Source organism: Sinohyriopsis cumingii, unplaced genomic scaffold, assembly GCF_028554795.1.
Source record: "Sinohyriopsis cumingii isolate HCF-2022 unplaced genomic scaffold, ASM2855479v2 utg000198l, whole genome shotgun sequence".
Taxonomy (NCBI): domain Eukaryota; kingdom Metazoa; phylum Mollusca; class Bivalvia; order Unionida; family Unionidae; genus Sinohyriopsis; species Sinohyriopsis cumingii.
This window is the reverse complement of record NW_028315875.1, coordinates 188652-332830: the sequence shown is the minus strand read 5'-3', so window position 1 is coordinate 332830 and position 144179 is coordinate 188652. Positions and strand designations below refer to the sequence as shown.

The window sequence follows — 144179 nt, the reverse complement described above, 5'->3', positions numbered from 1 at the left end:
AGGTTTTACCTTCCCCTAGTGTGACTAATATTGGATGGATAACACCCATGCATTGCGACGGAAAATGTCCGGAAGGAAACTGCAAGTGTCCATGCGGTTACCATTGTAATTGCGTAACGGAGTTTGCAGACGTGTGCGATTGTGAGCATTGCGATGGGAGCGATGCTGTACGTTGTGACCTTAGCGATGCCGTAAAGCATCATGGGAATTTTCTTCTCACTACCCCTATCATGGAAAGTGATGCTGTGCGTGTCAAACCTGATGGATGCAAAATCGATGTCCCTGTTCATCGCGAACACTTTATTGGGTTTCATGGTCAATGTGGATGTCAACCTTCACGTCTACCACCCTACGGATGTTATTTCATTTTGCCCTGAGCAAACTCTTGTCCATGTCACCCTTCCCTCATCGAAACGAAGCTGTGAAAGACGAATATTCGTTCCCTGTACGTTTGTCTGAATACTGCAACTTTGAAAATCATTTTCAATCGTTCAAAGGAAAATGGTCTAAGTATCTGGGAGGACCAACCCCCGAAGAATTAGACAGAGCCGGCTTTTTCTACTTGGGCGAAGGGGATAAAACCAAGTGCTTCAGTTGCGGTGTGTCACTTCACCACTGGGAACCGCAAGATTCAGCTTACCTGGAACATGCTCGATGGTCTCCCAGTTGTCATTATTTACCTTTAGTAGGACAATATCAGTAATCCCTGAATGGATACTTTACAAGAGAACATTCGTGCTTTGCCTGTGGAATTGAGAGAACACATTTACCGAGAACTGGTCAAAATACAAGTCAGACGTAAAGAACAATTGCATCCGTTACGTCACCGGTGTTGAACCACTGGTACATGAATGCTATAAGAGAACTGATTCAACAGAAATTGTTCCAGTGGTCAGACCTTGTTCTATACTTTCAGGCCGCCAATGATCGACATGTTCATAATTTTGGTTACTTCGAGATTCACCTAGAGCAACGAATTGAGGAAGAAGAGTTAAAGGATTACCAACATATTTTACGTGGGATCTACTTAGTGGAAGAGGAAACTTCTAATCGAACTCAGAAGTGTAGGTTACAGTTTGGAGCATTTAAATTTCCAACTGGAGAACGAAGATCTCTGGGTAGAAAGTACGTGTATTGCTTCCGAAAAAAAGAGAATATAAAAACAGGCTGCCATGCCACGACTTTTATCACATGTGATTGAACAGATTCCGTGGAAGGAAGTCAATGACCATATTCAAACCGTGGATCATTGCAATCAATTATTAAAAGAACTGTATCCATTCAATTTGGGTCGACAAGTGGTGTGTGTCTTAGTGACTTGTTTTCTGGGATTTCGTTTACCAGCCGATTCCTTGTGGACTCTTTACGAACAGTACTTACCACCCAATTCAACATGAAAGTGGTGCCTTTAAATGGTCACGAAAGACTCATTTTGCTCAAAGCTTTGGTTTTCATCTGGATACTTCTCGACCTCTACAGGAAAAAAAGATTCGTCAACTTTTAGCTACCGAAGACGTGTATGACGATGCGTGTGTAGCTTGTGACTTACACCCCCATTGGACAGATGTACGTGCCTGGAAAAAAGGGGGTTTTCAGGCTTGGACCCAAGAAGTGGCCCAGTATGCTTGAGAGTTGTGATCCTTCCTTTCAACGTCCAAAGAAAAACGTGACTTTTCAACCTGTGTTAGTGACAGTACCAGAAGAAGAATTCGTCACTCAGGACAGAACTGTCGTGGACATTCCTGAAAGACCCTTTCGGGAGGACACTTGTGTGACCTTACCCCCTGTTGAACTGGTCAGAACATTACCCAAAACATGTTGTACAGAAACTTGTTTCTATTCCACGTTGATCGTTTTCATGTGCCTTTTATCGTTGTACTTAAGCCTTTGGCTTTTATGTATTTTAGTCTTTCGTGTTCATGTTTAAAACAGTCAATAAACGTGTCCTGAAAAAAGTATAAAAACTCTTGTCTTGTCTGTTTTCGTGTCACAAGTGACATTCCTGACATTATGGCTACCTCTGCTGTCTCTGCTCCCTCTTCCTCTACCGTCAAAGTCATCGACGAACACTTAGATCGTGCCAGTTGGGAGGCTTTGTATCTTCGCCATCCCTTTAACATGCTCATTGCTGGACCTAGCGATTCAGGCAAAACCGAATTTGTCAAACGTTTGATCGAACATAAACATCATTTGATCGATCGTCCACCTCAACGCATTGTGTGGTGTTACAAAGAGTGGCAATCGGCGTACAGCCTCTTGCGAGAAAGTCAAGGCGATTCCATCGTGTTTGTGGAAGGCATTCCTAAAGACGACGATGGAATCGTGTCTGACTCCCGTCAAACCTATTTGGTCATTTTCGACGACATGTTAGGAGAAGACGAAGAAGAAATTAAACTTTGGTTTACACGCAAAGGGCATCATCGTAATGCCAGTGTCGTTTACATCACTCAAAATTTGTTTCAACAAAGTAAAGCCCATCACACCATCAGTCTCAGTGCTCATTACGTGGTCATGTTTAAAAGCCCTCGAGATAAACCGCAAGTGCAAGTCTTAGCCAAACAGTTAGGAACACCTTGGCTCACTCAGGCGTACGACGATGCCACTCAAACGCCACACGCCTATTTACTCGTCAATTTGAAACCAACTACCCCTGATGATTAGCGATTTCGTACCCAATTGTTTCACCACTGGCGTCAAGACGGAGGGCCTGTCCTGTACACGTCTCCGTCCTCGACTTAACTCTAAAAAATCTATAAAAACCTTAGACACTTTTCGTCTGTCTCACACAATCTCAACATGACGTCCCATCAGTCTCATCTTCCCGTCAAATTAATTCAGGTCTTGTATGGCATCAGTCGCGAAAAAAATCCACAAATACGGGCTCGTGTCTTAGAAGCCAGTCTCATAGAAGTCTTACGATTGTGCGCGGTGACAGCACGTCAATTGTTACAAGGGATCATTCAGATTCCTCATCAAACCAAACGCTTTTTTGATTGAAACAAAGTCGCTTTAACCCAACTGGCCGATCCCCGCATCGACACTCAAACCAAAAAACAAATCATTTTGTAACCTGGAGGGAGTGGTACTCTAGGAGGTGTCATCATTTGCTCTCTCTTAAGATGGGATCCTAATGCTCCCAAAGTTCTCCCCAAGAATAAAGCCAAGTGAAGCTCCAAGAAGGAAAAGAGCCACTGTGTCAAGACCAGGTCCCCAAGGAGGCCCGTGTCTCCAAGAACTTCTCCAGTGGTGGGACCCTCCTCTTTCCGGTCACCACCCCGGAAAAAGAAAAGCCCACAGAAAAAGAAACAGAGAAAAAGTCCCCAGAAAAAGAAAAGCCCACAGAAAACTAGTCGCAAGAGAGGCACTTCGGCCAGGACACAACCTTACACTCGCAAACCACGACCTGCAAGGACGGTGACCGAGTCTCCGGTAGCCTCAGGTTCATTCACTTCTCTGTTGATGACACCGAGAACTGAGAAGTACTTGGAGACGTTGATAACACCAAGAACTTCTCCTTTGATGACACCAAGAACTTCTCCAGTGGCAGGACCCTCCTCTTTGGCGGCATTGGCCGCTGCTCACAAAGTACATTCTTCCAAAATCAATGTCCAAGAGAGATCTAGTCCGTTACGTACCCCTGCACGACATGTCATGCCTGTCCTCAAGTTAATACGACGCAAAGACAATCAGTGGCGACGCGTTCCAGTATAAAAAAGGTGTGTGGTAAAGTTGGGTATCAGTGTTTTGGTGCTTCTGAAGACTCAAAGATGTCACCCTCCAGAAAACATCCCTCTTCTAAACCCCAAGGAAAGAAAAGGAAAGGACTGTCTCATCGTTTAGTCAAACATGGGGACATGTTATCTGTCCTGTCCAAAGCTTCTAAAACCCCTACGAAAACAACTCATTCAAACAGCTTCCAAAGAGGTCATCGATACCGTGTGCTAATGTCGTTTGAACGTTTTGAAAGGTACGATCCCTTTGGCCAAACACCAGAAACAATGCTTAGGCAAACATCGTCACGCTCTTCTTCAAATGGTCCAAAAGAAAATTCCCCTTCGCCAAAAGAAGAAGATGTTGGTCCAACGTGGAGGAATTTTGCCACTCTTGTTTGGCCCTTTGCTGAAAGAAGTCTTGGGAACCATGTTGGGAGGTCTGGTGGGAGCAAGATAAAAAGGACCTCTGTAGTCCCAAGATCTCAGACGTAACCCTTGACATCCAATAGAAGGACGTAAACTAGCTTTAGTGCCTTGCAAACGATGGATGGAATACCATCGTTGGCAAGAACAGCGATCCCCGCATTTACCTCCCAATCCCAATACAAGACGAACTGCAAACCTTGATGGATCGCCAAGATTTGTCCGAAACAGAAAAATCTTTGTAGTGTATTGTGTCATCGGTGCAGCCATTGCCAATTTGAGTTTGCAAAAAGGAGACAAACAATTGTGGACCATTTTATTGAGCACTTGCATCGGTTACCTGCTGCCCAATCCCTCCAAGAAATTCACCTCGAACGGCAACAACGGGAATCTTGTGTCTAGTGCCAGTGCCAGTCACCACTCCAACAACAATAACAATCCCGTTTTGGGCGGAGACACGAATCTGACTGCCAGTAACCCCTCGGACAGCCACAGAACTCTGGAATTATGAACAATAACAACCAATTTTACTTAACCTTACCCAGTGACAGTTCCATTGAGGTGTTTCCCAATAACACTTTTGTGCTGTTACACGGCCAAATTACCTCAGGCCATCCAATTAGATCACGAAGCCCATTGGGAAGTGACTTTAGTGGAAATGATTCACCCGACCCAAGTCCTCAATATCCTTCCCAATCAAAAATATTTTATTGTCGAAGTTCATGACGAACAATTGCAACAGTACTTGAATACCCATGTAAAATATGATAAGAAAATACATAACTCAGAAACTCAAAAGTCGACCTATCACTTGTTCGTTCCTCCAGGCTATTATTTTAGTGGACAACATTTGGTGAGCACCATTACCTCCAGGTTTAATGTCGTGTTTCTTAAAGCTTTGGAGAGTGTCAAAAAAAGTGTCACCCTGGAGTACTACAAAGTAGCTCGTCGCTTCCTGATGAAATTTGACGGGGGTAAAATCATGTCTTTCTTATTTTGTCCTGAATTTTTTGACATGCTAGGTGGGGACATGGAGATGAGGATGAAAATGATCAGGAAAAACGAATTACCAGTCATTTCCGACAACGATTCTTTCAGCAAGTTTTTCGTTCCCCGGTTAGAACTGAACCAAGGACTGAATTTGATCTTTGTGAACTCCGATGTGGTGGAGTATAACGTGGTGGGACACACCTCCGTACCGTTACTGCGTGTCATTCCTTTCAAAGTGGATTCTGCCATGAACGCTGACGAAGAAGGTGGAAACACTTATCACGCACACCGCGAATTTGTACATCCTCACTATTTGCCCGTCAGCAAATCTTATTTGGACACGGTCAACATTGCTATAAAAGGAGATCTGGGACAAAATATTCCATTCACCAAAGGGAAAGTCACGGTGAAACTCCATTTTCTAAAACGGTTCTCTAACGACTCGTAAGTCATGTATCCAGTGTACCGAGGCGTTGCTCGACAGCGAGGACACGGTTTAGGAGATATGTTAAAATCAGCTTTTCCTTCGGTAGCCCCCGTGTTGAAGCCGATGGTGACACGCGGATTGCACACCTTAAAAGATGCGGCATTGACGCAAGGCAAAGAATTTCTCCAAAATGTCATCATCGACAAACAAAACCCTAAAGAAGCCTTCTTGAGAGCAGGCAAAAATGTCTTGCTGAAAACGGGCAAAGACCTTTTGGGCCGCCGAGAAACACCTATAAATGCCCTGCACGTTACCGAGTCAGGCATTCCTACTTCCCTGAAGCCACAGCAAGGACAAGGCAGAAAGAGACGACGAAGAAAACACCCTTTCACCAGACTTCACACTTCTAAAGCTAGAAAGACAAAGAAAAGAAGAACTGTTCGAGACTTTTTTTGATTATTAAAGTATTGAGAAACATAAGAATGATGCACCGAGAGTCTTGCGCATGTTCCAAGTCGGAACTGGATCTGTTTGCCATGCCACCCACCATGATGACCATGCAAGAATCCCAATGGGTGGAATTTTATCCCCTCTCCTCTTTGACGGATTCCGCTCCCATCGAGTTTGAAATCAAAGGACAACCCGAAGATTACATCGATCTGAACGGTAGTTACTTGTACCTAAAAGTCAAAGTTCTAGATAAGACTGGAGGTCCTATAGACACTGAAGCAGTAGCTACCGTCAATAATTTCATGCATTCCTTGTTTAGTGGAGTGGACTTGTACTTGAATATCAAACTAGTCAGTAGGAGCATGGATACTTACCCTTATCGTGCCTACCTGGAGAATCTCTTGACGCACGGAATAGACGCCAAGAATACTCATCTCAATGCTTGTGTGGTATGGGAACCTGACGATGCAGGCCAGTTTGAAGAATTGGAAATTGATACAGCCAAAGCACACAATGATGGATTTGTAGAACCAAGAGACAAAATCAAAGATGGAAAGAGTTTAGAACTGATGGATCGTTTGCATTTGGACATGTGGTTGCAAGAGAAATATTTGCTGAACGGTGTAAATGTTCGCTTGAGACTGAATCGTAGCAATGTCACTTTCCATTTAATAGCTGATAGTGCCGATTACAAAACCATCATCCAAGAAGCCAGACTCTACGTACGAGGCGTGGAAGTGTTACCTAAAGTGGGAAACGACATCAGTCACACGTTGAGCAGAACGACCGCTAAGTATCTATCCAATACGGCGTGTGGAAGTGAAAATCTTCACCATTCCCACTGGGCAGCATTCCATGATCGAAGATCATCTGTTCCAAGGACAGCTACCCAAACGTTTAATCCTTGGTATCGTCGAGAATACAGCCTTCAACGGAGCCTACAATGAAAATCCTTTCCACTTTCAACACTTTAACGTGTCCAAGATTGAAGTCAGTCGCGATGGCAAGACCTTGTGTACCCGACCTTTCGAACCTGACTTTAGTGACACGAAGAAGAATTACTTGAGGTCGTACTTGTCCCTGTACGAAGCCACGCCACAATTAGGAACTAACACCAGTCACGGCATTACGTACGAGGATTATGCAGGAGGCTATGCTTTGTGGGCGTTTGATTTCACTCCCGACCAAGGCAGCGACGAGGGACATTTCCACCCTATAAAATCCGGCCAGATTCGAGTGGAACTTCAGTTTGCTAAACCTCTACCCCAAACGGTGAACGTCCTCCTGTATGCAGAATGTGATAATACAATAGAAATCAACAGTTTGAGAGAAGTCGTTCTAGATTATTAGAAGCCATGGAAGACTGTTATTCCTCTTTACCTAGTGGAGAAACTTTGGACATGGAATGTGAGGAGACCATGGAAGAAGAATCCCAAGACAAAGACGACGAAGTCATCATGATGAAGTCGAGATGGCCAGGACAAGAAGCCCATTTAGTCTCCTGTTTTGCTACAGTCCTGGAAAAAAAAATGAAGGAATTGATCAAGAAAGATTGCTATGGATGTCGCAACGATCATCCCAGTCAAATTCAACACGATAAATGCCTGATGCTGAGTCAAGAAGAAAAATTGTACGAGTATCTGGACGAAGCCTGGGGTCTCATCTCGAAAGACTTCGTGTTGCATCAGTGGTATAAAGGCTTGCGTGAATATTCTTGTCCTCCATTAACACCTCTGGAGATCCGTCGCATCGAAACTCTTGTGGACCAGGGTCCAAAGTCGGAGCTAAACGCCTTTTACTTGTCAGACATTTTCCAAGAGAAAGTCAGGATCGAATTGATCACTTATCATTACCTGTGAAGAAGAAAAAACCACACAAATAAATGGATACCTGGGAACTTTATTATCTCTTGAACCACAGTTCGTACACTGCTTCTTGGAATCCTGTCGTCTGTGCTAAAGATGAACTCCCTCATCGCAAACCTCAAGACCATCAAGCTTATGTGATCAACACGGACGACAGTCATCTCCCAGGAACCCACTGGGTAGCCGTCTACTTTCTTCAAGAAGGATGTGTGGAATATTTTGATTCGTATGGATTGCCTCCTTTGGAAGACAATACCATTGACTTTATGAGAAGAAATGCTCAGACCACACGATTCAATAATGTGAAATTACAAGGCACAGATTCCTTGGTGTGTGGACAGTACTGTGTGTATTTTCTGCATCATCGCAGTCTGGACTATTCTTTAGAGCATTTAGTGACTCATTTTGATCCTCGTTCTTCTTCTAGAAACGATGTGAAAGTAGATCGATGGTTTTGTGACCATTATATTTATCTTTTTTCTCAAGCTAGGAAATGTAGTGTCCATCAATGGCCTAATGACTTTCAACAGTGGAAATCACAATTTCATTCACAACTTTGTCAACCCTGTCCAAAATAGAGTGTTATCTGAGAAAAAAATGTGTGTTGTTTAAATTGGATTGGTAATGTTAAAATTTTATGGTTACTTGTTAGTGTTAAGTGATTTTGAATAAAAATGTTGTATTTGAAAAAAAAGGCCTTTGTGGTGTGTTTTGCTATAGGTATCATGATTCATACTCTTTGACTTATCTCTATCTCTCCCATGACACTATTTGAACGTTTCTACTCGAAAATCGTGTAGGGATGGTTTCCTTCACGTCCGCGCTTTGACAATAAAACCGGAGTAGTCTCCAGTCTGAACATCCTTTGTCGACTCATCGTCCTACGAAGATGTGCTCAAGACTAGCTAAGCTAAACGAAGCCTACGTGAATTGAATTTGCATACGGTCAGACACATTCTGATACCGAAGCCGGAAGAGACAGAGAATGTTAGAATGTTGAAAGTCACTGAAGGCCTGATAGAAGAGCTCTTCAGAGAAGAAATTAACAGGGAGAAAGAAGAATGGACAGAGAAGTACAGACTTCAGAAACTGCAGAGAGAACAGCAACAGCAACAACAACAGCAGCAGCAACATGAACCTGACAGAGGCTTTGTCGACTGTCGTATCGATACCAAAGAGTTCTTCTTCTCTTTCCGAAGAAACAGACCTTATCCTAGGAGAAAGCCTATCGTCAGAGGAGGCCGCAATCTTAGAACCTAAAAGATTGCCATAGCTTCAAGTACACACAAAAAAAAAACAGCCCTTTTCAGGGCTACCCAGACCTCTAGAAAAGAAATAACAATCGATTGCCTATAATAAGTTAAAAAATAGAAGTGCGTGTATAAGCATATGAATTCTTTATCTTGCTTAGAAAGTGTGTGTGTGTGTGTGTGTGTGTGTGTGTGTGTGTAAGTATTTTCTTTAAGTGGCTTGTTAACAATTTTTAGAATAGTGATGGGTAGTATAAAAAAGTGAGTGAGTGTTTCTTTTAGGTCCGCGAGTTTTCTTGTCATGATCTAGGTAATATAAGTTTTGGGTCTTAGGGGGATGTTTTCCTACACGTCCGCGCTTTTCGTATAAATTGAAAATCTCTCGGCAGTCTAGCTACCCTTGTTGATTGATCAACACTACAAAATGAGCAGAAGGCTAGCGAAACTGATTGAACTCCATGTGCACCTGGAATATGCCAGGCTCATACTGAATGAGCTGGCCGCAGAGGCTATAGTGGAAGAAGGAAGGATGAAAGAGGAGGAGAAAAGAAAAAAGAAGAGGAGGAAAAGGAGAGAGGAATGGCTATACCACAGCCACAACAAGGAAATTTCAGAATCCCAGAGACAGAAGATTGGGGTTCTGAAGCCACTCATCCCGCCTCTGCACTCCCAGCGAAAAGAGTGAAAGGAGACTGGAGTAGGAGATGCGTGTGTGGTGCCAGGCCGGGGAGGTGCAACCACTAACAGGTGTCTGTGGAGTTTTAAAAAAAAACAGCCCTTTTCAGGGCTACCCTATACTCTAGAAAACATATAGTAATCGATTTGCCAATGTGTGTATGTGGAGTAGTGTGAATATAAACACTCACTCCTTTCCTAGTGTGAGTGTATGTGTTTGTGTTTGTAAGCGCTCACGTACGTTTGTGTGGATAGTAGATTATTGGGTTTTGTAATGGCTGACATAAGTTTGTGTGAATAGTATATTAGGGTTTGATTTTGCTGCTTACCGTGTGTGGATAGTAGATTATGGTTAAGTTTTTGCTGTCTCATTACATTAGTGTGGATAGTAGATAATAAGAGAAGAGAAAAGTAGGGGTGTTTTCCTTCACGTCCGCGCTTTTTATATAAGAACCTACAACTTTCGTCGTTCGCACCATTCTACGGAATAACGGAGACAAAATGACTCAAGTATCAGTTTTATTTAATCTATTGAGAGACATCTATTTCTAGATAATGGATGTAGAATATGTTGTAGAAAGAACAGAAAAGGAATGGAGGCATGGAGATATGAAAGACTTGGTAACCAGTCAAGTTCAAGGTCTAAAGGCAGCCAGAGATCTCATAGCAGGGATGATAGAAGAAGAAGTCAGTAAGTCATGAGGCTTCATTGACCCACCTTATGTCAGAATGGGAAGTTTGAAGGAAGCACTGGATCATGTCATCCAAGTCCGGTGCTTCCTAGAAAAGATATTGTACTGGACAGAGTGGAGGAACGTAAAATGGGGGTTGGACAAGATGAAGAAAGGGGAAGATCTGATGAGAAAAGTGATGGAAGAAGAAGTAGAGAAGATTAAAGAGACATAGAGTAAAGAAAGAAAAGATCAGGAAAACAAAAAGAAACAGGCAGAGTTTGAGAGGCTCAATCAGAATTGGATGAAGATACAAACCAAGTTCAGAGTGTTGGGCCATCCTGACTGGTTACCAGAGTCAGAAATAAAGAAGAAGAAAGGATTATTAGGAAAGATAAGGGGGTGGATGAAGAACTGGAGGAAATAGAAGAAGAACAACAAGAAGAAACCCAAAGGCCCTTTTCAGGGCCACTCATAGGTCTCGAAAAGACATTACCTTTCATGCCTAACTGTTTATCTTTTTTAAAAATGTCTGTTGTCTATTGTCTGTGTTGTATATCCCTCTCCCCTGTTCCATTCCCCTTGTCCCTAGACATGCTCAAACTATATTCCCATGTTAAATTCCCCTTGTCCCTAGACAGGCCCAAAAATATATTCCCATGTTAAATTCCCATTGTCCCCAGAGGGCCGCGACAATTTTCCCCATGTTAAATTTACATAGTCCCCAGAGGGCCGCGACCCTGTTTTTAATGGTAATTCCCATTGTCCCTAGATAACCCCCATTCACTACTCATAATGCGTAAATTTGTTGTTGTTATCGTAGGATTTAGCGCCATTTTTCAGCACACGATACGCTATACATGGCGGCCAGTAATAATGGTGGAGGAAGAACTCGGAAAAACCCCGGAAAGAACCACCGACCCACGAGAAGCTACTGGCAAGCTTTCTCACATACCCACATTCCTTGAATCCGAGACTCCAACCCACGCAGACAGAGGTGAGATGACAGTGATCCGTAACGGAGAGCGCTTTAGACCACTCGGCCACTCGGGCCCCCATAATGCATAAACATTAAGCGCATATAATTCAGTGGCAATGTATTTGCCCTTATGAGCATTGTACCTTTTCCAGAGGGTACTATTGTTAAACGCCGAAGTTTTATAACGTTACAGGAAATCTATTATTGTCTTCACCCCCTGGAAACTCTCCTATTATATCTCAGGTACTTTGCCAACCCACAACGTCCACCCCAACCGCAGCCCGCACCCAACCCCCAAAAATAAAACAAACATAGGCGAACAGTTCTCACAAAAGATGGCAACGAAAAATAATACAATCCACTACGTGACATTCGTACCCGTCTGCATATCCGCCTACGTATCGAATTTCACTTTGATACATAAACTGTGAAACAAGATCTGTCTATACTCCATTCTCCAAACATGAAACAGAAAAATGAAATTTCACTCCAACAAGGATCTGAATAAAGGACGACACTGGATCAATTTAGAAAATTTATTTCAATATGCAACCAGTCAACCAGCCGTAAAGGTGGACAGTGGAAGAAGAATACAAAGTTCGTAGCAGAAAATTGTTTCTTCTGCTCTTGGTAATTAATCAGTCGAAGAAATTGCGTTTAAAAACATAAAAGCTCACCAAGTGATGTATAGAATTCATTTATTTCAGGCGAATATGCCCAAAGCCCTTGCATTATAGCCATGCTATACCCCCAATAATGGTCTTGATTGTGGTGTTGGTGCAGTTGTGGGTGGAGAAAGTTGTAATGTATTAAAACCAAAAAATAAAAGTAATCTGCAATTAACTAGAATTCATAATTCAGATGATCAACATCAGATATCTTCAAGGACCGAAATGTTTATTTGTTAGTGTGAAGAAAAGCTCGAAAACTAGGGTAATTTTAATGCGGATAAGTTAAGTAGGTTTCCTGAGGTACTAAAATATAATAAATACTAATTATCAAACAAATTTCATAAAGTAGATGCTGGTGAAGATTCAATATTCAATACAGAGTAAAGAATAGTATCATCAAGCATCATGAACACAGTAAGACCTTATTCAAAACTTTATTTAAAAATTAAATTTAATGACTTTAATACTAGTATCCTTCCTGTTAGTAACAAAGTCAATATTGCAGACATTAACATAAATAGTAATTGACAAATCTAGTCTATCCATCTACTGGTTACCTATAATAAGAATAATTATCAAACTATGCGGATATGTATAATGCCAGGAATACGAGCCTCAGTTTGTGTTCCATGACTTTTCTATTGTCCCGGATTTATTACTTTCTTAAATGTTTGGTTTTCGAAATTATCCGGATATTAAATAATAGACCAAATTCATAACTTCCGACATCACAGGTTTTCTCTAGTTCAGCTATATAATGAGTTGAGTGTGCCAAATTGATCTAAGAAAAAATCATTATAATAGCATTAGTTGATCACTGTGAGAAAGTCATCTGTAAGAAATATAAAGCGGTTGAAGAGAATAATTTGATCAATGTGAGAAAGTCATCTGAAAGGAATAATAAAGCGTTTGAAGAGCATAATTTGGTCCCTGTGAGAAAGTCATCTGTAAGAAATAATACAGCGTTTGAAGAGTATAATTTGATCACTTTGACAACGTCATCTGTAAGAAATAGTAAAGCGTTTAAAAGCATAATTTGATCACTGTGAAAAAGCCATCTGTAAGAAATAATAAAGCGTTTGAAGAGCATGTATTAGCTACTTTGAAGAATTTAAATTTCAATCAAGGCGAATGATAAAACGTTCGAAAAGCATAATTCCGTCACTTTCATTAATTCAATTCTCCTTTCCAGAGATAACACTGAATTGCATTATAAATATTTGATGACTACGATGAATTGAAGTCCAATTAGTTGCGAATAAAACTATCAGACAAATATAATTTAGTCTCTTTAATCAATGCGCGTCTCAGTCGCGAAGAGAAACTAAGACGTTATATTCCTTCTTTCCCATGTCATTTTAAGCAATGCCATTTTAAAGTGCGAGTCCAAAAAGGCGTACACGAAAGGATTAATCACATGATGTATGAAATATAATCGGAAAAAGAAGAAATAAACTGCTTTTTGACCCATTGTAAGATTCCCCAGAATGTTGTATTCACTGGCAATCAGAGACAACAGAGTTAGGTAAAGAACAATGGTAACGAAGAAGACCGTGGACAAAATGAACGTTATCAATGTCTTTCTTTTAACATCATTGTTCATTCGAACTGATGTTACCTTTCTCATGCCATCATTTAAATTTACATGGACATCATCTGAAGATGCTGAGACGGATCTTTCTTTGTCACGTTCTTCGGTTTTGATATGCTTTGTTTTGAAACGTTTGATGTCAACTATCTTTTCCGGCTGCAGAGTATCTGCGGCATTGTTATCAATGGCTTTTTCGACTTCTGTGTTCTTCATGCCTGGATTTGGTAGTGTGTTCTCTGATCTTTTATCAGAAAAACCTTTGCGATCTTCACAATCTTCATCTACTACTGTTATGCTCGTTTCCGGACTTTCTTTATTTCTTTTGTCATCAATTCTTTCTTCATTCGCTTTACCAGCACTTTGAATCTTGAAAGTTTCCTTGTCCGATACATGTGGCACAGTGACATTCCTATCAAGCATATCTGCAGCGATTGGCCCTGTCGCGCGTGTTGTGTGCATATTTTCTCGGATTTCACGGGCAATTAGAAAGTACAAGACAGCCATCACCACCATAGGTATGGAAATTATCACTGCTGTTGTGCTAGAGTAAATGAGTGGATGTTCTGTGTTTTTGTATTTATCGTCTGTTTCACATGACGTCACATTTACTGTAATGTTTTTGTATAAGACATTGCCATGTTGTACTCCCCAATAAATTGCTACAGGTGAGGAGACTATCCCGGCAATGACCAATGCGCAAACGCTCAAGAATATTGCCATCTCGGGTTTGATTTGCCGGCCAAAAGGTTTACAGACTTTCCTATATCTGTCAATTGCTATCAGCAACAGGCAAAGGGCAGAGGCACAGACTGTGAATACATTAAAGAATGACTTCGCCTTGCAGATCTCAGGTACAGGATAGGTGTACCAGAAACTCTGTGTAACCATCTCTCCCGGTATGGTGGTTAGACAACTTATCAGGTCAATTAAAGCTAAACACAACACGAAATATTTAAAGTTACATCTGTGATACTTGCATGAGAACACATGGAGTACCAGTACATTCCCAAAGAAACCAACACAAGCTTCTATACCAACAAAGACTGTAACAGGTAAAACAGCTTTTACAAAGTCACTGTTAAGTTCTTCAGCAAGATCCCTGTTGTGTGAAAGGTTTCCCATTTTTATAACAGAAAACTTGGTTATCAAACCATGTCGACAGATAAATTTCTTCGTCACTTTCTGAAATCAGTTACAGTTGTTTTGACTTGTATAAAGAAACAAAAATATATTCCCAGATGAATCTATTGTTATAACGTTAATGTCCTCAATACATGAATAGGAAGTAAATATCTGCGGCCACTTTCTGGCCATGAGAGTGAGACAGACATACATGTATAATGTGACCATTAATACAGATAAAGTATTTGATATTTTGTAAATCATCCGGATAAATATGAATTGATACGACGTGTGTTGTGCAATAAGAATGAAAAGTCTTTAGCAATTTTGAAAGGAATGAACGTCATAGAAATGTTAAAATTTCTTCTAACGAATACTTTACCTAGTATACCTGCAGTTCTGGAACAAACATGGTTTGGCCTCATTTGATATCAAATGTGTGGCCATATATATATATTTTATCTGGGTGACAAAACTCGTTGTGGTTGGACAGAGATAATTTAAACATTTACCGGGAAATATTTCTTGATAGCATGAAAGGCTTGCTTAGCAAGAAACTTTGTGAAACTATAATGTAATCGTGCTGTATATAAAGGTGTGTGTGTGAATTCAACTCATAATGAAAATTAATAATCAATGGTTACATAAAATCACTTAAAAATATATAAAATCAATTTTAGAAAATCACAGATCAACTTGATAAACAATAATGAGAAGTATATTTAGAAGAGAGTCATAAAATGGAACTAGTTACGATTGTATGGTGTATTTGCTGCGACTGCGGTACAATACTACACATGATTACAACTTCGCTGGTACATATATATCTATCTACTATCTATCTTTTTTTTCTCTCTCTCTCTCTCTCTCTCTCTCTCTCTCTCTCTCTCTCTCTATATATATATATATATATATATATATATATATATATATAATCGGAGATCAAATTGACTTACTAAAGGGATATATAATTCAGGATAGAATACAGTTATGCATGTAACATTATGATCTGGATTAGGATTAGATTATAGCGATGACACTGAAAACATTTTCGTGAGTGAGAAGTTTATTTATAATGTAACTGAATGATGACTGAATATGACACCAAACGACTGCGCATAATGCCCAATATTGAATTTTATTGAATGATACGCACCGAGTTAAACATTTGACATAAGCAAATGACATCATTAGTAACTGGAACTAACCAGAACATGAAAATTAAACAAGAAATTAAAACAAGAATCAAACTAAGGAATTTTATTTTATATTAAAACAAGAATGAAACTAAGGAATTTTATTTTAAATTAAAACAAGAATTAAACTAAGGAATTTTATTTTAAAAACTGTGATATGTGTATTTATCACCATGGATGATCAATATTTAGAATGTAAACACAAAAATAAACAATGTTTCATCTGTAACCAAAGGTATAGAATTTACACAGATATGAATAAGGTATGATTCTGTCACCAAGGATAATCAAAGTATATAAATCGCACTTTAAAAATCAACAAATAATATTTCATCAACAAGTCGGATATATATGTATTGTGTATTCATTTGATTTTATCTCCTATAGTGATCCTAAATATTAGATTTTTAACTCATGAAGTGATGCTGAATAAATATTTAACAACGGAAAATGATTAACTCATGGCGTCCTGTTTGATAAACACGAAGTATTTTCGGTTTCACAACGGTAAAGTACCCATTACGCATGGCCGCTCTTCCTGGTCTGCCAAAGGATCCTTCAAGAGTACCCTAACTCACTGCAGATCTGCTGATCAGGAAGCTTGGTCCCTCAACACGAGGAAACCACTATCGGCCTCTGAGCCAACGTCACAATCGACAGCAAATAAACGACTAAACGACACCCAGCAGATTTCTGCGACTTCCCTTTCGAAATCAGCTATAATAACAAGAGCCATGAAGTTCATGAGACACGATCGATACCAAATGTAACGATATACGTTACGTAAGCACGTGAAACTGCTTACTGATATTTAAACTAATATAAACGATTATTAACATCATAATAACTAGATTCGTACATGAATCTGTATCTGAAACTGCTTACTGATATTTAAACTAATATAAACGATTATTAACATCATAATAACTAGATTCGTACATGAATCTGTATCCGATAGGAATGATCTCACAGAATTATAAGAACTCGAATATTTTCTCACCATTGAATGCATGCACTGTATAAATGAATTTGAGTTCTCCGTTCAGTGATCAAATTGCTAACTTGAAACAGACTATAATCTATTTAATATCATAAATGATACGACATTTAATAGATTTGACTATCTGTAAAATTTAGAATAAAAACCGAACATCAAATATATCAAACAATTCTATCACATAATATAAAAATACCGACTGTGAAAAGAAAGCAATCTTATATTTACCATACTTCCACTGCTGAGTATTGCTCTCGTAAAGGTTGTTGGTGCATGTCGTTCTCAACACACAGTCAATACCTAGTTTAGTAGGGCGATGTCGGCTGCAAGAGATATTGTCTTACAGTTTTTTTGATTGTTCAGAAAGCCGTTAGTACGGTTATTGGTGTATGTTTCTTTTCAACTCACAATCAATACCTGGTTTGTTTGGGCAGAGACAGCTGTGATATATTCTGCCTTAAAGGCTTTTTTTTTTCTTCAGGAAACCGTTCCGAATGTGAACATCCTCTTGACAAATCTTTTTGTATTGAGATAGTACAGTATGACTTGACTCATCACACTAGTGAAATCCACGGCCAGAGAGCCTAAGGTGTTTGGTTTTCTCACTGCAACCTCTTTGCATGTGCAGCATTGAGTGACTCGAACTCGTTAGTTTAAAGTAAGTTATGACGAAAATAAACCACTTTCGGGTTACACTGTACGCGGTGTCGATACCCTAGCATATTTGTGTTCAGGTATAATGCGTAAAGATTAAGCGCACACATTTCCGTGACAATGTATTTGTCCTTATGGGCATTGTACCTTTTCCTGAGGGTACTATTGTTACACAACGAAGTTATATAACCTTACAGGAAATCTAGAATTGTCTTCACCCACTGGAAACTCATCCTATTACATCTCAGGTACTTTGTCAACCCATATGTTGAACTCAAACGCCAACTCCAACACCACCCCACCCCGCAAAATAACCACCCCATAGGGGAACAGTTCTCACAAATGATGGCGACGATACAAATAATACAATCCACTAAGTGACCTTCTTACCCGTGTGCATATCAGCCGATGTAAGAAATTAATAACACGTTTAAGAGCATTACTTGATCTCTGTGAGAAGGTTGTCTGTAAGATTAAATAAAGCGTTTGAAGAGCGTAATTTGATCAATGTGAGAATGTCATCGGTGGGAAACAATAAAGCGTTTCAGGAGTATATTTTGATCAATGTGAGAAAGGCATCTGTAAGAAATAATAAAGCGTTTGAAGAGCGTAATTTGATCAATGTGAGAAAGTCGTCTGTGGGACATAATAAAGCGTTTCAGGAGTATAATTTGATCAATGTGAGAAAGGCATCTGTAAGAAATAATAAAGCGTTTCAAGAGCAAAATTTGATCTCTGTGAGAAAGTCATCTGTAGGAAATAATAAAGCGTTTGATATATATATATATATATATATATATATATATATATATATATATATATATATATATATATATATATACAGAGAAAGAGAGAGAGATAGATACATACATAATGTAACCATTAAAATACAAATAAAGTATTTGAACTTTTGTAAATCATCCGGATAGATTGATACGACGTGTGTTGTGCAATAAGAATGGAAACAGTCTTTTGCAATTTTGAAGGAATGAGCGTCATAAATATGTTGAAAATTCTTCTAACGATTACTTTACCATAGTCGACCTGCAGCTCTAGAACAAACATGGTTTATCTAGTTTGGTCCCATTTGAAAGCAAATGTGTGGCCATGTATATATTTTATCCGGGTGGCAAAACTCGTTGTCGTTGGACCGAGATAAGTTCAAAACTTTACCGGGAAATATTTCTTTATAGCATGAACGGCTTGCTTAGCACGAAACGTTCTGAAACTGTAATGTAATACAGGTTTATGTGTGTGTGTGTGTGTGTGTGTGTGTGTGTGCGTGTGTGTGCGCGTGTGTGAATTCAACTCCTAATGAAAAGTAATAATCAATGATAAAATACATAAAATCACTTAAAAATACTGTTTAAAATGCATAATAAAAATTTCTACATATAATCAATTTTAGAAAAGTACAGATTAAAAAGATATGCAATAATGAGAAGTATATTTAGAAGCTGTCGATGTGAATATATATATATATATATATATATATATATATATATATATATATATATATATATATATATATATATATATATATAACTGTTTGTATTCGCTAAATCTAAAATTGATAGAAAGGAATTTCGATTTTACAAGAAGCAATGAGCAACTATTTGAGGCCACAGGTCGAGAGTTGTTAGGCAGAGAGAACATTTAGTGTTTGTGCTTTTGAAACAGTCGTGTGTGTGTGTGTTTGTGTGTGTGTGTGTGAGAGAGAGAGAGAGTTTGACTTTTAGCGTAGTGTTTTTAAATAAAAAATCAGTCATATCGCTACGATATCTGCATTGTGGCAGTTTATAGTCATGTCTATCTTTAGGGCATTATGTCGCAGACATGTAGCATTATGTCCCACCCAGTCACATTATCCTGACACCAGGCCAACCAGTCCTAACACTAACCTCTTAATGCTGAGCGCCAAGCGAGGTAGTTGTTAGTACCATTTGTATAAGTCTATGGTATGACTCGGCCGGGGATCGAACCCACGACCTCTCGCATCTGAGTCGGATGCTCTAACCACTAGGTCATCCGAGCGATTTTGAATCTGTTGGAATCTTTTGAAGAATATTTACTCGTTGTGTACGGTTTTCACAGTATTTTTATCTTTTTCATTTAACACTGCATTAAGATCCGGATTTTATACCTTTGGTAAGTCTGTGTGTATTACTTGTCAATTTTCATATTAAATCATTTTAATTTAGGTTAGAAATTTCAGGTTTTCACATTTAATTTATTGATTTTTAATTTCATTCATTAAATTGTTTTTTAACTTTCATTTTCAAATTGTCTGGTTTCATATTTTATTTTACTGATACTCCAAACATGATCTGTGTGTGATACGGCTAATGATTTATATATAAGATCCAGATATATACATATAGTCACTAGGTATCAGGTCACTATAGACGTCACCTTGAATATATAATTTTGGGTGTTGGATAGAAAATGACTGGATGTTGGACACTACATACGGCTTGTTGGATGATGTATGTAGGGTATTAGTCAGTCCACGCGGCGTGTTGATGTTATGAGGGGTGTTAGATAGTAGATGAATCTGTGTTAGTCACTACACATGGCGTGTTACCCATTTTAGGCAAATAACTTGTAATGACGTAGCCTCAGTGTGTTAATGGGCCCAATTTGAGTTCAACCACTTCTAAAAATACAACACTGTAGCACCATTTTAGATCAACCACTTCAGACACGGTAACAATGTAGCCTCTGTATTCAATTCCTGTAGATACAAATAATGGCTCACACTGTTTAATTCCGGTTCAACCTATAACGTCTGACAATCTAGGTGAACCACTTCTGTTACAGTTTACGCTAAATGTTGAATTCCTGTTGGGGATACACCTATATCACAAACTGGACTCTTATCCATTAAGTTTGGCCTCTCTATCAAATCGATGTAGATCTGTACATGAACATGAACATTTGCAATGCAAACAGAGTATGTAACACATGTAACCACGATTTAATCCGAAGTTGATCAATGTGGCATCTTTATCTTCTGTTGTCTTTATCATGCAGCGCTATCGGCTAGCTCGGGACAAATGTGGAGTGCTCTCGAATAGTTTCATAACGTTTTTCTCTCCTGTATATGCATAACAGTTTCGAGACCCTGCAGACGGGTGCACACCAGATAAAAATATTTATCTTTGCTCAGTCGTTTGACTTGTATATAAAGTCCACTCTCAAATGAGATCAAAGAAGACAAACCACTCTACTTTTGCTCCAGATCTACAGTTAGATAAGATCAAAATATCCACTTGACGAGTTTTAAAGGGTCTTGTGAAGATCACTTCTTCAAAAGGGCAAAGCTCTGTCTTCACCCAGATTTCACCTCATATATCATCTGATGCATATTGTCATATTAAATATATTAATGGAATCAACATGGCGGACAATTTTAATATTTACTTGGGATGATATAAACATTACCTACAATAGATTTATATGCAAAGATTCTGCAGCTGGTAAACACAAGTGAAATATACCATAACTGAGTTAAAAATAATTCTTGATATAATATATTTATCTGCTAGTATAGTTTGATAACCACGTATTCTGTTGTTAAGATGGGAAATCTTTCATACAACAGTGATCTTGCTGAAGAATTTAACGGTTATTTTGTAAAAGCTTTTCTTTTTTTTAACCGGGACGGTCTTTGTCGGTATAGAAGTTTGTGATGGTTTCCTTGGAATGTACTGTCATCTTTGTGTTCTCGTTGAAGTATCAGAACTGTAACTTCAAATATTTCGTGCTATTTTTCCTGCTTTGATTGAACTGTAAAGTTGTCGAACCACCATACCAGGAGAGATGGTTACGCAGAGCTTCTGGTACACCCATCCTTTACTCAAGGTCTGCAAGGCGAAGTCATCCTTTAACGTAATCACAGTCCGCGCCTTTTCCCTTTGCCTGTTGCTCAGAGTGATGCTCATAGCGATCAATTGGTCCACGAACATCTTTAAACCCTTCGTCAGGCAAATTAGACCAAAAATGGCGCTTCGCTCATTCCTGTGATAGTCGCAACACCAATAACAATTAATCGAGGAAAACAACATTACAATATCTTTAACGCGATTTTCATATCAAACAAATTACAAATAGAAAAACAAAGAAACATCTACTAATTTCCTGACAGAAATAATAATTATCACACGATTCAAATCATGACAAAACCTAAGAGAATGACACTGTAAAATCCATGTAAACAGATTTACATGCTCTACTTTTAAACTTGACTGATAGCAAGAGAAAGGCATAATCCGGACAGGAATACTCAAATAATAATGGAGAGTAATTGATAATGTTCATTTTGTCCGTCGTCTTCATAATTATCATCATTTTATCTTACTCTGCTGTCTCTCAATGCCAGTGAGGGTACCATTCTGAGAAGTCTTTCATCAGCACAACTGGCGGTTTGTTTCTTCTTTTTTCGATGCTGATATTGTTCTTTGCTCTGTGTATGTTATCAAACATACATTGGTAATTTCTTCATAAATTTTGTTTAATCCTCGATGTCTGCGGCATCGATCACAATTTAAACGTGTGCACATACGTTTATTGGTTGTATTACTGAAATAAGTTTGAATAAGTTTGTTACCGACATTGTTCTTGTTTATTATTAAATCTCACTCTACTCACAGCAGCCCCTCTTTGGACCATCAACAGGAGTAGAGCTGGGTTCAAATGCAAGTGAAAGCATTAACATGAATGGTGAATGGGGTCCGGGAATATGCATTCCTGAAGAAAATTAAATTTATGGATATCATTTGATGAGGTATGATGCATTGTAGGTTAATTGTTTTCAATATTGGAAAAACAAATTTCTGCTAAAACTAATTCTTTCTTACACATTTTCAATTTGAATGGAAACCTACTGCTAAATGTGGCAGATGGAGGTTGTCTGCAAAGTCGTGACGGTGACCATAGCCTTGATCGCTATTTTGTCATGAAACGAAAACACTCGTTTCACCAGAAGTTGTTCCAGGCACAGACGGAATGGTGCCAGTATGTTTATCGAATCCTATTAAAGATGCAGTCGATTTGCAGCTGGTGTTTGGTGTGTGTGTGTGTGTGTGTGTGTGTGTGTGTGATTTGGGTTTTTAACGTAGCTTTAAAAGAATTTCAGTCATATCGCTACGATGTCTGTAGTTTATAGTGATGTATAGCACTGGAGCATCATGCCGCCGACATATAGCATGATGTCCCACACAGTCACATTATCCTGACACAAGGCCGACCAGTCCTAACACTAACCTCGTAAAGCTGAGCGCCAAGCGAGACGGCTGTTAGTGCCATTTTTTATAAGTCTTTGGTATGACTCCGCCGGGGATCGAACCCACAACCTCCCGCATCCGAGGCGAACGTTCTAACCACTAGGCCACCGGAGCGGTAGCTGGTATTTGGTCTGCTCATGCCTGTGAAACATTATGAAAGCACTATGTCGAGTGTTCTACCAAGTATTCGAAGGCCAATCTACACTTATAGAGCGATTAAGCAGGCATTTTAAACCTTTTTAAGCTGCTGTGCTCATTATCCAGATGATTGAAATTTGCACATGTTCTCCTAAAGATGATTATGTATTGGGTCAACAAATTTGATAAAACACTGCTAAAACAGGAAGTGACACACCGACCTAGTTCCGCCCAGAAGATGGTATGTTGATGAAAGGAGTAACTAGCGTTAGAAAAATGCGAAGAAGTTGTTTTGAGCGGAATATACAGCTCCGAATTCGGTTAACGAACTCGACACATACTTTCTTCCTCGAATCAAAGACTGATTTGTGAGCTTGCAAGAGCTGATTCTCGCCATTATGATGTTGGGATGCTGACTATTGTAAATATAGCAGACTGTCCTACCTAAGACTGCATTCGTAACAAGAAGAGGTCTATACCATTTCAAAGTGATGTAGTTCGGTTTATGTAACATGCCAGGAACATATGAGAGTCCGATAGATACCGTACTAGCAGAGCGGAGAAATGTAGTTTGAATGATCTATCTCGACAATGTGGTAGTGTTTGCAAGCACGTTCGAGCAGTTGCTTGAGAAACAAGCACTGGTTAATACATGTCTCCAAAGAGCTGGTTATACCATATCATCTGCAGGAGCTGCTACCCATCCTTACAAAGTAGATGCAGTATAGAAATTGGCCACCCAGAAATCAGTTATTTAAATATAGCATTTCGTTGGTTTTGTAGTTATTAAAGGCGGTTCATAGCTCACTATGCTGAAAATGCGGCGAAGGGCCTTGCACCTGGTTACAAAAATGAATATCGTTCTCTGCTGGACAGATGTTAGCTGATTCCAAATTCAGTCGTTCCTTCATACTTGATACAACTTGGAGTAGTGAAGCAATATGAGCGTTCCTTTCCCTGGATATATATGGTAAGGTAAGGGTGGTAGCTTACGCTAGTCGGTGCCTGGGCTAGACGGAACGTCTATATCCTGCAACACGTCATTAGCTTAGACCGCTGTATGTATTATTCGGTATTTCAAGACCTGTGTATACGGATGAAAATTCCAAGTGCGCACTTATCACGGTAGCCTGAGATGATGGCTGATGAGCTTCCACGAGCTCGAAGGACAGTTGGACCATTGTTGGAACAGCTACAGTTATATAACTTCATGACGGAGCACAGCATTGGACTCGTTCTGCTATTGCCGGTAGTTTGAACCGCTTCCATTGCTAAGGCTGAAAATGCATAGCCAGCTTACTGAAGTTTTCGGCATATAGATAGAATAGTGTTCATTGAGATATGCAGAGATAAAACCTAATTTTATTTCGATTGACCAGCTGGATTGACCATTTGGCAGACCTCATCTGGAAAAGACGTATATGGACAAAGTAGTGAAACAAAGGCCTGATGGGAAGCGTACAAGTTATTGCAATTTCCGACCAGATGCTTGTGTGAGGTTCTTCCTGCGGTTTTCCTGTTGTCTTCCTGCACAAAATATTCTGGCTGCCATGTGTAGCCTATCATGTGCTAAAATGGTATTGGATTTTTACATCTCTATTACTTGTTTCTAGTTTTTAATGTCTAAAGTATAAACGAAAATCAAACGAGAGAGAGAGACAGACAGACAGACAGAGAGAACCGTCTAATCTCGTGTTTTACAAACCGAGAAACAGTACATTGAATCTAAATACGTGCACAAGAAGTGACTGTTGTAAAACTGAAATCAATAATGAAATTACCTTTCTGCTTCGGAATGCTCCTTAAGTAACCAACAGCCAGCCATATTGTTATCTATCTGGAAAGATAACTCGAACATCATGAATTACAGAATGGACCCATTGAGGCTACTGAAGAATGATTCAATCGCGTGTTAAAAATGTTATTATTAAATATAGCATATAACCTTCAGACTTCTCATTCTCATAAACTGCCGGACTTAAACTTTACAGATGGAATAATAAAATAAAGTTTCAATTGAATACGTAGTGTACCGTAGCAAGGAATTTTATTTTTAAATGTGTCCGTGTGATCCTCCTTCCAGCTTTCTGTGTCATCGTTTAAAAGGCCTGACCTATCTTCAAAGGAAATATAATATGCCTTTGTTATAACACGTTATATAAAATAAGAGAATTTTCTGTTCACATTTACACCATGCGAATTAGTAGCAATAGTTTAGTGTATGAGTGGATGAAAAATAGTCTTAAAATGTTTCAGTACACATTAATATGTTTTAGGGTTTAATGACATGTCAACACAGCAATGACTATATGGCGCCTAATAAAAGTTCAGTTCCTAAGGAACATAAATGCTTCCAAAAAATGTTAACAAGAGGCACTACGAACTTTAAGATAAAACGTACAATTGTTAACATTCGGTAAGGGTAAAGTTTGAAAGCAATCTTTTAAATATAGGGTGGAGTCATAACGATTCGAATGTGTAACACACACACACACACACACACACACACACACATATATATATATATATATATATATATATAGTGGCAATCGGCTAGGTGAACGACATTAGATCAGAGTGTAAATCAAGCTTCCAACAGCCCTGTGAATCACATGATGCATCACATCTATGGTAGCAACAGTAAGCTGTTGACTCCCCTCCCTCCGGATTAAGCGTTGGTTCCGGTGTCCGCACAGATAAAATCATATACTTAACAAACACCTTTACTGATTGTTAGCCAGTCTTTCTTTCCATAGTCTAGGCGGTAGTTCAAAGTGGATATCAAGGCACCTGCCGCAGAGGAGGGAGACGAGGAGTCTAAATTGGTTAAAAGGTGAAGATTATTTGTACGTGCTTCGTTAAGTTTCGAGTTTTAACTTATGACATATTCTATAAACAATGGTATACCAGATATATCTTGATAAGTACCAAACGTTTGTCACAAATTTTGTCCCTGTCCACGGCTGTAAGAGAACGGTCGAAATTTTGACCAGACAAAAATCTCTCAAAAAAAGATTAAACACAATCACTGTGAAATACAGGGCGGTACAGATTACGCCGAGGCGTGATAAGAATGTTCAGCCGCCCATGCATGTTTTAGCTTCAGAGTAATTTAATTAGCGGTAAAGTGAGAATTTAGCCTAGCACCCCCCACCTCATCTCCCTCGAGTCAGGCACATACTGTGGAGACACTGTTTTGAAGATATACATGTGAAATTACATAGAGCTTCAACCAGACATTGTATTAAGTGGAAATAACAAGTGTTCTTGGCTTAAATGAGGGAGTAAAAAGATGTGTCGAAAAAACTTGGTGGGATGTACTATAGTTAGTGTTTATGCAAGGTAGAAGAGGAAGGGAATCGTGATCTTGCTGTGCCGATGTTAATTCCGATTATTGAAACAAGCAGTAAAAACCTTACTGAACTCTAATATGCGGATTCTTTGGGCAGATGGGATGAAATCACAACGATATTCATAGAATTTAAAAGGCCTTACAGGACTATGTTGATAGTGTATCGAGGAAACGTTTACAACTGGAACAGTCTAGCGGTGGTCAAGGGGGTGGAGGGAATGGGAAGAGTTTCTTCCCTACATCTATATGGTATTTACAGATAAAAGACGACATTTTCATCTTTGCTCGAAGGATGGATTCAGGGGGAAGAAGACTTTATCTCTCTAACGTTAATTTGATTAAGGAATTTATTCAGAGAAGAGCAGCCTTTGTCCGCACTAACACGTGGAATGGGCCGGAAGCCATCGCAACACAGTCATACGACCACTACCGAGCAAAAAAAAAGCCTGGAAAGAGGGACTCATCTTTACTGATATACTGCAAATGGTTGAGGAGCTTGGAATTTTTGTCACCACGCTTCGAAGAACTTGTTAACAATGTCGTCAAGATTTTATTGCGGCTCTTCAATTGTATAAGTGGCGAGACCAAAACGAGGAAATGCAATCCATTTCAAAGTTAGATTTCCATCGCTAGCTTTCTGAATACACTAGGTCTGCAAATAGTCTTGCCCTAAATATTTAAATGGCGCCTGATCCAAGGGTACGGATAATCTGGCTATTTTTACCAAATACTATCCCACTGAATCAATCAGTTTTCTTTTACATTCCAAAGAAGAGCACTACCTCAATGAATGATCTGGCCTTGCTCTTATATGCCGTTCAGTAGTAGCTGAAAGCCTTCAGTGACAATCTATCGTTCCTTACCAACGAATCTTCTACGTCAAGAACTACACCCAGAAAGATAATATAAAGATGGCAATCTGGGATGTCAAACCGGTCAGCCAGGGTAAACACCATGAGCGACCACAAAGGGTCTGTCGCACGGTATTACTCACCTTCAGACTCTTCCTGCACATATAGGTACATTGCTAGGGCATTTGAAACCAGGCAGTGCTCTTCATAGACCAACCGTTTGCGTCTCAGTTGCCACACAACAGCCGCTAGGCCTAGGCAAGGTTCAACTGCTCCAAAGTACACTGACCTCATCCCGCCTCACAGGCACGCCTTTGCGATTAATTACAGCAACGTGCACATAAACACTTAGCAAACTCTGCAGCTTTTCAAGGCTGGCAGTAGTATCTCATCCTTGCTTGTGTTTGCGTACCCTGTCGAAGGCTAGTAGTGGCGGCACACGCGGTGATTATGGTAACTTTTTCACCTCGGGTACCGTCCAAGTTCTTTGGAGCATGTTAGTCCCAGTAAGTGAGGATTGTAAGCGACGTTGGCGGCCATTTAATAGCATGGATGTCATTGATGTTTCATCCACGAAAAAATCCAACAAAGCCACGACATTACTAGGTCCTGCCGTCTGATAGAATATGTGAGATGCTTACTGGCTCCTATGGCTGTGGAAAGACGCATCTACTGCTTAACATCCTAAAGTACTAGATGGAAGGAAACCGGTTCTACGTGCTTCCACCTTTCTTGGACGGTCCAAAAGGTAAAGACATCCTGCTGCAAATCATTAACACTCCCGTTATCGAACAGATAAAGTTGCTGGTAGAGGCCACAGGCGAAAATATAGGGGCATTGGAACCCAAAGCGCATCTTTATCCCCGGGCGATGCAAGAACGCCGACGTGCTGTACTTGTCCCAGTGCTACGCCCATCTACCAAACCAAAAAATATGCCATAGCTGCAATGCAGCAAGTTAATAGAGATAAAAGAGACGAAGTAGAATATGGCAACACAACTCATCCATAGTTACAGGTAGAAAACAGAAACAAAGTAAACGAATCTCAACACAAAAGCGCAGGGAGAAGGAAGGGAAAGGAAAGCAACAAAAAAGAGAACAATGACAGATTCCTCGACGTCAGTCCCTAAAGAAAAGAATATAATACACAACAGGAGAAACCAATTACATGACAAACGAAAAAGAGAAAAGTGACTAAACAGAGGGAACAAAAGAAGATTGATCATTATAAACTGACCTTGGTTGGCTCTAAAACGGACTAAAATGTATAAATGGTTAAAGGTTAAAGTATATAAAAGATCAACTAAAAAAAATAAAAGTACAAAACCAAACCTACCATATGGTGGGACTCTTGTACATATTGAGGTGCCATCAAAATGGTGTGAAAGCATGCACGCACTAAAATGAATACTTTACACAAAATATTAAAACAACTATTGATCTTTTCTTGCCAAAATTAGTAGCTAGATACAAAAACATATAAGTCATATTATAAAAAGTCTAATAAGGAACACATCCAACAGTGATATATGACAAAGGGGAGCATGGGAAAGAAAAGGCGACCAAAAGGCGAGTACGGAACCAGAAACCCCTCAGCCATGCCAACTTGGTTCATTTAGCACATACAGAGGTACATCGAAAATATGAAACTTTACCATAATAAACCTCCGGGCTTCTTGAAAGTTAAGAGGGGATTCCTCTAAAAGCTCTAACCAGCCATATATGTTGGAAGGAACTGGTGGAATCCACAAATAACTTCTACCAAAGACGATTTTTGACTACACGAATCTGGCCGTCCGTTCTCGCGGGACTGAGGGCCACTGCTTGCAGACCTGCACAGCACATGTATGTGCCACCGACATGGACTGGCAAAAGTTTTGTTTTGACGAGACAGCATCAACACCCAGAAGCTTCGCCACAAAACACCTTACTAGCACTGGTCAAAGCGTAAAACCGGTGAGTTCAGAAAAGTAAGGAGCTAACAGTATCTGCGTTGAAAAGCCTACCTGAAGGCCTTAAGGAAGCCTAACACCCGCATCCAAGCAGCTTGCCGAACTTGAAACACTGAAAGCAGTGCATGAATGGCACTATCGAGTCTGACCGAGGCCTTATACTCTGGTAACGATGAAGACTGGCAGAAACTCTGGGCACGTTCACGGGAAGGCGACCAACAATAAGCTGAGGCTGACGACTGGGCAGAGTTTCTTTTATGGCACTCAAAGGCCACCTGCCCGGCCAAGGCATTAAGGGACACATAAAAGTAGAATTTGAACGTTTTATTAGCTTCGGGGGCTCGCTGTTAATGGTCCTTTGCTCCTTAACAGCAGCGTCCGCAACTTGCACTACTACTAGTACAAATTCCGCCTTCCCATCCAAAAGAGCCATATGCAGAAATAGGTGCAGAAAACCTCGTGGTACTCTCTCTCTCTCCGCCCGAATCATTTATTGATATCTGCCTTGAACAGGTCTATGTCCTTATGACTATTCTTAGCCGTTCTTAATACAGTAACGGCTGTTCTCCCAGCATTCACCTATTACTGATTTACACACCCTTTTAAGCAAACCATGCTGACAATGCCTAGTTTGCTCTGATAGTCAGATATGCTTTGTGAGATGGCCACAAGAAGGTAGTGGGGACAGCAACCACATAATTAATCTAGTCTTCTTGTTGCAGAAGGCACAGGTGGACGAGCATGGTGACTTCTAATGCACAATACCATTAACTCATATCTTTGACTTCTGTCCATATGTCCACAAGGTTATTTTCAGCAACAAGTAAATCGTCACACTGATCTATAAAGTGACTGACAACAACGCCATCTTTTGCGTTAATGCCAAGGTCGTAGGCAATGTCATGCTTTCAAAGCTTCCACTTTAGATGTTGGCTGTAACTTCGTTGGTGGTGGCGGAAATAAACTTCACTTCATGAATGTGCCAAGAGACATGAACATTACCACCTCTCTGGCCATGACCACAGATGCCTGCCACTCAGCTGTTTACTGTCAGTATAGGACAAATCAGCGCCTAGTATGGTATCACCACACCTTCTAGTATCTTTTGTATTGGCCATTTGTATTCTACCAAATGAATGGTTTGATAAGCAAGGCATCATTCAAAGGTGAACCTGTACCTCAATGAGAACTTGATGGCAGCCACATAAATCCTTTTAGACCATGCCAAAAGAATGTAGCCAATGCCTACCATCAAATCATATGCTGTATGGATCGAGAGCAAAACATGCACCTAGGCCTTCATGTCTTACCTGCAAAAACTCGACTTGGTCATACAGTCTGTTGTGAACATCTTCCTCAAGGCCCGTGTCACAAGTTGTGCAGTTGCAAAATGCAGGACTATGGTCGTCATCTTCTCAAACAAAATGCTGCTGCCAAAAGGCATCCACACACCCATTGAAAACACCACCGGAATACTGCTGCCAAATATGTACAGTTGCAGACAACGCAATGTCATGCAAAAATCAATCTGTGTCACTAAATGATACAAAAAAGGACGAAGCCTGCTTTTGCCCTGCAGGAGGGGGGTAAATACTCTTTCCATGTATGTGCTTCATATGCCCCATCCCTTAAAGCACGTGTCCATATGCTTGATTAGTTGGCGCACTGACCAGGAGGCACAGTGGACATAGAGTGGGTATCATCAACTTTGACTTTTCATAAAACTGAAGAATGCACTATGCATTGTTTGAGCTAGTTTATCCTTCTCCCTTCTGCTTACCTACTTTACAATCCTGGCCATTACAAAAGACTTATGATCCTGTTTACAGCCATCATTAAATGACCGTATTAAGGCATTTTAGTGTGAAACACTGCCAAACACAGTTTATCTTTCAACTGACAACTACTGAAGACCGACCCCTCCTTTTGGTATAATTCAAACATGAAGTGCTGAAGTATCACCCATTCCACTGTCATTTCAGCAAAATCAATGAGCACACTTTACTTTACCAACTATGTGACCAAAGTCAGCCTTGTGAAGCTTGAGCAATTGCAGTATTATCAAATACCAGAATGACTTAAATTGTGTTCTGCAACCCTACCTAAAAATTAAAAAGCTGTTATGAGGTCTCAATGCTCTTCACCAATACAGCTAGTGTGGCATCTAACATCATGGCGGTCTATGCCACCAGTGGTGCAGTTAATGGTCTTGCTTGGTCTCAAGCTGTTGACATTTCCTGGGCTTCTGTTCGTAATGTTGCCGATCCCACCCAGCCACATAATGCCCCCTAAAAATATATGTTAATGGCCAACACACATTGAAAGTCTCCAAGGCTCGTGGGCATCCTAAACATGATCTCAAACAAAATCATGAATGTGACAGATCCCATCAAGCCGAAAGCATAATCAAATAGTTGTAAGGTTAAAAACAATTATAGATGATGGCAACATCCATTTCGCAGTTAAATCAAGTTCTGAGTGTGGCAACAAAATCATCAGGAATGGACCACTCGAAAAAAAACAAGAATGATTTGTTACAAGTAGCATTTTCTCCAAATGAAGATATGGAAATTCAGCTAGTGTGGATATTTTGGTGAGGACAATATAATTTTTTACTCGAAGGACACATGGATTGCCTTTTATTAGAAAACCATGGACAACCTTGTATGGGGTCGACAATATTGTGGGCTAACGTATCTATGCATGTTTTGTTGTCCCTTTGCCTATTGTGGCCTATGAGATTTACAGTTTACTTATTGTGAATTTTAATACCATGCCATTTTACACCAGGCAGTTCTACACATCAGGAGATATCATCTAACCATAAAGCACAACACATATTATGCCTGTAGACACATGGCTGCTCTAGTAAATAAAAAGCCAGCACCCAATATAATAATTTCTCACAGTACACAACCAAGGGCAACCTTGCAGCTTTTAGCAACTACTTCATTAACACAGACCCAAATGGTGTGTTTGTGTTCTCTGATGCAGTGGGTGACCCTGCAAATTTGGGCATGAATATCTCTGTACCTGATGCTAAGACAAAGCCATACGCACTAGTGCCCTCTGATTTGGTACTTGCCTTAAAAACTTGGGCACTGAGGCTTTACGTATCCAACTTCTTTGATTTAGTCAGCAACTGCTGATATGTCTGCCTTGATGGCATTCATTAGTGGATGTCAGACACCGTGGTCATGTGCTAAACAGATATTACCAAATCAGTCAGCAGAACTGTTGTGCTGTGAGTGGTTCTTCTCGCTAGGATTCAATGAAAAACTTAAATAAAACTGTGGTGGTTGTATCCTCATGTTATGTATATTTGATTTAATACATATTTATTTCAATTTAATTCTTTGTCACATATTATAACGTAAATGTATTCACTAGAGATGATACTTTTTCCAGAAAATAATTTGACCTTGACTGTTCGTTATATAAACATCAGGTGTTGGTCTAAATCCTGCCCTTGTTTCAAAATTAGTAGCTACCACGTATACAAGGTCTATTTTTATTTTTAAACGATTGGTTTTGTCGAGGTCATAATGGGACTCCATTTTTTAAAATTTATTTCTTAGAGTAAAATGATTGGTTTTCGTAAGGACCACACTGGATGTACGTAATCTTTAACAAGTACCTAATTTCTATGAGGACCTAGAACATGACCACGTTTTAGAAGACAATATAACCTTTGTTTTGGAGAGATTTTCTCAGTAGAAGTTGGGCTGTTACACTTAAGTTGTATGTTGTGCTGTTTGGAGTTATTTCAAATTACTTCGACTGAAAAAGATTAATTCTTTTCTTTCTGGAAAATACTTGCGCTCATGTGAAATTGTTGAACAAGGACAGTTTTTATACAAATTTCCAAAACCGGAGTGATAATTCTTGTTTCTACAAGGAACTGTAGACTTTAACACTACAGCATACGTCATCGTCTTCCATCTTTGATTCTTCGCCGGGACTTTAAATCATTTAAACATTTTGTTATTAGCTCTTCAAAAATTGTATTCATGGATTATTCTTGGATTATTTTTGGATTTGATTCTATAAAAGCGTAAGTTCATAATTTTTCATTTTTTCAGAAATTTTCCAGGGAAATAAATTATTTTATTTTTCAAATTTTGGAATTTGAGTTGAGGAAGCTGGAACTTCAGAAATAAGAAAAAGAGAAAGAAAGGCAAATGCAATTTACCAGAAAAACAAATGTAGTTACACTATGACAAAGAGGAGAGAGGGAGACAGGAAAGAGAGAAAGAAAAACAGATGCAAATGCAGTTAGATAAGGAAGAAAGAGAGAAATAAAGACAAATACAGTTACAAAGAGCAAATGCATTTACAAGCAGAAGAAAGAGAAAAAGAAAAACATTCAATTACAAAAAGAGCAATTGCAAATGCAATTAGATAAGGGAGAACGAGTGACAGAGAGTATCAATGTAGAATGAAAGAAACGGAACTGGCAAGTGAAAAGCACATTCATAATTTAAATCCAAATTTAAGTTTTGATCTTGCAAAGAATATTAAATTAGTGCATCCTTTCAGGGAAAATGAACAGACAAATACTTTACTCGTTTTGAAAAACTTGAAGATTTCAAAAACCGTGTCCATAGTGACATTAAGTCTTATCTTGACGATCAACAGATAGAAACCTTGGAAAATGCTGCTCGAGCTGCTGATGAGTATTCTTTAACTCATAAAGTTCCTTTTGTAAATAAGACATCTACTCAACAGTCTTCTGGCAGAAAAGTATTTCAGCCTAATACAAGCCCTTCTAAAACTCAAACTGGCACAACTTCTAAAAATCAAACTTCATAGAAGCTTGATTCATGATCATTGTCTCTTCCATGTACCTATTGGAGGAAAAAAAGGACATGCTATTTCTGATTGCTACAAATTGAAATATAGGCATCAGAATCAATACAGTTCTATTTCAAATGCTATTATTTCTAAGAGGTCAAGGTCACGGTCATGTATTGAAAACAATATATTTGTTGGGTCTAATAAATCCCAACCTTATTATGGAGAATTATGAACTATTCATATCGAATGGTTCTATATCACTCTTGGGTGATTTAGCCAATCTTATCCCTATTAATCTTGTAAGGGACACAGGAGCTTCTCAGAGTCTTTTATTGTCAGGTACTTTGCCTTTTTCTGAGAAGTCTTCTTTTAATGAGAGTATTCTTATTCAGGGAGTAGAGTGCAGCTTTGTTAAAGTTCCTCTCCATTGTGTATATTTGTCATCAGACTTAGTCTCTGGACCCGTGAGAGTCGGAACAGTCTCTGTTTTACCCGTTTAGAGCATTCCTTTATTACTAGGTAACGACCTAGCTGGGGACAATGTTGTGGTTAATCCACTTGTAACTGACAATCCTTGCTTGGATCGAAAGTTGATCCAACTGAAAAAGAATTTCGTGATTTATTTCCAGTTTGTGCAGTTACCAGAGCTACGGCAAAGAAAGCTCTTGAGAATGACATTGATAAGGAAAGTATTTCTTTACACGACACATGTATTGGACAGGCTTTAGATGAGGTCACTTGCAGTCTGTGTTTGGATCAATCAGAAGGTATTGATCACAGTGATCCTCTTTTAATGACTCGTTCTCTTTATTCTAATCTGGGTGATAAACGACAATCACTTGTCTTCGAACAGGAAAAAGATCGTGAGATCTGTTTGTTTCAAAGGGCCATTAGTGAAACTGAAGCTACTGAAGTTCCTGTCTGTTAGTTTATTAAAAATTGAATTCTTATGAGACAATGGAGACCTCCCAAGGTACCTGCTGATGATGAATGGTCAGTGAACTATCAAATTGTAGTTCCAAAACCTTACAGACAGGAAATACTTAGTCTGGCCCATGAACTTCCATTGGCTGGTCATTTAGGGATCAATAAAACCTATCACAAGATCTTAACTCACTTCTATTGGCCAAAAATCAAAAGTGATGTTGGTAAATACTGTAGATCTTGTCATACCTGTCAAATGGTAGGAAAAACAAATCAGAAAATTCCCAGGGTTCATCTACAACCGATTCCTGCCTTTGACGAACTATTTAGTAGAATTATGGTAGGTAGATTGTGTTGGTCCCTTACCTAAGACCAAGTCAGGTAACCAATACCTGCTGAACATTATGTGTGCACCAACAAGGTTCCAGAGCCAATTCCCTTGAGGAATATAAAATCTAAAACAAGAGTAAAAACTTTGATAAAGGTTTTTATTTACTCAATTTGGCCTTCCCAAATCTATCCAATTGGATCAGGGGTCACATTTTAGGTCTGGAACTTTCTCAGAAGTGAAATTATGGTTTGACAGAACTAAAATGGAGAGAATTTTTGAGTATGGTAATAATAGAGTTCTGTTTCTCTTGCTCGTTCTTCAAATTTTTCTTCAGTTTAGATATTATGGCCCTTGCATAGTTAAGAAGAAAATGAATGAGTTAAATTATAATATTAGCGTTCCTGGGATCTAAATAAATTATAGGAGTACGAGTATATTGAAAGAGATGGCCAGGTTAAACATGCAATTAATTTAGTTGTACCTGTTCCACTAAGTGAAGATTTATGTGAAGGAATATCATCAGATTCTACTGACATTGGAGTGACAAATCATTGAAATTCAGAAATTATGAAAGATCTGGACCAGAAACTTTCACATTTAAGAGCAAGAAAGAACTGAACTTAAACAGTTATTATTTGAATATGAGCACTTATTTCCAGATGTTTCTACAAGAACCAACAAAATTTTCCATGAAGCTGAAATTGAAAATTCTAAACCTGTCAAACAACACCCATATAGGATGAACCCTCTCAAACAGGAATACTTGAAAAAAGAAATTAAATATTTGCTGGAGATTGATTTTATAGAGCCCAGTAAAAGTTACTGCAGTTCACCATGCATACTTGTTCCCAAATCAGATAAATCTTTCTGTATGTGCACTGATTATAGGAAGGTGAATAGTGTGACAAAAAACAGATTAATTCCCATTAACATGAATCGATGACTGTACTGATAAGATCGGGAATGCCAAGTATGTCACCAAATTTGACCTTCTGAAAGAATTTTTTCATATTCTACTAATGGAAAGAGCAAAAAAAATGTCAGCATTCATGACTCCAGATGGACTTTACCAATATAAAGTAATGCCATTTGGGAAGAAAGGGTCGCCAAGTACATTTCAACGTCTCATGAATATGATTACCTCTGGTCTAGACAATTGTAATGCTCATATAATTGATGTCATCATCTACAATGACACCTGGAAAGAACATTTAGCAACAATTTGGAAATTCTTTGACAGACTCACAGATGCATGTTTGACAATTAATTTATCTAAAAGTGAGTTCTGCCATGCTAGTGTAGCGTTTCTAGGACACATCGTGGGACATGGACAAGTTAAACCTATAGATGCTAAGGTCAAGGCCATCTCTGAATTTCCTGTGCCTGTTAATAAAAAGCAGCTGATGTAATTTTGGGGTATGGCCAGATACTATCAAAAATTTTGTTCCAATTTTTCTATAATTGCTGTACCCCTGAAAAATTTATTGAGTAAGAAAAACAAGTTCCTTTGGACTGAAAATTGTCAAGAGGCTTTTGACAAGTTGAAAGCCATACTTAAAAGCGTGCCAGTTCTTACAGCTCCAAATTTCAGCCAATCATTTAAACTGTCTGTTGATGCAAGTGATGTTGGGGTTCGAGCAGTTTTGATTTAAGAAGATGAAAATAGTATTGATCATCCAGTGTGCTATTTTTCGAAGAAATTAAATAAGCACCAAAAGAAATTATTCAACAATCGAGAAGGAATGTTTGGGTTTGATATTGGCATTACAACATTTTGAAGTTTACCTAAGTTCAACTCCTTCTTCGATTACTGTATTTAGTGACCACAACCCCTTTACATTCATCATCAAGATAAAAACAGACATCAAGTACTGGTGTAGACAGACATCAAGTACTGGTGTAGATAGATATCAAGCACTGGTGTAGATAGACATCAAGAACCAGTGCAGATAGACATCAAGTACTGGTGCAGACATACATCAAGTACTGGTGTAGATAGACATCAAGTACTGGTGCAGATAGACATCAAGTACTTGTGTAGATAGATATCAAGTACTGGTGTAGATAGACATCAAGTACTGGTGTAGATAGACATCAAGTACTGGTGTAGATAGACATCAAGTACTGGTGCAGACAGACATCAAGTACAGGGCCAGGTGCAGATAGACATCAAGTACTGGTACAGATAGACATCAAGTACTGGACCAGGTGCAGATGGACATCAAGTACTGGTGCAGACAGACACCAAGTACTGGTGCAGACAGACATCAAGTACTGGACCAGGTACAGACAGACATCAAGTACTGGTGCAGATAGACATCAAGAACTGGTGCAGATAGACATCAAGTACTGGACCAGGTGCAGATAGACATCAAGTACTTGACCAGGTGCAGATAGACATCAAGTACTGGTGCAGATAGACATCAAGTACTGGTGCAGACAGATATCAAGTATTGGACCATGTGCAGACAGACATCAAGTGTACTTAGAGATAAAGTACTGGTGCAGATAGACATCAAGTACTGGTGCAAAGAGACATAAAGTACTGGGCCAGGTGCAGATAGACATCAAGTACTGGTGCAGACAGACATCAAGTACTGGACCAGGTGCAGATGGACATCAAGTACTGGTGCAGATAGACACCAAGTACTGGTGCAGACAGACATCAAGTACTGGACCAGGTGCAGATGGACATCAAGTACTGGTGCAGATAGACACCAAGTACTGGTGCAGACAGACATCAAGTACTGGACCAGGTACAGATAGACATCAAGTACTGGTGCAGATAGACATCAAGTACTGGTGCAGATAGACATCAAGTACTGGACCAGGTACAGACAGACATCAAGTACTGGTGCAGATAGACATCAAGTACTGGTGCAGATAGACATCAAGTACTGGTGCAGATAGACATCAAGTACTGGTGCAGACAGATATCAAGTATCAAGAACTCGTGCAGACAGACATCAAGTACTGGTACAGACAGACATCAAGTACTGGTGCAGATATACATCAAGTACTGGACCAGTTGCAGATAACATGAAGAACTGGTGCAGATAGACATCAAGTACTGATGCAGACAGACATCAAGTACTGGACCAGGTGCAGATAGACATCAAGTACTGGTGCAGACAGACATCAAGTACTGGACCAGGTGCTGACAGACATCAAGTGTACTTAGAGATAAAGTACTGGTGCAGATAGACATCAAGTACTGGTGCAGACAGACTTCAAGTACTGGAACGGGCGCATACAGACATCAAGTACTGATGCAGACAGACATCAAGTACTGGATCAGGTGCAGACAGACATCAAGTAATGGTGCAGATAGTCATCAAGTACTGTGTACTTAGACATCAAGTACTGGTGAAGATATACATCAAGTACTGGTGCAGACAGACATCAATGATGTAGATAGATATCAAGTACTGGTGCAGACAGACATCAAGTACTGGACCAGGTGCAGACAGACATCATCTACTGGTGTAGATAGACATCAAGTACTGGTGCAGATATACATCAAGTACTGGTGCAGACAGACATCAAGTACTGGTGCAGATAGACATCAAGAACTGGTGCAGATATACATCAAGTACTGGTACAGACAGACATCAAGTACTGGTGCAGATATACATCAAGTACTGGACCAGTTGCAGATAACATCAAGAACTGGTGCAGATAGACATCAAGTACTGGTGCAGACAGACATCAAGTACTGGACTAGGTGCAGATAGACATCAAGTACTGGTACAGACAGACATCAAGTACTGGACCAGGTGCTGACAGACATCAAGTGTACTTAGAAATAAAGTACTGGTGCAGATAGACATCAAGTACTGGTGCAGAGAGACATAAAGTACTGGACCAGGTGCAGATAGACATCAAGTACTGGTGCAGACAGACATCAAGTACTGGTGCAGATAGACATCAAGTACTGGTGCAGACAGACATCAAGTACTGGACCAGTTGCAGACATCAAGTACTGATGCAGACAGACATCAAGTACTGGATCAGGTGCAGACAGACATCAAGCAATGGTGCAGATAGTCATCAAGAACTGTGTACTTAGACATCAAGTACTGGTGCAGACAGACATCAAGTACTGGACCAGGTGCAGACAGACATCATCTACTGGTGTAGATAGACATTAAGTACTGGTGCAGATATACATCAAGTACTGGTGCAGACAGACATCAAGTACTGGTGCAGACAGACATCAAGTAATGGACCAGGTGCAGACAGACATCAAGTACTGGTGCAGATATACATCAAGTACTGGTGCAGACAGACATCAAGTACTGGACCAGGTGCAGACAGACATCAAGTACTGGTGCAGATAGACATCAAGTACTGGTGTAGATAGACATCAAGAACTGGTGCAGACAGACATCAAGTACTAGTGCAGACATCAAGTACTGGTGCAGATAGACATCAAATACTTGTTGAGATAGACACATCAAGTACTGGTGCAGACAGACATCAAGTACTGGACCAGGTGCAGACAGATATCAAGTACTGGTGCAGATAGACATCAAGTACTGGTGCTACCCGTTGCAACCTAAGCCAGGATGGCAGGCAGCTATAAGTAACTGCACTGTCACTGCTGAAACAACAGCCAAAAGTACTACCATGCCAACAGCTGAAATTACTGCCCCTGGAGCATGTCAGGCATGATTGCTACTACAATAGCTGCGTTTGAACACAAAAAGCTCACAGCAGTAATATTTGTGCTGGAACACGTAAAAAACCACAATGAATGTTCTCAGTAGAAGCACAAAAATCCAACATATTTTTAGAAAAGATGCACTCTACTGCATCTCAGCTAATAGGCTCTTCAGATCTGGCCCTTAATATTATTACTATAATATCTGTGGTATTTGGGTCTTCGCTACCATCTTGCCTGTAGAAACAAATGAGTTAATGGTATAGATATACAAAATACCAACTCTCCATTTGAATCTAAAGCTTCATATCATGCTACTAACATTGCAATTATAATGTCTATATATCGAAAAATCCAAGACCAACATGATCTTCACCTGAAAATGATCATCAAGTCTGAAACCTTTTTATGGTTTAAGGCTTTACAGGTGAACAATGGATGGTATTTGCACCACACTAACAGCTCTGTGGTGGAGATTGGCATATCTTTTAATAGCCATTGCTGCCTTCATTTTGATTCCTCTTGAAACCATTGCTTTAAGTTGTGGTTGGATTTCTGTGCCTGGGAATTTTAGCAGCTGCTGACTATCTATCATAGGTAAAAAATATATAAGCTTCAAAAGTAGAAGTACCATCATGAGCTTTTATAAACTTGAGACTAATGTTTCTAGAATCTGCTTTATAGACTATTACTGTATCATCACCCACCCTTGGAGAGACTAACAATATTACAAGCATAGTTCATGCATAAAAAATTTATCTTGAACAGCCACTACAGGTAAGACCACATATGAACAGCATGCAGCATTCAGTCTATTACAATAAACTAGTATGCAGTCCACCCATCTAATTACAGTTAACCTCTTGAGGGTAATATATCACAATAAACCAGTATGCAGTCCACCCATCTAATTACAGTTAACCTGTTGTGGTAATATATCACAATAAACCAGTATGCAGTCCACCCATCTAATTACAGTTAACCTCTTGAGGGTAATATATCACAATAAACCAGTATGCAGTCCACCCATCTAATTACAGTTAACCTGCTGAGGGTAATATATCACAATAAACCAGTATGCAGTCCACCCATCTAATTACAGTTAACCTGTTGTGGTAATATATCACAATAAACCAGTATGCAGTCCACCCATCTAATTACAGTTAACCTGTTGTGGTAATATATCACAATAAACCAGTATGCAGTCCACCCATCTAATTACAGTTAACCTGTTGTGGTAATATATCACAATAAACCAGTATGCAGTCCACCCATCTAATTACAGTTAACCTGTTGTGGTAATATATCACAATAAACCAGTATGCAGTCCACCCATCTAATTACAGTTAACCTGTTGTGGTAATATATCACAATAAACCAGTATGCAGTCCACCCATCTAATTACAGTTAACCTGTTGTGGTAATATATCACAATAAACCAGTATGCAGTCCACCCATCTAATTACAGTTAACCTCTTGAGGTAATATATCACAATAAACCAGTATGCAGTCCACCCATCTAACTACACAGTTAACCTGTTGTGGTAATATATCACAATAAACCATCATGCAGTCCACTCATCTAATTAAACAGTTAACCTGTTGAGGTAATATATCACAATAAACCAGTATGCAGTCCACCCATCTAATTACAGTTAACCTGTTGTGGTAATATATCACAATAAACCAGTATGCAGTCCACCCATCTAATTACAGTTAACCTCTTGAGGTAATATATCACAATAAACCAGTATGCAGTCCACCCATCTAATTACAGTTAACCTGTTGTGGTAATATATCACAATAAACCAGTATGCAGTCCACCCATCTAATTACAGTTAACCTCTTGAGGTAATATATCACAATAAACCAGTATGCAGTCCACCCATCTAATTACAGTTAACCTGTTGTGGTAATATATCACAATAAACCAGTATGCAGTCCACCCATCTAATTACAGTTAACCTGTTGTGGTAATATATCACAATAAACCAGTATGCAGTCCACCCATCTAATTACAGTTAACCTGTTGTGGTAATATATCACAATAAACCAGTATGCAGTCCACCCATCTAATTACAGTTAACCTGTTGTGGTAATATATCACAATAAACCAGTATGCAGTCCACCCATCTAATTACAGTTAACCTGTTGTGGTAATATATCACAATAAACCAGTATGCAGTCCACCCATCTAATTACAGTTAACCTGTTGTGGTAATATATCACAATAAACCAGTATGCAGTCCACCCATCTAATTACAGTTAACCTGTTGAGGTAATATATCACAATAAACCAGTATGCAGTCCACCCATCTAATTACAGTTAACCTGTTGTGGTAATATATCACAATAAACCAGTATGCAGTCCACCCATCTAATTACAGTTAACCTCTTGAGGTAATATATCACAATAAACCAGTATGCAGTCCACCCATCTAATTACAGTTAACCTGTTGTGGTAATATATCACAATAAACCAGTATGCAGTCCACCCATCTAATTACAGTTAACCTCTTGAGGTAATATATCACAATAAACCAGTATGCAGTCCACCCATCTAATTACAGTTAACCTGTTGTGGTAATATATCACAATAAACCAGTATGCAGTCCACCCATCTAATTACAGTTAACCTGTTGTGGTAATATATCACAATAAACCAGTATGCAGTCCACCCATCTAATTACAGTTAACCTCTTGAGGTAATATATCACAATAAACCAGTATGCAGTCCACCCATCTAACTACACAGTTAACCTGTTGTGGTAATATATCACAATAAACCATCATGCAGTCCACTCATCTAATTAAACAGTTAACCTGTTGAGGTATTATATCACAATAAACTAGCATGCAGTCAGTCCACTCATCTAATTACAAAGTTAACCTGTTGTGGTAATATATCACAATAGACCAGCAAGCAGTCCACTCATCTAATTACACAGTTAACCTGTTGTGGTAATTAATCACAATAAACCAGCATGCATTCCACCCATCTAATTACACAGTTAACCTGTGGAGGTAATTAATCACAATAAACCAACATGCATTATACCGATCTAATTACACAGTTAACCTGTTGAGGATAATCTATCACAATAAACAACTATAGTCATTAATATGCAAACTTTACTACTGAAAAAAACGTATTTAGTCCTGTTTCAAACTGAACAAATCAGAAATGGACAGAGTCAACAAGGATGTATTTAGCATGGAAGAATCCACATGGTCACAAGCTAAGCACAAATTCTTAAACAATATTGGCAAAGCACAAAATATAGCTCATATTGACCTTTTTTTTCTTGTAAGGTATTCTAGTAAGAGAATGCATCCTATTCTCATGTTTCATGTTTGGAATAAATATAGTACCCAATAAATGAATATTAAAAAATTTAAACCAGGTCACAGAAGCACAAGATATAAGTCACAGAGACCACATTTTACACCAACGATGTAGCACCTATCAAGCTGCATCCAATCACCAAGTTCCAAGTTACAGAAGCATGAAATATATAGGTCACAGTGGCCTACTTTTGTGATGAGTATAGTGCACTCATCAGCACAGATACACCCCCTCACCAAGTTTCATGATACCAGGAATAGTATATATCGATACACACAGGGTCAAAAGTCCCCAGCTAAAAGCAAAAGCTTAAACAACGTACAAATACCATTAAGTTCAAAAAGATAGACCTTTTAATCCACTAGCTATGAAACCTACTCTAAAATAGCGCTTAGCACCTAGGAAGAAAGAATGGTTGACTGTACATATGTATATGCTTTCAAGTTTGTGAAACAGTTTGTGTGTGATTTGGATTTTTAATGTAGCTTTAAAAAATGTTTAGTCATATCACTACAATGTCTACAGTGTGGCAGTTTATAGCGATATCTGGCACTGGGGCATCATGCTACAGACATGTAGCATGATGTCCAACCCAGTCACATTATCCTGACACCAGGCAGACCGGTCTTAACACTAACATCTTAATGCTGAGTGCCAAGCAAGGCAGCTGCTAGCACCATATTTATAAGTCTGTGGTACGACTCAACCAGAGTTCGAACCTGCAACCTCAAGCATACGAGGTGGACACTCTAACCACTATGACCAGTCTTTGTGAAACTGTACAGCTATATATGCCTTTATATATGTCTGGCAAGTCATTATAATTTTTGGACTCCCTAATATGTACAGTGTGTGTTTGTGTGATTTGGATTTTTAATGTAGCTTTAACAATTATTCAGTCATATTGCTACGATGTCTGCAGTGTGGCAGTTTACAGTGATGCCTAGCACTGGGGCATCATGTTGCAGACATGCAGCATGATGTTTTTTCGTACTATATATATATATATATATATATATATATATATATATATATATATATATATATATATATATATACACACACACAGAAAGATACACACACACAGAAAGAGAGTATTTTTCTATAACCATTGATTTCCACTGGTGTGTAATCATTATTACTTGGCAGTTTAGTATAAATAACAGATAGATAGCATTAGCGCCACTTATCCCTATCCCATCCATCATTATTATGATTCCAAATGTCTTTACTGAGTTAATAAAATGGTAGAAACAAGTATTCGGCAGAACTTAGTGTCACACCTATGTCCACATAATAATGAAGACAAAAAAAAACTGTACAGCTTTGTTATTCATGATTTAACAGATATGACATCAAATTTTCCAACATAGGAAAAAGTGACTCATCCAGAAAAGAATCAGTGTTTGCTAACATCCTTAAAACTGTTAATGACCAGTACTATTCATCAGTTACAGGAAGATATCATGCAGTATTTTTATTATTACATACAAATTTCAATCTTGCTCACCCTCCTTATATTTACTTGTCTTATTATTAAGTGACTTTGCATCTAAAATACCTTTGATAGTGATTTTTCTAATCAATGATTTTTCTAATCAATGCATCACTCATTTACTCATGAATTATTCAAGATATGACAAGTTAGGCATGCGAATCTTTGGGAGATTGAGTCCAGATAGGCAATATTCTTTTCGTTTAACTTTGTCCCTTTTGATTTAAAGCTTTCTTATGTCCCTGAACTTTTCTTTGAAATCCTAAGTTCCACTAGCTTCAACAAATCTGGATATTTTTTGCTTTGACAAACATAGGATCTTGACTGCTTTGTTAGACATATAACATATACAAGACCTGTGCTTTCTTTGTTAGATATATATATATATGAAAATATAAAAAGACCTGTGCTTTCTTTGTTAGATATATGACATATACAAGACCTGTGCTTTCTTTGTTAAACATATGACTATATACAAAGACCTGTGCTTTCTTTGTTAGACATATGACAATATACAAAGACCTGTGCTTTCTTTGTTAGACATATGACAATATACAAAGACCTGTGCTTTCTTTGTTAGACATATGACAATATACAAAGACCTGTACTTTCTTTGTTACACATATGACAATATACAAAGACCTGTGCTTTCTTTGTTAGACATATGACAATATACAAAGACCTGTGCTTTTTTTGTTAGACATACGACAATACACAAGACCTGATTATACTTTATGCTTTACATAATCAAAGATACAATATGAGTTACAAAGGACAAAGAGATGTACAAGGATACTGATGACACCCATTTGATCGTAAGCATAAATTGTCATCCATTGCTTTTTAATTCATGAATAATCAATGTATCAATGTGATGACAATTTTATAAAGTAGTATATATGTATCTGGATATTAGAGATTTACATACAAAAATAAACAAGGAAAAAGGTGCCCATAAATACAAATCATAATTATGTTAAAATACTATGAACATTAGATACTTTAAACTTCGAAATTTTTTAATTGATTTTTAGTTTACAATTTAATTGACAAATAATAACCCATAATCCAAAATAAAAAATCCTAGTCCAATCAAAATGATACTGATTGTCAAAATATTTAATTACACTTATTTCATAAACTGTGCTGTAATTTGTACTTGAACATAAGCCTGTTTTGTGGTTGATGTATACAGTTAAACCTGTACTAAAGACAACTTCATTTAGAAGACCATCTGACTTAAGAGACCACACATTTCAATTATATAGTTCTTTCTTTGTTGTATATTTAAAACCATTCATATAAAAGGAATCTTAAGACTTGTTCCACTGTGTTTTAAATATTCCTATTCTGTCCAGATGTCAAACTCACTGTAAGCAAATATTTCCAGTGGACATTTTCATAATGTAACTCAAATGTAGCAGATATCTTAAGGAAAAGAAGAGCAAAAAAACATTGATGGATGCAGTTAGTCCACTATTTACACAAATATTTGTGTAAACTAAACTTAAGTTACTGGTCGCAATTAAAAGTTATTTCATTGTTTATGCAGAATGGTCTACAATAGTTTTATGATTATGACCAAGACAACATAACATGTTTTCTAAATTATTTCAAGAAATAAACTAATAAATAAATGACAAAAGAAACAATATTTCTAAGATATTTAATTACCATCAACATGTCAATTATAATGTAACACATATCTAATTAATAATACTAGCTAAGAAATGGTATAAAAAAATTATTGAGCATTTTTTGTGCTGGAGAATATTTCACTCCCTACTTTAAACTGAAAAATGTTATTCCAGTTAGGGTGTCTCTGAATCTCCCTGCCACCAACAGCATCACTTGCCACATGTAGTGCATAATTTTACCTTTCCCATGGATTTCCATTACACTTTATATGTAGCTTTTGTACAATGTTATTATAATTCATATCTATGTTACAATGTGTTCACATTTAACCTTGAAATCACCTTTTCCAATGGGTATTCCTTAAGTTAATAAAAAAAGTGTGAAAACTGATTCAATGAGAAAAAACTTGAATACATTGAGAAAAAAAAATTCAATGTGATAATGATTGTAAAAATTATTTTTAGTACATTTCTATTCATATCAAAATCTGCAAATTTCATTGTTTCTTCAAATCATCATTAAATTTCAATACAAAATAACAATGATCTATCAGTGAAAAGAATAGGAACCAGAGACAAATCCATTAATTGGAGTACAAACAAAAAATTAATATCCATGAAAATAAACCTAATTCACAATAAGCATGGTGCATGTTTTGTTATGTGCTTTCTTTCCTGAAAAAATTATTGATTGCTAGAATTAAGTCTGTTACCAGAATTACAAATATCATTGTTTAATCCAAGAAAACCAAAATACCAAGTTATTTATAATCAAATATATCCTGCAATCCTGATTAAAATCTGAAAAAAACCTTTTCCAGGGGAGATAACCCTAGGTGGAACTGACACTACTATAGTCTCGGAAGCACAAAGCAAGCTGTAAGAGCTACCAGTGGGACTCCAGTGGGAATTCCAGGGAAAGGTCCGCTGGAACCGGCAACATCAATATGAGAGTAAGGAAGCTGCTTTTCTGAATCCAATCCATGCTGAAGAAAAAGATAACAGAAATCGACATTTCTAAATTGAGACAATCATTTATGTACTAAAAGGATTATATTTTTTTTACTAATCCAATATATATGAGAATGATGTAATGAAGAAAATTATTGGTTAACACATCATTTCCTCTGCTTGCAAAACATCGACCTAACATCTACATCTAAGTAAGCCACTGAGAGTTACTGATATAGGTGATTAGAACTTGCAAAATTAATTTATATAGTCAGACATATGGATAAAATAATGAGTTGGTTAAACAAATAATTGAATAAATCTGTTCCTGAATATATTTTATGTAGGAAGACAAATGGATAATATAATGAAATACCCAGATCTGCCACTGAAAAAGGCACCAACATATATGTGTCTATGCTTTTTTGTTAGCAGTAATCAGTTTAACAAATAACATAGACCCTTATCTACTAGCATATTATGTTATGGCAGATCAGGGTCAATGCTGTTAACATTCTGAACCTGACCTATAAGCAGGCATAAATTATTCTTTGAATCAGTTCATAATATTATTCATTACCCACTATATAAAAAATATCTGGAAACCAATTTCCTCAGTTATTCTTTGAAGCGATTCAGTTACTCAGAAACCTTGTTGGTCCATGTAAAAGGGGTCAGAACAAGTGTCCCGACTGACAGGGAGGGTCTGATTGTACAATGGAAGAGCAGGATTATTGTTATTAATACTATTATAATGGATATAAACTCACAAGTTATTCAAGTTTATTTTCAATCCATTTGTCATTTATTCCATATTCTTGAGACAATAGAATATGTTTAAACAGCCTTGGTCTGATTTCAAAGTTAGCAATGTCATCAGCATTTTTTGGATACATTTTTCATGGACAGATTAACACTGACAGGATTAACTGATCATAATCATGCAGTGCCATTTCTGTTTCATATTTTTGGCAAACATCTTGAAAACATGGTAAAATCTGAAAATTGGACTTCTTTAGAATTCATGAGGAAAGAATATGTGCTGGTGAAACTGTAATAGAACAGGGTTCATACAGGTCTGGAGTGCTGAAATTCTATGACTTTTCAATGACCAGTTTCCAGTTTTCAATGACTACTCATGGCATAAAGTGTTCCTCTTCAGTTAGTAACTTAAATACAAGAAAAAAATACAAAAACAATATAGAAATAAATGAGAAATAAATGGGGGAGGGACCTCCCACTTGTTACAAAAATAAGTGGGTGAGTAGATCAAAAAGCAGGGAGGAGGAAATGGCCATAGTTCACTATTTAATTATCACTTCAATATACATTTATCTTGTCTTCCAGCTACATTCTGTTGGAATCCTACAGAAATCAAAATCTTTAAAAGCAGTTGCCTCAGTCCATTTTTCTGAGCTTAATCTGTTCCTCACCAGTGTATAAATATTGTTCTGTGATGAGGGACACCCTTGCTGATAGGGCATACACATAGCTACCTTCTGGAACAAGTTTGGAAACCATTCCAGATGGTTATTAAGTACAACTTTTCACAGTTCATGGGTAATGTCTTTTGGGTACTTTGGTTCCAATGAAGATTTTTCACTAACATATGGTCTGATTAAGTTTCACTTTCATGAATCATTGCTTTACCAACTACTATGCCAGATTTCCTTTCTGTTCCATAATGTTGTATTAGGAACTTAAGTCCATTAATGCCATAGACTGCTTGTTCAGACAGAGGTAATTTGATCAAACAAATATATTTACTTCCTAATTTTATTTGTAAATTATTTATTAAATTTATATAAACCCTTATAAGCCTATATGTAGCTAGTATGCTCAAGGTATTTTGTATAATTTTCATTTTTAAGAACTATTAACTTTTTGGGGATTTAATGGGACCTCATTATTATATGTTTATGGTGAGGGGGTCACTCATAAATCTTAAGATATTACAACAAAAGCCGATAAAAAAATTGAAAATAAAAATAGCATGTAGTCAAAATTTGTGGACTTTGGTGATTTGGTGATCAGATGTTTTTTCATCAACAAAAAAGAACCAGCAAACATGTAAAAAAATGTAAACACTTGTTATAGTACCCTAAACTAAATAATTGTGTGATAACCCTACATTTCTTCAAGTTAATCAAAAAGACATTGAAAACATGTATCGCAATGTTTGTCCTATCTAGGATAATCTGGCAGTAAATCATCCCAAATTATACATTAGAATTCACCTTGCATTGATTTACTCTGAAAAGAAAACAAAATCCAGATGAATCAAAGAATATAAATTTGTTGTACTATTCATTGTTTCGATTGTACTCATTCTTGTACCTGAATGAACCCTGTAGAAAAGACAGCACCACCTAGGAGGAAGTTTGATTGCTTAAATTCACAAATAAGGATGTGTAACTCTTATCTCAACTAAGACAGACTTCCAAAACAAAACATATATCCAGTTAAAATGTCCCCTTCCTTTGCTGTTGCATGCTAAAGAAAAGACTGAATATAAAACAGTGTCCATTTTGAACTGTCAACAAGTCTGTAGTTGCTATTACACCATAATAACTTAATGTCATCACAATGACTTGATGATGCATTATCACTAATAGCAATGTAATGACATCACAATTACTTGATGATGCATCATCACTAACAGCAATGTAATGACATCACAATTACTTGATGATGCATCATCACTAACAGCAATGTAATGACATCACAATGTCTCAATGATGCATCATCATTAACAGCAATGTAATGACATCACAATGACCTGATGACGCATCATCACTAACAGCAATGTAATGACATCACAATTACTTGATAATGCATCATCACTAACAGCAATGTAATGACATCACAAAGACTTATCATCATTAACAGCAATGTAATGACATCACAATTACTTGATGATGCATCATCACTAACAGCAATGTAATGACATCACAATTACTTGATAATGCATCATCACTAACAGCAATGTAATGACATCACAATGTCTCAATGATGCATCATCATTAACAGCAATGTAATGACATCACAATGACTTGATGACGCATCATCACTAACAGCAATGTAATGACATCACAAAGACTTGATGATGCATCATCATTAACAGCAATGTAATGACATCACAATGACTTCATGATGAATCATCACTAACAACAATGTAATGACATCACAAATACTTGATGATGCATCATCACTAACAACAATGTAATGACATCACAATGACTTCATGGTGCATCATCACTAACAACAATGTAATGACATCACAATGACCTGATGATGCATCATCACTAACAACAATGTAATGACATCACAATGACTTAATGATGCATCATCACTAACAGCAATATAATGACATCACAATGACTGTATCATGCATCATCACTAACAGCAATGTAATGACATCACAATGACTTGATGATACATCGACACTAACAGCAATGTAATGACATCACAATGACTTGATGATGCATCATCACTAACAACAATGTAATGACATTATAATGACTTCATTATGCATCATCACTAATAGCAATGTAAGCAATAGTTTTCTTGCTATGAAAATGGAATTACTTTTTTCACCAAATGGTTGCAGGTTGAAATTTCATCAAGTGTTATATTTCTAACAGAATCTACAAATAACTACATCCCTGTCAGCCCAAAACTTACCAATATGGAAAGTATCACTATTATTATCTTATTTCAGAGAGTCAAAGTTATTCAACATGCACTGAGTCAAAGTTATCCAACATGCATTCAGTCAAAGTTATTCAACATGCATTGAGTCAAAGTTATTTTGGTCAAATTGGAAATGAGAATGTTCCTACAGATACCATATTGTGAAGTGCATACCTTGTCCAGTCCAGATGCCATAATGAGAAAAGCCCCTGGTGACTGGTGACCACGATCTGTCATAGTGGATGGCATATTGTTACACTGTAATACATCTTCATACTCGGATTTCCCACGATGGAAATTATAGTCCTGAAAAATTTAAAAATACATTAGTGACATTTCTCTACAAAGGACACTCAAGGACATACAGCTGTATCTTTATATATAGCTTTGTCTTTATATATATATATATATATATATATATATATATATATATATATATATATATATATATATGTATATATATATATATAGCTTTGTCTTTATGGACAACTGATGTTCTTTGTACAGCAGATACAAATTATATATAAATTGAGGGAAAAGACTTATAAATGTTTTCCTTATATAAACAATATATTCCTACATTCCTATATAGGTAGATGTTCTTTATATAGAAGTAGCAGTTAAGGCAGGTTTCACTGTATCAAGGTTATTAGAAATAATATATTTATTGCAAAGATTATGTGGACATTACCAGTATCTTGTTTGCAATTCATGCCATTCAATTACTCATGCCATTCAGTGACTCATGCCATTCAATGTCTCATGCCATTCAATGACTCTACATACAATGTGTCTGAGAAGACCTGGTGACACAGTGTAAGAATATCTCAGTTATTACTGGAGCAGAGGGCAGGCTCCCTATGGATGTAACTGTGGGAAGGCTGAATGGGTGTATGTGTATTATGACTGGGTAAGTATTTCTGAAGAAACATATTTTAATAGGAAAAATTGGTTTCTTCTTCAAAAATGTTACCCAATCCTAATACCTTAGGAGAAGAGGTAAGAGGTGGAGGGAGGTGCATCCCTTTACCCTGGAGATACCATCTCCAGTCCCCTAAGGTAAGAGACTGCTTCTAGGTAACCGGACTGGAGGAGACTCCATCTGTTGGGGCGCAGCTTTAAAAGGGAAAAAATCCCCACCCACCATGCAAATACAGTGGAAATTATAAAGCTGCATCTTAAGAAGCTGTAGATCGATCTGGAAGGGAGACCTGATGAGCCGTGGATGTAGGTCCTACCAGATCGAATTGGAAGGGAGACCTGTTGAGCTGTGGATGTAGGTCCTACCAGATCAAATTGGATGGGAGACCTGTTGAGCTGTGGATGTAGGTCCTACCAGATCGATATGGAAGGGAGACCTGTTGAGCTGTGGATGTAGGTCCAACCAGATCAAATTTAAAGGGAGACCTGTTGAGCTGTGGATGTAGGTTCTACCAGATCGATCTGGAAGGGAGACCTGTTGAGCTGTGGATGTAGGTCCTACCAGATTGAATTTAAAGGGAGACCTGTTGAGCTGTGGATGTAGGTCCTACCAGATCGATCTGGAAGGGAGACCTGTTGAGCTGTGGATGAAGGTCCTACCAGATCAAATTGGCCTCTCTGGAGATCTCGGAGATAAAAGCTAGAGAATATGGACACCGATCTCCATCCCACAGCCTGACTGATGTTAGTTAGCAAACCGTTCCGGTCTGATGCTAGGTTGGTGGCAACTGCTTTAACCTCTTGAGGTAAAAAGCATAAAAAATAATTGAGCTGGAGTTATTTCCCTGTATGCTGAGTGAATAACCCCCTTATTACAGGATGTGATATTCTGTTCCGATTGATACTCCTGTCCTTTTATGAGAAGTAGAAAGAGGCGTGATCTCCCTCGACACAATGGTTCTGTTCATATTAATGAATCACCTGAAAGCCCAGACTGGGTCTTGGAGATGGCCTTTAGTTGATGTGTCCAGATGAGACAGAGGGTTCATAACAAAAGTTTAGCTACCCGTAGAAAAGAGATTTTTCTCAGCAATGAAAGAGGATGCCATCATGAATAAGACTGACCCATCTTGTCGGAACTTGCATGTAAATCAGGTCTGCTGATACGGCATGTATTTTGAGCATTCTGCCTGCAGTTCTTAATGCCATGAGGAAGCAGGTCTTGTACGAAAAGGAGCACCAGAGATGCCATTGAAAATGGTCCCGCCAGGTTAATACTTAAGATAGGTTCTGCTTTGGTAATAGGGTTAACATTTCTGGCCATGTATGCACAAAGTTGGTGAGATGGTTGGATAAGTCCTGGGTTTGTCTGATATCCTCTCTCTGATGAAGACAAAAGGTGTCAGCGATCGTAGAGCATTAACCTTGGATCATACTCAGTGCTAACCTTTCTTTTATGAGCCAGAGGAGGAAGTTAGCTATCTGCGGTATCAATGTCTGGAGAGGTAAGATATGTTTGTTTGTGCACCACTGGGTGAAACTGTGCCATTGACTCATATACTTTCGGAGTAGAGGGCCGTCACTCCTGAGCTCTGTATAAATGGTTGGGAAAATGTTAAATTCAGAGGGCCTGTTTGAGATGATCCAGACATGCAGGTTTGGGGCTATGGAAAAGGATGAAACAACTGCCATCATGGCTATATGAGTAGATGAAAGAAAACCTGAATTCTGCAGGCTTTACAATGCATAACTGATGAGGTACTTAATCCACAACTCCTCCTAATGGATCAGTGCAATGAGGATGAGGCTACAGGCTGATTCCCTTGCTCTCTGTATCACACTGGAAGCAGAGGAGTTGGGTGGTTGGTGTATGAGTTCAAGTTGGTCCAATCCAACGATTGGGCATCCTCTGTCCAAGCTGTTGGGTCCAGGACAGGATAGACAAAAGATGGGGTTTTGGCATTCAGAAATGTTGCAAACAGGCTCACCAATGGTCGTTCCCAATGGGTATAGATCTGAGTGAGAACCGAGGGAATGGAGAGACCATTCGTTCTGTTCTAGTCGATTATTCCTTGATGAATGACAGGTCAGTGCTTTGAGAAGTCCCCAGATATGGTGAACCGGTATGGCTTGTTGATGACAACACCACTTCAAAATGTCCCACACCATGATGCAAAGGTCTGGAAACTGGGGTCCTCCTTGTTGTTGAAGATAAATCACCACTGAAGGATTGAGTTCCTCTCTGTTGTTTGCGATAAATCCCACACCATGATGCATAGGTCTGGGGACTGGGGGTCCTCCTTTTTGCTGGAGATAAATCACCATGGAAGGATTGTGATAATCCTTGTTGTTCAGCTAAGTCACCACTGTAAAGTTGTCAGACAGAATGAGAACTGTCTCCCTTGCCATCTAAATATTCTTGCCACCAATGAAAAGCTTTTACAAAGGCTGTACTCTCCAGAATTAAAGATAAAAAGATGTAATTCCTGGGGACAGCATGCACATCTGGCATCCCCATATGATGGTAGTTGGCAGGTTCCCAAGCCTTTCATACTTTCATTGGTACAGACTGTGATCTCGAGTAGGTGGATGTGTAGATACATACCCACCATGAGCCAAGTTAGGTTGCTCCCAATTCCATCGATGTTGCTTCAACTGGGTGCAGAGTTTGAGAGGATCTGTGGAAAAACATGAGGACTCCATTCATGCAGAAAAAGCATTAGCAATGCAGTATAAAGTGACCTAGGACCATCACGTCCATGCCACGTGGAGCAATCCCACGGGGATAGAATTAATTAAAAGTTGCTAACATGGGTTATTTCAATGCCTGATCCTGAGGGAAAATAATTATGGTGCCTGTATAATGAGATCTATAACTAGGTGAACGAATCGTTGACATGCTACCAGGCTGGATTTTCACTTGTTGATGAGAGGTCCAGATTGGTAACAAGGGTAATCATGACTGGTTAGAGCTAACTCATTAATGTTGCTGCAGGATGTTGTCTTGGTAACTTGATGTAACAGATTGGGGGGTATGGGCTAGCTTGTGTAAATGTAATAATAAATTTCAAGAATGCTCAAAGTCAGGACCTTTCTATTTTTACTATGAAATTGTGATAAGATGCTGAGTACAAGAAATATGACTAAAACATGAATGTATGTGTTTGATTACGTGTAACATATGCAATACACAAATGCTATAATATGCTGGACTTCATAACCTTAACATAATCATTCAGAAATGGACGACCCACGGAGTAAGTATTTTGAAAGTTAACCCTAAATTCTTGGTGTGGCGGGATATAGCTGCTTATTTATGCGGCACAATATTACTTTTATATTAAGCTTGAATCAATAGCAGTGGATTTAATTTGATTTGAATTGATTCCTAATGTTGTACAATATATATGTAATTCCAGTCTATTTTTGAGAATAAAGAAATTAAAATTTGTAGACTTATTCTTATAAGTATCTTTGAGCTTTTTAATGTTATTCAATAAAGCTGTAATTATAACAACCTCAATACAGTGCTCTTTCATTTGGTGGCGAGATGCTGATATTGCGGCGCTGATGTTGACAGATATCTGCCAAATTTTGAATTTCACTCCTATTTATACTCTTTGTAAAATAGTCATGTGACATAAATTTAACCAATCATTGCTTGTTCAGGATGCTGAACAGGTCTGATGGTGCCGAACAGATACTCTACAACCAGTGACACAAACTGAGGGTTAATATACAATATAACTGTCATCACTTGTCCATTTACACTCTGTCATTAGCAAATATATAAACATTACGTGTTACAAAAAATCACCCTCCTAATCAATAATATTACAGCTCTGACACCCCCAGGTCTATCACACTGCCATAGCAATGATCCAGGCATGCATCATTACTCAATTCGTCAGACAAGGGAAGACCACAGGGCCAACATTGAGCCTCAATTTGGATGCCCTGAATTGATATACGACATAGGCAAATCACAGGAACAGCTTGGGAGCCTTATTGATAGATACATGAAGGTAAGCACATCTAATGAAGAAGCATGGATAAATGGATAGATGGTGCTTAGGCTGACGACCAAACATAGAGAGTTGTTTGCTGTTGGGATCAAGAAAAAGTTATGGAATGAACAAAAGAACCCTCTCTGTGCTATATCTGCATGGTATGACACTGTTGGAGCTTGAATAGGATGGCTTTTAGAGGTTCATATCCTATGAGTGACCCTTGGGTCCTTTTGTTGATTCCCTGTACTATCCCTTTATCAACAATGTGGTTGCGGAAGGGAGGTTAATGTGTCTCCTTGATGGCTTATTAGTGTATTTCATCCATCAGGACATTAAACGGAAGGTAGAGGATAAAGGCTGTGCTCTTAGCTTGACACTGACTCCCAGGCATGCCCTGAGGTATTCTGAGTGGGAGAAGATAAGCTATGTCCCAGCGGTTGGAAGATATCCCAAGTGAACAAAAGTCCAACAATGAAGTCATGGTAACAATACTGCTCACTAACTGCGCAGTATCAACAAAGACCATCTGATCCATATGTATGGAGTGTGGCTATGTCATCCATCATGCAGTGAGATCACTGACAAGGCTAGGGTTCCGAATGAAAAGCTGGTGGGACTGGAAATGTTAGAACTGCTGACGAAATGATCACGAAGGTGGGCCAGAAAGTATGTAACTCTCCTAGACTGCGAACATTACTAAAGTCAGAACCTTCCGTTCATCATAAGATCAACAGAAGCTGGAGCGCTGGTACATGTTGTTGATGGAGTCTGAGTAAAATAACAAAGGGGTGGAAAAACGTCCTCAATGGAGGTTTGGAAGGCAGAATCTTCCTGTGCCCTAATGTGTGGTAGAATAGATGACAGTACTGGTAGAACAAGCAACATCATCATGGTTGTGTGGAATGAGGCTACGGTCCCCTGTAATGCATGAGACTTACCAGAGGGACAATGTCTGTCGCTCACTAAGCTCGTGGAATGCCCTGAATTAGAAACCATGACTACAAGACAGTTGCTAAGTAAAGAGGCTCTTCACATTTCAGTGTGTAGAGAAATTGTGAATCAACATCCGTTGAGGCATGAGGATCTACTTGTGGTATCATGCTGAATGAGTATCAAAAGGTGGTATTAGTTAGAATGGTCCCTGCAGGTGTCTGCAAATGTCGGGTTTGAAGTAATGGCAACTTGGCTGCCACTGATTGAGACTATAATATTGATGTTTTGCCCTTCATGATCCCTAGTATATGGCCTAGGACGGTCATAACAGAAATAGGCCATCAGTGTGAGGAGGATATTGTTAGGATCATCAGTTGGGATGGGTTATGGTATATCTGATCCATGTAACTTGTACGTACGTCTGCTGAATGAGAGGGTGATGTGATGTGATTTGGATTTTAACACAGCTTAACAATTTTTCAGTCATATCGATATGATGTCTGCATTGTGGCAGTTTTTAGTGATGGCTAGCACTGGGGCATTATGCAGCAGCATGATGTCCCACCCAGTCACATTATCTTGACACCCAGCCAACCAGTCCTACTAACACTAACCTCTTAATGCTGAGCGCCAAGTGAGGCAGCTGTTAGAACCATTTTTATACATCTTTGGTATAACTTGGCCCATGACCTCGTTGAATGATAGGGAACTTGACTGTCTGTTAGCTCTGTCACATTCTGTAGGGGGAATTAGGCCAGATGCCGAGGAGGCAAGTAGGGTGCGTTCCAAAATTACAAGTCTGGTGGTGATGACTTGGTTGCCAGAGCTGTTTCTGAGCATGTCAATGTCCAGCGCTTCATGGCTAAAGGGTAAGTTGTATTATCTCCCTTGTTCACATAAAGATTCACAATGAGGGGAAATAAAATCAGCATGTAGACTGGTGATGTCTTCGGTCTGATCTGTATATTGTTTGCATGTTGCCCATAGTTCTAATCTGTAAGACAAAACTGAGCAAAATAGATAAAAGTGCTCAACAAATATGATTTAAGTGCTCAATAAATATGATTTAAAGTTTATGGGTATAAACATGACTCAAGGGTCACCTGTAGAAACATGCATGTGAAGGAGTTGACTGAATAAACCATTTATAGATTGCTGACCTCTTCTTTCTGACCAGAACAGAAGAAATACAGAAATGTACCAGAGTGTCTAAATTACACACAAATGAAAACTTTTGCGTAAAAGGGAACTGAGGCACTGTTATAGAGACGAACACAATAGGTGTGACAAAATCCATTATGAGGCCATACTTGTAGGAAAACAGGACCAGAGACTGTCCATACAAGTAAATACATTCAAGTTGGCATCCAGATGCTATGAAAGCCTTGGACAGAAATTCATTATGAGGCAATACTTGTAGGGAAAAAGACCCAGAGACCACCTGTACAAGTAAATACATTAAAGTTGGCACGTGGATGCTAGGAAAGCTTTCGAAATAAACTAGCCAATATGCACCCATTTGTAAAGCGATGACACATATACAGGAGCTAATTATATGAGCAACAGAGACTTGCATGTATAAAATAAGCATATCACAAACTGACAGTGAAGTTGTTTAGGCGCCACATGCAAGTACCTAAATGTGTGAATGACAACAAAGTGTGGCAACTGGTAAAGGCAGAACTTTGTCTTGATAGAAAGAGACAGAAAGTTGGAAACATAGATGTAGTATCCTTTCCTTAGAAGTGAAAAACTCCTCCAACTTGTAGTGGTATCTCTTGTGTATAAAAGCCATAAAAAGGTGGCAATACATGATGAAAGAAGGTATCAGGCTTTTACGATAAAGCTAATTATGTGGATCAAGTGAGGACCACATATCCATTCCAGTTTATGGGCTCAGTTGAATCAATGGAACAAAATGATTCAGATACGCAATGGATTACATACCCATGTCTGACAGAATGGACTATAAACTACATTTATCTACTAATTCATGGGTTAATACATAATTGCTTATTAACTGTACCTTTGGTTTTATTGGACTGTTTAACTCCATTGTAGAAACCAGTAAGATCTACACAGAATGTTATGCTTTTATTGAATGGCTCCAAAAAATGTGTACATAAATTCATATTACGTTTACAATACTTGGAACATTTCAGGTGATTTTCTGCACATCTTGCCTAAGTTAAAACATAGCCTACACACAGACAAGTCAGAGGATGAGTACCATGACTGCAGGTGTACTGTCTTATATTTCAGGTAGACGAGTTGTTCTATCATATAGTTGGTGAGCTTATGAGTTGGTTTAATGTTGATTAAGCTCACCCAAGATATCAGACAGTACACATAAAATAATCTTTTTTGTATTATAACTCTAACTTGTAAGTAGTATCAGTTATCAGATCTCTAAACACCAGTAGTAGAAAATATTCAAATAAATATGCTTTATCTATTCTTTACTCAGTTTCATTCTTGGTATCAATTAATACATCAAGTTAATATGGATGATGTCATAATGCAAAACATGATGTCATCCAGCAAGTTCTTATCAATGATCTGTACGATTCTATTCTTCATATGGCCCCAGAATTTATTCTGCAGGGTTTTTCATAGAGATTTTGAGGATTTGCAAAAGTTTTACAGAAATTGAACTTTCTCCATATCTTACATTTTTTATTATGCATAAATAGGCTGATATGTAGAAACAAAAAAAAACAACTTAGCATGCCACTACTGCAAAGGGACATCACCCCACCTGATAAAGATCTGTGTTGTGATTCATTGAATCAACATATTCTACCTATTATTTGTTCATTTATTCTTTTTGGACAATAAGTTTGTGACAAAAAAATTTTGAATTCAAAAAGTGATCTGTTTCATTCACATTTCATATCTTGTATTTCTTGGAAAAATGTTTAGAGTTATGGAAAAAATTCAAAAGGAGTTTTTCAGTAAATTCAAGGACTTTTCAAGGATCAAGCTAACTTGCTCCATATTCATGGTATTTTCAAGGCTTCATATTCAATTATTTTCAAGGTTGAATAAACCATGCACCTGACAATAATGACATATACTGGAAAATATTGTTCAGTAACCTCTCATGCTATGTGTATGGGACAAAAACAGAGCAAAGAATGCTGAGCTTTGTATAATACAGTCCCAGTTATGAACAGTCCATTTACCATTGATAATCAACCAGCATGTCTGGATTTAGAGCTCACTTGAAATACCAGATACACTTGATAGTCTACCAGGAGGTCAGGGTCAATGAACTCACTTGAAATACCATATATATCTGATAATCTACCAGGAGGTTAGGGTCTATGGAACTTTTTGAAATACCATATATACTTGATAATCTACCTGGAGGTCAGGGTCTATGGAGCTCACATGAAATACTACATATACTTGACAATCTACTAGGAGGTCAGGGGCTACAGAACTCACTTGAAATATCATATATACTTGATAATCTACCAGGAGGTCAGGGTCTATGGAACTCACTTGAAATACCATATATACTTGATAATCTGCCAGGAGGTCAGGGTCTATGGAGCTCACTTGAAATACCATATATTCTTGATAATATACCAGGAGGTCAGGGTCTATGGAACTCACTTGAAATACCATATATACTTGATAATCTACCAGAAGGTCAGGGTCAATGGAACTCACCTGAAATACCATATATACTTAATAATCTATCAGGTGGTCAGGGTCTGTGGAACTCACTAGAAATACCATATATACTTGATAATCTACCAAGAGGTCAGGGTCTATGGATATCACTTGAAATACCATATATACTTGATAATCTACCAGAAGGTTAGGGTCTATGGAACTCACTTGAAATACCATATATACTTAATAATCTACCAGGTGGTCAGGGTCTATGGAACTCACTTGTAATACCATATATACTTGCATATAAGTCTGATCCAACTGCTAACAACATTGACTCAAATCTACCATTGCATTTATGGGATAGCATATATGGGTCTATGTGACAGAAATGAACTGCACTGACCAAGATCTACAAGAACATTATGTGATGGCAGACCTAGATCTACTCTAGTTTTTATTTAAATCAGGATGAAAAATACTGATTTAATTTGACTACACAATCCAGGCATTTGGTCATATCAAATCAGTATTTTTGGTCATGATATAAACAGAATACACATTTGTGATCATTCATATGAAATTTATGAAACTCTTTGAAAAGACAGAATCTTTTGCAAGTCAAAGAGAAATTAGTTGACTTGTTTCATAAAAGTTACATAAAATGAGCACTCATTTAAGATCCTCTTTTTGTCGTAGTGTTATATGAACTTTGGGAGAGACTTATGTAAATAAACAGTAACAGCATTGTCTGTTATTAAAAAAAATAAAAATGACTTAAAACAGAATTTGGAAAGATTACAAAATCAACTAAAAGTATATGAATTTATGTGATCTTGGTCAACCATTAGTGATTTTTGACTGTATGTAAATTGTCTGTGGAAACTTTCTTGTGCTTAAAACCAGTGTGTTAAATGTGTCATAACATTCACTCACCAAACAGTTTTCTGTGTATATCTGACAAGAATCTATGATAATCAAGCTGAAAAAATTTGATTAATTTTTAAAAACTCAGCTTTTGTTTTATGGACAATGGGTGACAGCCACAATTTTGCAATCTTATCCATGTAATGACCTTTATTGGGAATATATATTGAACATTTTTAAAAAATGATTTATAAAATGCACATCAACCCATACAGTTTTAGTGATTTAGGATGGCTTGGACCTCTAGTTATGGAAAAATATAGATTTTTCATAAAGGGAAATAATGCAACATTTTACAAGTGATAATTCTTAACAGTGATAGCATTTAGAATGAGGGTAAAAGGTAACCTACATCTCTGCGAATAGTAGAGATTTCAAAAGGATCAGCCCAAATGTCTCCAACTTCCTGGAAATGCTGGGCATTCTTTGTCTTCCTGGCAGGGCCATTATCCATGATGATCTTGAAATAAGAAATTCACATCATATATAATGAAGTCAAAAACTAGAAGACTGGAAAGCAATTATACAAATGCTGGAGATAGGACAAAATGCTGGATAATAATTTTTTTTTATACAAAAACACCAGAAATCCTATACAGGATACCAAAACATATGAACTTTCTTTAATAAAATGTGGTCGTTTCTGATATCAAGATGTCCAATTCTGTCCTTTATCCATGAGTACTGGCAATTAGTTGGGAATAGCAACAAAAAACTTCTGAAGAGACTCCAGGAATTTCTGAAAATAAAACTATATGAAACTTTATGATCTAATACCCATTTATAAACAGACCTAAATTTCTATTAAGAATATCAGTAAGCAAGGAATATTTTGCAATTTTTTATTCTCTTTTTATTCATTCATCAATGTAGACAAATGTACATTGCTTTACACAAATCCGGCCTGGTCAACTGACAGATGGATTCTATAGCTTGCTGACACATAACAGAACTGACAGATCGATTCTATGGTTTGTTGACACATAACAGAACTGAAAGATGTATTCTTTGATTTGTAGACACATAATATAACTGACAAAAGAATTCTATGTTTTGTAGATACATAACAAAACTGACAAATTCACAGACATGTAACTGAACTGTAAAATGGATTCTATGACTTGTAGACACATAACCAAACTGACAAATGGATTCTGTGGTTTGTAGACACATAACCAAACTGACAAATGGATTCTGTGGTTTGTAGACACATAACCAAACTGACAAATGGATTCTGTGGTTTGTAGACACATAACCAAACTGACAAATGGATTACACATAATAGAACTGTTTAATGCATTCCCTGGTTTGTGAATACATAACAGAACTAATATAGAGACATATAACAGAACTGACAAATGGATTCTATGGCTTGTAGCCAAGTAACAGAACTGACAGATGGATTTTATGGTTTGTAGACACATAACACAACTGACAAAGTGAAAGACACATAACAGAACTAGCAAATGGATTATAAGGTTTATAGACACATAACAGAACTGAGAGATAGAGTCTGTGGTTTTGCTGACACATGGAATATATGGATTGTAGACACATAGCAGAACTGACAGATGGATTCTGTGGTTATGTTGACACATAACAGAACTGAAAAACAGATAGACACATAACAGAACTGACAAGTGGGTTATATGGTTTGTAGACATAATAACAGTACTGACTGATGGATGCTATGGTTTTGAAGACTCATAACAGAACTGACATTGCTCAATATGCTGACCAAGGCAAGAATTGCAACATGTAAACAAATTTAACCATCTAGTCATCTGTACTCACTGATTACTAATCAACTGATTATTGATCAGTGTATAATTAGGTACATGTCAACCCTGTTTTATGTTATCTAAACATAGACACTGGTCAACATTCAAATCCACTGGTAAATATATAGGACTGTAGTTGCTCTGTTATGTGCCTACAAACCCTGGAATGCCTTTGTCAGTCTATATGAATTCGTACAATGGTGTTAGTAATTTAATTTAAAATTTCATGAGTAAATGAAAAATAAAGCTATGTAAAAAAATAGTGGGAACAAATTCCATGGCTAGTGGAATGACCTGCTTGTCATACATATTAGTATCAACATTTATCTTTGTACTAAATATTTAACTGATCTCATCTGTGAACATTTTCACTTTGTCTCCAGTTAACTATCCTAGACATTTTCTGCAACATTATATCAATAAAACTGTGTACTCACTGTACTCACTGTGTAGTCTTCTCCAACAGCCCTAACAGCATGTCCTCTCAGTGTGGCAATCGTAAACATTATATCAACAAAACAGTTGACTCACTGTGTAGTCTTCTCCTACAGCCCTAACAGCATGTCCTGTCAGTGTGGCAATCATAAACATTTTATCAACAAAACAGTTTACTCACTGTGTAGTCCTCTCCTTCAGCCCTTAACAGCATTTCCTGTCTGTGTGGCAATCATAAACATTTTATCAACAAAACTGTGTACTCACTGTGTAGTCCTCTCCTACAGCCCTAATAGCATGTCCTGTCAGTGTGGCAATCGTAAACAGCTGTGGGTTTACTGCTTCCAGTGCCTAGAGAGAAACATCATTTTATGCACAGTTCATTCGCATCTGCTAACACAAATCTCTTTTATAACTAGGTGTGATATTTTATCTTTACATCAAGTTAAACTATCACAAACTTTGTATATTTTGTGGCAGTTTCCAAAGGGAAAATGTTCTCATTTCATTGTAAATCTTATCTATACTATGCCTTTTTCAGGAGAAAAATTTATACTCTCAACAGACCTGGGCATAAAACTGGTAGGAAAGTGATGAATTTTTAATCTTTTATCCAGTGAAATTCACAGTCATATATTTTTATGCTACGATCAAATATCAATCACTGTCTGTAAACATTTGGGTCTTAGGGTCCAATGTCCTTTACGATTGTGGTAGCAAATGTCTGCACATAGCAAACTATGTCTTATTGCCATTTTTAAATGATAGATTACTAAGGGGGCGCTCGCCAGTTATTATGTACTTTTGGGAGAGTGATGTATGTAAGATGAAGTTGTTTGCATTTAAAACAAGCATAATGGAGAGAATGCTGGCATAACACTATGCTATATTAATGTAATGTGGATGATATTTCTTTGGATATTGTACGTTGGAAACTGTACATGATCTAAGCACAATGCTTACTAAAATGACTGCTCCCTTGTGCTAAAAAATCAGAGTAAAATACACTTTCCATATCAGCTATTCAAATAGGGAAAATGAATTTTGGCTGACTAGACAATACCAGCTTCTGAAAGTGCAATGAATTAATTAATTACCAAACACATAAAATGTAAACAAATGTTACTGGTTCTTTTTTTATACAATTTACCTCTGAAGTTCAGGAAGTGAAAATGACCAAGTGGAGCAAGCACTTTTTTGAAAGGTGTACATCTGGACTAAGGCCATGCTGTATGCTCTATAATCCATATTACACCCATCAATCATACACCAAAATAAAGGGAAATAAAGGTTCTTTGAATTACACCTAAGATATACAAGGTCTTTTATAAATAGCCAGTAAAACCAGTGAGGAAAGCTGGGGAAAATCTTTTTCTTTAAAATTCTAACCCTGTGCAAAATGTGAAACTGTAGAGCACCACCTAAGTACCTAGATTACTTACCAAATACCTTTAATAGCTTTTTCAACATGATTGACTTTTGGAGGGTGGGGGATTGGGGTTAATACCTTATTTCAGCACATGATACATGGCAGCCAGAGCCAGGAAAACCCCAGGAAGAAAAAGCCAACACATGGAAAAACACAAGCACCCAGCACAAGGAAAAACACAAGCACCCAACACATGGAAAAACACAAACATATTTCATATGCTCATGTTATCTGAACTGAGACTTGAACCTGTACAGACTGAGGAATGCCTTATACACTCTGCCATCTGTGACCCCTCTTAAACATTTAAAATTAAAATTCAACTACACTTGTACTTTCAAAATGTCATAATAGCTTAAGTCAAAGTAACTGCAAACTAGCTAAAACCACCCTGATCATGTATGAATACATATTTTTATGGGGCAAATTCATAAAAATATATTTAATTAGAAAATCAAGCTGTAACTGCAATCACTTTAATGATTAGTGACTAAAACTCTTCATAGAAAACTAATCTTTTTCTAGTAAAATATGTTTCTTCGTGAATACTTAACCAATCATAATACCTTAGGAGAACTATTACCTCGCAAATCCAGCCCTCCTAGATAAAAAAACTTTTAGCTAATAAGAGCTAAAAGTTATATGCCTACCTATGTGTTAGTAATTGCCCATGATACAGGGAATGGCTGCAAAACCTGTGAACATCTCAGTTACTAATGGAGCATAAGGAACGCTCTCTATATGGATGTAGCTGCTGGGAGGCTGGGAGGGAATATGTGTAGTATGATTGGCTGGGAAGGTATATGTGTATTATGATTGGCTGGGAGGGAATATGTGTAGTATGATTGGCTGGGAAGGTATATGTGTATTATGATTGGCTGGGAGGGTATATGTGTATTATGATTGGCTGGGAGGGTATATGTGTAATATGATTGGCTGGGAGGGTATATGTGTATTATGATTGGCTGGGAGGGTATATGTGTATTATAATTGGGTAAGTATTCACAAAGAAATATTTTACTATAAAAAAATTAGTTATTCCTTTGAATACAATATCCAATCATAATACCTTAGGAGAATAGGCAAGAGGTGGAAAGAGATACATCCCCTCACACCAGAGATGCCATCTCTGGTCCTGAAGTATGTGAGACAGCTTCTAGGAAATCCGAATGGAGACATTATCATCTGTTGGGAAGCCATGTCTTATTATTCTGTCAAGCGACCTGGAAAGGTCACCTGGAAAGGTCACCTGTTGTGCCATGGCTTTAGCTTTCACCAGACTGAGTTGAGCCCCTTGAGATGAAAGATCTCTGAGCTAAAGAATGTGGACAGCTATCCTATGGATAATGTCAGTTAAAGAACAGTTCCCATCAAAGGCTATGCTAGTGGCAACAGGACAAATCTTGTGAGCCGAAAAGATTAACGAAATCATTTGAGCTGGGGTTATTTCTCAATATGTAGAGTGAATAACCCACTCAATTCAGGAAGAAAGGTCTGCACTGTTATATCTTCCCTGTTTGAGAGGTAAAAATAGGTGTGATCTCCCTCAACACAAAGGCTTTGATGTTGTTGTTGTTGTTGTTGTTGTTGTAGGGTTTAATGCCATTTTTCAGCACACGATAGGCTATACATGGCAACCAGTATTAGCGGTGGAGGAAGAACCCGGGAAAACCACGGAAAGAACCACCGACCCACGAGAAGCTACTGGCTAGCTTTCTCACATACCCACATTGGCTGAATCCAAGACTCGAACCCACGCAGACGGAGGTGAGATGGCAGTGATCTGCAATGGAGAGCACTTTAGACCACTTGACCACTCGGGGTCCCCCAAAGGCTTTGACCTTTTAAGATGCCATTTCAATGCCTGCACTGGGTCTTGTAGGTGGCCTTGAGTGAAAGTGTCCAGAGTAGACAATGATTTCATTACAAAACTCTGGTTACCCATGGATGGAAGCCTGTTCTTGGCAATGAAAGAGGGAACCATCATGAGTGAAACTGATCTGTCTTGTCATAGCTTCATTTAATTCGGGTCCCCTGATAGGGCACATATTTTGTAGATTCTGCCTGCCATCGCTAATGTATTGAGAAAGCAGGTCCTGTATGAAAGGTGATTCAATGATGCCCTTGAAAGGTGTTTCTTTTCAACCAGGTTAGCACCAATGATTGGATCCACTTTGGCACTGAGCTGATGTTTTTAGCCGTTCTTCAACAAAGTTGAAGAGAAGGTCATATAAGTCTTTACCTTGTTGGATATCCTCTCTTCAATGATGACGAAATGTGTCGGCAATCATGGAGCAGTAACCTTTTTCTTGTAAAGAGTCAGAGGAGGAAGTTGGCTATTTCAGGTATAGATGCCTGTAGAGGTATAATGCATTCTTGTGCACACCACTGTGTACAAATTTTCCATTTGCCTTTTAATACTTTCATAGTGGAGGGACTTTTCTTGCTTGAGCAATTCTCTCTATGACTAGTTGTGAGAAGTGTTTATTTCTGAGAGCTTTTTTAACATGATACACATGTGCAGGTTCAGTAATTCTGGATAATTTCTGTTGTGGTTGTTTGAGTAGATGAGGGAAATTCTGTATTGATTGGAGAACTTCCATTTGAGATTGATGAGGTTGTTGATCAAAGTAGTGCAATAAGGATGAAGTGACACTCCGATTCTCTTGCTTTCTGTATCACCTTTGGAATGAGAGGTGTTGGAGGGAAAGCCTATTAATCCTGGCTGTTCCAGTATATGGATAATGCACTGACTGCCTAGGCACTGGGATAAGGGACTGGTGAGGCAAAGGTTGGGAACTTGGTATTCCACCTTGTCACAAATAGGTCCACCAATGGTTGGTCGAATCAGATACGTATCTGAGTGAAAACTGAGGGATGGTGAGGCCAATCTGTTTGAAATTATTGTTCCAGGACAAAGAATCTGCTAGTATATTTGGAAGTCAAGAAATACGTTGAACTTGGATGTGGATTTGTTGTTGATATCACTACTTTAGAAAGTCCCACACCAGTATGAAAAGGTCTGGGGACTTGGTTTCACCTTGCTGTTTGAGATAAGTTACCAACACAGACTTGTTGGATGGTATAATGTCTCCATCTTCAGTTAAAAATTCCTGCCACCAGTGAAAGGCTTTCAAAATGGCCTTCATCACTAGGATATTGATATGTAGATGCCATTCTCAGGGAGACCACACTCCACTGGCTTCCTAAAAAGATGGTAGTAGGTGTACCCAGTCATCTGTACTTGGATCTGTGAGCCAAGTTAAGCTGATCCAATTCTGCAGATTGTACCTCATATTTGAGCAAGTGGCAAAAAGACAACAAAATGTGGCAAAACTGTAAAGGCAGAACATTGTCAACTTAAGAAAGAAAAGTTGGAAACATAGATGGAGTATACTTTCCTGGAAAGTGAGAACTCCTCCAACTCATATCAAATTTAATTCTGACTTCTGCAAGGCCTCTCATGGTGAAAGCATGCTTCTTGACATGAGCAAAAGTAGTAACTGAGACATTCACAAGTTTTACCACCAATTCTTGTATCAAGGGGAGATCACACTGCCTGACCACCTCATGAAAGGGCAGATAACTTTTAGCTCTTTTTAGCTACAAGGTTTTTTGTATCTGGGAGGGCTGGATTTGCACGTGGTATTTGTTTCCTAACGTACTGTGATTGGATAGCATAATCAAAGAAGAACCAAATGACTGAGAATATTTTATTTGAATAATCTGATCAATAAGGACCAATAACATTTTTTTTTATTGTGATCAAGATGGAAAGATATGCAGTAATATGTTGAAAACTAAAATATATACCACTTCAATACCTGACTCATTCAATATCTAAGCAAACCATTTTCTTGCCAGCTGACTTATTCAGTACCAAAGTAAATTTCTCTCTTGCCTATTCTTTCTTTGTTCTCTAAATAAATCATTCTCTTGCCTGCTGGCTTGTCATTCTCTAGGTAAATCTTTATCTTGCCTGCTGGCTTCTTCATTCTCTAGGTAACCATTATCTTGCCTGCTGGCTTCTACACTCTCTAGGTAAACCATTCTCTTGCCTGCTGGCTTGTCATTCTCTAGGTAAACCATTCTATTGCTTGCTGGCTTGTCATTCTCTAGGTAAACCATTCTCTTGCCTGCTGACTTCTTCATTCTCTAGGTAAACCATTTTCTTGCCTGCTGGCTTGTCATTCTCCAGGTAAACCATTATCTTGCCTGCTGGCTTGTCATTCTCTAGGTAAATTAATCATCTTGCCTGCTGGCTTCTTCATTCTCTAGGTAAACCATTATCTTGCCTGCTGGCTTCTTCATTCTCTAGGTAAACCATTCTCTTGCCTGCTGGCTTCTTCATTCTCTAGGTAAAGGATTCTCTTGCCTGCTGGCTTGTCATTCTCTAGGTAAACCATTCTCTTGTCTGCTGGCTTCTTCATTCTCTAGGTAAACCATTCTCTTGCCTGCTGACTTCTTCATTCTCTACGTGGGGCCCCGAGTGGCCGAGTGGTCTAAAGCGCTCTTCGTTACGGATCACTGCCATCTCACCTCTGTCTGCGGCGGTTCGAGTCTAAGATTCAGCCAATGTGGGCATGTGAGAAAGCTTGCCAGTAGCTTCTCGTGGGTCGGTGGTTCTTTCCGGGGTTTTCCGGGTTCTTCCTCCACCATTAATACTGGCCGCCATGTATAGCCTATCGTGCTGAAAAATGGCGTTAAACCCCACAACAACAACAACATTCTCTACGTAAACCATTCTCTTGCCTGCTGGCTTCTTCATTCTATAAGTAAACCATTCTAGGCAAGCCTTTCTCTTGTCTGCATACTTGTACAGTCTCTAGGCAAACCTTTATCTTGCTTGCATATTTGTTTAGTCTCTAAGCAAGCCTTTCTCTTGCCTGCATACTTTTTCATTTTCTAGGCAAGCCTTTCTCTTGCCTGCATACTGGTACAGTCTATAGGCAAGCCTTTCTCTTGCCTACATACTTGTTCAGTCTCTAGGCAAGCCTTTCTCTTGCCTGCATACTGGTACAGTCTCTAGACAAGCCTTTCTTGTGCCTGCTGGACAGTTTGTTCATTAAGTAAACCCTACTTATGCTTCCTAACTCAAAACTCAAAACAAACCAAAAGGTGGCAAAACATTCAAAATTTTAATACACATCAATCAGCCAAAATAAATCAGGGAATAATTCCCTGTCCAGGAAATTATACAAATGCAAACAGAACACCCACAAAAATCAAAATTTTATTCATTCATTGCCCTATATTGGCCTTAAAACATTTTTACATATGAGTAAAAACATATTTTGGAAAAGAAATTATCCAAAATGTTTAGTAAAAAATGTATGATGTTTTCAATTATTAAACTGATTCTACTAAGTTATTCTCTCCTCTGTTTTGACACAGTTTATGAAAGTTGGGTGACTTGTTGAAAATCTAGCATTACTTACCATTTCTTTGCAGTGGCAGAGAACATCTGCCATCACCATTCTACCTTCAGCATCGGTGTTGCCCACTCTGATCCTGACACCAGCTCGAGATGTAATGATCTCATCAGCTACATAACATTCTGCAAAATGAGAAGAAAGGATCAGCTATTATGAATACACCCGATTTCAAGAGAGTCTGATGTGTGTAATTTGGTGATGTTCATTCTTTTCAAAAGTTACCCAGTGCAGTGCACTATAAATAGAACACCTGTTACCTATTTGACTCCATACACATAGGCCTGCCTGTTAACTGTCAAGCAATGTAGTGTATGTTATGTTTAACTGCAACTGTAACCATTTTACATTTTTGATACACATCTATTACGTGTGGAAAACTTTAAGAGTAAAGTCCGATTGTTATAGCTGTGTAATTATATTTCACGGAAGAATTTTTTATGTGCTTTAAAATCTTAAGAGAACTCGTTCACCATCAAGATAGTGAAGCCACATGACCAACCATAGCTGCCATTTCTCATTCTCAAAATTTACAAGGTTTTTGTCTGTGTCTACATCACTAAGTCATCTGAATTTAATAATTTATAAAAACTAATTGCTGCCTACATCATCAACAGAGCCTTTACCTAAGTTATTGAAGCTTTCATAGTCATGATTCTAATCGTGAAAACTTTGTAAGTACTGAATGAAATCCACGACCTCCATTTTGCAGAGGGGAGATTACGACCCAGTTACTTTAAATAGCAGATTTCGAGAAGAGCATAAACAGTGACCACGTGATTTGACATAATTGTCATTTGCAGAAATGAATGTAGTATCTAATAGGAGGGTTTCCCCAAAGGTGGCGCTACAAAAACCCGCTTAAAATGGCTGATGTTTACAGCAGGCGTCAAAAGGCGCTTCCATGTGAATGGATTAGAGGCATCAAAAGGCGCTTCCATGCGAATGGAGTAGAGGTGTCAAAAGGTGCTTGCACAAGGTAAAGGGTTAAACTGCCACACTATCCACTCTGAATACAGTACTGTTTAATGATTAACCTATATTATGAAACACCAGGTACTTACTCATGTAATTTTCTCACCAGTGGCATGTTCATTATTCTTGCCAACAGAAGTAATCGCATTTGTTGGGAATGGAGAAATCGTTGTAAAAAGCTCAAATCCTTATCGTAGCTGGCTCCTATATTTTTTCATACACGATCCCTTCCCCAAAATTATAATCATCTTATTTAGACATTATTTTTTGTACTATGAAGAAACAATTATTTCTGGACATGCAGACTTCTCGATCAAAACATATTCACTTATATGCAGACAAATATGGTTGCTTGTCAATCTGAACTTAGATTGTTTTTTTCCACATTAATTAAATGGGTAGCCTATGGCTCATTGTATTACCCGGGTAATTATGAATGGGCAGGTACCTGGGTAATAATGAATGGGCAGGTACCTGGGTAATTATGAATGGGCAGGTACCAGAGTACCCGATGGCATCTTTATAAACAGGTACTTAAATTCTCTGAGGTTGAGGACAGAAAAACTGTTGGCACAAATGGTGACTGAGTTCACCATCAACCAAATTAAAACCTTACAGAACATCCAAAGAGCTGGCCTGCTTCAGGAAATTCCAAATGATGAAACAGTAATAGGAAATATTTGAGTACCAGAAGATGAGGACATAGAACCAAAAGGAAGGACTAAGGATGAAGTAGAGAGACAGGGAAATTGACAACGATAATGTGACACTCTAATCTCACCTTCTCTGAACTTCTTTTTGGAGAAGGTTTTCTCACCCTTGAAAGAGAGAATGGGGGAGTCACTGAAAGATGTACAAGAGGCGAGCAAGTCATTGAAAGATGAAAAAAGTCCTTTATCTGGGGAAGACCTTCCTAATAAAGCAATAGTTTAGTCTGCATAGACTGATCAGTCACTGTTGGTAAACTTCAGTCATTGTTTAGTCAGGGAGAAACCACTGTTTGGTTAGGAAACACTTGACCGCCGACTATAGTTAGCATGTGCCCATTACAGAAAACATTTATAAAGGAAATTTGCTGGGGGAAAATTAGAATGGATGTTGTGACTAGATGCTCACTATGATAAGGTGATCGTTATGAACAGGTTTGACTGTATATTGCTTAAAAGTAGGGTGGTCACTGACAAACTCAAGAAACTGGATGCTCTTTTCTAAAATATGATTACCTTAAGCAGGGAACAATCTAGCTGAAAACTGGAATGTCTGGTATATAGCTGATGAATAGTCATCCTATCTGCAGGTAACCCTAAGTCTTAAACATGGGGAAAACAGTGCGCGAACCCCACCCCTACTCTTAGACACAAGGAAAACACAGTGGGCGAACTCCACCCCCAGTCTTAAACACAAGTAAAACAGTGGGTGAACCCCATCTATGTCTTAGACACAAGAAAATCACAGTGGGTGAACTCCAGCCCTAGTCTTAGACACAAAGAAAACACTGTGGGTAAACTCCATGCCTAGTCTTAGACACAAAGAAAACACTGGGTAAACTCCATGCTTAGTCTTAGACACAAAGAAAACACTGTGGGTGAACTCCATGTGTAGTCTTAGACACAAAGAAAACACTGTGGGCGAGCTCCACCTTTAGCCTTAGACATAAAGAAAGCAATGCAGGTGAACCGCAACCCTAGTTTTAGACATAACGAAAACACCGGGAAGGGTGGTTGTAAACTCCACCAGATTTTAATTTCACAGGAAGACATTTATACTTTACAGAATTTGGAGGTTGGGGCAGGTGCAGTGAGGCAGGCAAATCAAGAACAAAAGAAACAGTAGAGAGTAAATAAAGTTGAAAGAATTATCTTACTTTAATCCCCAAAAGTATTCTCTATGAATTAGTCATACTGCTAAAACTGGCCAGGAGTTAAAGCTTATGTCTGTCCATATTTTTTATTTTCCCTAAGTAGTTGAGTTCTCTTTGCCCAAATGACAAAAATGTGCCATAATGTAGAGAAACTTTGTTAGTTGTTAAACCCACTGTGCATTAAAATTAACATGTTAATTACATGGATGCCATATCTCTGGACGTTTTTATTATATGGACCAATAGAGTGTCCCCCAATACAGGATTTATTGATATAAATAGATCAGTTACGCAGAAAAATTTCAAGCCACTTAATTGCATTAAATAACTGATCTTTGACATGTCTAAGAAGTGTGTTGGTTGATACTTCATGCATTTTTTATATAAACCTTTGATGTAATATCAAGAAACCAAAACAATTATAAAAATGTCTTAATTCTGTACCTGATCCAACACTGTTTCTCACCATACACAAAGCTCCTACCACCTTCAGGCCCTTTGGCTTCAGGATTGACAAGGTCTAAAAAAAAAGTATATGTATATAATTAACTCAACTGTAATATGATCAAGTACTTTCAGGTAAATTTAATTTATAAGGTAACACAAATTTAATGAAAATTTATTCTGGTATGAATCATGCAATTTTTTTGAATGAGTCTTTTTAACCAAATGATGTATAATGAACAACAAACCAAAGTCACTCCCAAAATTAAGAGAGAGGAAAGATGGACAATGCACTGTCATCACCATCACCATATTGTCCCTCCCAAATTAAGTCAAGTACATTACCCAACCATATTAACATTAGGAATTAACTACTGCTATCTTCCAAAATCCACCATTCATAACACCACAGCAGTATATCTCCAACCCCAACCACATATCTTTTGGATTTATCTAGATTTGCAACTATATCTTAAAAGTTGGCACTGTTTTGCTGAATTATCTTTGTACTAAGCATTGGTAACATTTATGTTTCTCCACCATTGTGGACTTAGTTTGTCATATGATATTTGACATTTTGTGACTTACATACCAAACTAATGTTGTTACATAGTGGAAACTATTGAATTTCTTCATGTTTTTATAAGTTACAACTTCGGTGCAATAATTACTGTACAGTTTTGTACCTTCTTTAGATGATTAGTCATTATCCCTTCTTGTTACAGGTACACAATGTCAACTAGATAGACCAAGTGTAAAAAATTCAAGGTCTCTGAGGACACCTGTAAGACAAGCCTCTGGTGCAATAAATATTCTTCATCTCAAAGTTTCAGTGCTGCACAACTTGGTATGATGGGTCTTCATCCACTGTTCTGTGGAAACATTTGAAGGCTGGTTGTTGTCCACAGGTAATCAGAAGGCGCTCAATCATTCCTGTCTTTGCTAGAAGTTTGAGAGGGCCCAGATTCCAGGACACGGTTCACATGCAGTCATTCCTGTCTTTGCTAGAAATTTGAGTGGGGCCAGATTCCAGGACACAGTTCACACTCAATCATTCATGTCTTTGCTATAAATCTGAGAGGGGCCAGATTCCAGGACACAGTTCGTACTCAATCATTCATGTCTTTGCTATAAGTCTGAGAAGGACCAGATTCCAGGACACAGTTCACACTCAATCACTGTTGTCTTTGCTAGAAATTCGAGAGGGCCCAGATTCCAGGACAAGGTTCACACACAATCATTCCTGTCTTTGCCAGAAATCTGAGAGGGGCCAGATTCCAGAACACAATTCACACTCAATCATTTCTGTCTTTGCTATAACTCTTAGAGGGGCCAGATTCCAGGACACAGCTCATACTCAATCATTCCTGTCTTTGCTATAAGTCTGAGAGAGACCAGATTCCAGGACAGAGTTCACACTCAATCACTGCTGTCTTTGCTAGAAATTCGAGAGGGCCCAGATTCCAGGACACGGTTCACATGCAATCATTCCTGTCTTTGCCAGAAATCTGAGAGGGGTCAGATTCCAAGACACAGTTCACACTCAATCATTTCTGTCTTCGCTATATAGTTGAGAGGGGCCAGATTCCAGGACACAGGTCACACTCAATCATTCCTGTCTTTGCTATAACTCTGAGAGGGGCCAGATTCCAGGACACAGTTCACACTCAATCATTCATGTCTTTGCTATAAATCTGAGAGGGGCCAGATTCCAGGACACAGTTCATACTCAATCATTCCTGTCTTCGCTAAAAGTCTGAGAGGGACCAGATTCCAGGACACAGTTCACACTCAATCACTGCTGTCTTTGCTAGAAATTCGAGAGGGCCCAGATTCCAGGACACGGTTCACATGCAATCATTCCTGTCTTTGCTAGAAATTTGAGTAGGGCCAGATTCCAGGACACAGTTCACACTCAATCATTCCTGTCTTTTTTTTAAAATTTGAGAGGGACCAGATTCCAGGACACAGTTCACACTCAATCACTGCTGTCTTTGCTTGAAATTTGAGAGGGCCCAGATTCCAGGGCATGGTTCATGCGCAATCATTCCTGTCTTTGCTAGAAATCTGAGAGGGGTCAGATTCCAGGATACAGTTTACACTCAATCATTCCTGTCCTTGCTATATATCTGAAATGGGCCAGATTCCAGGATACAGTTCACACTCAATCATTTCTGTCTTTTTTTTTTAAATTTGAGAGGGGCCAGATTCCAGGCCACAGATCACACTCAATCATTCCTGTCTTTGCTAGAAGTCTGAGAGGGCCAGATTCCAGGATACAGTTCACACTCAATCATTCCTGTCTTTGCTATATATCTGAAATGGGCCAGACTCCAGGATACAGTTCACACTCAATCATTTCTGTCTTTGTTTTTTTAAATTTGAGAGGGGCCAGATTCCAGGCCACAGATCACACTCAATCATTCCTGTCTTTGCTAGAAGTCTGAGAGGGCCAGATTCCAGGATACAGTTCACACTCAATCATTCCTGTCTTTGCTATATATCTGAAATGGGCCAGATTCCAGGACACAGCTCACACTCAATCATTCCTGTCTTTTTTTTTAATTTGAGAGGGGCCAGATTCCAGGACACAGATCACACGCAATCATTCCTGTCTTTGCTAGAAGTCTGAGAGGGCCAGATTCCATGACAGGTTTATAATCAATCATTTCTTGTCTTTGCTAGAAATTTGAGTGGGGCTAGACTCCAGGACAAAGTTCATGCTCACAAGTATGCGCTTAAGACTTAAGCATTTGTGAAGGATAATTAAGACTTTTTCTTCCACAGAAATAGCAAAAGCAAGACATCAATCCCCAACCTTTGGCTTCTTGGCTCAAGTGGATTACTTTCTCAATGTATTATGAAATTTCACAGAATCAGGAATGCCTCATAAAAATATTGGTATGTGAGATTAGAGCTATCCCTGACTGTCAGTTGGCATGCACAGACTTTGTGATTGCAGACAAGGGACTCAATCTGAAGACTGTTGCCGAGATATTAGCCGATCAATTTGCCGAGATATTCAATTTGCCGAGATGATTGTTGCCGAATATTCAATTTGCCAAGCCAAGATATTCAATTTGCCAAGATGATTGTTGCTGAGATATTCAATTTGCCGAGTTATTCAATTTGCCAAGATATTCAATTTGCTGAGATGATTGTTGCCGAGATATTCACAAGACCTTGTTAAGGCTGGCACAACCTTGTCATAGGTAGGGGTTTGAAAAACTTTCAGTCGATCTGCCATGATTTTTCTCCTCAAGAAGGAAATGATGTTGTGTTCTAACTCTATGCCTAAGGCTGTGCACTTATCATGTGTCAATAGCTATTATCTCTTGTCTCTCACTTGAAGAGTGGTTTTATCTCTTAGATTGGGACCCATATCATAATGCCCTCCAAAGGATGATCAGGGCAAAGTTTGATGTTTATGCATTTCCTCTAACTCTGACAGAGTCTCCTAACATTAATGTGATCGACATGTATTCCACTGACAAATATAAGTTTTATCATAAATTATGCTTGTACCAAAATACATACTCAACATAATTATTATGAACCACTCCCATATCTAGCACACATGCAAGCATCTTCACTGTGCCATATTTGCAGAACTGAAATGTTTGTAATTTACTGATGAGCTAAATAAGTCTATACAACCTTATTGTAAAACATTGGTGTATATATATATATATATATATATATATATATATATATATATATATATATATATATATAACTAAAGTTTCCTTGCTAAATTGGTCCAAAAATGTATCTTCATGAAACATTTGTGACTTGTGTATTTTTTAACTGACTTTACCTTGAAAAAGCCAGCTACAGCAGCAGCTCCACACTTGTCTCGATGCATTCCTGCCATGTGGCCTCCTGCCTTGATGTCAGCACCACCTGTGTCATAGGTGATTCCCTGGAATGTAAAACAGAATAAGTTTAATATTTTTTGGAAAACAAACATGCCATGTCATTCATAGTTTCTGAAATACAGATTATTTTACAACAGTTTTTATTACATTAGGGCAAGTATAAATAGCTAACATTTTTATAAACAGGATGTACCTTTATTGGCTATCAAAATTTGTCTTTTCAGTATCCAAAAAATGCAGGTGTCACTTCAGAAATTCACTACATTGTATGTATAATTAATGTCATCCACTGTCAATGAGTTCACACGATAGGCACATGCCACACGGTGTTCTCATATTGGCAAACTGTATCACACAAACACTGAGATTTGAGAAATGTAATATCTTGAATGAGTTCAGATATGGGCTCATAAAAGTAAAATTTAGGGACTATGCCTTGTCCCATGAACTGCATCACAGGAGTGACAATCTATAACAGTTAACTGCAAATTAACTTTATGAACTAACAGCTGTGAAAAATGAGTGTATTTTACTTTGTCAAGTAACTTTATAAAATCAAAACGCTTACTGCAAATGGTACAGTATTCATCCGCCATGTGGTTAACAAAATACTTTTAGGAAAAAAGTTTCATTGGAAGAAATGCTGGACCTCTTGAATTAAAAAACAACAGGTGTCTCCACTGTCTTACATTTAGAAAATAACAAATACTCTTGAGATTTCCATCTGTAAACCCTTTATGTGTCTGACTATGAAGTAATTTTGACTGTTTTAACACTTGTATACCAGCCACTGTCAATGTTAAAGAAGTGTCCATCCTAGAAGAGTACTGACAATGTTAAGAAGTGTCCATCCTAGAGGAGTACTGTCAATGTTAAAGAAGTGTCCATCCTAGAAGAGTACTGTCAATGTTAAATAAGTGTCCATCCTTGAGGAGTACTGTCAATGTTAAAGAAGTGTCCATCCTACAGGAGTACTGTCAATGTTAAATAAGTGTCCATCCTAGAGGAGTAATGTCAATGTTAAAGAAGTGTCCATCCTAGAGGAGTACTGTCAATGTTAAAGAAGTGTCCATCCTACAGGAGTACTGTCAATGTTAAAGAAGTGTCCATCCTAGAGGAGTACTGTCAATATTAAAGAAGTGTCCATTCTAGAGGAGTACTGTCAATGTTAAAGAAGTGTCCATCCTACAGGAGTACTTTTGAACACAAACTCATTTGTGTCCAGGGATTTTGGCCAAATACAACAGGTTGACACTGAACAGGGTGGGCCATTCAAGAGGGAGACCACTGCATATGTCTTTCTTATTCAAATGCAAGCAATTTACAAAATTTTGTCAAGATATCTGTACAAGCTGAGCTGCTGTGTGGAAATGTTTTACCTTATTTAAGTCTGTGACATTGAAATTTTACCTTTGCAAGCAAACATTTTTATTATGTTTCTTCCTCACCCCAAATGCAAGATACTTATAAATTTTGCTAACAGTATGTGGTGGACAGCTCAGATTGTTGTGCAGAAACAAAATAGAAAATGCATCACCCCCACCAAAGTACATTTCTCAAATGTAAGTTTCTATTGCTTTGTATCACCCTGTAATAGTCCCAACAGTTGCTCTGTTAACCCTGCATGACCTAAATTTGCTTGACTAAATAAAACACAGTTTAAAGCATTTTAAAGTATAAGCTCTGTTCTGCAATTTTACATTTATGAAAAATATTATAAACCGCACCTTTCCAACAAGAAATAGTGTTTTGTCAATGGATCCCTCTCCTACATATTCCAAGAAGATTAGTCTCCCTTGATGCCTCTGTACCACTGTAAACAGAAATACATTCATGTCAATAGAAACAATATAGTTAACATTTTACTTCATTTTCACTTCTAAGTCAACAATTATTTCACTTGTATATAAACATCTAGAGATATTTCAACAATTAAGGGATTCAACTTTATCAAAACTGTAGCTGGAAAGACAATATCAAAGCACATCTGTTTAATTTCACCATACAGTTGATACTTTTATTTTGAATAAAACTTGAATCTTGATCAGCAGCATCATAAATTCTTATCACCATGATTGAGAGGTCTGTAGATATAATAGGTAATCAATGGCAGATCAGTGAAAATCCAATAATTACCCTTTAATTTCGATGGGTTTCCCATGAACCATGAAAATAAAAATTACATCATCATCTTGCTTTCTTTCCATTCTTTTTCTTTTGAAAGTTTTAACATTCTCCCATCAAAAATAAAGAAATTAGGATGAGTTTGAAATAGGTACATGTACTTGGCTGTTTAGTTTTCAGTCATTACAACTGTCCATTGCAGCCAGGTCAGTGACCCATTAATGACACATTTCCTAAAAAATAAACAATTTGATTTTCTCTGTGCGTGGAGGTGTGTTTAGTTTTACCCAGTGAAATCGGGTTTAATGTACAGGTGACACTATGACCTTTCCCACAGTATTTGCACTATGAAGAACAAGCAAGAACAATGAAATGGGGAAAGTTTTTTTCTTTTTCCTCCATTATTTCTGGTTATTTTAAGGAGTGCACTGTCAGATAGATAAAATGTTTCTTTCTGCATTGAATCAGCCTGAAATCACATCTTTTGCAATAGTTAGTATGCTGCAATTTGAATTAAAGATTTCAAGATAATCAGGTGCCTGGAGTAAAATGGCTGCTATGGCTCATCACATGTTTATGGTAGGTCAGTGAGTATGATATATAGGAAGATTCTAACCAATAGTTGTTACATTAAACATTTTCAACGAGTATGTAATCAGCATGCATTCAATAGAAACAATTCACACAACTCTTGTAAATTATGTTAATAATAATGCTGTCATTTCTAAACTTTAATTAGGGATGCGACTTACCTGGAAAATGCAATACACGTTGCATAATAGATAGTTATAACTATGGATAGTCAATCTGAACAAAGGTTCTTCTATTTCGTGTTCTTTTATTATGATATTTACTGTCAATTTATTTAATCTAATCAGTTATTCATTAATTTAGTTTTAAAATTTGGTCTATATACCAATTTCAGTATTTAAAGGTTTGATGAGCATTTTGCAGCTCCCACCCCTCTCTGTTTATCTAAATTCACAGCAACAGTATGTGCTAGTAGGCATTACTGGTTTATTAATGAATTTTCAGTGAGTATGATACATAGGAAGTTTAAAAGGTCCTTTGCATTTAAAACATTTACAATTATAATAATTATAAGTACTTGGCATTTCTCTGCAAACCAGTCCCTAATTTTTCTTAAAATGTCTAATATAATGTGTGTGTGTAGCATGATGTCCCACCCAGTTACATTATCCTGACACCAAGCTGACCATTCCTAACACTAACCTGTTAATGTGTGTGTAGTATGATGTCCCACCCTGTCACATTATCCTGACACCAGGCCGACCAGTCCTAACATTAACCTGTTAATGCCAAGCGCCAAGCAAGGCAGCTGTTAGTACCATTTTTGTAAGTCTTTGGTATGACTCGGCCTGGGATCAAACCCACGACCGCCCGCATCTGAGGTGAAAGCTCTAACCACTAGGCCATCTGAGCAGTTCTACACCTGAGCAGTACTAAAATAATGTTAAAGCTCTTAAGAAAATGAAGAAATTGAACATCAACATAAATTTCATACTTTCATAAATTCATTTATCAACAAAACTCAAAGGACACTTTAAACATGTTTGATAAAACTTTATATTTACTAATTCCATTCAGATAAATAAATTTTTAAGCTTAAATTGTCTTTCAGATGTTCATGCACACCCAATGTTCTTAGAAGTTGATATTCTGTTTGAAGACTTGAGTCATCCCATTCAAAACTGGACATTTCAGTCTTTGGAATCTTTGCTCAAACTAGAGCCATCTGTGTCATCTGGAACTTTGGAACACGTTTTGTTTTAGGCTTTGTCAGGCACTGTGTTGGGGAAGTCATTTTTATATTTCTAGTTAGACATTGTGTCAGACGGTGAACAAAACTAGTATCTGAGCAGTTTTCTTGTTGTACTTGTAATCTTTTTCATTCTAGCAAACTGTTTTTCTTTTTTTGTGGATTTTTTGTGGAGGAACACAAATTAACAATGTTTAAGATTGCAACTGGCATCTTCAAATTTTTAGACCTTTTGAAACGTCAAGATTGAAAATTGTTTTATTATATATTATGTGCTCATTTTTTTCACTGTTAACTTTACATTGTCAGAATTGTTCAGTATTTTATGACATTGCACACCTTCATGTTGCATTCATGTATATAAAGGAACTACTTTCTATTGTAAACAAACAATGAATGCAGACGCCAGCACTTTTGATTTGTAAACAAATCATGTACACTCACTTAGCAGGCACTTTACGTTTTGGTTGATTAAATTGGTTTCTGAATTAAGTAAATCAGATGTTTCGTGGACTGCCACATACCAGCTGCTTTGGCACATTTTCCGGGTTAACTTTTTGATACAATGTTTCGGATTTAGGCTAGCTATACAGTAGATGCAAGAAAGGGTCCTTACAAATAACATACAAGTGAAAAGGCATAAACTGTCTTCTTTAGCTGGCAATAAGAATGGAAAAAAAATATACTAATACAGTTTTACATCCTGAACTTCCTTTCTTAGTTCTGCAAATCCTAATTACCTGAGCCATATCGTCTTGATTACACATTTCAAAATTGTACTCTAATTTTGAATATAAGTGCAATTACAACCTCCTTACTGCACTCAAAATGAAATAAGTATTAAATTCCATGGTGTCTTTTTGATAATTGCAATTGAAAGACTTCATATTTTTCCCACATTATAATTTCAAACATTCAATGACAGACACAGAAACACATTTGCAGATGTCAACCTGCTTCTCCCTTGCTTCTTCAGTCTGATGTATTTCATGTGAATTTTGTCACATATAAATCCAGTCCATTATCACAAAATTTCGAAAAAAAATACCAAAATCTATTCATTCCAGATCAAATGGAAAAGTTGCTGCAATGAGCATTCATTCACAATATGACTTGAAATTTTAATTTTAACTAGAATCGCCATTTTCTTTCGAAAGCTCTGTCGAGCGTGCGACTAAGTTCAAATTTATCTGGGCAGAGTTATGTGTGTAGTAATAATGTTGTTGTTGTGTAATGATGAATCTACGCTTGTGTATTTAGTTTGGAATACAGCATACATTCAATTGCTTTGTTTCTTGTAGTGTATTTTGTTAATAATTAAGCATTAGGTAGAATAAGAAAATGAGCATATAATAAAAAGGTTACTGCATTTGTATGGGAAAATACGAAATCGTTTTGTGGGATGGATATACTGCACTCCCAAGGTCATGCAGTATTTACATCCGAAAAACTTGTTCATATTTTCCCATACAAATGCAGTAACAAATAAATACAAAATGTTGCATTGTACATTATTTAGTAGACAGTTTCTAATTTGAATGAGTGAACTGGCACATACATCTTTTTATGATTGTAATAAGAAAATAAGTATAATGGGTTTTATTTTTCAAAGATAAAATATTAAATTTCAGGAAAAGTTGGGTCTAGATTTTTTTAATTATCTCCCCTTAAAATTCTGAGAAAACTGAAATAATTTTTCAGCTCAATATATAGAAAATTTTTATATTTTTCAAAACATATTTTAGGTTTTTTAAAAACATGTCATGTTTAAGGCCATCTTTTCTATTTGTCTGCAATGCTCTACATCAAATAAGTAGCACTTTATGCATAGATGAAACTGTATACAGATAACCTACATAGGTGTGACAATAAGTAGAATATTTTGGTTCATGAACTTGAGAAAATGCTGGATGCTACGTAATATTTTGTCATTTTTCAGCATTATCTCAAAAAGTGCAAAAGATAATGCTGTGCTTTTTTCACATGGGCTTTAAAATGATGCATAGTTTGTAATAAAAATTCTATCTGAAATATTTTAAATTGAAATATGCTTTGTATGCTGTTCTGACTCATGGCAACGGGCCTAACTAAACATGAACACATTTCAGTTTTGATCCAAGTTTGATAATGAGAAGAATTTTAGCACAGGTGATATGACAAAGAAGTAACAAATAGTATAAATTTTCTTACATTCAGCAGCTCTATTAACTGCAGCTAGCAGTGGATATTCCTTCTTAAATATCTTTGGATCAGAGATTACATCAACCTGTAAAATAATATACACCACATATTAATTCTGGGGTCTGAGATTATATCCATCAATGAAAATATATTGTTTGTTGTACAGATTACTCCTAACAAACAGCACAGACCCAGATCTCTTAGTGCATGATGCAATCACATACTTGGGTCTGTGAAGTTTGCAGTTAGAATTGACCTACTGGAGGAGGAAGAAGAAGAAAGAATCACTGACCAATGGGAAGCTACTCACAAGCTTTCATGCTGGCCAAGCTGAGACTCAAACCCATGTGAACAGAGGTCAGTGATCAGGGATCAGTAAAGGTATGTGCCACCCATAACACCAATATTCCAATTTGTGAGTACTGAGCAGACACCATACTTTAGTGATATTTTAGTGGCTTCTCTGTATCACCTAGTGTTTCCTCACCCACCGAACACTGGGAAAACTGAATATCATGTAACTAAATGCATTTGTATCCCCTCCCAACATGTGTCAAGTTTATAACACTGCACCAGTTTAACTAACAGATTTACAAAACTGTATCCCATCCCAAATGCATGTCACATTTATAACACTGCACCAATTTAACTGACAGATTTACACAAATGTATCCAATCCAAAACACATGTGTCAAGTTTATAACACTGTGCTAATTTAACTGACAGATTTACAAAACTGTATCCCCTCCCAAATAAAGATGCATAACTGACAATGAGCAAGCTGATTAACTAGGGTTGGGGAAATAGCAAATCTCCGAAACGTCATGAACTTCTAAATACAGTTTTTGACATAAATGTCTTTTTAAAAGTCAGCTCTTCATATCTAATCATTTTAATAAGAATGGCATTTTCATAAATTAAAAAATGTAATCATGGCAACTAAATTTTCAAGTAACAGGGCTTGTGTTTTGCACACTGCCAAAGAGCTACAAATAGCTCTCCTGGTAATGTTTTGTAGTTATTCACTCTCTTCAAATATTTGTAATATCACTGTTCATGGCATATCATTGTTTATGACACATGATGTCATATATCAAAGTGGTGTAACCCGTAAATGTATCAATATCTGTGAAAGGCAATTGCCATGAAATCTGGTATGAAAATTGAGATGTATTGTTCTCCTGGATGCAATTTAGGAAGCATGACTGCGCAAGAGTGATTGCACTCCTCAAAACACAAGCCGTAAGGTAAGTTATTAATGCAAAGGTATATTTTTATGTACAATTTATCATTATCAATAAAAAATATGAGTGTAGTCAATTATTAATCTGAAGCACTATTATATCATGAATCTCATGAACTTGATATGTTCATAACAATGGAATAAAATATTGTTTATTCACACTAAATTAAAAACAAATGCAGTTTCTTGATGGTAAAATATCCACAATGTTAACTTCAGGATTCTATTGAACATCCACCACTAGCCAGCTGATCCCTACATGATGAGACTCGGTTTCCCCTAAATAGACTTCCATCAATCATGCAGTCATAGAGAATGAAAATGAACATGCTATAGGTAAAAGTGTCCGCCTAAATTTAGTTTTACTCTCATACCTTGATACATGTGTCCTTGAAAATATTTTCAACATACTCCAGCACTCTGGGGGCAGCCATTCTCTCAGGATCTGATCCTCCTATGTCACGAGCCACAATTCTGTAAAAATATGAACATTTGATTTTTGGCATAAGGCAAATGAACATAAAACAACACTATCAGTATTAAATCCAAGCAGAACATTAACAGTGGCCAGTAGCTCAAAAGACGCTTGGTCATATTTAAATTTGAATTTCAAATAGATCATGACACAAGTAGGTCAATGCAACCTAAATTTGAATTTTATATTCACTAATTGCCCAATAACACAACCAGAACCAAGTTTTCCAGGACACTGAGGAAAACAAAACACAGCCTTAGGTTGATACATCTCAGCTATTCTATCAGCACACATTTTTATTGTTGTTATTGTTGTGGGGTTTAATGCCATTTTTCAGCACACGATAGGCTATGCATGGTGGCCAGTATTAATGTGGAGGAAGAACCCCGGAAGAACCACCAACCCACCACATTTTTAAAAATCATCAATGTTAATCTGAAAACTACATGGACTTAAACAGAAAATCTAGGGCAGCAATTGCAATCTAGAATCAAAACAGTGACATGAGAGTTGTCTTCAGTAATTACACTCTTACCAGGAACCACAAATGTTACTTGCATTACAAGACACCCTTATACAGACGTACATTCCAATAAGGCTGTGTCATAATTGTGTATAAAACACATATAAATAACACATTTAATTATGTGAAATTACATTTTATTTGGTTATAAAGAAGTGAAATTAGATGAAATAATTTAAGGAGCAATAATGCAACCAATTAAAATTAAATTTGTCTTTGTAAAACATGTAATGGCATGAATGTGTAATAAACTCATCTCTGTTAGCATAATCTAGCAAAAACCACACAAGGGAGAAAAATGAAATTTCATACAAATGTCTGTATTCATCTGCAGATGACCAAATTAGATTTTCATGATATATAACAATCATGACATTTTCACAACCTAAGCACGGAAACAAACTTTAAGTAAATTATTAATGTAGGTGCATAAGCAAGTATATAGTGTATCATTATCTATATAAACATTCATGTTGCCAATTAGTAGTATCTACCATTATTATGTCATGGATGCCATAAATTTGATATATTTTGTAACAATGAGATGAAATCTAATATGGTCATCTACATACAAAGATATATATCAGCTTTCAGTGTTTTTGCTCAATTGTCCTAACAAGATTTTTGAAAAAGAAAATAATCCAAATCAGAAAAGTTGATAAAGTGTCAACCTCTGAAAAATTGCTCTTATGGCCTGAAAATCTAATCAGGTCAACAATATAGGAAATTCAATGCAATCAAACCCACCATATAAACCTACTCAGGTCAACGACATAGGAATGCAATCATACCCACCATATAAATCTAATCAGTTCAACGACATAGGAATGCAATCATACCCACCATATAAATCTAATCAGGTCAACGACATAGGAATGCAATCATACCCACCATATAAATCTAATCAGATCAACTACATAGGAATGCAATTATACCCACCATACTGGTCTGTCTAGCTTAAGTGACCATAAGAAGATGTCTAAGCCCAAAAATGTTATAAATATATGTATAGGCAGGAGTTGAGTCTCCTGGCTATATAGTGCAGAGTAAGTTTCATTGTCCTAAAAATAGCGTCCAAAATGAAAATAAAGGCAATAATGGGCCAAATACTTCATTTACTTTTTATTTTTAAGTTTTTAAAGGTCCAAGAGTTTTACAGCTGGAACATTATCATGGGATGCATGCCAGGGCCAGAAAAGTTTTCTCCATTCATTATTTCTTATGGTTTAATGGAGGATGCATAAGATCTATTCTCTACATCCCTCAGGGGGGAGGGGAAAAGGAAAGCCTTACAACTGCAACATTGCTGTAATGCTGTAGTGATTTAAAAACTACTGTAATGATCTGAAATTATGACCACAATAAAGTGTGTAAAATTGTATGGCTAAGTCTAGCAGTTTTGTGCCTTCATACTAAAACTGATTCAGGATGGATGTATGGGTGTTTAGATGCTGGATCTCATGAATGCAGATCTAGAAATGTTTTTAAATTCATACTATAAAATAGATTCAATATGGATGTATGGGTGTTTAGATGCTGGATCTCATGAATGCAGATCTAGAAATGTTTTTAAATTCATACTATAAAATAGATTCAGGATGGATGTATGGGTGTTTAGATGCTGGATCTCATGAATGCAGATCTAGAAATGTTTTTAAATTCATACTATAAAATAGATTCAGGATGGATGTATGGGTGTTTAGATGCTGGATCTCATGAATGCAGATCTAGAAATGTTTTTAAATTCATACTATAAAATAGATTCAGGATGGATGTATGGGTGTTTAGATGCTGGATCTCATGAATGCAGATCTAGAAATGTTTTTAAATTCATACTATAAAATAGATTCAGGATGGATGTATGGGTGTTTAGATGCTGGATCTCATGAATGCAGATCTAGAAATGTTTTTAAATTCATACTATAAAATAGATTCAGGATGGATGTATGGGTGTTTAGATGCTGGATCTCATGAATGCAGATCTAGAAATGTTTTTAAATTCATACTATAAAATAGATTCAATATGGATGTATGGGTGTTTAGATGCTGGATCTCATGAATGCAGATCTAGAAATGTTTTTAAATTCATACTATAAAATGGATTCAGGATGGATGTATGGGTGTTCAGATGGATGCAAATCTAGCAGCATTTGTTCCTTCACACTAAAATGGATTCAATATGGATGTATAGGTGTTTAGATCGATGCAGATCTAGAAGTGTTGTGCCTTCAAGCTAAAATGGATTCAGGATGGATGTATTGGTGTTCAGACATAAAATCTTATGTATGCAAATCAGCAAAATAATAATCATTTTCTGCTACTGCAGTGGGGACATATTAATTAATGAGTTTCATGACCATAAACAATATAAGTAAGGCAGTGATGTGTCCAAATATATACCGTCCAATTTCCAAAGCTGTGTTGATCTTGATCCCCTCTGTGACCCTCTCCTCATCATCACACCAAATACCCAAGGAGTCCACTTTCTGTGCCTTACTAGGAACATCCTCTCGAATCTCTAATGGCTGCAAAAGATAATAGCTCCCATAAATTGTGTCCACTGTTCAAGGTTTTAGATGTGTTTTACTTGACAATTTCAAGTAATTCCATCAAAAGACGCATAGTCTTGGCCATGTTGTCGTATCAGTCACAGTATGTCAATTAGCAACATTAAATATGAAGACAAACCTCAATCCAAGATAAAGGGTGAAGGCATTGTCCTAACGGTTAACAAACATATTCCTTGCATTTTAATAATATAAAATGTTAGCCTTAGAACAACTTTTGCTGAACTGTTTGAATTGCTGGAAAGCTGTCACTCTTGCAAAAATGCTGAATATAGATTTCAAAAGGAGCTAGACTCCAGCAAATGCTGAAAACAAGCTCTCCAGTATTTACCTATTACACCACTCCATCGATAACTCACTCCCTGATAGCTCATGAACCCGATAATAATGCGGAGTCAGGCATGGATCCCATTTTTTTAAACCAGAAAATTGATCCCTATTTCTTGAATTTGAGTAAATTGCAATCAAGCTTGGTAACTGAAATGCTGATATATCACTTGTTTTATAGTCAAAAACAGCAGATAAGACTGTTAATACAAAGTCATATAACTGGTAACATTTTCTTTCCAAACGACACCTTTCTTAGTACACCATAATTAAAGATATTCAAGGAAATTTTGATCAATGAAAATGTCACTTATGCCGAGCGTAGGCAGTACATTAATATTTAAATGCCAGTTAAATAATTTTTATTAAGTGAAATTTGTGTTTTAATTCTATCTTTTTGTCCCCTTGTATCTTTTTGTTCCGCTTAAGTGTAAGCATCATAAATGCAATGTGTATTGAAACGTAAAATGTGTCAATCTATTGTAGCAGCTATGTCCACAAGGATTTCTCTGACAACCTAATTAAGTGCCAACCGTATTTTGATCTGACTTGTGGAAGTATTTGTTGTGCTGTTGCACTGAATTAAAAGGTGGCCTCCTTTTTATGATCACATTAATTATGTCTTTTTAATTAAATAAAGAAGGTGGAATAAAAGAAAAGCTAAAAAGCATGCAAAGTCTACAAACTTAAAATGTAGCAATGCCAGTCGTATATCGAGTGATCAATCAAACACTGTAATAAATGTTATTGTGTATGCAACATAAACTACCTTAAACTAACCAACTCATTCATAACTGTGATCAAAGATAGCAAGGCAACCAGCGAAATGAATACTTCATAAAATAAAGAGCTTGGTTTCACAGATACAGACCAATGTGGGCAAGCAAGTTTCAGAGAATTCCTGAACTGGCACTTAGAGATATCCTCAAGGATGATAAGAAGTTCCACTCTTACTTCCAATGAAATCATATCAATAATGTACTAACTGAACAAATCAAAAATTGAGTTTCGACAGACAATTGTCTCATGAAATAAATGTCGCTAGTTTTTTTAAAAAAAGGAATCTTGTTTGGCGGTGTATCAACAGTTAGTCTAGTTCCCTGCTACCATATTTCATGTAACTTTTCGTACACGAAAAAGTAATTATTAATTTCAGTGTACGAAAAATTATATGTAAAATAAATAATTATCATTTTGTGGTACTGCCAGTGAAAGAAAAATAAAGGGATCGTGCCCGAACAAGTTCTGTGGAACACAAGCTACTCGACAACCTAATGATACAAACCTACAAGGTCAATATATATTTTAATCTTATTCTGCTCTCAACTTAAGAATCTATTTACAATAAAAGTAAAAGTACTTAAAAAGAATTTTGTTGTTATTAGTGAACAAGAGAGAGAGAGAGAGAATAATGTCTCAGTGTGCAAGCTCATCTGCATTTAAAGCATACTTGTAGCTATTATGTTTTGTAATATTGGCAAAATGATGAAGATGGTTTGAACATGTGTTAGTTTTTGGCATTATGTATTGGTAAATTGTACACAATGATATGAGTCCATATTGTCAAGAAATTAAGTGCAACTTGTATTTTTACAGCAACAAAACTCTCATTAAATTGCAATAAAATAAAGAACTCGAAATCACGTTTTAGGTAATGCGTGCAAGCACGCATGTGTGTGAGAAAGAGAGAGATGAAACAAAATTTTGTCAGTGCACAAGACCATATTTATTCAGGATGGTTTTTATTTGTAGCTTTTGCAAAGAGAAAAAAGACTATATTCAGTTACCTGACAATTGTGTTAATCCTCATGTATTTCGAAACTAATATATTCCATTATCAATTAACCCCACTAAATCAACAATTTGTTCTTGTTTTAAGAATAGACAGAAGAGGTCAAATCAGCGAGGCTGCCAGTAGGGAAATAAGACTCTCTTTAGGGAAATGAAAATCTGTCAATGTGCTATTGAAGCCATTGTCCATACAGCAGATGTTGTAAGGACAAGCGATCATACGCATTACTTGTTATTCAAACTGGCCAATAAAGATAACAATAGAGGGATATATCATGGAATAGATTCACAATAAAATTTTAATTATATCCAATTCAAAACAGTACAAGCAATTAAAAGATAGTACAGTGTGACCCCGCTATACACAGCAGTTGGGAGCCATAGAACCCGACCGCGTTAATAGACCATGTTATAAGCAACTAGGTCATTTAGCAGAAGAAAGTGTACCCCAACAAAACTGGGGGGGGGAGTAGGTAATAAATGCGGGCAGTAAAATGCGTGCTTCATCGGCACAGTTACCATCTTAAATTGATGCATAATAAATGAGAAATACACCTGTAGTAAAAACAGAGAAGACATATAATAGTTTACTTTATTTAGTGAACCACGAATTGGTACATATACGTGAATCCTGTTTATATATAAATGTCTAATGTATAGTATCGATAGAGTATCAACACTGTGTACTCACCTGCAAACCTCATCATATACACTGAATCCACAATACAAGTGCTTCCATCGAAAATATGTACACACACAGCTTTAAAATATTCAATAATTTTGTAAAAGGTCAAAAGGTCATATTGGTCTGAATTCAGTGGAAAAACATAGCACAATCACGTCACAAATGATGAAGCACATTTACTTTTCAGTACATTCCAAGCTGGTAAAAGTTACTTTGCGTTTTAAGCCATTGTTGGTAGCATTCGTAAGCATACATTTTTTCCCTACAAAAAGGAAACTTTCACAGCACAGTTAACATGTTCCAGTCACATTGGAAAATGCAAAAATCCATCAGGTTCCATTACTTTAAGTTTGGTACTGAATTCCTTTGAAAAAATGTTTTTTGTTGTTACTGAAAGATTGTAGTCAGCTTTCCTTAATGAAGGGTGCATGCGCTATTGAAGTCACCACTAAAGGACAGCTTTGGAGAACCAAACAAATGCCCATTTCTTATTGTGCCAGTAGCATCAAATAACTGTATTGTATGATTGAGACTGGTATGTTTTCCATTTGCCAAGTAGGTTTCCATAACAATCGGTGCTTCAAAGGTAATATGTTTCCTTTGAAATTTCAGCAAACCATTGTGTCTGGGTACATTTTTAAAAAGGAATTGGCAATCGTTTGGGCTATTCTAGTTACTGTCCCTCTGTGCCTATTAAATAAACCAATAAGTAAGATGGTTTTTTGGGGGTTTTTTTTGTAAATTTGTGGTAGCAGTGTGATGCTGCTTTCCATGCATGCATCTGAAAATTAACAATGGGTCAACAGATGATAGGGACACAGGTGTTCTGGTCGGATGACAGGGATTATTACAGAAAATGTGAGTGTTCTGAAGGATTTAATTCTGAGTGAAAAGAAGAGAAATTTTACTTTCCATCCTCATACAAATGTCAGTCTTTGTAAATATATTAATTACTAGCGAGCGGCCGAAAATCAGATGAAAGATAGATTACGAAACACTGCCTCATCCGGTTGATCTCCATTACCAGAAACAACAAAAAGCGGATAATTCACAACATACAGAACTCATGCTAGATGTCAAGATAAGAGAATTATGATATAACAATGTACAGTTTAGATGGGTTATCAACATGGACAAAGAATTTGTTTATGTAACAATAGATAAATTTCAGTGCATTTTATATCCAGTTTTTGGCTTCCTTTCATGGGGCCTCTGAATTTCTGCACTCCAAACCAATGGTTATATACAAAAGCTTAAACAGCCAACAATGTCGCCAATAAAAATAAAATCACCACATGGTATGTTTTGCAGCAAATAAGGAATAACAATCCAAGTTTGCGACATTGACGAAGACCTATGCGATCGCAGAATAAACTTTTTATGCGTTATTTTTCGTGCTTTTAAGAAGAAAAAAATACTTTTTTGTGTACAAGAAAAATACATAAAATTTCAGAAGCCAAGCCAAGATTGTCTTGTATTATTCAAACATGATATCTTCCCCAAAATGATCAACTTTTATGGGATTTTTTGTACTTTTTAAGAAAGATTTTTTTGTGCACAAGAAAAATAAATGTATATGAAATTTCAGGAGCCACACCACAATCATGTTATATCCAAACTCATGTTATAACGGAGCGCGCTATAGCGGGATCACACTGTATATGTATATATATGAATTGATTTAATGGAGCAGTGACTTTCCCATTTACAATAGAAAATGACAAGGATTTGATATTTTATTTTTGTATGACTATAATGAAACAATACGACTAGTTGATCAAAGGTCTGTAGTCTTCACTTTGACATGTACTGAAATATAATTTTTGTTGGATAAGAAAGCATCAAAGATCTTCCAAAATCATTTTAAAATGCATATGGTGTTTTGTTACAGTGATGGACTTAATAAGGAGAACTAATTAATCATAATATTTAAAGATATGTTCTGTGAAGGCCTTTGTCCACTTGTTAATAAACACCAGTAGATGTTATAATGACAATAAGAAAGCTTATGCATCAATCATTTTATTTTCTCACCAACAATTAATTATTAATTTTGTCAAAGATTAAATGGCAATACAGTATTTTCAATCTTTTTTCCAAGCTTAAATCTTCTTAGTAGAAATGTCATGTCCGATAATTTAATGGATTTTTAAAAAACAACAAAGTGATATGTATGAAAAAATATGACTCATTTAAATCAATATTATTTTGATAAATGGATTGTTTATGAAAAATTAAAGGGTACAAAAAATACATGAAATATGGTACTTTGACTACTGACTTGGCAGGATAATATTAAATACCAGTCCGGGAACAAGACTAATCATCAAAACAAAATGCAGTGACATAATACACATTTTCGCGTACACATGATGGTTGTTGAAACCAGTTGAAATTATCTTTTTACATATCGGACATTTTGAAAATAATGTTATTTACACAGAATAACAAACAACTTCATCCAAAAAAGCGCATTATTAGCAGTTATTTTAGACGTGAATGTAAAATGAGGATTCAGTCATTAAACAGCCCAGTTCCCTATACACACACACACACCCCCAGTTTTGATGATGTCTAAGCAGATACTTTCAATTTTTGGAGGTCCATTGGTAACTCGCACCCACACTTATAGTGCAGTCTATGTTTGTGGACCCCATTGTGTGTGAGTTATAGAGGGAGTGGTGTAGTTCAAATCAAAGGAAGCATGGATAACTATCTCAAAATAGAAATCTCTTCATACTTCTATCCCAAACAAGGCTAGTTTGTCCTCTATTTTCTATCCCAAACAAGGCTAGTTTCATGGCAGCTTATGACCCAACAATAATCTACCACTGTCCATGGTAGATGGGCATCATACATTGTTGTTCCATCATGTAGTTATATCCAAATTAATGCCATCACTACAAATACTTCACAAACAATAATATTCCTTTTAACAAATTAAACACAGAAAATCAATTTAATTATACATACCACATACAAAGCCTGCAGAGCTCCTAGAGTTGCCACAGATCCAGCCTTAGGAAAACTATTATCTACTGGTCTGACAAACAGAGGCTTCTTACATCCAGCACTCAGGGCTCTGAAATGTAAAAAAACCCACTATATTTTATTTTATGTGTTCTTTGTTCATTATTTAATTTTAATCTTTCAAAAATCACAACTAAAGGTTAAATGCAGTACAGCCTAAACTATCATACACACCTAAGTAGTAAAACTAAAACTAAAGTTTTACGAAGCATACAGTTTTCACATGCTTAAGAAGAAAATTAAATTGATTAGGTCAGTGGCAAAACATGAAAATATTACACTCAGTCCTCTTTATACTGCTGCTATCAGAAGTCAAGAATTAGATCCAAGACAATGAGACCTAATTATACACATGAATTATCCAAGACCTTGAAACTTAATATCATGAATTATCCAAGACATTGAGACCTAATTATATGCATGAATTATCCAAGACACTGAGACCTAATTATATACATGAATTATCCAAGACACTGAGGCCTAATTATATACATGAATTATCCAAGACCTTGAAACATAATTATATACATGAATTATCCTTGACACTGAGACCTAATTATATACATGAATTATCCAAGACACTGAGACCTAATTATACACATGAATTATCCAAGACAGACCTAATTATATACATGAATTATCCAAGACCTTGAAACATAATTATATACATGAATTATCCAAGACAGAGACCTAATTATATACATGAATTATCCAAGACCTTGAAACATAATCATGTACATGAATTATCCATGACCTTGAGACCTAATTGCATACATGAATTATCCAAGACCTTGAGATCTAATTATAACTATGAATTATCCAAGACCTTGAAACCTAATATAATGAATTATCCAAGACCTTGAAACCTAATATCATGAATTATCCAAGATCTTGAAATGAAATTATATACAGTGTGACCCTGCTATAGCACGCTTCATTATAACACGAATTCGGATATAACATGGTCATGGCATGGCTCCTGAAATTTAATTTACCTTATTACTGGTATTTTTCTCGTAAACAAAACAAATCTTATAAGTATGAAAAATAAAATACATAAAGTTTTATCATTTTGGAGAAGAGACTGCATATAAATTTGAATATAAGACAATTGTGGTGTGGCACCTGAAATATCATAAAAATGTATTATTCTCATACACAGAAAACATTTCTTCTTAAAAGTGTGAAAAATAACATGTAGAAAGTTTATTATCATTTTGGGGAGTAAATCATGTATGAAATTGAATATAAAACAATCATGGTGTGGCTCCTAAAATTTATAAATTTAACCAATTTCTTACAGTTTTGTGCCAAAATAAACATCGGAAATATGAGTATCTGCACCAATGCCTGGACCTTTTGAGAACTTGATGTTTGTTTATTGTTGAAAGATGACAGCTCATAAGTGTTAATCTTACTATTACTGATCCATGAGCAATGCAGCCATCAAGTCTACTTTGTATTTGTCTTCAGTGCATTCCATATACAATCGTCACTCAAACAATATCTCTAAACTGCATATACAACTAAGCCCCCAATTCACCAAGCTAAACTTGTTCAAATTATGAGGCAACAGTTTATAAAACAAAAAAATGAAAGCTGCCAACATGTGCGCATGGTTTGGTTGTGTTGTTTTATGCAATCAGTTGACCAGTGAATAATACCATCCATTCCCTACCCCTATTGTTTACTGACGTATATTCTTGCTCTAGTCTTTCAAACTAATAGGTGTAAACATGTTAATTAGTGGACATTTTGAATGGAAAATGGAAAATGGAAACGTAAAGCTTTTACTGTTAAAGAGACGATTGAAGCCTTGGACAGGATTAAGTCCAGTGTTAAACAATCACAAGTAGCTAGAGATTTAGGAGTGAATGAATCAACAATCCGAGGATGAAAGAGGGAAGAAGCAAAAGTAACAGAGATGGTTATGGATATGCCTGAAAGTGAGGGACTGATGAGAATAAAAGCAAGACTAGCAGGAGTCCCCCAACCTGATGCAGCCCTGTATCAGTGGTTTATGCTGACTAGGGCTGAAGGACCAACTGTAAAGGCACAAGCTGAAAAAATTTCACACCGACTTACATGGGCAAGATTCCAGCTTCAAAACATGAAAAGGATGGCTAAACCATTTTAATAAGCGATGACATGGGATTAGCCACATGACAGGTTCTGGAGAAATCCGCTCATCAGATTCTGAAGATGCTATGAACTATTCAGATGAATTGAGGGAAAAAATAGAAGGTGGATATTCCCCAGAGCAGATTTACAATTGTGATGAAACTGGACTTTGCTACAAAATGATACCTGACATAACCCTAGCTGTGTAAAAAGACGAACATAAACATGAAGGGTTTAAGAAAATAAAGGAAAGATTAACTTTGCTGTTTCGTGTCAATAAACCTGGATGATTGTACTAATGAATATTTACAGTAAATGTGTACAAGTTTTATGGTAAAAAATGTTAGATATGACCTGGAAAATTTAATTAACATTTTGAAATTATCAACTTTAAATAAGAAGTCATATAATTGGTTACATTTTCTTTCCCAAACAACATTTATAGTACACCGTGATTAAAGATATTCAAGGAAATTTCAATCAATGAAAATGTCATTTACGCCTAGTGTAGGCAATACATTAATATTTAAATGCCAATTAAATAATTTTTATTTAGTGAAATTTGCATTTTAATTATATCTTTTATTTCCACTTAAGCATAATCATCATAAATGCAATGTGTATTTAAACGTAAAATGTGTCAATCTACCGTAACAGCTATCTCCACAAGCTTTTCTCTGAGAACCTAATTAAGTGCCAACTGTGTTTTGATAACTGACTTGCAGAAGTATTTGTTGTATTGTTGCACTGAATAAAGAGCTGGTATCCTTTGTATTGTCAAATTAATTAGGTCTTTTGAATCAAATAAAGGAGGTTGGATATATTAAAAAAGTTAAAAGACACCCAAATCCTACATACCTAAAGTCTAGTGGCCCAGGTCAAATGTCGGGTGAAATCACTTCAGTTGTTTAATCAAACACTGTTATAAATGTGCATTGCGTTTTGTCGGTGTAGCAACCAATGCATTGCTAAAAGGTGAACGATGCTGAATTCATGTTGCTGAAACTTATGTATCACTAGCTTTAAACTATCTCCAGAAGGCTTTTCCACAGCTTGCATCAAATGCATATGTGCCATAACATGATGTGATAAATAAAGAATTGGTCTGTAAATTTATGTTTCATAAAATCAAGGAAAACATTATTGAAAGTACAGGATTGCATATTCTGGTCTCACATACAAATGTTTTTACCCTTCATCTCTGACCCTTCTGAATCATCCATACAATCCATGGATAAACTGTACAGTTTATCAGTGACATCTCTGCAATAATTGTTGTAAGTTTCATGATCCCACCTTTTAGCAATGCATTGGCTGCTACACTGAGAAAACGCAATGCACTGAGGCATCACGCCGCAGACATGTAGCATAATGTCCCACCCAGTCACTTTATCCTGACACTAGGCCAACCAGTCCTAACACTAACCTCTTAATGCTGAGCGCCTAGCGAGGCATCTGTAAGTACCATTTTTTAAGTCTTTGGTATGACTCTGCTGGGATTCGAACCCACAACCACTCGCATCTGAGACAGGAGCTCTAACCACTAGGCCACCAGAGTGGTTATGTAGAAATAAAGGAATCTGAAAGTGTCTGAATAACCAATTAAAAGCTTTATGAAGAAATAAAGAAACAGGAAAGTGTCTGAGTAACCCATTCAAAGCTGTATGTAGAAATAAAGAAATAGGAAAGTGTCTGAGTAACCTATTCAAAGCTTTATGTAGAAATAAAGAAATAGGAAAGTGTCTGAGTAACCCATTCAAAGCTTTACGTAGAAATAAAGGAATAGGTAAGTGTCTAAGTAACCCATTCAAAGCTTTATATAGAAATAAAGGAATAGGTAAGTGTCTGAGTAACCCATTCAAAGCTGTATGTAGAAATAAAGAAACAGGAAAGTGTCTAAGTAACCTATTCAAAGCTTTATGTAGAAATAAATAGGAAAGTGTCTGAGTAACCTATTCAAAGCTTTACGTAGAAATAAAGGAATAGGTAAGTGTCAAAGTAACCCATTCAAAGCTTTATATAGAAATAAAGGAATAGGTAAGTGTCTGAGTAACCCATTCAAAGCTGTATGTAGAAATAAAGAAATAGGAAAGTGTCTAAGTAACCTATTCAAAGCTTTATGTAGAAATAAAGGAATCTGAAAGTGTCTGAGTAACCAATTAAAAGTTTTATGTAGAAATAAAGAAACAGGAAAGTGTCTGAGTAACCCATTCAAAGCTTTATGTAGAAATAAAGAAACAGGCAAGTGTCTGAGTGACCCATTCAAAGCTGTATGTAGAAATAAAGAAATAGGAAAGTGTCTGAGTAACCTATTCAAAGCTTTATGTAGAAATAAAGGAATAGGTAAGTGTCTAAGTAACCCATTCAAAGCTTTATGTAGAAATAAAGAAATAGGAAAGTGTCTGAGTAACCACTTAAAAGCTTTACGTAGAAATAAAGAAATAGGAAAGTGTCTGAGTAACCTATTAAAAGCTTTATGTAGAAATAAAGAAATAGGAAAGTGTCTGAGTAACCAATTAAAAGCTGTATGTAGAAATAAACAAACAGGAAAGTGTCTGAGTAGCCCATTCAAAGCTGTATGTAGAAATAAAGAAATAGAAAAGTGTCTGAGTAACCTATTCAAATCTTTATGTAGAAATAAAGAAATAGGAAAGTGTCTGAGTAACCTATTCAAAGCTTTACATAGAAATAAAGGAATAGGTAAGTGTCTAAGTAACCCATTCAAAGCTTTATGTAGAAATAAAGGAATAGGAAAGTGTCTGAGTAACCAATTAAAAGCTTTATGTAGAAATAAAGAAATAGGAAAGTGTCTGAGTAACCTATTAAAAGCTTTATGTAGAAATAAAGGAATAGGTAAGTGTCTGAGTAACCAATTAAAAGCTTTATGTAGAAATAAAGAAATAGGAAAGTGTCTGAGTAACCCTTTCAAAGCTGTATGTAGAAATAAAGAAACAGGAAATTGTCTAAGTTACCCATTCAAAGCTTTATGTAGAAATAAAGAAATAGGAAAGTGTCTGAGTAACCAATTCAAAGCTTTATCCCTTTACCTCATGCAAGCGTCTTTGGACGCCTCAACCTTATTCACATGGAAGCGCTTTTTGACACCTCTATTCCATTCGCATGGAAGTGCCTTTTGACATCTGTTGTAAACATAAACCATTTTGAGTTGGTTTTCATAGCGCCACCTTCAGGGGAAACCCCCCTATTAGATACTACATTCATTTCTGCGAATTACAATTACATCAGATCAAGTGGTTACTGTTCATGCACTGGGTGATATCTGCTATTTAAAGAAACTAGGTCGTAATTTCCACTCTTCAAAATGGCAGTCGCGGATTTCATTCAGTACTTACAAAGTTTTCACAATTAGAATCACAGCTATGAATGCTTCAATAACTTAAGTAAAGGCTCTAATATTGATGTAGGTAGCAATTAGTTTTTATAAATTATCAAATTCAGATAACTTAGTGATGCAGACGCAGACGAAAAACATGTAAATTTCGAGTATGGGAAATGGCAGCTATGGTTGGTCATGCGGCCTCATGGACATGACGTTGAATGAGTTCTCTCAAGTTTTTAAAGCACATAAAAAATTCTTCTGTGAAAAATAATTACACAGCTATAACAATCGGTCTTTACTCTTAAATTTTTCCACATATAATAGATGTGTACCAAAAATTTAAATTGGTTAAAATTGCTGTTAAACGTAACATACACTACATTGCTTAACAGTTCACAGGCAGGTCTATGTGTATGGAGTCAAATAGGTAACAGGTGTTCTATTTATAGTATGCTGCACATTGTCACTATGCTCTATGAGGTAAAGGGTTATGTAGAAATAAAGAAATAGTAAGTGTTTGAGTAACCCATTCAAAGCTTTATTTAGAAATAAAGAAATAGGAAAGTGTCTGAGTAACCTGTTCAAAACTTTATGCAGAAATAAAGAAATAGGAAAAGTGTCTGTGAATCTTTTCAAAGCTAAATGTAGTAATAAAGAAAGAGGTGTTTGAATAACCGAATCAAAGCTTTATGTAGAAATAAAGAAATAGGTAAGTGTTTGAGTAAACTATTCAAAACTTTATGTAGAATAAAGGGATTTGAAAGTGTTTGCAGCATATAATATTCCATACATTCTTTCCCATGTCTTGCACACATAGAATGAATAACTTAATGTTGAAAATGTTATGACATGTATGGAAGAACTGTCCACTGGAAAGGTCTGCATTAATATGTCAACAACCTGGCTGCAGGTGCTGCATGCAATCTGTCGGATTTTACTTGCTATTGCCACCCACAAGTACTGAAGATCATGGCTCTGTTGAAACAGATTTTATTTGTCAAATGTTTGTTTTTTCCTACTCCTGTATCAGACTACACTGGTCAAAAACTGTATGTACACAAAATATTGTCCTAAATATCCTCCTAAACATATTGTGAACAAGAATGCAAGATGAATCTGCTTTATTTTATCTTCTCTTTAATTGTGCAATTTTCCCCAGAATGTGACTTAAATATGGTACCTTTTAATTCCCTTGAGACCTGCATCATAGAATCTTCTGACATCATCATAATCCCTGTTAAGTGGTCCTGTTGGGGACCAAATCTGAAAGGAATATAATCCCTGTTTAGTGGTCTTGTTGGAGCGTGTGTGTGTAATTTGGATTTTTAACGCAGCTTTAACAATATTTCAGTCTTATCTCTATGATGTCTGCATTGTGGCAGTTTATAGTGATGTCTAGCACTGGGGCATCATGCCGCAGACATGTAGCATGAAGTCCCATTATCCTGACGCCAGGCCAACCAGTCCTAACACTAACCTCTTAATGCTGAGTACCAAGCGAGGCAGCTGTTAGTACCATTTTTATAAGTCTTTGGTATGACTCGGCTGGGAATCAAACCCATGACCTCCCACATCCAAGGTGGACGCTCAAACCACTAGGCCACCACAGCAGTCAACTTGTTGGAGACCAAATCTAAAAAGATTAATAATCGCTGTTTATTAGCCACAGATGAGTGATGTATTTTATGTCTTATACTGGCATACATTGTGCCAGTCATCCAAGGCATGATGTAATAATCTAGATGATATGTCAAATGTGATGTCATCAATGTAATTTGTATATGAATTTATAACACTATTACTGAGACAAAATAAGCTTTATAACATACCATCAGTACCTACTTTGTTAATAATCACATACTTAAATGAAAATGATTACCTCATTAGTATTCCTACACATACAGCCCATTACCTTTGGGAAGGCTCATAAATAGTATTATTAATATTACATTTAATGGGGTCCATGGCCATCATTAATATTCCTACACATACAGCAATGACCTTTGGGAAGGCTCATAAATAGTATTATTAATATTACATTTAATGGGGTCCATGGCCATCATTAATATTCCTACACATACAGCAATGACCTTTGGGATGGCTCATAAATAGTATTATTAATATTACATTTAATGGGGTCCATGGCCATCATTAATATTCCTACACATACAGCAATGACCTTTGGGAAGGCTCATAAATAGTATTATTAATATTACATTTAATGGGGTCCATGGCCATCATTAATATTCCTACACATACAGCAATGACCTTTGGGATGGCTCATAAATAGTATTATTAATATTACATTTAATGGGGTCCATGGCCATCATTAATATTCCCACACATACAGCAATGACCTTTGGGAAGGCTCATAAATAGTATTATTAATATTACATTTAATGGAGTCCATGGACATACCAGCCTAATAAAAGGGATATTTATACAGGTGCATGTTAAAGTGAAAAACATCTGTAAAATGAAAACTACACAAAATAATACCAACAAAAATTAGCAAATTCACAGAGATATAACACCAAATAAATATATATATCTAAAAATGAAACTGTTACAGACATCAATAAAGTGTATGCATGTGTGTGTGTGATTTGGATTTTTAACGTAGCTTTAACAATTTTTCAGTCATACTGCTATGATATCTACAGTGTGGCAGTTTATAGTGATGTTTAGCACTGGGGCATCATGCTGCAGACGTAGCATGATGTCCCACCCAGTCACATTATCCTGACACTGGGCCGACCAGTCCTAACACTAACCTCTTAATGCTGACCGCCAAGCGAGGCAGCTGTTAGTACCATTTTTGTAAGTCTTTGGTATGACTTGGCCGGGGATCGAACCCACAACCTCCCGCATCCAAGGAGGATGCTCTAACCACTAGGCCACCAGGGCAGTCATCAATAAAGTAAAAATGCGACTGTATACTGTTTGCTAAAATCAGTATTGTGTACATTATCAAATTCTTTTTTGTTGAAAGAATGGTAGAGGTAAACATTTTTATTATATTACCAGTCTGCCAGAAGGTACAGCATTAGTCTGTATCAATACCACATCATCACTGTATGCATCATCAACCTGAAGTACATAGAAAAAACAAAAGAGAAATATTATCCCTTATTATATGCTCGGTTTGTTTTCTCCATTAACGTTACATTGTCAGAATCATGCAGTATTTTTCCATACTGCATGACGTGTCTAAAATACCATGTGTTAAGAACTAATTTTTATTATAAACTATGTGCATTTGTCTAACAGACACCTAACAGAGCTTTTGATTGAACTGATATATCCGTTTTTGACCCATCTCAAGGAACAGATGATAAAGTTGATGACGTACATACACATCATATAGAATCAATCCAGTCCATCACAAACAGATATGCAGAATTTAGCTGGATGGACATAAAAATAAAATCCCTCCATTACAGACCAAATGAATAAGTTATTTCCAGGGTACAGTAATTCACAATATGATTCTAAATTTAAGTTTTAAGTAGACCAAAGAATGTCTGAATGTGTGGTATGCTTCCAAATTCAAAGGTCACTGGATGGTACTATTCTGTATTTGTTTAGCTCTGCTTGAGTATTTATTTTGGAAATAGAAGAAATTCACTAACTTTTGTTTCTTGTAGTATGCTTTTTTAGTATTCAACCTTAAGTGGAAAAGCAGAATGAATATACAATAAAAACATTTCTACTGAAAATTATGAACTCATCTTTTTCTGAGCTTTACTTCCCTCTTAATGTACAATATAGCTAAGAAAAAAGTGTTCCTATTTTCCCATACAAATGCAGTAACTTACAAATCCTAAATTGAGTTGACCCTTTCTATAACAAAATGCAGAAGCAAAATCACAGCTTCAACACATACATCAAAATGCAACACACATACACATGTATATGTCAAACCTTTGTAATGTGTGGTCATCCTAGAGATTGGCCACAATTGGCCATTAAAAACAGGTGGCTTTTAAGTTGAGGGTTACATAACCTAGGACATTCTAATAGAGGAAGTATTGATGGAAAGGTACAATTAGGGAGGAAATACTGCAGCAATATTTAGTGTTCTGAGTAATGATCTGCCATAAAAATGGGGTAGGGGTGTAAAATCATTTTACCCACACCTTATAGCATGAGCTGTCATGAGCAAGTGCAATATTTCAACAAGAGGCCCAAGTGAAAATAATACCACTCACCTGGCTTACATAATTTAGTAGCTGCCCATTTCAATAAACAGGCACAAGTACCAATAGTAGTACAAAAATAAAACCTACATAAACAATCTCCCAAATTTTATATTATGCAATTTTGCCTATTTATCAACAGTCTCATATAAATTATTTCCAAACTTAAATTCATAATTAATTTGCATTTTGTCAGGATCATAATCAAAGTCATGTGAAATCTTCGAAAGTGAAGTTAACAGATGAAACTTTAATTTGTGATTTACAGGTCACATTTCTTTCATGTGAACAAAACTTACGATTCACACGTGACCTATTTTCCAAGGCCATACTTTTTATCCTTGGTAAGAAAATCTAAAAGTGTTTCAGGATGAAAGCATACTGGGATAATATGAAATCCTATCATGGTGTCCTTGGACAAGGCACTTTTACACCAACTATCCTGGAACTATGTAACCTACTTGTGTTGCTGTGCTGTAAAACACTAAACACAATTTTTAAAAATTAATCTTTATTCTGAATGTGACAAATTAACACACGATGCACAGATCATCAGGGTCAAAATATATTTAGCTGTTCAAATTCTCAAATAATATTTTAAACTTTTATTTTGATTGTTTAACAATTAGCATATCTCCATTAACTGCTATTTCAATCAATCCAGTACACAAATTAAATCTTAACTGACTTTCAAAATTTACTGAATTACCTGAAATCATTTTTCATTTTGAGACTTTCAAATTAGTTTAAACAAACTGCAATCTCAGTGCAATAAGTAAAGATGTTGAGTATTTTCAGACAACATAACAAGTGCCAAGGAAATATATCTGAAACTTTACAAGCCAGAAGTAAGAACATAACCTATATATCTGTAAAAGTGCCAAGGTTTATATAAGTTTTTTGTGCAAGTCATGCTTGTTAGCTTTACTGAAATACTGGCAGGTTAATAATGCTGAAACTGTCATCATGTGTACTGTATGTGGAAATGGGAATAATTCTGTATGTGGAAATGGGGATCATAGTGTATGTGGAAATGGGGATCATACTGTATGTGGAAATGGGGATCATAGTGTATGTGGAAATGGGGATCATAGCGTATGTGGAAATGGGGATCATACTATATGTGGAAATGGGGATCATACTGTATGTGGAAATGGGGATCATACTGTATATGGAAATGGGGATCATACTATATGTGGAAATGGGATCATAGTCAAGTTATTTGTCCCTAAATCTGATAGGTATTGTTATCAAAATGTGGTACAACAAATCTATCAAGCATTTCGGTACAGCTTTGTTGTGGTTTCAAATCTCCTACATTTGGTGTTTTATGCCACTGCAATACAAGCAGGATATTTAGTGCTGAAGCATCTGAAGTATAGTTGCAAGTGCCTGCCTAAGGACACATTATGGTAGCTGACCCAGGCTGGTCCAGTTGTAGGATTTGAAGCCATACCCTTTCAGTCATGATTACAGCCTTCTAAGTATTGACTAACCGCAACTCTATGTGCTTTGGTACAGCTTCATCCTGGTTTCATATCTCCTATCATGTGTTTTGGTACAGATCTCATCACACATTTTGGTACAGCTCTCATATCACATGTACTGGTACAGCTCTCATATCACATGTTCTGTTACAGCTCTCGTATTACACAGTTTAGTACAGCTCTCCTATGACATGTTCTGGTACAGCTCTAATATCACATATTTTGGTATATTTTTGTTTTGATTTCAAATACTGTATATATACACCTTATATGTTGATCCAAGTTCATAGAACACTGACCATAATCTGTTATTGCAGAATGTGCTAGCAGATCAGGATTTATTTTGTCTGTTCTACTGAGTACTCCTAACAAACTGCACAGTGTCACAGAATAAGGCAAGAAATAACTTGGTTTTGCCTTAACACGATTTGACCATCTTTCTTTGTACATGCATACAACATTACCTAGGGTGAATAATTGTTTTCCAGGTAAGCGACTGCACTAGCATGTATCTTGTCGAAGATTACTTGTGATGAGAGGCATTAAAACCATGATATGCATGGGTATTTTACCCTGACTATTACTCACTCTCCTATGGATTTAAGGTAGATTCCATTACTAACCGACACTAGTCGTTTTGGATCTTGTCAAGGAGTGAACATTCTCCATTGTGTTCTCCAGCCATACGGGTAAGTGTTAAATTCATATTTTATTTGATATGTGAAGTTTATTCAGGTTTTAATGTCATAGCATGTAATGATGCATTTACTACTACACAGATCTGAAACATTGTGAACTTTGAATTACAAGTTGCTGTTAGAGTTTAAGTTATTAGCATATATCTAAAGAGTTTTCAGAACCCATTATTATGACCAGTTTGGTTTTATTGTAGCTGTTCAGGGTTGTGTATAGCTGTCGGAAGTTGTTCAGGGCTGTGTTGGGTTCGATCCCCAGCCGAGTCATACCAGAGACTTACAAAAATGGTACTAACAGCTGCCTCGTTTGGTGCTCAGCATTAAGAGGTTAGTGTTAGGACTGGTCGGCCTGGTGTCAGGATAATGTGACTGGGTGGGACATCATGCTACATGTCTGTGGCATGATGCCCCAGTGCTAGACATCACTATAAACTGCCACATTGCAAACATCGTAGCGATACAACTGAAAAATTGTTAAAGCTACATTAAAAATCAAATCACAAAATCACAACTCAGGGCTGTGTAGAGCTATCTGAAGTTGTTCAGGGCAGTTTAGGGCTGACTGGAGCTGTTTAGTGCTGCATGCTGTCTATACGTATGTGTATACATATGTCTGTACACGTGGTGGAGCCATGAATGTAGACGTAGCCAATGCAAGGGTGCTGTATGCTGCCTGTACGAATGTGTATATGTATGTCTGTACATGTGGTGGATCCATGAAGGGTGTGAGAGGCCGATAAAAGTGTGGGCAAACCCAAGGACTCGGTGAAATTGTGTGGTTCATCAGTTTATGAATCATACGACTGTACAAGTGTCAAGAGGCTTATGTTTGTTCCAACTGATGTTTCAGTTGAGTACATTTTCAACTGATTATGTGAAATCTCACTTACACTGCATAATACAGATTATGTGAATCTCACATGAATCATATTTTCGTTTTTCAATTTGTGACTGTTTGTGCATAGTGATTGGATCGATTGTATGTTGAGAGCGTGAGAAAATCATTGTATTTATAATATATATATACATTTTTATTAATTCATTTTATAAATTTCCATCGTCCATCACATTGTGTTTGCGCTATTCATTTGATCTAAATCCCACTCAGTTACAATTCTGTTACACACAGACCCAGGATATAAACCAGTACATAGTTTTCAACAGGTGTTCTTACCTTCCTGTAGTCTTCAACAAGTGTTCTTACCATCCCAAAGGGGGCACCGAGTGGTCTAAAGCGTTCTCCATCACAGATCACTGCCATCTCACCTCTGTCTGCATGAGTTCGAGCCTCGGCCAATGTGGATACGTGAGAAAGCTTGCCAGTAGCTTCTCATGGGTCGGTGGTTCTTTCCAGGGTTTTCCTCCAACATTAATACTGGCTGCCATGTATAGCCTATCTTGTGCTGAAAAATGGCATTAAATCCTATAACAACAACAACAACAATCTTCCCAAAGTCTTCAACATGTGTTCTTACCTTCCCATAGTCTTCAACAGGTTTTCTCAGACATTCTAAATTCCCCACAAGCTTTTCTGGTTTATCTGTAACAACCACAATGCCATCATACTGTGGATCCTTCACATCAAGGTTGGGTATCAACTCTGTCGGACTGAACATCAAACATACACAATTAATAGAGTCTTATCTTGTAATCTGCAGCAAGATATTGTCGCTAAAATTTGTGGTTGTCTCCCCTTTTATCAAAAACATATAATTCCTTGAAATAGTAGGTTGTTTTTTTTAATTAATATGATCTCTAATAGTAAATGATATTAATGAATTTAAAACAGCCAACTTAAATGGGGAAATATATAAGCAAGCATTTTGTCATGTTAATTTTAAAAAAACTTTGGAAATGTTGATGCTAATCAACCCTCATAAAAATGGCAAATGCCCTTTTTATTTTAGATTTTTAATAATATTTGTCTTCATGTTTTATTTTATATAAATGAACCTTTTAATTAATTTGAACACCTTTTGCTTTCATCTTTTTTAACATAGTTCTTATTTGGAATCCATTATCCTCCTGATTTATGATTGGCATGATGGAGCCACTGATATTCCGAGAAACTGTTAAACTCTAATGCATGCATTTGCACTGAGATTCATTAAACACTAATGCATGCATTTGCATTGAGATTCATTAAACACTAATGCATGCATTTGCACTGAGATTCATTAACAACTAATGCATGCATTTGCATTGAGATTCATTAACAACTTATGCATGCATTTGCATTGAGATTCATTAACAACTAATGCATGCATTTGCACTGAGATTCATTAAACACTAATGCATGCATTTGCACTGAGATTCATTAAACACTAATGCATGCATTTGCACTGAGATTCATTAACAACTAATGCATGCATTTGCATTGAGATTCATTAACAACTTATGCATGCATTTGCATTGAGATTCATTAACAACTAATGCATGCATTTGCATTGAGATTCATTAAACACTAATGCATGCATTTGCACTGAGATTCATTAAACACTAATGCATGCATTTGCACTGAGATTCATTACACACTAATGCATGCATTTGCATTGAGATTCATTAACAACTTATGCATGCATTTGCATTGAGATTCATTAACAACTAATGCATGCATTTGCACTGAGATTCATTAAACACTAATACATGTATTTGCACTGAGATTCATTAAACACTAATGCATGCATTTGCACTGAGATTCATTAAACACTAATGCATGCATTTGCACTGAGATTCATTACACACTAATGCATGCATTTGCATTGAGATTCATTAACAACTAATGCATGCATTTGCATTGAGATTCATTAACAACTAATGCATGCATTTGCATTGAGATTCATTAACAACTAATGCATGCATTTGCATTGAGATTCATTAACAACTAATGCATGCATTTGCATTGAGATTCATTAAATACTAATACATGCATTTGCATTTAGATTCATTAAACAACAATGCATGCATTTGCATTTAGATTCATTAAACACTAATGCATCCATTTGCATTGAGATTCATTAAACACTAATGCATGTATCTGCATTGAGATTCATTAAACACTAATGCATGTATTCATTTGCACTGAGCTTCATTAAACACTAATACATGCATTCATTCACACAAAGATTCATTAAACACTAATACATGCATTCATTCACACAAAGATTCATTAAACACTAATACATGCATTCACTCACACAGAGATTCATCAAACTTCAAATGATTTTGCTAACTGCCACAAAGTGCTGAATTCTGACTGTAATGATCTTAAACAAAATGGTCCAAGAAATCAAGGAACAAAAACTTCTGAACCATGCATCCACTGATCTCGTTCCCATCTACAGCAGTGATGACACAGAGATGAAACATTCCTCTAAGTAAATCACCTACAATTCCAAACTTATACAAAGTCTATTTCAGCTTCAGAGTTTCAAATTTATAATCTGCAGAATAATTATTTTTTAATGTTTATTAAGGAAAAAGTTTAAAGGATAAGCTTTCAATTTGTCTAATAATATTACTGAGGAATAGAATTTGTCCAGTAAATTTTCTGCGGATGAAACTGACAAACATTTGTAACATAAAGGTAGACATATCACAGACAGCATTAGCTGTATTGGCTGTGATGCAAATTTAAGAGATTTACATCTTGTAATAATGTTCTTGAGACATGTTCTTCACTGGGTCACTTGCAGGTATAACGGCACCAACTGCACAAGTCCAGGTGGGTGGAGCTTAAGATGTAGGGAACATTGCATTCAAAACACTAGCTGTGATTGGTGCATTATGTAAGAGTTGTACTTTATGTTAGGCTGAGAAAAAAAAAGTTGAACCTCTTGGCAAGATGTGAGATTATTATGTTAATTCCTATCTAGATCATATTTTGTATTTTTTATGACTTTTTTTAAAAATGTGGTACACATGTCTGAAAATGTGACTGTTGTGACTAGATAACTCTTACCCCTGCCTAGTTCCAGCAGAGTTATTTCTATAAATAAAATGAAGTACCTGGTTTTGTCCTTGTCAAATTGACAATCTAACATTGTTCTCTATGACAGTGTGTGCCATGCATGCTGAGGTATGATAGAAAGTATATTTATTTCACAAAACATTAGCATTGAGGTCTATGGAAAAACAATTGGTACCATGATACCTGCAGGGAGGTGTATGTTTGTTTACATTTTAAATTTTTGGAACTGTTCCAGAAGAAAATAAAGTTAAGTGTCTGTGATTAGGATTTTTAACGTAGCTTTTAACAATTTTTCAGTCATATCTGCAGCGTGGCAGTTTATAGTGATGTCAAGCACTGGGGCATCATGCCACAAACATGTAGCATAATGTCCCACCCAGTCACATTATCCTGCCACCAGACTGACCAGTCCTAACACTAACCTCTTAATGCTGAGCGCCAAGACCTCCCTCTTCCAAGGTGGACGCTCTAACCACTAGGCCACAAAATAAAGTGAAGAAACAGCACAATATTGTTTGTGTATATATATATATATATATATATATATATATATATATATATATATATATATATATATATATATATCCATATGTTGTAGGCAAAACGATGTAATTATCTTGTGGTTTCTCCACTCGTTTCCCATAAGATAAAATATATCAGGTAGTAATGTAGGGAAAGAAAATGTCCTATATACATTTTGTTTACAGTAGTTATTTATTACTGGCCTTGGGTAATGTACATGACTGTAGACGCCTATTACGAAAGTTCGAAGTACATGCTATCTACCATGTCGAGACCGTGTGTCACAGTGTGATACAATAAAAGCCTTCCTTCAGCCCCCCCCCCCCCCCCCCGCGAGCGCCCGAGTTCCTTTCCGGTAATCTATATCATGATCCGCCCACAGGAATTAATGCAGAATTAAAACAAATCGATGGATCTCAGTATAGAATGACCGTCAGCAATTAATACAGTATCGGAACCTATCCAACCTTTTTTTTTTTTTTCATTTCGCTGATAATATGTTCACCCGATTCTTAGTAACTTCATATCGTTTGTGTTTTCGTATTAGATCTACCTGCAAAAAGAAACTAGAAAGTCAACTAGCACTGGTTCCAATTATGTGAATCAAAATCGAATAAAAACTATGCGGATGAATCTGAATAGAAAAACACGCCTCTGCTGCCGTCTATTAATTTCAGTTTAATGTGGGTAGATGCCAAGGTTTCCTATATAAGGGATATCATCAAATCCAACCAGCTATACATGGCAAAATATCCGACTGGTACTACCTAAGCAAAGGACTTTAACTAATACCAACAGTAAAGGCCACAGTCATAGCGTAATATCACAGGTGGATAACAATGAGGTGGTTGTATACAATTTAAAATTAAATTTCAATTTCAATTACAATATTAAAATGCACACTTACATTGGAGTTGCCATCATGTGCACGTTACAGAGTACAGTCGTATCATATGAATCGAGCCCAACCTCCTTCTATGTTAAATCTGGTAACGGGTCAGGAAAGACCGGTACGGAAAATGCCCGAGTTAAAAAGGACCGGTCCAGAAAGGCCAGTAACGGATCAGAAAGGACCTGGACAGATAAGGCCAGGGTTACAAAGGACCGTTTAAAATATTGAATAATAATAATAATAATAATAGAAGAAGGCAGCTTTTCTACAGTACCCATATATTTTCACTTCTAAGTCAATTACATTTTTACATATATTGCTAAAGCACTGAGCTGCAAAAACTGAAGCACTGGTAAGTGAGAATTAACACCTAGACAAAAATAAAGCACGGATAGCAAACATCAGACCTTTACCGATTACTTAGATTGTAGTACCCATATTAGGAAAAAATCAGCGATCTCATTGTACTTTTCACACTTCCTTTACCTGTTTTCTGTCTCAGATTTAGTTAATATGTTAGGAAACTTTGACAATTACAATTAAGACGCAAATACAAGTCTCTACAATCACAATCCTTTTCCGTGCCTCCAGTCTCAACAGACGAATTTAACAGTTTTTGTAACGATTACTGAGACACTCCTTACTGAACTACCAGGCAATTATCTCTAAACTGCCTATGGGACGAGAAAACATCTACCCCCCATAAGGTATATGCGCATGAGTGGCAACAAATAATAAGATAATTACAACATGCAATACCTATATAAACGGCAATGTCTTTACTGCCAATCACTGATTCAGGCGGTTAGGGATTTATTTCTATGCTAATGTTATTACAATCTATTTATTTTAATTTTAGCATTGTTTTACTAAATTACCTGCTGTGTCAACGACACACAATTAAGTTTTTGGTAGTTACTGTCTCATCTTGTTTCACCATAATCTGTTTTCCACACCCGTCTTTCAATTTATTACGACTTATTAAAAAAAAAAAAGACCAGCAATCCGTATAATGGCGTATGTTAACTATATTCATCGTAGTCGGGAAGTTAGGCCACGATAGCGTGCAATTGCTTATGACGTGTGTGGGTTTGGCAACATCGCACGTGCAACACTGGTAAGTACGCTTTTAAATATATTCATAAAGTTTAATATTAATAAGAAGATGCTTAAACTATAAAGATAACATACAATATTGCCACCAATATCAATCATATTTGATAACATATATGCGTTTTACCCTTAGAATTGGTTACAGTCAGCCATATTATGTGAAACAATCGTAATGCTTAGAACACACGCTTATGCTTTAACTTCATATATATATATATATATATATATATATATATATATATATATATATATATATATATATATATATATATATATATATATATATATATATATATATATATATATATATATAATTTACATGTGTGAACATATTCATATTCACTTCTATGTGGCATAACTTCAACTGGAAATTGGGGAGCACAAGCAAACATATTTATTATCCTTACCTTCTCGACATATTCTCGAAGTGACAAGTCATACAATGAAACATATTAAGATGGCGGTGCAGGTCATTGAAAATAAAATTATCAATGAGACTTTTGCCCATTGCTGACTATTACAACACAGGGCAAAAAAATTACGAAACAGTTCTTTAGTTAAGAAAATTCTCTTTATTTAAGACAATTCTCTGGTAATGATGGCAATATTTAACTTCACGTGTTCCATTAAATTTTGCATGCATATTTTGGCCTTTTAATGTTTTAATTATACTGCTTACAGAATATGAATCGAAAGTATATATCTAAGAAGATTGTATAATAAACTATTTATTCTAGGAATATTCTTGCTCGCGTACAGGGAGGCTGTTAATAATCAAGTGGAAATCAGTTTTACATGTAGGCCATGCTGATAATTGAATCAGGTATGATATAAAGCAACTCAAATATAAGAAATCATTTTTACCACGTAGGTGAAGACAAAGGCGAGCCGATGAATCCAACTTTGTTGTATATATAAACAAGGAAAAATATAGATGATTAATTTCCCATAAAACTCACGGCGGTTAACCAGAAATGCTGTTGACAAGTCGTAACACTATTTTGTTCATGATGAGCGTTTCTCGAAGCAACTTTTGCGTTTAACAAATATACTTTAATCATTTACAACAGGTTCCTGTGACCACAGCTGTATCAGATGAAAACCAAGACGAACCAGTAGACCCGCCCTTTTTGGAGTTAAGTGTAAGTGTTTAAACTTCATAAGGTGGTGCGAGGAATGGATGCTTTTATTGACACTTGTAAACATATAGTTGTTTCATAAAATTCACGATGGTTATCTAGAAATGGAGCTGTCATCTTTAATTTAAAAGTGCCCTAATTTGCCATTTGGCGATATTTTAGGGGTGGGGGTGGAGTGAAGAGCACGGATACAACCAGCATCAACCATCAACCTACTTTAAGCGAGTAGCAAATTTTCTCACATGCAAAGTTTCATCATGTTACATTATATTGTGATTATTCTATAAAAATGTTGGTTATAATAATGTATACAAATTTACAATGTTTTTGTTGTTGTATGTATATTGGATCTTGGAGTTCCTTAGAAGTATAGCAGTAGTGAAGTGGGGCACTTTGGAGACAATGGGAATTAGCATTAAAAACCATCCTGGGTCACTTTAGCGACAATGGGAAATTTAACATTACGAAAACCCCTGGGTCACTTTAGCGACAATGGGAAATTAACATGGGAATATATTTCGGGTCTGTTGAGCGACAAGGGAAACTGAACATGGGAGAAAAAAAAAGAAATTCTAGGGGTAAGGGGAAATTGAACATGAGATTTTTTTTGTTGTTTTTTCTTTTAAAATAAAAAAATATAAAAAAGGGGTAGGCAATTGAAAGTCTATCTCTTTTCGAGAGATGTGGGTGGCCCTGAAAAGGGCCTTTGGGTTTATGTTAATATGCCCTTAACATAAAGGGCATCTGCAACATCTTCTTCGTCTTAGGCTTCGTCTAATGGTAGGTCCATAGACTAAAACTCTTTTGAGGCATCCTTGCCTCTCCACGTAAATCCTACGTATCCATAGGCTTGTGGCGGTCCTATGGACAACTGTCCACTCGGATCGGACATACATTGGTATGTCCGTCCTGAACATCATCGTTGACACAAGCGTAGAAGATTGCACATCGGTCCACATGTTGAGGCGCCGAAAACAAGTGAAGGAATGCAGTGAACTGCACTTATTTATAGTGAGAGAAAGGATTGAAACGATTGAGTTTGTTGACCAATCCAAACACGCGTTAAAAAATTCAGTCAGCCCGTATCCAATCCGAAGAGAGCAGTCTGTGACGTCACGTGGTCTATATAGATTCGCTAGCGCCTGTGCGCAGTCAATTCATGCGACAGTTATTCAACATGACGGAAACTCAGAAAACGATAAATTGGGGTGCACCAGCAGTGGAGACCACCCAAGGGAACCCGGACTTACTTTCAGAAGAGGTGAATTGGGATTTTGTGGATTTTCTTACCTCGCAAGAATTTGTTCCGGTACCTTCTCCTTCATTACCACACGTGGAGAATTTTAGACAGAGACAGAAAGAAGAATTGGAGAAATTTATACAACAGCAAAAGGAAGCGGACCAAGCTTTTCTTCTACAGCAACAACAGCAAGAAGAAGAGGTAAGAAAAAACAACAACAAGAAGAAGCAGCAGCAAAGAAACAAGGGTGTGAAAATCAAACGGTCACGGTACTGTTAGACATTTTAGCGGAGTTAAGAAGTCTGAAACAAATGTATCAGACTTCTTTATTACGACCGAAGAGAATACGACCTTCCCGAGCTAAACACTCCAACCCTGTGACTAAGCCTACCGTGCCACCCTTAGTGATTTCAACCAAATCATCATCATCATCATCAACAGTACGCAGTCCAGAAGTAGGCCTTGGCCGTGGCAAAGGCTTAAGACAGTTAAAGTTGATTGCTTAAACTCACCCCTACACCAAAAAAGGCCCTTTTCAGGGCCATCCACGTCTCTCGAAAAGAGATAGACTTTCAATTGCCAAAACCTCAAAAAAAAAAAAAAATGTGTGAGTGTACGTTCTTATTTTAAAATCAAAACTCAAAGACACTTACCTTTTTATACCTAATTTATTCTTTTATAAATATTTACAATCCAATTCACAATTCACAACAGAGCACTTTAAAAAGTTCATAGACTTCATCTTGTCTCACTGTTTAGTCTCTTTGTTTTTTTAATTTCTTCACCGTCACAGTCTTTTCCTCCTCTTCCTCCTCACTTTCTTCCCTTCTTCTTTTCTTCTCCTGTTTCTTTTTCTTCACCTGTCTGCTTTCTTCCACCTCTTCTTCTTCCTCTGAAGAATCCCTCTTTTCTTCTGAATCCTCTTGTTTCTTTTTTGGGCAATCTGGAGACCAATGTCCTTTTTCTTGACAATAATAACAGGTATCTTGAATTTTGTCTTTTCTAACCCCTTTTTTTCTTTTTTGATGGTCTGGACACTCTGAAGACCAATGCCCTTTCTTCTGACAGATATAGCAAGTATCTTGACTTTCATCTCGCAAGGAAGGAGAGTAGTCCGTCGGCTGGTCTGAAGAGAATTTTCTAATGACCCCTCGCAACGCTCTGATGAAACGTTCGATTTGTGTAGTCTCTTCCATCGTTGTGCTTGGTTTGAGAGTGAAATGAATAGTGAAAGGACAAGACACACACCCTTTTATATACGCTGGTCTGCCATGACTATAAATTAGCCCATGGTGTTTAAACTTTAGTCATTTGACGTTTTGCTATCAAGATGAAACGATCCAATTCATTTGAGAAGAAAGAAGAAGAAAGTAAGAGGCAGAAACGTGATCTACCGCCTCGTACCAGGGCTGAAGTCTTGGCACAAATTCATGCCAGTGATTTTGAAGAGGACATGAGTGAACCAGAATCCAAACCCTCTAAACAAAGTTCACCACCCTTAGTCAACCCTGAAAAGTACTATTCCATTCAAGAGACGGAAAAGCGTCCCTCTAGAAAATTTAGAACCACGGCTTACAAATACACGGTGAAGTTTAAAGATTTCAAGTCCGAAGTACCGTTAGAGAAAGCAGAAGGGTTCATCACCGAGATGTGGGATTCTTTGCTCACCACACTCAAGCAACAATGTCAACCCAGAGAAGACGATCGCTTGAGACTTTCCATACAACACGACGGCTTGAAATCCCCTGTTTGGATCGAGTTTAGCACCCCTGCAGAATTGACCGCTTCCAAAGTCATGGACAAGATTCAACACGTGCAACAATCCAATGACCAGTTTGACATCACCGATGGAAAAGCTACACTGGACATGACCCACGTCTCTCCTCCTCAAGGGACTGGCCGCAAAAAGATCTTATTGGTGAACGACCTTCGCAGCACCAAAAAGAGTCTGGTCCGAATTACCAACCCTCAAGACCACATGTGTTTAGCCAGGGCTATCGTGGTGGGACGAACCTATGCTAACAAGAACGATACGGCAGAATGGAAAAGAGCCTGGAAAACTATTCAAAAATCGGACCGAGCCAAACAACGAAGTGAAGCAGAACTCCTGTTACAACAAGCTGGCCTGTCCAAAGACACACCCTGTTGCATTCCTGAAATGCAAACATTGCAAGATGTCCTAACTCCACGCTACACCTTCAAAGTGCACCCTCAAGAAATGCGTGGGCCTCTGTTCTTTCGAGGGAAAGACTTTAAGGATGGAAAATACATTCACCTTTATCATCACGATGAACATTTCGATACCATTACCAGTATCACTGGATTCCTGGGATATGTTTATTATTGTGAGAAATGTGACTATGGCTATAACAATCGAGAACAACACAAACATTGTGGATCGAAATGCTCAGGATGTTTGCCCTCTCCACCCTGTCTGAACGAAGGGCAAGAACCAGTGCATTGTTCTGCTTGTCTGCGCATGTTTGTCAGCCCTGCCTGTTACCAACAACATTTGAAGATGCAAGGTTCACAGCAGAAATGTGCTTGTCAACTGCTGAGATTGTGCCCTACCTGTGGACAAGGCATACGTACCAATAATGCCAAAGCACACGTATGTTCAGGATAGAAAAAATGTCACATTTGTCACCACATCGTGGACTTGGAACACCAATGCTACGTGCAAAAATACCAATCCCAACCAGAGAAAGAGGATGGACACAAGAAGAAAGGCAATTTCATCTTTTTCGATTTCGAATGCATGCAAGAGACCGGTATTCACATTCCTAATTTCTGCGTGGCTCATCGAGCGTGCGAGAAGTGCATTTAAGAACCTATCTTCAGTCATTGCCCTCGCTGAAGTAAAATTCCTGGAGGGCGTGAAAAAATCTTTCGAGGGCCGAACACGCTAGCCGATTTCGCACAATGGGTCTTACACCCCATCGACAAGACGTGGAGCCAAGAGGACATCGAATGTTACGGAGATTGTCATCGTCATGCCACGGTGATGGCTCACAATTTCTCCGGATACGATGGACAGTTTCTTCTCAGATACTATACGGAACATGGCATCGAGCGTCCTAAAGTCACTTTGAACGGAGCTAAAATCATTTTCATGCAAGTGGGACAAGTACAGTTTAAAGATTCGATGAGTTACTTGGCCATGCCTTTGAGTCGAATGCCTAAAACGTTTGGAATGACAGAAATGGCTAAAGGGTACATTCCACACTTTTTCAATACGGAAGCCAATCAACACGCCGTTCTACCCCATTTACCTGAGGCTCATTATTACGACCCCGACAACATGCATACCGAACGACGAGAAGATTTCTACGCTTGGTACCAGGCTCACGCCTCCGACCCTTTCGACTTTCAGGAAGAAATGTTAAAGTATTGTCGTTCCGACGTGGACATTTTACGACGTTGCTGAGGAAAATTTCGAGAACTGTTCATGGAACACGGAGGGGTCGATCCTTTGAAAGAAGCTTGCACCATTGCCAAAGCGTGTTACTTAGTGTACCGCCAACGATTCATGCCTGAAAACACCGTTGCTGTCATGAGTCCTCAAACAACCAACTGTGTCAAACGTCAATACTCGGTCAAAGCCCTACGCTGGTTACATTACTTGTGCGACAAGGAAGACAAGTGGATTCAGCATGTCCACAACGGAGAGGGCGAAAAGATCATCGGAACGCATTCGGTCGATGGCTGGGACTTAGAAAACCCCAAGATCGTGTACGAGTTTAACGGTTGCTTATTTCACGGATGTCCCGTCTGTTACTCTGACCGCGGCACTAAAAATCAGTTTTTACAACGAACCATGGAAGACTTGTACCAGGCCACTTGTCAGCGACGCCTGAAGTTAGAACAGGAAGGATACCAAGTGGTGGAAATGTGGGAACACGAGTACGATCACCGTTTGAAAACCGATCCCGAGTTTAAACGCCTCGTGGAAAGTTACCAGTTCATGGACCCCCTGAACCCGAGGGATAGTTTGTACGGAGGAAGGACCAATGCCACCTGTTTGCTGTACCAAGCTGACGAAGAGAAAGGAGAAGAAATCAAATACTTGTACGTGTGTTCGCTGTATCCTTACGTGTGCAAATATTGTCGCTTTCCTGCAGGGCATCCACAATTGTTCACGGAACACATCGACCTGAAAAACATTCGACAATATGAAGCCTTGATCAAGTGCAAAGTTTTGCCTCCCACGAACCTATACCATCCCGTCTTACCTCACCATTGCCACGGCAAAGTGATGTTTCCTTTGTGCCGTACTTGAGCCGAAACATGCAACCAAGATCAACCTTGTCATCACTCCCAGGAAGAACGGGCCTTGACGGGGACGTGGGTCAGCGTAGAATTGTTCAAAGCTCTGGACATGGGATACCAACTGTTAGAAGTATACGAAATTTGTCACTTTCCCAAGACAGAACAATACCACAAGGGTTACTCCACTCAGAAAGGCATTTTCGCAGACTACTTGGATGCCTTTTTGAAACTGAAGCAAGAAGCCACTGGCTATCCTTCCTGGTGTCACACTCCCGAAGACCAAAAGACATTCAAAGAGAAATACTGGGCACAAGAAGGCATCACTTTAGATCACATCTAGAAAAACGAAGGCAGGCGATCGTTTGCCAAAGTGATGTTAAATTGCTTGTGGGGTAAAATGGCACAACGACCGTGTTTACCCAAGACGGAATATTTGACCGAACCTTCCCGCTACTTCCAGATGATTCACGACAAAACCAAATTCATGAAACACGTGGACGTCGTTCGCGAGGATTTGGTCTTAGTGAATTACGAAGAAGATCTGGACTTTGTACAAGACGACCTCTTTGGAAATGTCATCATTGCGGCTTACGTGACAGCTCATGCTCGCTTAAAATTGTACGAAACTTTAGAACTGTTAGGGGAACGTGTTCTGTACTTTGACACGGACAGCTGCATTTACATCCATCACCCGAGTCAACATCACCCTGACATCGAAGGAGACCGTTTAGGAGCCTGGACAGACGAGCACCCCGACGACAAGATTCTAAGTTTCGTCAGAGGTGGTCCAAAAAATTACGGCTACGAATACCGGGACAAACAAGGAGAAGTGCACACGAAGTGTAAAGTGAAAGAATCGACTCTGAATTATCGTACCAGTCGAGTGGTGAACCTTGGGGTATTGAAAGAAGCCTTGCAATCTGGAGAAGATGAACACTTTAAAGTGACCACTCACCAACCCAACAAGATTGTACGTTTACCCACTCACCACATCGTCAGTCGACCCTTGGAAAAAGTCTATCAAATCGTGTACCAGAAGCGAGTGCGACTTCCCAATCATTTCACCTTACCGTATGGACAAGTCGGTATTGGTCTGTATATAAAAAGGAACCCTAGGCAAGATCAATAGTTCATTGTGACTACCAAGACCAAGCGAACAAGATGAATACTTTCAGAGAAACACAAAACAAGTTCAGACAGGCACAATTCAAGTTTGGGGCTTCTGAAGTGGAATGCGATTGTGAGCCTTGCGATGGGAACGATGCTGTACGTTGTGACCTTAGCGATGCCGTAAAGCATCATGGGAACTTTGTTCTCACTACCCCTATCATGGAAAGTGATGCTGTGCGTGTCAAACCTGAGGGATGCGAAAGCGATGCCGCTCGTCCTCTTGGACACTTTACTGGGTTTCGTTTTAAAATGGATGTTCACCTTCACGTCTACCCCCCTACTGATGTCATCCAGCCCTGAGCAAACTCATGTCCATGTCACCCAACCCTCATCGAAACGAACCTGTGAAAGACGAATATTCGTTTCCTGTGCGTTTGTCGGAATACTGCGACTTTGAAAATCGTCTTCAATCGTTCAAAGGAAAATGGCTTAAGTATCTGGGAGGACCGACCCCCGAAGAATTAGCCAGAGCCGGATTTTTCTACTTGGGCGAAGGGGATAAAGTCAAGTGCTTCAGTTGCGGTGTGTCACTTCACCACTGGGAACCACAAGATTCGGCCTACCTAGAACATGCTCGATGGTCACCGAATTGTCATTACTTACCCTTAGTGGGACCGAGACGTTGAAGTAACTTGCCATGTCGTTGACGAAGAAGAAACCAGATTGGCTAGGAGTCAAATGTTGGACATCACAGAGACCAGTATTTAAACTCCATTTCAAAAACGATATTGAATCATTACCTAAAGAACTGCAAGAGAAGATTTACAAGGAAGTTTGGCAGGGACTTGCCAGAGTGAAATCTCAATGGGTGACTGTAGAACTTTTGTGCCGAGAAATTCACAAGAGGAAAGTGAAAAAAGTCAATCAATGTGTTAGATTTCTCTGGGTCAAGGGTGCATTCATCCTATTATATTACTCTAAACCGGTTACATCAAAAGAGTTCAATGAGATTCTTGAACGTTACCCTGAATGGCAGTGGTCAGAAATTTCTCACTATGTGGATTACTTTTGCTCTAGGAGAAGATTGTGAATTGTATTGACTGACCTATTCATGGATACTTTACAAGAGAACATTCGTGCTTTGCCTGTGGAGTTGAGAGAACGCATTTACCGAGAACTGGTCAAAATACAAGTGAAACGTAAAGAACAGTCGCATCCGTTACGTCACCGGTGTTTGAACCACTTGTACCTGAATGCTATACAAGGACTGATTCAGTTGAAAGTGTTCCATTGGACAGACATTGATCAACGACCCCCTGGTTTTAAAAAGGATTGGTTTGCTATTGATGATTCTATCTACTACATTGTAAACTTACTGCATCGAATTCCAGAGGAATAGTTAACGAATTACCAACATCTTTTACACAATGTCAACTTAGTGAAAGAGGAAACTTTTGAACGAATTGTAATGTGTAAATTAGTGATTAAACGATTTAAATTCGACACTGAAGTAAAACCATGTCTGTGCAAATGGTACATTTCTTGTGTCAGAAAGAGAATTTAGTATGACCTATTCATGGATACTTTACAAGAGAACATTCGTGCTTTGCCTGTGGAGTTGAGAGAACGCATTTACCGAGAGCTTGTCAAAATACAAGTCAAACGTAAAGAACAGTTGCATCCGTTACGTCACCAGATCTTTAACCACTGGTACCTGAATGGTATAAGAGAACTGATTCGTCAGAAATTGTTTCAATGGTCAGACCTTGTTCAATACTTCGAAGCCACCGATGATCCACGTGTTGATAATTTTGGTTACTTCGAGATTCACCTAGTCCAACGCATTGAGGAAGACAAGTTAAAGGATTACCAACATATTTTACGTGGAATCTACTTAGCGGAAGAGGAAACTTCTAATCTAAGTTTGAAGTTTAGGTTACAGTTTGGAGCATTTAGATTCCCCACTGGAGAACGAAGATCTCTATGCAGAAAGTACGTGTATTGTTTCCAAAACAAAGAGAGTACAAAAACAGGCTGCCATGCCACGAATTTTATCACATGTGATTGAACAGATTCCGTGGAAGGAATTCAATGACCATATTCAAACCGTGGATCATTACAATCAATAATTACAAGAACTGTATCCAATCAATTTGGGTCGACAAGTGGTGTGTGTCTTAGTGACTTGTTTTCTGGGATTTCGTTTACCAGCCGATTCCTTGTGGACTCTTTACGAACAGTACTTACAACCCAATTCAACATGAAAGTGGTGCCTTTAAATGGTCACGAAAGACTCATTTTGCTCAAAGCCTTGCGTTTTCATCTGGATACTTCTCGACCTCTACGGGAATAAAAGATTCGTCAACTTTTAGCTACCCAAGACGTGTATGACGATGTGTGTGTAGCTTATGACTTACACCCCCATTGGACAGATGTCCGTGACTGGCAAAATGGGGGTTTTGAGGCTTGGACCCAAGAAGTGGCCCAGTATGCACGAGAGTTGTTCAAGGAAAAAAGTTACTTTTCAACCTGTGTTAGTGACGGTGCCAGAAGAAGAACCCGTCACCCAGGACAGGACTGTCGTGGACATGCCTGAAAGACCCTTTCGGGAGGACACTTGTGTGAACTTACCCCCTATAGAACTGGTCAGAACATTACCCAAAACATGTTGTACAGATACTTGTTTTTATTCCACTTTGATGGTTATCATGTGCCTTTTATAGTTGTACTTAAGCCTTTGGCTTTTATGTATTTTTGTCTTTCGTGTTCATGTTTAAAACATTCAATAAACGTGTCCTATAAAAGTATATAAACTCTTGTCTTGTCTGTTTTCGTATCACAAGTGACATTCATAACACTATGGCTACTTCTGCTGTCTCTGCTCCCTCTTCCACCACTGTCAAAGTCATCGACGAACACTTAGATCGTGCCAGTTGGGAGGCTTTGTATCTTCGCCATCCCTTTAACATGCTCATTGCTGGACCTAGCGGTTCAGGCAAAACCGAATTTGTCAAACGTTTGATCGAACATAAACATCATTTGATCGATCGTCGACCTCAACGCATCGTGTGGTGTTACAAAGAGTGGCAATCGGCGGACAGCCTCTTACGAGAAAGTCAAGGCGATTCCATCGTGTTTGTGGAAGGCATTCCTAAAGAAGACGATGGCATCGTCTCTGACTCACGTCAAACCCATTTGGTCATTTTCGACGACATGTTAGGAGAAGACGAAGAAGAAATTAAACTGTGGTTCACGCGCAAAGGGCATCACCATAATGCCAGTGTCGTTTACATCACCCAAAATTTGTTTCAACAAAGTAAAGCGCATCGCACCATCAGTCTCAATGCACATTACGTGGTCTTGTTTAAAAGCCCTCGAGATAAATCGCAAGTGCAAGTCTTAGCCAAACAGTTAGGAACGCCTTGGCTGACAAAGGCGTACGACGATGCCACTCAAACTCCACACGCCTATTTACTCGTCGATTTGAAACCTACGACCCCCGATGATTTGCGATTTCGTACCCACTTGTTTCACTACTGGTGTCAAGACGGAGGGCCTGTCCTGTACACGTCTCCGTCCTCGACTTAACTTCACTCCAAAAAAAATCTATAAATACCTCAGACACTTTTCGTCTGTCTCACACAGTTTGAACATGACGTCCCTTCAGCCGCATCTTCCCGTCAAATTGATTTGTGCCTTGTATGGCATCAGTCGAGAAACAAATCCACAAATACGAGCTCGTGTCTTAGAAGATAGTCTCAAAGAAGTCTTACGATGGTTCACGGTGACAGCACGTCAATTACTACAAGGGATCATTCAGATTCCTCATCAAACCAAACGCTTTTTTGATCGAAACAAAGTCGCTTTGACCCAACTGGCCGATCCTCGCATCGACACTCAAACCAAAAAACAAATCATTTTGAAACCTGGAGGGAGCGGTACTCTAAGAGGGGTCATCATTCGCTCTCTCTTAAGATGGGATCCTAAAGCTCCCAAACTTCTCCCCAAGAAAAAAGTCAAACGAAGCTCCAAGAAGAAAAAGAGCCACGTTGCCAAGACCAAGTCCCCAAGGAGACCCGTGTCTCCAAGAACTTCTCCAGTGGTGGGACCCTCCTCTTACCAGACACCACCCCGGAAAAAGAAAAGCCCCCAGAAAAAGAAACAGAGAAAAAGTCCCCAGATAAAGAAAAGTCCACAGAAGAAAACTAGTCGCAAGAGAGGCACTTCGGCCACGATACAACCTTACACTCGCAAACCACGGCCTGCAACGGCGGTGACCGCGTCTCCGGTAGCCTCAGGTTCATTCACTTCTCCGTTGATGACACCAAGAACTGAAGAGTACTTGGAGACGTTGATCCACCAAGAACTTCTCCGTTGATAACCCCAAGAACTTCCCCAGTGGCAGGACCCTCCAATTTAGTGGCAGTGGCTGCTGCTCACAAAGTACCTTCTCCCAAAATCAAAGTCCAAGAGAAATCGGGCATGTTACAAAGTTTACTAGATTTGTCCAAGCAAGAACTGGCTCGATTTTGTCCGTTGCGTACCCCTGCAAGATGTGTCATGCCTGTCCTGAAGTTGATACGACGTAAGGACAATCAGTGGCGACGCGTTCCAGTATAAAAAAGGCCTGTGACCAAGTAGGGTATCAGTGTTTTTTGGTGCTGAAGACTCAAAGATGTCACCCTCCAAAAAACATCCCGCTTCTAAAACCCAAGGAAAGAAAAGGAAAGGACTGCCTCCCCGTTTAGTCAAACATGGGGACATGTCATCTGTCCTGTCCAAAGCTTCTCCACCCCTACGAGAAAATCTCATTCAATCAGCCTCCAAAGAGGTCATCGATACCGTTGCGAATGTTGTTTGAACGTCTTGAAAGGCACGATCCCTTTGTCCAAACACCAGAAACAATGCTTAGGCAAACATCGTCACGTTCTTCGCCAAATGGTTCAAAAGAAAATCCCCATTCATCAAAAGAAGAAGATGTTGGTCCAACGTGGAGGAATTTTACCCCTCTTGCTAGGCCCATTGCTGAAAGGAGTCTTGGGAACCATGTTGGGAGGACTGGTGGGAGCAAGATAAAAGGGACCTCTGAAGTCCCAAGATCTCAGAATCGACCCCTGACAACCCCATGGAAGGACGAAAACTAGCTTTAGTGCCTTACAAACGATGGATGGAATACCATCGTTGGCAAGAACAACGCACCCCGCATTTACCTCCCAATCCCAATTTGAGCGAGATGTCCCAGTAACAACACGAATTGCAGTCCTTGATGGATCGCCAAGATTTGTCCGAAACAGAAAAATCGCAAAAGTACGGTCAACTCTTGCAACGACTGCAACTCTTTCACCAGAAAGCCTCAGACGAAACAGCTCTTCCTACTCTGAAAGATTTTAAGACCTTGATGAAAAGTCGAGCACCATCACCTCTACAACCACCACCAGTGACCAAGACAGAAAAAGGAGAAGAAGAAGAAGGGTTTCAAACTCCTCCAGAAAAAGTAAGCAAGTTAACAACACCACCTACCTCCAGAATTGGATGGATTAAAAAGATGATGACCACTCCTTCTTCATCAGGAGAGAAAAAGAAGGTGAAGACAGAAGTGAAACAAGAACCTATATCCCCTGTTCAGACATCCTCCTCCTCGACACCTATTGCGGTCGCACACGCAGAGCATTGCAATCCAAGAAAATACCCCAAGAGAAAAAGAGTATCATACTCCAAGAGTGGGTGTCTTATTAACAAACAAACAAACAAACAAAAAATGGAAAAAGTGTTAGCCAGCATTTACTACGATCCCTCCCATCCTGCAGGTTACGCAGGAGTTCAAAAATTGTATCGTGCTGTCAAAACGCGACTGAAAAGTCTCCGTTTACCTCAAGTGCAACGATGGTTACAAGAACAAGCTACCTACACTTTACACAAACCCATTCGACGCAAGTTTGCCAGAAGTCGCACCCGAGTGGAAGGCATCGATCATCAATGGCAAGCCGATTTAGCCGATGTCTCTCATTTGGCCAGCTAAAATCGTGGCTACAAATATTTGTTTTGTGTCATTGACGTCTTTTCCAAATTTGCCTGGGTCGTACCCTTGACTTCCAAATCGAGCAGTGAGTTAGTGCGAGCCCTGCAACGAGTGTTGAAACAAAGCAGTCGTCACCCTCTTCGATGGCAAACGGACAAAGGCACCGAATTTCTGAACCAAGCGTTCCAAACAGAATTAAAGAAACGTGACATTAATTTTTTTACCACCGAGAATCCCGAAACCAAAGTCAGCATCGTGGAGCGTTTTCAACGCACTTTGAAAGAACGCATGTGGAAATATTTTACGCATCACCACACTCTGAAGTACATCGACATCTAACCGTACCTGGTGCAAGCGTACAACCAATCTTACCATCGAAGCATTGGACGTGCCCCGCAAGAGGTGACTCCCGACAATGAAGTGTTGGTGTTTGAGCGCCTGTTTGTTACGTCCCCGACGAGTGCTGCCCCCAAGAAAAGTGGAGTGTTGGCGGTAGGAGATTGGGTACGCATTGGCAAAACCAAACGCACTTTCGACAAAGGTTACTTACCTAACTGGACTACCGAATTATTTCGTGTCACTGGACGAGTGCATGGCCGTCATCCTGCCGTCTATAAATTGGAAGACATGAACGGAGAAGTGCTCAAAGGAACGTTTTATTTGCCCGAGTTACAACGTGTCACCAAAAAAGAAGACGACGTGTACGACATCGAAAGCATTCTCGAAATCAGAACCCGTAAAGTGGGCAAACGACGTGTCAAAGAAGTCAAAGTACGTTGGAAAGGACATCCACCCAGTTCTGATTCTTGGATCGACGCTTCGCAAGTCATCGACTATAAAAAGAAGTGACCATCATGCCCTTTCACACAGAAGCAGCTACTGCTGCTACCACTCCTTCACCTAGTTCTTCTCTGCAAGATTTACAAAAACAACCCTTGTGGGTGTGGTGTGGAGAACGTGTGCCTAAAACACAAATCGTCTTATTCTGACAAATCTTCATGGTGTATTGTGTCATCGGGGCAGCCATCGCCAATTTGAGTTTGCAACAAGGAGACAAACAATTGTGGACCATTTTATTGAGCAGTTGCATCGGTTACCTGCTTCCCAATCCCTCCTTGTGTCCAGTGCCAGTGTCAGTCAGCACTCCAAGAACAACAACAACCCCATTTTGGACGGAGACACGCCTCTGACGTCCAGTAACCCCTCGGACAGCCACATAACTCTGGAATTATGAACAATAACAGCCAATTTTACTTAACCTTACCCAGTGACAGTTCTATGGAGGTGTTTCCCAAGAACACGTTGTGCTGTTACACGGCCAAATTACCTCAGGCCATCCAATTAGATCACGAAGCCCATTGGGAAGTGGCTTTAGTAGAAATCATTCACCCAACCCAAGTCCTCAATGTCCTTCCCAATCAAAAATTTTTTGATGTGGAAGTTCATGACGAACAGTTGCAACAGTACTTGGATACCTATGGCAAATATAACATAAAAACCCCTGGCACAGAAAATCAAAAGTACACCAGCTACCACTTGTCCATTCCCGCAGGCTATTACTTTAGTGGTCAACATTTGGTGGGCACCATAGCCTCCAGGTTTAATGTCGTGTTTATGAAAGCTTTGGAGAGTGTCAAAGAAAGTATCACCATGGAATACCACAAAGTAGCTCGTCGCTTCTTTATGAAATTTCCTAAGGGGGGTAAAATCATATCCATTTTATTTCGTCCTGAATTGTCTGACACGTTGGGCGGAGAAATGGACATGAGGATGGTCATGCTCAAGAAAAACGAATTGCCAGTCATTTCCGAAAACGATTCTTTTGCCAAGCTATTTCGTTCCCCAGTAGAACTGAACCAAGGACTGAATTTGATCTTTGTGTACTCCGATGTGGTGGAGTATAACGTGGTGGGACACACCTCTTTGCCGTTACTGCGTGTCATTCCTTTCAAAGTGGATTCTGTCACGAACGCTGACGAGGAAGGTGGAAACACTTACCACGTTCACCGCGAATTTGTACATCCTCACTATTTGCCTGTCAGTAAGTCTTATTTGGACACGGTCAACATTGCTATAAAAGGAGATCTGGGACAAAATATTCCATTCACCAAAGGAAAAGTCACAGTGAAACTCCATTTTCGAAAAAGGTTTTCTCACGACTCGTAAGTCATGTATCCAGTGTACCGAGGAGTTGTTCGACAGCGAGGACACGGTTTAGGAGATATATTAATATCGGCCTTTCGTTCGGTGGCTCCGGTGTTGAAACCGATGGTGACATGCGGATTGCAGGCCTTGAAAGTTGCCGCATTGACGCAAGGCAAAGAATTTCTCCAAAATGTCATCATCGACAAACAAAACCCCAAAGAAGCCTTCTTGAGGGCAGGCAAAAATGTCTTGCTACAAACGGGTAAAGACCTTTTGAGCCGACGAGAAACGCCTATAAATGGCCTGCACGCTACCGAGTCAGGCATTCAGCAAGGACAAGGCAGAAAGAGACGACGCAGAAAACACCCTTTCACCAGACTTCACACGTCTAAAGCTAGAAAGACAAAGAAAAGAAGAACCGTTCGGGACTTAGACGTTTTCGATTATTGAAAAACAGAAAAAAATGATGCACCGAGAGTCTTGCGCCTGTTCCAAGTCGGAACTGGATCTGTTTGCCATGCCCCCCACCATGATGACCATGCAAGAATCCCAGTGGGTGGAATTCCATCCCGTCTCCTCTTTGACGGATTCCGCTCCCATCGAGTTTGAAATCAAAGGACAGCCAGAAGATTACATCGATCTGAATAGCAGTTACTTGTACTTGAAAGTGAAAGTGATCGAACCACCCAACGCTAACATAGACAATGATGATGTAGTAGCTCCCGTCAACAATTTCATGCATTCCTTGTTTAGCGAAGTGGACCTGTACTTGAATAACAAACTGGTCAGCAGCAGCATGGATACTTACCCTTACCGAGTGTACCTGGAAAATCTCTTGACGTACGGAAAAGAAGCCAAGAACACTCATCTGGATGCTTGCGTGGCATGGAAACCTGACAAAGCGACTAAGTTCAGTTGCTGGGGATGCTCAAAATACAACTGGATTTGTAGAACGACGAACGAAATTTCATCTAAGTCGTAGTTTAGAACTGATGGCTCGCTTGCATCTAAACATTTGTTTGCAAGAAAAGTATTTGCTGAACGGGGTGGGTATCCGCTTGAGACTGAATCTCAGCAGTGCCGCTTTCCATTTGATGGCTGCTGATGGTTCCACTTACAAAACCAAAATCGAAGAAGCCAGACTCTACGTGTGTCGTGTGGAAGTGTTACCTAAAGTGGGAAACGACGTCAGTCAGACGTTGAGCAGAACGACCGCCAAGTATCCGATACGAAGAGTGGAAGTGAAAACGTTCACTATTCCTGTTGGACTGCGATCCATGATCGAAGATCATCTGTTCCAAGGACAGTTACCCAAACGTTTAATCCTTGGTATCGTCAAGAATTCAGCCTTCAACGGAGCCTACCATGAAAATCCTTTTGAGTTTCAACATTACAATGTGTCCAAGATTGAAGTCAGTCGCGATGGCAAGACCTTGTGTACCCGACCCTTTGAGCCTAACTTTGGTGCCGCGAAGAATTATTTGAGATCGTACTTGTCCCTGTACGAAGCTACCGGACAGTTAGGAACCAACACCAGTCATGGCATTACGTACGACGATTACGCAGGAGGCTATGCATTGTGGGCTTTTGATTTCACTCCAGACCAAGGCAGCGACGAGGGACATTTCCACCCTATAAAATCCGGCCAGATTTGTGAGGAAATTCAGTTTGCGGGTGCACTACCCCCAGAGAACACAGTGAACGTCATCCTGTATGCAGAATTTCACAATACCATAGAAATCAACAGTTTGAGAGAAGTCATTCTAGATTATTAGAAGCTATGGAAGACTGTTATCCCTCTTTACCTAGCGGAGAAACTTTGAAGATGGAATGTGAGGAGACCGTGGAAGAAAAAGAAGAATCCCAAGACGAAGAAGTTATCATGATGAAGTCAAGATGGCCAGAACAAGAAGCCCATTTAGTCTCCTGTTTTGCTACAGTCCTGGCAGATATAATGAAAGAACTGATCAAGGGAGAGTGCTATGGATGTCACAACGATCATCCCAGTCAAATTCAACATGACAAATGTCTGATGTTGAGTCAAGAAGAAAAAATGGACGAATATCTGGACAAAGCTTGGGATCACATCGAGATAGAATTCGTGTTGAACGAGTGGTATAAAGGCTTGGATAAACATTCTTCTCCTCCATTAACGTCTCTGGGGTGCCGTCGCATAGAATCTCTCTTGGACCAGTAAGAAGTCGGATCTAAACGCCTTTTACTTGTCAGACATTTTCAAGCAAAAAGTCAGGATCGAATTGATGACTTATCATTACCTGTAAAGAAAAAACACACACAAATCAATGGATACCTGGGAACTTTATTACCTTTTGAACCACAGTTCGTGTACTGCTTCTTGGAATCCTGTCGTCTGTGCTAAAGATGAACTCTCTCATCGCAAACCTCAAGACCATCAAGCTTATGTGATCAACACGGACGACAGTCATCTCCCAGGAACCCACTGGGTAGCCGTCTACTTTCCTCAAGAAGGATGTGTGGAATATTTCGATTCCTAAACAGAAACAGCAGAGAGAGCAGGAACATCAACAACAACAGTAGCAGCATCAGCAACCTGAACCTGACAGAGGCTTTGTCGATTGTCGTATCGACACCAAAGAGTTCTTCTTCTCTTTCCGAAGAAGCAGACCTATCGTCAGAAAGTCTATCGTCAGTGGACGTCGCATTCTTAGAAACTAAAAGATCGCCATAGCAAACAAAAAAAAACAACCCTTTTCAGGGCTACCCATACCTCTAGAAAAGAAATAGTAATCAATTTGCCAATGTGTGTATATAGAGTAGTGTGAATATAAACACTGACTCTTTTGTGGTGCGAGTGTATGTGTTTGTGATTGTAAGAGATCAAGTACTTTGTGTGGATAATGATAATGTTTTTTTGGGGGGTGGGGGTGGGTTTTGCTGTTTGACGTGTAGGGAGAGTAGATTTGGGATTTGATTGCTTTGCGTATGTGGATAGTATATGATTTTTTTAAAATGAAAATTTTTAAATTAGTAATGGGTAGTATAAAAAGTGAGTGTTTCTTTTAGGTCCGCGCGTTGTTTGGTCATGATCTAGGTAATATAACTTTTGTTTTAAGGGGATGTTTTCCTTCACGTCCGCGCTTTAACTATAAATTGAAAATCGCTTGGCAGTCTAGCTACCCTGTTCATTCGTTAACAAGACAATGAATACCAGAACAAGCAAACTTACTGAACTCCAGATACATCTGGAATATGTCAGGCGCCTGTTAAATGAACTGGCAGCGGAGGCCATAGTAGAAGAGAGAAGAATAAAGAAGGAAGAGGGGGAGAGAAGACAGAGGGAAGAGGAGGAAAAGAAAATAGGAGAGAGGAAGGCTTACAAGATACCAGAGACAGAGGATTGGGGTGCTGAAGCCAATCATCCTCCCTCTGCGCTCTCAAGAAAAAAAGTAAAAGGAGACTGGGGAATAAGATGTGTGTGTGGTGCCAGGCCTGGTAGGTGCCATCATTAACCAGGTGTCACTGGAGTTCAAAAACAAACAGCCCTTTCAGTGCTACCCAAACCTTTAGTAAAGATATAGTAATTGATTTGCCAATGTGTGTATGTAGAGTAGTGTGAATATATACACTGACTCTTTTTTTCCTAGTGTGAGTGTATGTGTCTGTGTTTGTAAGCGCTCACGTATGTTTGTGTGGATAGTAGATTATTGGGTTTTGTAAGAGCTTAAGTTGGTTTGTGTGGATAGTATATTTGGGTTTCATTTTAATGCTTTGCGTGTGTGGATAGTAGATTTGAGGTTTGTTTATTGCTTCTTCGCGTATGTGGATAGTAGATAATATGAGATGAGAAAAGTAGGGGATGTTTTCCTTCACATCCGCGCGTTGTTTGGTCATGATCTAGGTAATATAAATTTTTGGTCTTAGGGGATGTTTTCCTTCACGTCCGCGCTTTTCGTATAAGAACCCACAACGTTCGTCATTCACACCATTCTACAAAGAATAAAAAAGATGGCTTCAAACCACCTTGATAAAATGAAAAAATTGCAAGACGTCCTGGACAATTTGGGCATGATGGAGCAAATGTTGGTTAACCTAAACGAGGATCACTATTCTTATAGTCCACATCGAGTGAAGATGGAGATTAACAACTTACGAAAACTAAAGGACATCATCAGTGATCTGTTGAAAGAAGTAAAGGAGAAGAAGGAGGATGAAGAGGAAAGGATAAATGTGAGAGCATGGAACGAAAAAATTGAAAAAGAAGAAGAAAATGAGAAGAGGAAGAAAGAAGAGGAGGAGAAGCAGAAAGAAGAGAAAAAGAAGAAAAAGGAGGAAGAAAAGAAAGAAAAGAAGAGAAAAAGTGTAGGACAGAAAATAAGAAGCTGGTGGAGAAATAGAAGAAATTAGAAGAAGAAGAAAACCAAAGGCCCTTTTCAGGGCCGCCCACATCTCTCGAAAAGAGATAGACTTTCAATTGGCTACCCCTTTTTTATATTTTTTTTATTTTCTAAAAAAAAACAAAAAAATCCCATGTTCAATTTCCCCTTGTCCCTAGAATTGCTTTTATTCTCCCATGTTCAATTTCCCTTGTCGCTCAACAGACCCGCGATTTATTCCCATGTTCAATTTCCCCTTGTCGCTTAACAGACCCAAAATATATTCCCATCTTAATTTCCCATTGTCGCTAAAGTGACCCAGGGATTTTCGTAATGTTAAATTTTCCATTGTCGCTAAAGTGACCCAGGGTGGTTTTTAATGCTAATTCCCATTGTCTCCAAAGTGCCCCACTTCACTACTTATAGTTGCTATATGTCCTGAATATAGCCAGAAGCTACAAATAACCTTTCTTCTCCATCTACCCACACAAAAAAATTGACCACACTTCCTTAAACACACAGAAACACACAAATGAGAGAATAAAAAATTAATAACAATGCTTAACCCAAGGCCCGTTCAAAGTCTTTTTTCCGCCTTTCTCCCTTGTGAGGTTTTAAACCACATGCTAAAGTAAATAAATAACAAAATATTTGCCACCAGCACTTATGTTATAGAGTATTTTGTAGTAATTAGAGGTTATTAAGTCCTACCATCACTGTAGGGACAAGAGCGTAACGAAAAAATTCGATTCCTGCCCGTCACTCTTTCCTTTAAAATTCATTTTACTTTTGGGGTATTCATATGTAAGCCAAGTCAATACAGCTGTAGTAGGTAAAATATTTCTTTATGTTTACACACATGCAGATTAAATACAAGCTGGGTCATATAATGGTCATTAATCTCAACTCTATATTTACAATAACAACATACAAACCGGGGGCTTTCTTTAGCAGGTATTATTTAAGTATACTCAGTTACCCGAGACAACTATCTGTGATAATATTTTGGGTCAATCACAGCTTGAAAATAACAAGCATTTCTTTCAGATAATGTTATCAAATAAATATGCTAGTTCGCTTTTTGTTGCTGTTTAATTCCAAATAAAACAAATATCTTGATCAAAAATTAGAAACCATAATTTAAAATAAATAACAAGAACAGAATGTAAGACATATGTATTGCGATTCGACTCTGGAAGAACTTTTCCTTACACAAATATCAATGAATAGTGAGAATACATTAAACGCGACGAGTCGATAAAGTTCTCTGAATTAGAAGATTGGTTAACCGAATAATTCACATACACATTACACAAGGAAGCAAATCGAAAATATTTCCAAGGTCTATATTTGGGGGTGTTCACAGTTACTATGTACTTTTGAGATAGTGATGTATGTAAGGTGAAGTTGTTTGCAGATTAAACCTGCACAATGGGGAGAATATTTTCATACCACTATGCTACATTAATGTAATGTGGATGATATTTCTTTGTATATTGTACTTTTGGAAATTGTACATGATATAAGCACACTGCTAACTAAAATGACTACTCCCTTGTGCTAAAAAATCAGCCTGAATTAGTCTAAAGTACAATATCTATAGCAGCTATTTAAAACAAGCAACACTGCAGTTTGGCTCGGTAACAGATTCTGCACCTAATTTTCGACCGTCAGAAGATTGTGATTTGCAATCAGTGCCCGATATCTCCATCGTTTTCAAGCGTTATTATGATTGTGTTGAGAGATAGGAACTATACTTAAACTGTTGTATTAATACATCAGAATAAATAGGGTTCTTTTGCTTCTAACAGTGGTTCCGTTTTTGTCATAGAGTGCAAAAGGCATACTGTATACGTTATATAATATATACTAGTATCAGTTCATATTAGTTTAGTTATTGATAACTTGCAGGATTCATTTAGACAATCTTGAAAACGCTAATACTTGAAGCCTATTTTTTGTTTGTTTTTGGAGTTTTTTTCTCTCGCCATTTTCATGGCACTTCGTTATAGATTAAACAAATATATACTAGAGGGTGTGCATTCTTGGCAAATGAAATATGTTAATCCTAATGGGACGAAAGATAGAATGAACAGAAGGAAAAAGAAAAAAATGAAATATTCATAAATCTATAAAAACAAATTTGAATACGATACACAAAGACAGAGATGTTTCCGAAATTGAAAAAGACTCTAGTTTCCATCGTGATATGCCACTGTGGCGATATCATTATTATCCCATGGATATATTTCTATATCTCATTATGAAATATATAATAAAAAGCATTACCTATACCCCAGATCATGTTGGAAGCGTCAGTAAATTTGGATATATTGTATTTCATAAATTGCTTTATCTAATAGAACCATTGCATCATAACGCAAAACGGACCTGAATAAAAGTGGTACTAATATTCCGAAACAGTCACGAAGACTACCGCTCCGGTGGTCTAGTGGTTACAGCGTCTGCCTCGGATGCGGGAGGTCGTGGGTTCGATCCCCGGCCGAGTCATACCAGAGACTTAAAAAATGGTACTAACAGCTGCCTAGCTTGGCGTTCAGCATTAAGAGGTTAGTGTTAGGACTGGTCGGCGTGGTGTCAGGATAATGTGACTGGGTGGGACATCATGCTACATGTCTGCGGCATGATGCCCCAGTGCTAGACATCACTGTAAACTGCCACATTGCAGACATCGTAGCGATATGACTGAAAAATTGTTAAAGCTACGTTAAAAATCAAAATCACATCACATCACACGTCACGAAGACTAAAAATATATAGAGAAATACTATTTCAAAACAATTGAAAAATGTTCGAGACTGAAACTATTACTAAAACTCCGAAAATGGTCTGGCCTATAGTGGAGACGCAGACATGTCTGCAGAAATGTGTGTGTTAATTTAGGGACTAGTAAATCAAGTTACAGAATTATGATTTGTCAACTACAGCTGTTACAATCTAAACATAACTAATAGCTAGTCTATTTTGAGCGTTGCTGATATCGTATAAGATGTTTCTAGATTTATGATCTTATTGTTGTTCATGTTAAAGTTTCCTGTCATCGATCCACCTGATAATGTTAATTTGTCAGAGACAACTCTTACCAGAAGACCACAACTAACTGCCTGTGTATTATCAGCCTTATCAAATAGATATGGTGTTTGAAGGTTTAATCTTCTTTGATTGTTCATGTCAGTATAACCTGTCATAGTTCCACCCGATAAAGACAGCTTTTCTGAATTTCCTGCCAGCATATTAGAATAACTCACAGCTGGCGTATTATCAGCATTTGTTGGTAGATTTGCTGTTTCTAATTTTATTATCTTTTTATCTTGCATGCTAAGATTTCGGATCGTCGTATCACCAGATCTTTTAACGTGGTTTGTTAGATCAACATCTGGTGTTATAGTTGTATCTTCATTGCTACTATTTCCAATAGTAGTTCCAAACTTTGTGTGATTGCTCATTTTGTTTACTTGTGCTGATAAAATTATATCATAAGGATGAATAAATAGAGGATATTTGCTTGGAACCAGGGAATAACGGATATATTTCATCGAGTGGATGAAAAACTCAATATTTTCACAAGTGGCAAAGCCACGAGTGAAAATACTAGAGTTTTTCACCCACAAGCAAACATTCTTTTTATTTTATGCTCACATACGTTGGCTACCTAAAGTTTGTGACACAGTGAATTAGCAGATTTGTTACGGTAATGTCAGCTGTTTACCGTGCATGTTCTGCTGTGCTATGTGTACCTGCGCATAAAATTAGTTCCACATCAGATTGATAAAAATTAGCTGATATTTCCAGAATAACAAACAACAAGTTTCAAAGATAACATACAGGGATTATTAATAAGAAAACAGCCACAAGTTCTTAATCAATGTATAATTTATATATATATATATATATATATATATATATATATATATATATATATATATATATATATATATATATATATATATATATATATATATATATATATATATATATATATATATATATATATAAGTATGTTCTGACCCCAAAAAGTAGTTCCTGTAGTGATTTTGTTAAATTGTTAATCAAAAAAGGGTGTGAACTATAGCTGATCCAATCTATCTTAGTTCCGCGAATACTCACCATCAAATATCCCGTGTTAATCATATTACCTATAACCTTTGTTGTTATAATTTCTGTTTAATCCCATGTCATAAGCCTCATACAAATTAAAAGGTGGATGTGGCTGATATTTTTCTTTTAGATCAAAGTTATCAACATTTTATCAGTAACATTGTCATTTACATGATAAACTCGAAAGCTTTCTGATATTTCATCGTTAAATAACGTCCAAAATGAAATTATATACTAGCATTTTGGTGTACTCGGTATCATCTTTACCTTTTACTTGTATATTGTACACCAATCGAACTACTAGTAGTATAGTTTATCACAGCACCAAGCATATTTTCACCAAACATATCGTATCGTAGATGCTCAACAAACTTGCTCTCGCACAGTTGTCCTCGGATGACTAAGCTTTCCTCTGGCGTTCAATATACTGTGACATTACAAATCCCTAGTTGTTAAAAAACAAATATATTCCAGGACCACATACAGGTTCTACTAAATTAGATAAATAATCGGGTAATTAAGGAAGAAGAAGCTTATTCAAATTTAAAAAAACAGCATTTGCAGAATTCGATAATAGCTGGCAGTTTGATGATCATAACGTACTATCACAAGGATTTTCTGCAACTCACCTCCTACTGCTACCAACAATACAAGTAAAAGACACCAAGTATAGGGGACTAAACGCTGCTGTGCAATGTCGTATTCTCTTAACCGAATTTGTTCCTGGTGATGATGAAACGCCAGCAGATTCTGATATTATAACAAAATCTGTTTTTATGCTAGTAGGCACAGATTTAAAGATGTTATCAACAACAACAAAATAGATCAGGACATTTCGAAGAAAATTGGTTAATTCAGTCATCAAGTTCAAGTTGGCAGTTTGAAGCAATAAAAGAAGTTTTACTTCATACTTATAAGTGCAATCCGCATAAACAAGTGTTGCATCAACGTAAAAGCAATGACACTAGATGTTTCCAGTGGGCTGTATACTCAGCTGAGTTTTTGCTGATAGAACATCAAAGTACGCTGAATAAGTTAAGAAACTTAATTTTAGAGGAATTACCTTCCTGTGAAAAACAAATACCAAAATTTGAGAAACAAAACAACTTCAGCATCAAGGTATTTGGTGTAGATGGTGTTTAATTGCATGTCATATACCCTAGGTTTATAAGCGATAATACATCACAGAAGACAATATACTTATTGTTCTGTAAAGGACATCACTTATGGATCAAACACTTGAATGTCCTATTAGGAGGACAGTACGACAAACACAAGGAAACTAAATATTTTTATTATAGGTGTTTGCATGGTTGTAAGTCCCAACAGTTATTACATAAACACCTCGCATACTGCGTTAATGTACAAAAGGCAAATTGCCAAAAGATAATGAAAAAATATTGCGGTTCGCAGATTTTAATAACACAATAGTAATACCGTTTATCATTTAATGAGATTTCAAATCTGTTCTTCAGCCAGTGTTTGACGGTTCTAATGATCCTAGTATATCATCAACGAGAAAAGTACAAGAACACGTTCCATGCGGTGAAGGTTATAGAGTTGCTAGTGTAGTTGATTAAGAGCTATCAAAACTTATTAAACTTTACAGAGGAACAAATCCGGGTATTAATAAACTTATTAAACGAGGTCCATAGCATTATGAAAATACTCCAAAAAAGAATCAAATCCAAAAATAATCCAAGAATAATCCACGAATTAAATTGCAAAAGTCATATTAATAAATGTTCTAATAATTTCAAGTTCGAATCCTGATGGAAAGTCCAAGATGGATGACGATGACGTATGTTGTAGTCAGTAGTGAGCTTATCAACAGTTCCTCGTATAAATATAAATAATGGCACTACGGTATTGGAAATCCAAATTAAACTTGTAAACAATGTCTTTCCAAAATCTGTGTGAGCACTCTACAAATATTTCCAGAGAATAATGAATTAATCCTTTTGAAATCCAAATGATCTGAAGATAATTAAATCAAAATCTGGCAACAGCAAAGAAAACAACTTGATACGAAGTGTAAAAGCCCGAAACCTGAGCTCTCTCTCTCTCTCTCTCTCTCTCTCTCTCTCTAAAACAAAGGTTATATTGTATCATAAGACTTAGTTTTGAAATTCCCCCAATCAGAAGGGGGTCACATGATCATGTTTATATCACGTACACAGAATATGGCCTTGATTAGACCAATGATTGTGTTCCCAGAATAAAAATATATATATATATATATATATATATATATATATATATATATATATATATATATATATATATATATATATATATATATATATATATATATAGGTAAAGTCTTAAAGTCTAATAATGTATGATACGTGTGGTTCCATGCATTTTATATTTATACTCTGTAGCAAGGCATATATTTAATTCTTAGCAAACATGCATATTACATTAGACTTGTGAATAGTAATCCTTGTCTCAAAATAATCAAGTCAGTTAGTGACAATAAGACGTGCTGTAGTAGCAATGCATATATTTGCACCCTGCTCGTATTTCAACAAAAATGATTTAAAATATTTCATTTAATAATCAAAGTTCAGAATTTGATATTTATTGGTGCATCGTTCCTGAAAATCTGACGTGCAGATTAAATAACAGTACTTGTAGATCTGGTAATTTGTAAATCGTGTAGCATCAACTGGTTTGCATGTTTCTTAATTATTATATTTGTTTGTTTATTTGTTTATCATATGAGTTTTAGATTCTTGTAAAAAAATATGTAGGAGGTTGGCTTAAAAATCTATTGTAAAATTAACCTTATTGTGATTTGCTGTTATCATTCTCAACCTTCAACTTTTTTCAGAAATAAGACCATGTTCACAATAATCAATTCAGAATATAGATGGATATGGCTTGTAAAAATAATGAGCAAATCTTTCCACGTTTGGCTGAATATTCCATATGATTCTATAGAAATTTGCTTGAATTCCTCAATTACGCACCATGACCAATACCTAACCCCAACTAACAAAAATTCTTCCAGGCCTAGCATACACATGTCATTAATTAGCAAACAGACTGTATAGTTGATGAGATATGTTATTCATGTGCGCTGTTTTTATTACTTACAAAAACCACATGTACATAATTATCGCTGAAAATACTAACAAATGCTAATATTGGATTGTTTACCACCAACTATAGTATGGCTCATTCATGTCTGTTATTACCAAAATTGAATTACGTTTTAATGTGCATTTTTCTTTGTTTCCCCCATCAATTCATATCAGCATGTAAACATCTGTCTTAATATAAGTTATTTAAATTTCGTTTGTAATTTATTTAATTTTATTATTCTTGAATCTTAAAAATATCTTGGTCAAGAACCATAAATCTACTCTTTTGAGCTAAGCGCATGCGCAATTCAAATGTTAACGAAAGCATATTATCACCGATACCCATCCCATCCTCAATAATCTTCCTTGCAAATCCCCCCACCCCAGTGTATCCGTATAATTATTTAATGCAAGTCAGGTAACGTTTACATAAATACGTCAGAAAGTTGGTATTGTATGCATAGATTGAACATGTTGACCTGTAGACGTCATTTTTGTCTCAATATGGTGCTGCCCCACGGAATGGTTCACTTTTGTATCAAAAGATATTATAGAACAATCAGCCAAATAAGTATCTCTGTATCACATTAGAAACATTAATTTCTTGACTCTTCAAAATAGTTGAAACATATCTACACCTTGGTGGTTCGCTAGGATAGTTTAGTGCCTTGTACTAGAGACACTAATTACAATTCCTGAGTTCTCTCCCTTAGTACGTACTGTCACCTAACCAAGAGAGTGTAACAGAGGTGCATTGTAAATATTGGCCGAAAATGGTGGAGACAATTGACTTCAAAAGGATATTTTGTAAGCTTAACATCGAAAGTAAAACTGCGTACCAGAGAGAAGCAAAAAAACAAGAAACAAGGTAATGTAAAGTTAAACACAACATTTGTACAACGTTGTAAAAACACTTCGGGTGGCACAAAGGCGTGTTGATAGTGGGGTCAAAATGTTAAAGGTCACGATCACTATAACTGAAGAAAATGTGGTATGAGGCGATGAGCCCAAGTGTGTGGATCTAACACCCACTGGTTACTCCATCAAGTCGTTACCCCGTAATTCTCGTGTAGGTGGAATTGCTGTCATCACAAAGAACTCCATGATAAAATGTCTTAACCACACCACAACATTCTATTTCGACCACACATCGTTTGAACTAGTCCAAACCACACTCACACTGGAGCAAAGGTCAGTCCATTTTTTCTGCCTATACCGCCCTCCTCCTAGTAGAAAAAACAAGCTGGCTGACTCTCTTTTTGGAGCAGTTTCCGAATCTCTTGGACTATGGAAATTCGATAGGTGGCAACCTGATTATCCTTGGAGATTTCAACTTTCACTTTGACTGTCCCGGAAAGTCAAATACATCAAAACTCATAGATTCCATTAATGTTTTCAACCTCAAACAATCAGTTAACTAACCCACCCATAAACATGGTCACATTTTAGACTGGATTCTTCATAGACCTAATGATAATATTCTACGGTCATCACTGGTATTTCATGACTTTGCATCAGATCACCTCTGCATTATATGCCATCTTGATGTATCAGTCCCTAGCCCATCCACCTTTATCTGCTACTAAGAGAAATCTCTGTATGATAAATAGAACCAAACTAATGCACGACATCCAAGCTAACCTAACAACATGCTTACCTCCTACCGCAAAACAACTCGATAACTGCATGCGTTCATTGCTTGACAAAAATGCCCCAGCTACCAAGTGCAGAGTATCAATTCAAAAGTGTTCTCCATGTCAAAGCAGTGTTAGGGACTAGCTTCGCAGTGCTAAAAAAGTCTGCCGTAAAGCTGAGAGGCTTTGGTTTCCCACCAGACTCACTATTCATAAGCAAATCTATGAAGCCGCTAAGAAGAATGTCACAAATATAGTCCATGCAGCGAAATCAGCCCACTATACTACTATGATCATGGAAAGTTCCAGATGCAAAGAGCTCTTCGAGATTACTAACAAGCTAATGTCAAAGAACAAATCTACACCACTTCCAACTACCTTCTCTCCAGTCGACCTTCCGGACAAATTTCTTCCGTGACAAAGTACAAACCATTAGAGATAAGCTTGACACCACAATTTCAATTTACTCGTCGTCACCATACAGTTGGGATACAGAATTTGAGCAGCAACCATTAGCAGCATTTGAGCCTGTCTTTATGGATTTTGTACGTACAATCCTAATGAAGAGTGCACCAAAGTCATGTGAACTTGATCCAATTCCAACATCACTGCTGCTTGAGTGCTTAGAGCCAGTATTGCCTTCACTAACTGATGTTATTAATACCTCTCTCTCATCCGGGGAATTCCCATCATTTTTCAAAACTGCCATTGTAAAGCCTCTGCTGAAGAAACCAACACTAGATCATAACGATTTAAAGAACTACCGCCAAGTTTCTAATCGCGCATTCACATAAAAAATCTTAGAAAAGGTTGTTCTATCCCAGCTTGTATCTCGTCTAAATTCAAACAGTCTTTTTAGCAATGTATAATCTTCATATCGCCCTTGCCACAGTACTGAAACTACTCTTCTAAAAGTAGTTAATGACATTCTCTCTGCGTTGGATAGCGGAAAGATTACAGTTCTCACCCTCCTTGATTTGTCTGCAGCATTTGACACAATAGATCATGATATATTGCTTCACCATCTCTAGCATGTATTTGGCATTCATGATACAGCCTTACTGTGGTTCAAGTCCTACTTGGTCAACAGGACACAAATTGTATCTGCAAATGGAATACACTCCAGCCCAGTTGATCTGTGTTGTGGTGTTCCACAGGGGTCTGTTCTTGGGCCTGTTCTCTTTATTCTGTACACTCAGTCGCTCTAAAGTGTCATAGATCATCATCCAGTGTCTCACCAATTGCACGCTGATGACACCCAAATATACAAATCTAGCCACCCAACTGAAGTTTATGCTATCATCCAAGGTGTAGAGAGGCGCATTTCTGATGTGAAATCATGGATGACATGTAACAAACTGCAGATGAATGATAATAAACCTGAGGTCATTCTGATCACAACACAAAGACTTTCTCATTCACATCCTTTACTTCAAACAATAAATATCACCAACACCAACATTAAATTCACACAATCAGTACGAAACCTAGGTGTTACTCTGGACAGTACTCTCACATTGCACCAACATGTCATGAACATTTGCAAGGCGCATCAGCTTAATTCGCAGATATCTTTTAGTTGATGCCACTAAAACACTTGTGTGTTCATTAGTACTTTCATGACTGGACTATTGTAACTCAGTTATGTCTGGTTCATCTCAATATCTACTCCAGAAACATCAAAAATTTTCAAACACAGCTGCTCGGATCACACTTAGAGTACCACGATCAGAGCACACGTCCACGCTGCTCTGTACCCTACACTGGCAATCCATTCGATCCAGAATCAAACACAAAAATTGTTCTCTGTGCTACGTTTCACTGTCGGACTCTAGTCCAACATACCTATCTGACCTCACCCATGTGTACACACCAGCAGGATACTTACGCTCCTCTTCTGACAATCGTATACTCATTATTCCAAGTACGAAAACAAAGTCATATGGACAGAGTTCTTTTGCATACCAGGGCCCAGCAACGTGGAATGAATTGCCCACTGAACTTAAACACAAAGACACAGTGATCACATTCAAGAGGGCTCTCAAAACTCACTTATTTCGACTGCAAGAACAAACTTAAAAACCTAATAATGTTTCCTACCTTAAATATTCTCAGCATGTTTTTTTTAAAAATGTTTTCTAATTTCATGGTGTTTGTTTTTGTAATCATATCATTATATAATTTAATCTTATAGGTGTTGTCTAATTTTGTAAAGCGCTTAGAGCTTCTAAAGATTAGGCGCTACAGAAAGTCCTC

General features: G+C 37.7%; 2 protein-coding genes across 2 annotated transcripts; both read right to left on the bottom strand.

Moving 5' to 3' along the window:
- Positions 1-12048: 12048 nt before the first annotated feature.
- Positions 12049-14966, bottom strand: LOC149774551 (pyrokinin-1 receptor-like). Its single transcript, XM_089945047.1, has one exon. It carries the CDS (start codon positions 14825-14827, stop codon positions 13439-13441), a length of 1389 nt encoding a protein of 462 aa, XP_089801173.1. The 5' UTR covers positions 14828-14966; the 3' UTR covers positions 12049-13438.
- Positions 14967-46460: 31494 nt separating this feature from the next.
- LOC149774550 (putative aminopeptidase W07G4.4) lies at positions 46461-111834 on the bottom strand. The gene is made up of 16 exons (XM_089945118.1): positions 111707-111834; positions 107783-107915; positions 102951-103016; positions 101107-101189; positions 94409-94517; positions 88466-88590; positions 85442-85541; positions 83834-83909; positions 79467-79552; positions 77679-77783; positions 73862-73937; positions 70588-70706; positions 63988-64071; positions 61857-61964; positions 51264-51395; positions 46461-47431 (listed from the first exon to the last, which is right to left on the bottom strand). The coding sequence occupies exons 1-16, from the start codon at positions 111721-111723 to the stop codon at positions 47297-47299; spliced, it is 1554 nt and encodes a 517-aa protein (XP_089801244.1). The 5' UTR covers positions 111724-111834; the 3' UTR covers positions 46461-47296.
- Positions 111835-144179: the final 32345 nt, after the last annotated feature.

What these genes read in the sequence shown, in the direction of transcription:
- LOC149774551 (XM_089945047.1), bottom strand. Translation starts at nt 14,827, where the DNA reads ATGGGAAACCTTTCACACAACAGGGATCTTGCTGAAGAACTTAACAGT.
- LOC149774550 (XM_089945118.1), bottom strand. An exon ending in CTGTTGAAGACTATGGGAAG is followed by an intron (nt 103,017 to 107,782) that starts GTAAGAACACAT and finishes TATGTACTTCAG; the next exon opens with GTTGATGATGCATACAGTGA. An exon ending in TCAAGGACACATGTATCAAG is followed by an intron (nt 83,910 to 85,441) that starts GTATGAGAGTAA and finishes ATTATTTTACAG; the next exon opens with GTTGATGTAATCTCTGATCC.